The 144,179-nt window shown below is 44.3% G+C and overlaps 3 protein-coding genes across 7 annotated transcripts; 1 reads left to right on the top strand and 2 right to left on the bottom strand.

Moving 5' to 3' along the window:
• Nucleotides 1-2,649: 2,649 nt before the first annotated feature.
• ELAC1 (elaC ribonuclease Z 1) lies at nt 2,650-14,488 on the bottom strand. Its single transcript, XM_041739864.1, has 4 exons — nt 14,261-14,488; nt 12,019-12,183; nt 5,506-5,973; nt 2,650-4,025 (listed from the first exon to the last, which is right to left on the bottom strand). Exons 2-4 carry the CDS (start codon nt 12,173-12,175, stop codon nt 3,559-3,561), a joined length of 1,092 nt encoding a protein of 363 aa, XP_041595798.1. The 5' UTR covers nt 12,176-12,183; nt 14,261-14,488; the 3' UTR covers nt 2,650-3,558.
• A 14,499-nt stretch (nt 14,489-28,987) lies between these two features.
• On the bottom strand, nt 28,988-76,921 carry ME2 (malic enzyme 2). Of its 4 annotated transcripts, XM_041739697.1 has the most exons (17): nt 76,726-76,864; nt 75,786-75,871; nt 68,603-68,722; nt 61,628-61,761; nt 59,302-59,451; nt 57,140-57,215; nt 55,858-56,019; nt 55,274-55,377; nt 52,965-53,074; nt 52,550-52,647; nt 52,169-52,282; nt 49,628-49,742; nt 47,059-47,201; nt 41,745-41,847; nt 34,691-34,761; nt 33,909-34,007; nt 28,988-29,813 (listed from the first exon to the last, which is right to left on the bottom strand). In XM_041739697.1, exons 3-17 carry the CDS (start codon nt 68,708-68,710, stop codon nt 29,646-29,648), a joined length of 1,755 nt encoding a protein of 584 aa, XP_041595631.1. In that variant the 5' UTR covers nt 68,711-68,722; nt 75,786-75,871; nt 76,726-76,864; the 3' UTR covers nt 28,988-29,645. The 4 variants fall into 4 exon arrangements, with proteins under 4 accessions (XP_041595631.1, XP_041595630.1, XP_041595632.1 ...); XM_041739696.1 differs by lacking the exon at nt 75,786-75,871 and having other exon boundaries at nt 76,726-76,921; XM_041739698.1 differs by lacking the exons at nt 75,786-75,871; nt 76,726-76,864 and adding an exon at nt 75,666-75,684.
• Nucleotides 76,922-120,981: 44,060 nt separating this feature from the next.
• On the top strand, nt 120,982-128,184 carry MRO (maestro). 2 transcript variants are annotated; one of them, XM_041740014.1, is made up of 6 exons: nt 120,982-121,080; nt 122,165-122,311; nt 123,374-123,556; nt 126,732-126,887; nt 127,706-127,813; nt 128,131-128,184. In XM_041740014.1, the coding sequence occupies exons 1-6, from the start codon at nt 120,982-120,984 to the stop codon at nt 128,182-128,184; spliced, it is 747 nt and encodes a 248-aa protein (XP_041595948.1). The 2 variants fall into 2 exon arrangements, with proteins under 2 accessions (XP_041595948.1, XP_041595949.1); XM_041740015.1 differs by lacking the exon at nt 126,732-126,887.
• Nucleotides 128,185-144,179: the final 15,995 nt, after the last annotated feature.

Below are 144,179 nucleotides of genomic sequence, written 5' to 3'. Positions count from 1 at the left end.
AAATATTCAGAGATACAAAGATTTACACCCTAAAATATTCATGGTAGTATTTATATATAATGGAAAACAATCTCAATGCCCCAAAGTAGGAAAATGGTTAAATTATGTGACATTTATAGAATGGACTACTATAAAATCATTAAATTCATGCTTCCAGAGAACAGTTAACATCATGGGAAGATGCTCACAATGTGAAATGAAAAAAAAAATTGAGGTTACCCTATATATATATGTAAAAATATACACACATACATAAACATAGCATGTTTATATATAAAATATGCATGCTCCAGTTGTTTTTTTTTTTTAGTGCATAGAAAAAGCCAGTTTTTTGTCCCAATGTGGTCTGCTACTTGTATATCTCAGCATCAGCTGGAGGGCTTGCTGAAAACGCAGATCCTTGGGTTCCACCCCAGACCAACTGAATTAGAGGCTTTGGAATCACAGTCCAAGGATTTCTGCCTACCTACACACCCTTGTCCACCCACGTACTACCTCGTCCACCGATGTGCTACCTTGACTTATACTGACGCCTACCTCCACTTGGACATCGCTGAGGGAGAAGTGGTTGTTCTCAGGGGGGGAGAATTATGAGTAATCATCTTCTTTTTGGAATCCTTAAAAAAAAATTATCTACCAAGCACACGCTGCTTTTTATAATTAAAAATTCATTAAAAGTATATTAATGAAGTATGAGTATGAGAAAAACAGAGGAGATCTGGGGTCTGTTTGGGGAAGTTTCAACACCTTTTCAGAACCGGAAAGTGTATTTTTAAAATCTAAAGTAAGCAGGTACCTGGAGATTCCTGACAATTGAAAAGTCAGTTTAGGATAAGGAAAATACTAAGTGTAGATATGGAATTCATTACCTCAATAAATTATTCAGGTAAAAAAAAGTAAATATAGTAAATATTTTTTTAAATATAGTAAATATTGAAAAGTATTAAGTAACAATATTTCTCCCTGTTCCAAGATGTTCCTTGGCAAAAGAGGATTGTGATCAAGTAAGTTTGGGGCACAATACACAATACATCTCCTAATCCCCTCGTAGAGTCATACAATCATGAGCAGATTACAGGCTCTGGGACATCCAGTATAAGCTTCATTCTTAATTCTAGCTCCACAAACTCTTAGGATGTGTCCTACAAGTATGAACAAAATTCTAGGCCAGAAGAGAGCCCAAGAAGGAATTCTCCCCATGAATTGATACCCTATGCATGATCGATCCATCGTATTAATTTGTTCCCACATTCCCATGGTCTCTGAGGGCGTAGCTCACATATTAACAGGGCCTGTTTCTAAGGGCACAGCTCAAGTCAGCTACCAAATATGTTCAAGAACAGCAAAACTGAATGCCAGGCTACAAGATTAGATAATATGTAAAGGAATGGTATATTTACTTTTGTTTACCATCAGTTATCTACCACCTAGACAGTGAGCCTGTCTCATATTCATTTATGTAGTCCCAGTACAGTAAAATCTAACACTGGCACTTACTTGGTACTCATGTGAACACCAAATTTCTGGGACAAATACAGTAATGAAATGGGCTAGGCACAGGTCCTAAACTTTAGGTCTCAAAGTTTATACAGGTCATGACATCAAGGCCTCATTTCATTCGATAAACATTTCTGAGTATTTATTATGAGTGGGTGATTCCAAGAATGCAGAGACGACTACAAGTCTTTACCCTCAAGAGCTCCATAAAGTAGTACTAGCAACCATTCCCCGATGTACAGGTTTGGGCACACATTAGCTGTCTAATAAATGCTTGTTTTAATTGAGTTCAGAAACCAAGATACACTTTAAGTTGGCCAAACTTTGCTGGCCCAAGAGCCTAGAGTAGGGTAGTCAGACCATTCTGGATACTGCTTCAGAATTATGAGAGAAACCCCAGAACACAGAAGAATTTAACAGTATATACTGTGACAGAATTTCTACGTATGTCCACTATAAAACTCTGTAGGTTCCTGAAATGTCAATAGATAGTATGTGGTGAAACAGAACTGAGAAAGGGGTTCAAAACGGTTGACAGGTCCCTCTACTGCAGAACTTCTCAACACCTGTGAGCAATGTGCTATTTTCCTTTTATGCACTGTCTCATTTAATCTACACAGAGATCCTACACAGTAGGTCTAATCATTTTTTCCCATTTTAGAAGTGAGCAAGCTGAAGCTCACAGAGAGTAAGTAACCTGCCCCAGACAAGAAGATACAGAATGGGACTGTGAAATCATGTCTTTCTGACACCAAAGACTGGTTTGTGATCATTCAAGCACTACTGTTTTTAATATATCGACGGGCACTAGAACACCTCCAGAGGGACATACAGCATACATTGTTTCCCAAACTGTGATTAGGAAATCCTTTTAAAAGAATCTGTGCTTGAGACTAGCTTTCCATGTCACCCATTTTGAGAAATATTGTGGGTCAACGAATCAGAGATATTCCATGGCAGACAGAAGGGAGGTGGAAGGCAGCTCAGAAGGCAAAGTGAGCTTATTAACACTGTGCTCAGAGAATTAATAGGGACACATAAATTAAACCTCAGTTTGATATCATTTCTTTACCTCCAGATTCATAAGTTCCAGTTCATGCCTCATTGCTGTCAAATAATATTTGATATTTAATATATATAAAAATCACAACATCTTCTTCACTTCTTTAATGTTAGTTGCAGAATTTGACCTAACCGGTGGTTCCATTCATGCCACTAATTTTAATAAAGTATATTCATTCACAGTGGGCGTATAAGTTTTAACTTGCTGTGTTTTTCAATAGGTCTGCAATTTGCATTTTGGGGAAAGATCATTTTTCATTGTATATGACTGACCCAAACTTTGTAGGATCTAGCAACCCTGGCCCCTACTGACTAAATTCTAGTAGTACTCTTCTCCTGCCCCCAAGTCATTTTGATAAGAAACATCCCTGTAATTTCTAGGGGAGTGGCATCACTCCCAGCTGGGACCCACAGGTTTAGAACAAACCAGAAAGTTCCAGAAACATTAACTGAAGGATAAACACCTACCCTGACCCTGTATTTAGTATACCAGCAAACAAATCAGGATTTAATACACTAGCTTCAATCCTGCATGTACAGTATCTCATTACATTTCTCTGCTAATAACATGAACAGATTCAACAAACTGCCAAAATACCATTTTTAGCCAGGAGGGCTAAGCCCTTTGTACTTTGCCAACAACAGCAATAAAACTGGGCAGAAGCGAGCCAGGATCGCATGGGAGTACTGGCTTCTAACTGAAGCAGCAGCCACAAAATGAGGATACCCGAATAGCCTATCATTTTGTCAAATTTGGGCTTTAATAGGATGCTGGGTTTTTTTCTTTCTTTTAAAAATGATTTATTATCAAAAAGCTTGCTCCCTCTCACTGCTGGGTCAGTTCAGCAATGAAGCTCTATCCTTTATAGGATTATTAGGACCCAAATAGTTTTAGACCAAAAACAACCACAACCACCACCACCACCACCACCACCAACTTGACTGTTGGTTCAGTAACATATTCACAGACATGTCAGTACGCGTTCAGGAATATTGGTTTCATTTCTTGATCGGAATGCCAATCACCATAAAGTCTTCTGCTAGAGTCACTTCTTGGAGATCTAATACTGATTCAGCTTGCTTTTTTAGTTCTACAATCCCATCTGCTTCTCCTTCTCTGGCCAAGGCAACCGGTTTGTACCTCTGACTGAAGTGAGTCAGAACTAGTCTCTTCGCGTGGCACAACTTTGCAAATGCTGCTGCCATCTGTGGTGTGCTGTGGCCGTGCTCCTTGGCTTTGTCCATCTGAGCATCATCTAGGGTTGCTTCATGGATCAACAGGTCTGCTTCAAAGCACAGCTTCACTCCTCCATCACCCACAACCCCAGAACAGTCACCCAAAATGCAGATTTTTCTTCCAACAATAGGCTTTTTTAAGACATCTTGGGGAGAAATTGTAACTCCATTTTCCAGAACAACAGAAATTCCATTTTTCAGCTTCCCATAGGCAGGACCTGGAGGCACACCTAATGATGGAGGCAGATAACATCACATCATGGGAATGGAGTCTATGACTTATTAAGAGAGTCTGTTTTAACAGCACAGAAAATGGAAAAGGCATCCAATTCTTTTCATGATTGTTATATTTTACTACTTATAGAAAGCTGGAATATTTATATATTTTTAAAAGTTCAGTGTTGGCTATCGGTATTAGTGATGTCCTAGTACTTAAAACATTTCCCCAGCACACAGGCCACATAAGTTTTAAGCTTTTAAGTCCCACTAAGATGAAGGCCTTCCAGACAAGCTATCAGCTTTGATGCTCTACTGTGAATGGGAAGTAACAGTTTTTGAGACGCTTTATTTACAAGCTCTCTTTGAGTAAATTTAGTGAGTCCATTTAAATAATGACTACCTTAATTAAAAAATGGTGTGAGAGAGTCATTTGGATCACAAGATCAAGGAGCACTTCCAGCAATCATACATATAATCAATCTTCTTTGTAGGCAGGGGCAGTTCCTTGTTTACCAAACTAGGTTTGGTAAATCTTATATTAGTTATCTTACATTCATCTAGAACAACATGTGACCATCACTCTGAATAACACCTACAAACAAACAGAATGTATTCACTAATTCTAGCATACATCGTGTTTAGAGTTTCCCAATATAATAGTATTTCTACAGGTTTCTAGATAAGAGAAATACCATTGGCCTAGGTCACTTTTCTTCATTAGTTAGCATTTTGTTTTAGTTGGCGAAGAAGGAAGAGATTGCATGAAGAAACAAATATACAAAAGACACCATCATGCTTTGTACAGGCTCTGCCGTGGGCATGACCAAGAAGGTGGTGATGCTGGAGGTAGAAGGGACCTGGACACCACTTCGAGCAAGGTGCAGAAGAGCCCCTCCTGCATGATGGCCTGGCTTGGAGGAGGTACAAAGCCTCAGACGGGGCCCAAGTCTCTCTCTGTGCTCTTGCTTCCACCTATGAGGAACCCACGCACATAAAACAGTGGGGGCACAGTGTTCTGAACACCAAATTGACTTAACCGAGGTTGAATGAGTAGGCAAAGTTGATAAAGAAGGAAAACCCTGAAAGCAGTTAGGTGCAGCTGCAAGGCTAAGAAGTATGGCAAAAATTCTCAGACCAAAGAGGTCACTGAAAAAAGATTTCAAAAGGAAGACATGAAAACATAAAAGCCTAGACCTAAGACAACCACCAACCCTCTGCCAACCCAGATAACTAAAGATAAGACAGACCAAAAACGTGGATCCAGGGAGTCGAAGAGAAAAGGATTCAAATGTATACTTGGGTTTTGGCCTGAATAGGATCTTTTGGCCCTAAGTATTTCCCTTAATAAGAAAACTTTGGGCCAAAGAAATAAGCGGAGAAAATGTCAGTTTTAGGCCTGGGAGACAGGAAAGTCATTATGACACTTTTAGCAGCTTTACCTAACAACAGTTTAATTAACGAGAAGGAAGGAAAACAAAAACAAAAACTTACCAAGGTCTTTCAGTTTCTGTGCATTGAGTTTACCTGGGCGTTTCTTCTCCACAACTGAAAACCCAAAGGAGGGAATTCGGTGAAAGAGGCGAAATGCTTTTACAACAAACTGTTCATCATCAACCAGGAGGTACGAGTTTTCCTCTGAGTCTAATAGGATGGTTCTTCCTTGCCCCTCCTTGGGAAGGCTGTCCATTTCATTCACATGCGTAAATTCTTTTTGTTCTTCTGTAGGACACTGATCTGCTGTAGGCACCAGCTCATGGACCACGTAAGGGAAGACCAGCTCCGTGTGGGAGAGTTCCATGGTTCGCCAGATAAAGTCTCGAAGCCCGGCAGGGCCATAGATTTCAATAGGCTGTTTGGTGGCCACAGAGCCACTCTGCAGGCTGATTGTGCAGAGGAGGCCAGGAAGGCCAAAGAAATGGTCTCCATGAAGATGCGTAATGAAGATCTTGGTAATTCTCCCTTTTGATTGAGGCAGAGAAATAAAATTGGGAATTTTTCCAGAAATAAAGACCAATACAATACTACTTAAAACGTGTGTAACAATTTACACAGAAAACAGCAAAATGAGTTTAGAGTTTTATTTATCACCATAAACTTATTTCTTTATATTTTTCTACAGGATTCTAGAAGCAAGAAAGACAGGATTTATGGTTTTAATAAGATACAACTTTTTTCATAAAACATCTTCAAATTACACAGTACTGGTTTTAAGAGTATTTTCCTACATATCTTCTTACTAAGAGAAAGAAGAAAAAGAAAGAAAGAAAGAAAGAAAGAAAGAAAGAAAGAAAGAAAGAAAGAAAGAAGAAAAAAAAAGAAAAAGAAAAAGAAAAAGAGAAAAGAAAAGAAATAGGAAAGCGTACCAAAATAGTTCACTTAAACCAGACAGGCCTCCAACCTCAAAAACGTCTGACAACTACAGTGCCCTCTACTGCTCCCTCTCAGGAATAACACTTCTGGCAACACAAACGTTCCCCTGCTCCTGGCTCCAACTCGACCAGTGCCTGAACCCCAACTGCCATTTAAGAACTCTACCCGGGGTAGAGATGAACTAACCAAGGCAGAACCTGCCGGTCTGAGTTAGAAGAGGGAGGAGCGAAAGGAAGCCGATGAGGCAGGAGGGAGGAAGGAGGGGGTGGGGGAGGAAAGGGGTGAAGGCCCTGAGGGGAGGTGGGCAACAGATGCTAGAAGGTAGATCAGGGGGCTGATGCCCTGTGGTGTTACATGGAGGTACGGGGCCCATCCCTTCTTTTCAGCGCGAGCTAACAATGGCTTTCTCAGTGCATACTGGGTTAGGTTGTAACTTGATTTAGCCAACGGTAAACTGAATTTACTGCTGGTATGTGGCAGGATGCCACATTAGCATTTTTCTGAGATGCACCAAGGCATTTTAAAAGTAGCGGTCACAATTAACACAATTTTCGTGCAACAGAGGCTTCTGGTCCTAGCTCACGGCCCACCTATTTCAAATATTTGATACCATAAAAGAACAGTTTATTACTGTAAAGTGATTTGTCCGGTGACATCAAGGCAAACGTGTTCTCCAAGCACGTCTCTCCAGCATTAATACACCAAGGCCAGGCCCCGGTGGCAGGGAACAATAGATTGGACAGAGGCTGATTTGAGATGTGGAGAATCCTGAGGCACTCTAGAAGTTTCCTCGGTATGCTCCTTTTTTTTCTCTCTCTCTCTTTAGTCCTTGCTTTTGCTCTTTTGACTTCTTGGAGCCCTTTCACCCCTCCCCTTCCTGCTCTCTGGGCTGCCGAGGCAGCCGAAAGTATGACCTGAGGCCTCTGTAGAGAACTTCGATGGTTACCTGACCTCACGTTAACCTCCCAACTGCCAAGTAAGATGTTCTGTTCCTGTCCCTACCTGGTGCACAGCGAGGCCAACACTAAAACAATCTGTGAGCCCAAAGCAAGTGAGACGAATTAAGAGAGTCAAAAATTGTCTCCTACACTTATCAGTTTTAGGGAAAACAAACATTTCATTTTTCAAGAAACTTGATTTTGCAGGGAGAAGGAATGGTAACCACAATGATCAAAGTTAGGGGACACTATCAAGTGAAGAAAGAGGAGTACATGAATTCCCTTTTACTTGAGAACAAGAAAGTTACCGGGGGACATGTCACCCAGAGCAAAGTGGAATACTAAATATACCCTAGCGAGGACGCAGTTATATTTACTGCCATAGGAAAACGTCTGCAATATAATTGTTCCGGTGGAAAAAGCAAGTTACACCTAACACGACACCATTTATGCAAAATTGTACACACACATACACACAAATAAAACTATGCCATTAACATACCTACATCTACAAAAAATTTACCAATAAGGTACTTTTACCTACAAGGAGAATTCAGACTTATTTTATTTTCCTGCTTTGCTTGAATTTTTACAATGAGGATATACTCCTTTTTTAAAGTTCTTATTTATTTATTTAAGTAACCTCTACACCCAATGTGGGGCTGGAACTCATGACCCCAAGATGAAGGGTCACGTGCTCCTTGGAGTGAGCCAGCCAGGCGCCTTGCATGTACACTTTTTATGATCATTTCTTCATTATATTTCTGTAATATTTTTTTTTCTGTGACATTTTTAATCATCATTTTAAGGGAAGAAAAAGGAAGGCTTAAGGTCATTCTTTAAGAAAGGAGGGCAGCCCAGGTGGCTCGGCAGTTTAGCACCTGCCTTCAGCCCAGGGCGTGACCCCAGGGTCCCGGGATCGAGTTCCACGTCAGGCTCCCTGCGTGGAGCCTGCTTCTCCCTCTGCCTGTGTCTCTGCCTCTCTCTCTCTGTGTCTCTCATGAATAAATAAATAAAATCTTTAAAAGAAAATTATGAAAGGAATAGACATGACAAACCTATATTTGTTAATCAGATGCTTGCACATTAGGACCAAGGAAGCTTAAAAGAAGTGTGTTTAGATAAATAAAAAGTACTTCCTTACGAAACTCATAAAACATTATCACCCCAGGAGGAGTACAAGCTGAAAGAGTTTTCATGAATCAAACAATGATAGGTCTCTGTTGGGTTGAGAGTTACGCAGATGAACTGAGGGCACCCCATGCCAGTTTGAGACCGGAGCTTTTGAAATGCTAAAGATTATAGATAACGTTCTGTGATTACCACCTTGTTCTGTGATTACCACCTTACCCTCCTCTCTGCAACCAGGAATTTTTTTAGCCAATAAGAATTTAGTAAACTAAAAGTTCCCTCAGGCTTTATTTATTTTTGGTGAGGCTTAGCTTTGTAAAATGTTTACTTATATATAAAATAACTATAAAATATAAGACATTAGAGAAAGGTATTGTAGCAAATAGACACGAGGTGGTACACACGGCCCTGCCTCTTGATGCTCATCTCTCTCTACAATTCCTTTTTCTTGAGTGTGGGTAGGACTTGTGACTTGTTTCTAACCAGTAATATACAGCACAGGGATGCAGTGCAATCACATTATGTTATAAGACTCCAACTGGCTAGCAGACTTGCTCTTGAGCTCCTCCCTGACAGTAAGGAATCAAGTTGCTACGAAGCAGAAACCCGCATCATTGGAACCAGAGGAGGCCACTAGGATCTGCGGCAGTCTTGGTCCTACAGCTGTAAAGATTCTGCCAACAACCTGAGTGAGCTCTGAAGCAGATTCTTCCCCAGTTGAGCATCTTATGAGATCTCAGCCCTGGCCACACACTGACTTCAACTCAGTGAGACCCTGAAGCTGAGAACCCGGCCAACTGAGGCCCAACTCCCCAACCCACTGAAACTATGAGATAATAAATGCAAATAAGACACTAAATGTAGGGGTGCTTGTGGGGCTCAGTCGGTTGAGCATCTGCTTTCAGCTCAGGTCATAGCGCCAACGATCAAGGGATAGAGTCCCGCATCAGGCTCTCTGCTTAGCGGGGAGTCTGCTTCTCCCTCTCTCTCTGTGTGCTCTCTCTCTCTCAAAAAAATAGGTAAGTAACTCTTAAATATATATATATATATATATATATATATATATTCTTTAAAAAAAAAAGACACTAAATTTATAATCTGTTATGCAGCATTGATAACTGATACAGGTGTTAGATAAAAAGTAAAGATTTACCCCACACTAAAATCTGGTACCCACACGTAACAGTTTCTTGTTTCTGTAAACTGTTCCTCAATCCCTATTTTATAAAATGTGAAATATTATAGATTTCAATCAAGCCTGTTTGTCCCTGAGAGATCCCATGAAAGGAACCCTGTATGATCCAAGGGAAATAAAGCATAGTAGCTGTCCTTGCCTCAGGGTCTTAGGTTGAACAGTGCACACCTCAAGGCCATGAGTCCCACCTGATAGACATTAGTTCCTTCCTCCAACAGCTCTGTTCTTAATGCCCTACTTAGGTTTGGGGCACCACCACCCCTGTAACTTGTAGGAATCCTTCACTTCTTCACATCCTAGACAGTCAATGAGTCACCACCCCTGCTAGTTCCAGGTTTCTTAAATCAAGTCTCTCATCTTCATCCTTATCCCTACTTCCTGCTTCATCTTCATCTTCCCTCTCTTCTCTCACATGAATGCAACTGCCTTAAAACTGGTCTCTCCTGGGGCACCTAGGTGGCTCAGTCACTTAAGTGTCTGCCTTAGGCTCAGGTCCTGATCTCAGGGTCCTGGGATGGAGGCCTACACCTCCTTTTCCTTCTCCTTCTGCATCTCCCTTGGACTCTCCATCTCAAATAAATAAATACAATCTTAAAAAAAAAAAAAAGTCTCTTAAGGCTCCAAGCTCAGCAGATAATCTGCTGGAGACTCTTTCCCCCTGCCCCCCGCCCCCCAATCACACACTCTTTCTCTCAAATGAATAAATCTTAAAAAAAAAAAAAAAATAAGAACAAAAACAAAACTGGTCTCTTCCAATATATTTGCCATAGAAAAATAGTCCTAATATATAAACCAGACTGTATCATTTCCCTCCTTAAAAACATTGAATGGTTCCTTATTGCCAGTAGGATAAGAAGGCCCAAATACGTCAGCAGACCACAGAGGACTTCATAGTCTGCCCTAACTTTTTCAGCATTTTTCTCTCTCTTCTATCCTGGATGGTTCAACATTCACTCAACATGTCACTTCTCTCCTGGAAACTCTATTCCTTCTTGCTCACTGCCTCACCTGTTCCTTGAAAGTCCATCTCTACTTTCCTCCCCAGAGAAACTTCTAATCATCTCTTAGATCCTAGCTATACTGTCTCCATCTCTGGGATGTTTTCTCTCAACACACACTTAATGTCCCCCTCCTCTGTGCTCCACAAGTACTTAGAAAACAAGAACAAAAGAAGGAAACAGCTCCACTGTTGTCTTTATCACATTACCCTATGTCTGTCTACACGTCAATTTCCACCACTAGACCACGAGATCCTTGGATGCTAGGACTTTTCGTCATCAATGTCACATACTGTGATGAATCACAGGAATAATTTCAATAACTACCATTAATCTCAATAACTACTATTAATCAAGACCTAGTAAGTGAGAAGCACCACACGCTGAGCATTTTATTTATGAATCAATGGAATGGATATTTATGAAGCACCTACTAGGTACACACGTGATCCTTGAGCTTACTTCATCATACCGGGAATACACAGTGAACGCAGAAACAACTACTTAAATACCAATTTTACATACTGATGCTAAAAAGTCAATAAAACTAGCACAAGGCAGAACATCTGGGATGAACAAGGAATTACCTAACCCCAGAGGTTCAGGGAAAACCTCTGAGGAGATGGCCCTTGAACTAAGATTTAACTGATGAGAGACAACCATACAGAGAAGGGATTGCTATATATAATTCTTACAATGTCCCTTATTAGTTGAGCTTTTATCTTTATTTTCAAGAGGAGGAAGATAAAAGCTTGAGTTTGTTGATCCACTAAGGCCACAATCTGACACACAGCTGGGACCGCATCCCAGGTTGGCCTGCTTCGGCCAAGGCTTTGCACCACCGTACTCCTTGACCTCCCCGGTGCTAGACCCCTGCTCGTGCCATTCCCCCTGGCTGGCATGCCCATCTTCCCCCAGCCCAGTGAATCCCTCCTCCTCTTTCAACTCATGGGTCACCTTCTTTGAGAGGACTACCCTGACAGCCCCAAATGAAAAAGAACATCTCACTCTTCTGAATGCCTATTGCTCTTTGTATCCTCTTGTGATACTTACAACTATCTCCTGGTGGAGCTAAGTATGTTCACTGCTCCTTTGCTTGTGCAGTACCCACGTAATATACCTCACGTATCCCCCTCCAGCCTCCACCCCCTATGCTTACATAAATCCTTGCTCTCAACATTTACAGAAGGAACAAAAAGTAAATAAAGTTCAGTGGGTGTAGCCGGACGCCTGAGGGCCTTCCGAATCTTCCCAGGGCAATAGCACTAGGGTGGGATGCAAGTGTCAGGACTGTTTCTGAGCAACAGGCCCAAGGCAAGCCAAGAAAATGAATAAGAAATAGTCTTAATGAGATAGCTGAATACACACTAACCTGCTTTAAGTTGGCTCTTCATAAGCTGTGTCTGAGTCCCCTCCCCACAGTCAAAGAGCCAGCACTCGCCCTCACACCGAAGGACCAGCGCAGAGGCACCCCGGGTTGGGGACGGGTATGCTGCACCCGTACCCAGAAACGTCACATCCATAGACATCTTCCACCCTGCAATGAAAAGATTACCCACGGATTATTACACATCACTGCTCGAAAACTCCAAAAATACGCTGTGAAATACACTGCTATTTACATTTTCATTATTCAGAAGAGGCTGGATTCTTGTTCTCTAATAGTTTTCTGTAGAAATACCAAGTAAGACTTTTAATAACTTCCTGAGTTAAAAACCACAAATCACCAAACCTTGTAGGACTGCTCGCACACACAAAGACAAGCTAAAAACTGCCAAATCCAGTCAATTAAAAACTGTCGCTGAATCCCAACTATACGATATTCTGAGAAAGGTCAAACTGGTACGTAGACCAAAAGTTGACAGTGGTTTGGGGAGAAGGAGGGAAGGATGAAGAGGTGAAGCACAGGGGAAAGCGGGTATTCTCATGTTATTAGTGGTGGAGGCACAGCACTCATCTATCCTACAGAAAAAAGGGACCTATGTATAATGATGTTTCTGGTGGTGCCTTTAAGGCGGCTAACATTTGGAAGCAATCTGAATATATTCCGATAGGGAAATAACTAAGTATTTTATTACAGATTCATACCATGAACTACTTATCCTGCAGTTAAGTCAGGTCTGTAACTCTTGTCCTGGAGAGCTGGCAAAGAGAAGTTACAGGTGGCTGTGGCACGACCTCATTGTTACGATGCCCCAAACCTCTGCATTCATGTAAGACAGAGAAAGCCTGGGTGGAAGGACAGGCGCCACGCTGTTAATCATGTCATCTCAGGGGCACTTAAAATGGTGATGGTGAGGAGTGGTTATTAAATTTTCTTTTAAATTTTTTAAAAAGATTTTATTTATTTATTCATGAGAGAGAGAGAGAGAGAGAGAGAGAGGCAGAGGCCCAGGCAGAGGGAGAAGCAGGCTCCATGCAGGGAGCCCGACGCGGAACTCGATCCCGGGTCTCCAGGGTCACGCCGGTCAAGCACTGAGCTGCCCAGGTGTCCCTCTTTTAAGTTCTTTTTTTTTCTTTTTACTGGTTTTGGTTGTGATGAACAGCATTTGATGTCTTTATTTTCAATGTGTTTTATATTTATTTAATATTGGTTATTTAAAAAAAAAAAAAAACGTGTTATAAGCCTGAACATACTTCTTTTTTGTTTTTTTGTTTTGCTTTGTTTCTCTGAACACACCTGTCTAACTACACATCACCTCCTCTTTTTCCATTTGGGGACCCGTCGGCCCTCCTGCCCCCTCACCCCACGCACAGGTCTTAGGTGATGCTTTCCACTTCCAAGATGCAGCCTTCCTCCGGTAATTAGGCGGTTTAACCTGCCGAGGCTTTGCTGTCAGGTTGCAGTTTGCAACAGAGGCGAGCATGACGGGATGGGGGAAGTCAGAACACTTTAAAAGCTAACAAATGGAGAAGGAATATTATAGTCCCTTTGCCACCCTTGGCAAACCACGGATACGGCCGGCGGTACCGGCCCCGGGGCGCATCAGCCGCCCAGGGTCACCCAGAGAGCCTTGAACCCGCAGCAATAATGGGGGCTCCATCCCGGGACAATGAGACGGGAAACTCTGCAGGACACGTGTTTTAGTATTTAAAAAAAAAGAAAAAAAAATTCATCCCCTGTGACGCTACCGCGCAGTCGGGTCTGAGAATCACCTTCCCCGGGAAGGACCACGGGGAGCCACAAAGGAGGGATCAGGCCGACCTGGACTCCCGAGCCAAGGAGTCCGCGTTTAAGGGCGAAAAAAGTCACCACGAAGAAATTTCAAACACAAAAAGCTCGTCCGTCCCGGGACACCTGGCGGGGCCGCCGGGGGCTCAGCCCGTCCCCTGGGAACACCTGGTTAGGGCCGCGCGCAGCGTCCGGGGCGAGGCCGTGGCCCGCAGGCAGCGGCGGGGGCGGGGGCCGCCGCGGACACGGACACGGACGCGGACACGCGGGCCTCCCGGACGCGCACACCTGCCTCCGCGCGGGACCCCGGGCGCCGCCGCCAGGGCCCTGCCCCCCCGCGCCGCGGGCTCCCCTCGGGGCTGCGCCGGGCCCCCGGGGCTGGCGGCCTCCCCGGCGGCGCCCCCCGCACCGCGTCCGCGCGCTGTCCCTCGCGCCCACTCACCCGCTCCCGAGGCTCGCGGCGGGAGCGACGGAGGCGCAGGCCCGCGGCCAGGCCCAGCCTCCACCCGGCGGCGCGGGCGGAAGTGCGCCGCGGGAGGTGCCGGCGAGCGGCCGCTCTAGGGCGCGCCGGAGGTCCTCTCGGTGGTACCGGGCCCCCTGCGAGGGCTCGGCGTGGGCGGAAGTACGCCGCGGCCGGTGACGGCGAGCGGCCGCTCTAGGACGCCCCGGAGATCCTCTCGGTGGTGCGGGGCTGGGCTGCGGGCGGAAGTGCGCCGCGGGAGGTGCCGGCGAGCGGTCACTCTAGGACGCGCCGGAGGTCCTCTCGGTGGGGCGTGGGCGTGGGCGTGCGTGCGGGCGCCGTCCTGGTGCCGCCCCCTCCCCCCCACCCCCGGGCCCGCCCGCTGCCGCCGCCTGCGCGGTTCCCCGTAAGCAGGTGGCGGCCACGCGCGAGGCCCAGGGCGCCCACGGGTGTGCTCGTCGCCGGGTGGATCTCGGTCCCCGGGTCCGCGGATCTGCAGGCCGGAGCCCGCGAGCCTCGGGCCGACGCCTTCGCAGCGGCGCCCCGTCCGCCCCGTGGGCGACTGTGCCGGGCAGCGCTGTGCGGCCTCGCGGGCGCCTTCTCCCCGGACGGCCGAGCTGCCGCCTGCGCTGTGCCGTCTACACGGGCCGCGCGGTGGTCTACACGCTGCAAGCCGCCGCGGGCCCGAGCTCCCTGGCTGCAGGACGCGGCTGGGCGGACTCGCTGGAGGCGGGGGCGGCCGGTCAGCCTCTGGGCGGCGGGGCGGGGCGGGGCGGGGGCGACGAGGGTGCACGTGCCCGGCTGCTGCGCCCTGGGCCCGGCGGAGTCGGCCCGAAGCCTTTCCTCAGGCAGGAGCTGAGCCCCCCCCCTCCCCGGCCCTCGGGGCTTCCCTCGGCCCTTCTCAGAGGCGGTCCCAGCGCTGGCGTCCCTGGGGCACGTTTTCTTTGTTTTCTGAGACTTTGCACCACACGGGAGCCTCGGCACACGGGGGGGGGGGGGGGGGGGGGCGCCGACTCCTGGCCCGCCCTGGCTCAGCCCAGCAAACCCCTCCCCCTCCCCTTCCCCTTCCGAGGTTGCTTTAAAGCAAACTCCAGGCACAGCATCCTTTCACCCATAAACCGTTCTGCGAGCGTTTAACGACCCTTTACCCGGGGAGGTCTCATCACCGTAGGATGACGGTGGGCAGTCGAGTATATAAATACAGTAGAAACATATTTTTGTTTATTTGTATTTAAGGAGGCTCCGTGCCCACCGTAGAACCCAGTGTGGGGCTTGAACTTAGGCCCTGAGATCAACAGTCATTGCGTGACCTACTGAGCCACCCGGGTATCCCAAGATAAGTTTTTGTGTTTTCTTCTTAAGATTTGATTTATTTGACAGAGAAAGCGAGAGAGAGAGAGAGACAGAGACAGAGAGAGACAGAGAGCACAAGCCGGGGAGCAGCAGAGGGAGAGGGGAAGCAGCCTCCCCGCTGAGCAGGGAGCCAGACGTGGGGCTCCCAGGAACCAGGATCGTGACCTGAGCCCAAGGTAGCCCCTTAACCAGCTGAGCCACCCAGGTGCCACAGGTTTGTGTTTTAAAGATTTTATTTATTTATTTGAAAGGGAGACAGAGCAGGAATGGGGGGAGGAACAGAGGGAGAAGGTACAGGATAAGACACCCTGTTGAGTGGGGAGTCAGCCTGGGGCTTGATCTGGGACCCTGAGATCATGACCTGAGCTGAAGTCAGATTCTTTTTTTTTCTTTTAATTTTTTTTTAATTTTATTTATTTATGATAGGCACACAGTGAGAGACACAGAGAGGCAGAGACACAGGCAGAGAGAGAAGCAGGCTCCATGCACCGGGAGCCTGACGTGGGACTTGATCCCCGGTCTCCAGGATCGCGCCCTGGGCCAAAGGCAGGCGCCAAACCACTGCGCCACCCAGGGATCCCCTGAAGTCAGATTCTTAACTGACTGAGCCACCCAGGTGCCCCAGAATAAGTATTTTTTAGAATACTTAGAATTCTATGTTTAGAATACAACCATAATAATATCATTAAAAAGACAATTCCTCATTATCCAATATTCATTCATTGTTTAAATTTTCCTGATCATCTCATAACTTTGAGGCTTAATTGTTCAAGTCAGAAAATATAAAAATACAATAAAAACATTAAAAACCTCTTTTAAAAAGCTTAACTACAATGTTATCGTCTCACCTGATGATTTGTTAAGACATCCAATTACTTACAAATATTACCTAATAACTGTTCAATGTTCAGATTTCCCTAATTATTCCCAAAGAGTCTCATGTGTAGGTGGTTTGTTTCAATCAGTATTCAGGAAAGGTTTACATTGCATTTGGTATAAGTTTCTAAAGTTTCTTTTAAGCTTTTTAAAAAAGTTTTATTTATTTATTTATTTATTTTAGAGAAAGAGAGAGTAGGGGGGGTGAGAAACAGGTCTCAAGAAGACTACGCACTGGGTGCAGAGCCCAACGGTAGCTCCATCTCAGGACCCTGAGATCATGACCTGATCTGAAACCAGCAGTCAGATGCTCAACCAACTGAATCTCCCAGGTGCCCCTCTTTTAAACTTTAATGGTTTCTTTTCCCTCTCGTTTTCTCTTGTCACTTATTGGTGGAAGAAATTGGGTCACTTGGCCTCCAGAATTTCCCAAATTCTGGACTGGACTGATTGCATCTCCATGGTATCATTTAACATGTTTTGCTATCCTTTGTGTTTCTTATCACATGGGAATTAGATGTAGAAGCTTGTTTTAAGTCTTTTTAGTGGACAGAACAAATAAACATATATTTTAGCTGAAATTGTGAATGCATACTGATTTTTTCGATTCTAAAGTAAAATTATACAGTTTTTACTTAATTTCTTTAATTTTATGCTGATGTCACTTATATACTAAATCTTGGTTCCTAATGATATTAACATAGTTTGATTTAGCTCCAGTAAAGTAACTCCAGCAAACCATTGGATATATCACACTGGGTATGTACAGTCAAAAAACTATTTTTAGGTTACCTCAGAATTATTTTTTCCATGTTGCTATGCCACCAACCTGATAAACAGATTCTTCTATTTATTTTCCATTTTTAGGTATTGCTTTTTAAAGTGTGTTTTAAATTATGCAAATTGTTTACATGGGTTCCAAAGTCAAAATTATATTCAGAAAAGAATTACTTCCTTCCCTGCATAAGTGGCACTTTATTAAAATTAGTTTTAGAGAGACTTGCAGTATGACAGCATGAAGTACTCTATGGGCCCAAACCCCAGAGAAACTGGTTAAAATAATAAAAACAATCATTTAAAGTCTCTGGGAATGGTCTGGTCCTAAGGAAATTTAGTAAATGGAGAAACACTTATTCAAAAACTACCAAAATTCAGTAGGAACAGTGAGAGTTTATAGAATTTGAACCCAGACCTGCTTCCTCCCTTTACCTCTCAGATCTGCGAGATTGAACTGTAGACTGCAACACAGGTCTCCCTCTCTTCCTCGCTCAGAGTCAGAGAGCTGTCTTCTAGGAAGGGCTAACACATCAGTAGTCCTCATGCTGCCCCCAGCTACGAGTTGGTGAGGCTACATTCGAGCCAACCATTGCTAAGAGGCGAGATGGAGGCTTTAGTTTAGGTATGGCCTAGTGAGAATACTAGGTCCCCGGTTGCTCTCACCCTGGCTCATAAAGTGGTAGTTCCATGTAGGGAAGACCAGCCAAGAAGACCTGAGGTCTCTGCCCCACTCAAGTGCCCAGCTCCTAAATTTGTAGTGTCACTAAATGAGTAGCATGCCACCGTCTCCAGATCCACAGCCGTGGCTCAGAGATTTCACCCAGAGGGAGAAGCAGATCTAAACTGGACCTTTTAATCTCTTCCAACATGTTGGGTTCACTTGTAATAGACTGGAGACCTCAAGCTTAAGGACGCTCCAAAATGAATGGAGATAGATGATGGTGAAAGGGAATTGGGAGGAGATTGGTAGGATCGTTGGACATCTATAGGCTAAACTGTCAGCATATTGTTTTCCTAAGAAGGGGCAATGGGCACAAGGCAAATGGAAGAAGCTTACCAGAGGTGAAGAAAAATTCAAACAAGGACCTGAGAAACTTTCCCTACACAGGAACTCAAATTTGATTGCTTTATTTTGTGGAGCAGTTTATGCCCTGGACATTGTTGAAAATAATAGAGCAATCAGCTGGTAATCAGAGGAGCTTAGTAGAGCAGTATAATTAGGGAAAGAGACAAAGAAAGCTCTTCTGGAACTATTTCCTAAGGGGAAATATCGGAGGGTGACCTCGGTAAGTAGATGGGGTTGGGGGGATAGAGTCCGATAATCCAACAGTCACTAAACAAAAGAGTAAATGACAATAACAAGTTTCAGAGGTGGTGGGTGGGCAGTACCTGGAGTTGCTATGATATATAATCTAAAATGTATGGTTTCCAACAAGAAAAGTTAAGAAATATAAAGAAATAGGAAACTGTGATCCCTAAAATAGAAAAAAAAGAGGAGGCAACAGAAACTGCTTGTGAGAGTAAACTAAGATGTTGGGGTTGTGAGACAAAGCTTTTTGAGTAGCCATTTATATATGGTCAAAGAACCAAAAGAAATCATGATTAAAGAAGCAAAGGAAGATATGATGACAATGTCACATTAAATTTAAAATATGAATAGAAAAAAAATAAAAATAAAAATATAATAAAATAAAATAAATAAAATATGAATAGAGATAGGATAATAAAAAAAGAACCCAAGTGGAAATTCTGGAGTTGAAAGTACAACTGAAATGAAAAATTCAGTAGAGGGGTTCAACAGTAAATTTGAATTTACAGAAAAGAAAGAATTAGCAACTTGGAAGTTATATGACAAAAATTATCCAAAGATCAGAGACAAAAAATTAAGAAAAATGAGTAGAATCTCAGAGAAATGTGTGCCACCATTAAGCACACCAACATGCATGTAATAGGAGTAACAGAAGAACCATGGTCTTTAAAAGAAGCAGAAAAAACATTCAAAGAGAATAGCTAAAAGCTTCCTGGATTTAATGAAAAAGCAATAATTTCTTCACACCCGGGAGGCTCAACAAACTCCAAGCAGGATGAGCACAGGAAACCCACGGACACATTGTAGTAAAAATGCTGAAAGCAAAGATAAGGAGAAAAACTTGAACTGAAGAGGAAAATGACTTAATTATAAGGGAATCTGAGCGGGATTAACGGCTGACTTCTCAGCGGAAGTAATGAGGGCAACGGGGTGATCTCACACCTGCAGATCCATCACTGGGGTAGCCCATGTTAGTAAAAGGAAGAACAAGATTCTGTGAAGCAGTGAGTCTTGGTGGTTCGGGGCCGTCTGTCCACGTGCGTGCTTCCTCCTTCCTCTTCAGCTGTCTGATGCTGATCACACCATAGTTTATTCACTCAGTCCTCTGGCTTCTTTACGTCCTTTGCTCTGATGGTGTCGTAACAGCCTCTGCAGAAGTCATTTTTTAAAAAAAATTTTGTGAGTATATATCTGGCACAGATTCCTACAAGTAGGGTTGATGACTCAACCAATAAATATGTATAATTTTGCTAGAGAAAGCTAAAAGGACTGCTCTGGGGGTTGGGTCATTCTGCCTTTCATTAGCAACTTATCAGAATATCTTTTTTCCTCAGAACTCACCACCAAAATGTTGGCAAACTTTGGGATTTTTGCCAATCTAACATCTTAGTGGAATTTATTTATTTATTTATTTTTTAAAGATTTTGTTTATTTGAGAATGAGTGGGGGGCAGGGGGCAGAGGGAAAGGGACAAGCAGACTCGTCGCTGAGCTGGGAACCTTACTCCCGGTTTGATCCCAGCACCCTGGGATCATGGCCTGAGCCAAAGGCAGATGCTTAACCTACTGAGATATCCAGGGGCCCCATCTTAGTGGAGTTTAAACTTGCAGTTATCTTTCATAAATGAGCTATGTATCTGCTTCTAAGTTTAAAGGTCATAAAAAAAAGTTTAAAGGTCATTTGCCGGGATCCCTGGGTGGCGCAGTGGTTTGGCGCTTGCCTTTGGCCCAGGGCGCGATCCTGGAGACCCGGGATCGAATCCCACATCAGGCTCCCGGTGCATGGATCCTGCTTCTCCCTCTGCCTATGTCTCTGCCTCTCTCTCTCTCTCTCTGTGACTATCATAAATAAATAAAAAATAAAAAAAAATTTTAAAAAAAGGTCATTTGCCTTTTTTTTTCCTGTAAACTTTTTGTGCATACGCTTTGCCCAGTTTTTTATTGTAATGGTCTTCTTCTTATGAATCTTTAGATGCTTTCCATATATCAGGGATAATAATTCTTTATGATGTAAGATGCAAATATGTTTTAAGTTTGTCATTTGTCTCTTTACGTTGCTTAACAATATTAACTTTTGAGTCAAAAGGTAGTTTGGGTCTTAATTTTGCCCCTTTGTATTTGGGTGACCTTGGTCGAGTTATTTAACTTTCTTCTGTTTTCCCCTGGTGAAATGAGGATAATCATTGCTCTTCTTGCCACAAACTTTTGTTATAAAGACAAAATGGTGTTTGTTGAAATGCCTTGTAAAGTGTTATTCAAATGTGAGTCATTCCAAAGTGACACCTAGCACATCTAGTAATCTAACTTATGCCAGCAGGAGAAAGCTGGCTTCTCTTTTCTCTCCCATTCTCTGCTTGGAGGCAATCTAGATGTAATAGAACAGCGGTCTTCTCAAATCAGTAAACGAACCCACCTGTCGTTACATCTGCAATTATAAATAACCTGGAATTAAGGGGAAAGGATAATCATTATAATCACAAATTAGTAAAAGCAGTGGGTAAGTTTCAGAGCCAACAAAGTGATAACATGGCAGATTCCATTACTTTATTTTCCTCATTCAAACAATATTCAAAAACTTTTTTGTTGATCATTCGATTATTTGAAATCAATCGCTGCTTAAATCTATATAGCGCTAGAGCGCTGAACTGGGTGAAAAAGAGATTTTGCAACTGTAGGAAATAAACAAAAAACATGACCCAGCCCTTGGTTTGCTCGGAGTATTGACTGGACAGGCTGCTATTTACATACTTACGAGCAGCTGATATCTTAATTCGATGTCAATCGGAATTCTTGATCATAAGCATAGAAGTCAATTTTAGCTAATTCACGTTGCAGATTGAAAGGAGATCAGGGGGAGCCTGCAGAACTGATAGAAAATGGGGATCCCTGGGTGGCGCCTGCCTTTGGCCCAGGGCGCGATCCTGGAGACCCCGGATCGAGTCCCACATCGGGCTCCCGGTGCATGGAGCCTGCTTCTCCCTCTGCCTATGTCTCTGCCTCTCTCTCTCTCTCATAAATAAAAATTAAAAAAAAAAAAAAAAGAACTGATAGAAAATGTGAACTGGTGGCGGCTGGTGGCAGCCAGGCGGTCTGGGGCCTCACCTGTGTCTCCTCAGGGTGCAGCCGTTGGCAAACCTTCGCTGGGTGTGTGGCACGGGTTGTGGTGGCCACCAGCAGGGAGATGCAGGGTCCTGCCCTCAGCTGTGGCTTGGAGGACGGAGGCCCAGTCTGCGCCCTGTACGTGGTGGGCAGGTGGTAAGGTTGGTGGAGGAGACAGGAGAGTGCGGGGAGCTGAGGTCGCAGGCTTTAAAGGGGCCCCCATTCAGGTGACCTGAGGGCGGAGCCGCAGGCCCGAAGGCCTATGCTGGGAATGGCCCTGGGGGGCTCCACCCGGGCCCAAGACAGGGGGCAGGAGGCCGAGGAGGGGGGGCGGGCCGCTGGGGCACCCGAAGACTGGCTCAGCCATTCCAGCTTTTACCAGGGCAGGAAGTGGACACATCTTAGGTCTGAAAGGGCCGCCCTGGCCGCTCTGCTGGGACCAGGCTGCAGGTGGCGAAGCCGCGGCGGGGACAGCAGGCGGTGAGTGCGACTGTGGCCGGGTCTAGGGAGCCGGAGGTCCAGGAGACCGAGCCCACGGGACCTGCTGGGGGAGGCCGAGTCTGGGCAGCTCCGTGGCCTTGACTGGAGGCCCGGCCCATGGGGGAGGGAGGCCCTGGGGGAGAAGGCTGGGGGATGCCTAAGCCCTGGGGCTGAAGGGTGGGTCTGGGCAGCTCCGCGGCCTTGACTGGGGGAGAAGGCTGGGGGGGGCCCTGAGCCCCGGGGCTGCGGGTGCTCTGACAGGTGCCTTCCATCCCCGAGGATGCAGGGCCGAGCTGGGGGCCCAGCCGCGCGAGCGCTTGCCGAGCTGCTGCCTCTCCCTTCCTCCCTTCCTGTTTTGTTTTTTTTGTTTTATTTTTTGTGCATTTTCTTATAGGAGTTGGATTTGCTAACATAGAGCCTGCCCCCCCCCCCCCCCCCCCCCCCGCCCCGTGCCCATCCCGCCCAGTGCCCCCGTGCCCCGCCCACCTCCCGTCCCCCGCCCCTGTTGGTTGAAGGATGGAGAGGACGGTCTCCAGGGACAACGGGACTCTCCTCACAATCAGGAAGGACGGTGCCCCCATTGCCTGGACGCGGGGCAGGGGGCGGGGGTAGGGACCTGGAGGGGATCAGGCGGAGCGAGTGCGCCTCTCCCTCTCTCAAGACGCCCCTCCTGTGACCCCTTTTCCGTGAAGCAGGTAAGGCCGCGAGTGAAAGCAGGGGTGCGGGGTGCCCGGATGTGACCCGGGGCGGGCGTCAAACCCCAGGCGCCCACGAGGGCAGGAGCATCAAGGCTGCCTCGGAGTGGCCACGCTCGGGGCGGGTGGAGGGTGGAGGGAGCGCTCTGAGCAGCCCCCGACGTGAGCTGCCTGAGCCCCTGAGCCCGGACTCTGCCGTCCGCGGGAGCTCCGGGACTTCCAGGCCCTGCAGGCCCTGCACCGCAGGTTCTGCGAAACGGGAAATACTAGAACCTACTGCCCAGGTTGCTGTGAGGGATCCCTGGGTGGCTCAGCGGTTTAGTGCCTGCCTTTGGCCCAGGGCGCGATCCTGGAGTCCCAGGATCGAGTCCCGCGTCAGGCTCCCTGCATGGAGCCTGCTTCTCCCTCCTGTGTCTCTGCCTCTCACTCTATGTCTATCATAAATAAATAAATAAATCTTAAAAAAAAAAGGCTGCTGTGAATGTGAGACCAGTAAGTAGCCAGCAGATCCTCCGAGAGGCGCCTGGCTCGCTGCAGGCATCCAGGGGGATTAGCTCGTAGACCACTCTCCTCCCTCTAATACAAAACCCACAAGCAGGCTTTGCTGAGGCTCCTTGGAATGGGTCTGGCAGGGGAGAAGCGGTGAGGAATTGGTCCTTCTTACTGCTGTGATTAAACTAAATGAGAACAGAAATCAAGTAGGAAGCTGAGCAAAAGGAAAGGAAGAGATGATGAGAATGAGTAATGCCCCACTTGTGAGTCCCCGTCTAACCACAGAGCACTCCCACGGGACAAGTGTTGGGGGGCGGGAGGGGGCGTCAAGGATCAAGATAATACCAAGTTTTAGAAGTGCCCTCCCTATAGCAGCCTCTAAAAAACAAGGTCATAACAAACTTTTTATGCATGGAAAATACCCACATCTCGTGACAATTTATATATCACAAAAGAAAAAGCCAATCACATCATTATGGAGCATGTAGGTGGATTCCAGAGCCATCTGTGATAAGCTGATCTGGTGTCAGAAACTACACAAGACGTTCCCCTTAGGTGGGTCTTCCCATAAACAATGACCACAAGTCTGTTTATGCCCTTTTATCTTAAATGCACAAGTGAGAAAGGCTAAGCAGTGACTTTTGCAATGTGTGGTTTCCTCAAAGTTAATGCTTAGGATGTTATCAAAGGGAACACAATATGAATTGCAAAAATATGGTCTCAATTTCAGTTGATTTTAAAGGTCAATAGGCAAAGTATAAAAAATTAAGCAGAAATGCCATTTTGTCAAATAGCCAAAATAGGTCTCAGAAATTCTTTATTCTGCACATATATTTTATATTTCTACTTTTTAGCTATTCTCACTTTTTTTTTAAATAAGTTCCACATCCAACTTGGGACTTGAACTCACAACCCAACATCAAGAGTTGCATCAGCAAGCCAGCCCAGCACCCCAACTATTCTTACTTTTTAATGGAAGAAGTTATATGTATGCATATAATACAGTAGCTATCATTGTATCAAAATATCACTGTATCGAGATAAGGAAATCCATCTAACAATTAACAACGACAATGGCAGAGTCACAAAGTATATAAGCATTATCGAAACTGGTTTGCACAGAAGTGATAGCAGTTGGTGGTTCTGGAAGGATTACCCAGTCTAAAGATGTTAGTGACTGGCTATTGAGAATCTTTGGTGTAATTTATCAAATTCAAAGCCAAATCTTTTATGTTCGCATCCATAACTTAAAATGCTGAAGACTAACGAATAAAATAGTTTATATATTGTATTTGAGCTTAAATGGCAAGTAGAAATCAAATAAACTGCTAAAACACATTAAAAAGGACCTCAGCTTAACCTTATGAGTAGGTGAAGACTTCATCTGACATGATAATTCTTTAAGATCTAGATAAAATTACCAGTCACAGAGGCGCTTCTTCCTTGAGAGGGGTTGAGATTAAGGGCCCTGGCTCTGCTTCTTACCCGCGGAGATCCTGGGCAAGGCGTTTAACCTCTCTGTGCGTGTGTCCTTCTCCGTAAAAGAGGTGCAGCGACAGGAGGGCATCTGAGAATTAAGTATGCTCATGCATATTAGATACTTACAACAAGGCCTGATGCTGTCCATAAAATGCATTTTAGCATTATTTGGTAATTGTACATACCTCGTATATTAGTGATGATTCAGGACTCTGTAGGAATCAGTGATTTACTAGAATATACACTTAAAATTAGGAAAGGGAATATAATTTTTCTAGGACATAAAAGGACATACTGAGAACTGGGGAAGAAATACCCACAAATTTTCCCTTAGTCATAAAATTTTAAAAAGTATTCCAAATGTAGGGATAACTTCCCAAAGATAGAAGTGGCAAATAAGTTTTTATCTGGAAAAAGCAAGATTAAATAGCCATACAAAAAAGTGTTTATTGGTAAAAACCTGTTACTAAATATACAAAGCATCTAAAAGTCATCTGACTTAATTTGTGTATTTTATGTGAACAGAGTATGAACGTATTTCCATATCACATATCATATCATGTTAGTTTTCTCTTTGAGAGACACAATTTTCCTTATCTAAGAAAGGAAAATAATTATTTTAAAATCTAATCACTAATTCACCTGAGAAACTCCTGGCAATAATTATGCAATAAGTAAGAATCATGTCCTAATTAGGCCCAGTTTAATCTATCAAAATTTGAAACAAAGCCTGAGCTTTCTGTCTGCTAACATTAAAACATCCTCATTTCAGATGAGGGGCAAACTGTCTACAAATTATCCTGAATATTTTAAATTTTAAATGTTATTTATAGCTTTGCTGTAGAGGATTTATTTCATTTTAACATTTAGATGCACATCCAAGTGCAAATCGCACATCAATTGAGAATCAAAGTAGATAACGTATCTGTTTTCTATAAAGTCAGCAATGTGCCTGCACCTGAAAACGTGCGGTCTTATTTTGAATGGAAATACGATATTGGTGCTATTATATTGTTTATGAGAGTCCCTTTAAGTGGAATCCCAGTAGAGAGCTTTAAGATTTACATGGATGTTCTTAAGTGTTATTTATGCTCAGCAGAGCTGATTCGGTTTTGGTGAATCCAACAGAACCCTGGGACTGTTCAAGAGTATATGAAGCCTCTTTTAGGGATACTGAGTGGGCTTGGGGGGAAAAAGCTACAGAACATTTGGATGAAGGCCAGGCTTTCCCACTTGCCTACCACCCCTTTGGGCTTTCTCAGTTATCTGAAAGCAGTAAATAACGTTCCACACCCTTAATAATTATGCTTTGATCTTAATTCATTAGCAACTCCTTTGCAAAGCAGAATGTAGGATCTTATGTCTCCAGAAGCTGGTAATTTAGAGAAAGAAAAAAAAAAAGGATAGGGTGAGTCATATTAAAAGACAACCAATAGAGAAGAAACAATTATCCATTTGATGGCTAATCTTTTCAAAAATGAAAACTGGTTGCTAGGTTTTACTTAATAAGTGCACAGAGAACTGAACAGTATTCTAGTTATGTATTTTCAGAGAAATGTTTTAAAGTTCTGTGTTTTTGTCCTTATCGACACTCCATAAAAACTATACATAACAAAAATAGGCGGAGCCAATTCCATGCAAGAACACAATCTCAGATATCACTTCATATGGGGTATGCGCCGGATGAGCACGGAGCAGCCTGCTCACCACACCCGTGCTCTGGAGCATGCACCCGGGCCTTCGCTGGAGTGGCGGCCTGGGCGCCCCGGGTCAGAACAGACAATCGGGCCCACCCCAGACCCACTGCCTCGCCAGGAGGAGCCTGTGAGCTCCGCAGAGGACTCGCGTGTTCCCTGGAGGCAGGTGTGCCTAAGATCCCCCGGGGCCCTGCAGGGACTCCCCACACCTGCCACGGCTCCGCCCCGGTGGTCCAGGTGGCCTGGCAGGAGGAGGAGGCATATGCAGGTTAAAGAGGCTACAGGGTGACTCTGAAGCATCTTCCTGGTTAAGAAACCATGCTTTCAAATGATTCTAACAGGGCAGGGGATCCCTGGGTGGCTCGGCAGTTTAGCGCCGCCTTTAGCCCAGGGCGTGATCCTGGAGGCCCGGGATCTAGTCCCACGTCGGGCTCCCTGCATGGAGCCTGCTTCTCCCTCTGCCTGGGTCTCTGCCTCTCTGTCTCTCGTGAATAAACAAAATCTTTAAAAAAAATGATTTTAACCAAAATCTTTAACACGGTTTCCATCACAGTCAGTAAACCTTCCCCCTATTACTTACCCAGGCTCTTTCACCCCATGGCTACTGGTGCCAGATCAGAACACATGTGCTCACTTTGCTCTCCTAGGTCATTTCTGAGACTAACCTTACATAAGGTCTTCTCTATTCAAAAGATTGAAAATGGCTCTCCATTGCTTTTTTAAAAAATAATTACCTTATTGCTTGGTAAAAGTTTCCAGAGCTCTGAATGTTTGTTCCTTCCCGTCTTGACGGCATAGTGCCACCAGGCCCCTGGTGCTAGCTGGTGCTGGCAGCTCCTGCCTGCATTCTTACATTTTTTTCTTCACCTTACATCCAGTAATTGTTACTTGGTTGGTAAAACACTGGTTAGTAAATAACACATGAGAATAGGTGGCTTTTAGTGAATACAAATTGATATGGAGAAATAAGATATATTTACACATATGTGATAGACAATAAACATATATTAGAATATATATAATGTACATTTATTAAAGGCCACCTATTCTCATGTGTTATTTACCAACCAGTATATTACTGGTTTTATATCTATCATTTCTGTCATACTTAAATATGTAGGCTATATGCCAGTTGGCCTATTTTCCTCAAAATACAATTTCCATAAAGACTGTACTAGACATATTTACTAAGCAATCATCTTAGTAAAATTACTTGAATTCAGCATATGGTCCTACCTTCAATAAGCACTAAGCAAAACAGGATTTGTAATTATTATACTTGTAATGTTAAACTAAAATCAAGAGAGTATTTTTGAGAATGATTTTGTTTTGACAAAGGTAACTGAAAACACAAACTTTTCATTTTTAATTAAAAAGAAACAAATAGTGACCTGATTATCTCATATTTATATAACAGACTTCTGACTTGATTCATCTGTTAAATGGATTAATCAACTGCGTCTTAAAATATTCCAAATGGCAGTGCCATTTCAAGCATTCGTAAAATGTCGAATTACATTTAATATTAGTATGAATCAGTCTCTACCTACACACAGAAGGACAAACACAAAAATGATGCCCCTTTTCCCTACAGAGTATTGCATCTAATGTATCAAGGACTATGGAGAGAAATAACAAGTAATGTGCACCCCTACATGTAGCTATGAATAACTTTCTGCACTTAATTTTCTAGAGCACTTAAAATATAAGTTTTTGTTCCTTCAAAGCAACTATGGTAGGCATATATAAAGTAATATCACTAACTCTCCAAATGCTTTGGGTTTTCCTTTAGAACTCTCCCATACGGGCAGCCCGGGTGGCTCGGCAGTTTAGCTCTGCCTTCAAGCCCAGGGCATGATCCTGGAGACCCAGGATCGAGTCCCACGTCGGGCTCCCCGCATGGAGCCTGCTTCTCCCTCTGCCTTTGTGTCTCTGCATCTCTCTCTCTCTGAATAAATAAATAAAATCTTTAAATTAAAAAAAAAAAAAGAACTCTCCCATACACAAGCCACATAAGAAAACTGGCCTCACTAGCCAACTGTTACCCATTTTACTGGGATTAAAAATGGTATTTTCTGGTCTGAACACCTACCTTATTCATCCCCACTTAGCTCTAAATTAATTTTGGTGGCTTCAAAAAAGTAAATCCATCTTTGGTGGAAAGAGCTGTCACTAATGGTATTCAAAGAATATATCATACAGACATTTGAAAATTATCTCAATAATAAAGAGCAGCACTACTGGAATAGGGGGTATAGCCTCTCCAGTTAAAAATGCTTCATTTGGATGTGAAATATGACTAATTTGTTAAAAGTCACATGATGTCAGTTATAATTTATGCATTATATCCCCTCCTTTGAAATATCTAGAAATAAAGAAAATGAAAATAGGTGCTTTTCATAATAAGCAAACCTAAATTTCTAGTTGGGCAATAAAATCGCATTAATTTGCAATTAAATTTAAGATAATATCTTTATTAAATAAAAAAGTTACACTATGATTTTTATACACTGTTGAAAATAATGACCACTTTATTTATCTAAAGCCAGCAGTACTTCCCATTTTTCTCTCATGGTGTTGTAGTTAAGCCTCAATTTAGGTCCAGAAAATAAGTAATAGGGTAGATTTTTCCACATTTCTTTAGATTTATCAACAGGAAAGGAATTTCAGAGCATGAAAATAAAATGAGGCAGAAATAAAAGAACTTTTAAATTTGGCTTAAAATTCTATACTCATATCCACAGAAGTAAATTTCTATTTTAGTAGCCCTCAAAGAGCTGGGGAGAGAAGATTATTACTAATAATAGTAAGTAGCAAATACTTTGGCAAGCATGAACAGAAGCACAAGTGAAGACATTTACAAATACATTTGTAACATCTCTTTGATGTGGTCTGAGCTATAAATCAGAATGAAAGCAATACGGTTATTTGATTGCAGATTCTGGTGGGGATTAACAACGTGGCCAATACATCATGAAAAAAAAAATCAAGCAAAGCAGCGCGGGAGTACACAGGAAAAAACCATCAATTCGAGAACATTATCTCTTTTTGTTTGGAAAAAAAAAAAAGGGTTCCCTGAAGCCTGGAAAGTATTTTTCAGTGGACGTGCTTCTATTCGGTTATCAGGGGAGGACTTAACGCAGACTCGGGCCAGTCATACACATCCGGCAGCAGGGAATCGTATTCACTTCGCCATATTCTTTCTCTAATGTATTTGGCCTTGTCCTCAGGTTCCGGGTACCGGAAAGCCATTTTGTTAGCATACAGGTACTCTGTGACCTGAAAAATAGGTAAGATTACTGTGCAGGCTCTGAGTATTAACCTGAGGGGGGAAAGTACTGTTAAAACACAGAAAAATGAATTTAGAAGAATGACATTTTTCTTTTTTCAAAATAAGTAACATTACTTCGACTCATTTCAAAACATTTGCAAACTACTAAGGGCTTGAAAGATGAAATAAAAATCATCTGTAATCTCACCATAAATTTGACGTGTTTTCAAGTCATTCCCCCCATTACTGGCATTCCCCCTTAATACTTCAATCCAACAAGCAATTAAAAATGACTTTTTGTCCTAGGGACTCAACCTTACTATATTTTGTGATGAAAATGTGTTTCAATTATTTTCTAGCCTATTCTAAGAAACATATTTGTACCCACAGAAAAAGCTGGGGCAAAGCATGAGGCCGGAGAAGCTCACTGGCTGTGGGATGGGGTAGGGGACAGAAAACAAAGCACTCCTAGTCTCCTGAACCCTCGGTCTTAAAAGGAAAGCCTTAAGCCAATGAAGGAGCAAATTCTCTACCCTGCAGAAGGGAGGGGAGACGTGACCCTGGGGCTACACTCCAGTACCAACCCCTAAGCACAGGTATCTCCTTCTATTTCATATGACCTCTTACCTGGACACACTGGTAATCTCTTAACTGGCTGATACGGTCCAAAATCTGTCCCACATGTAATATCATTCTATAAATTCTAAAGCTGAGCTCTATTCGTCCTACTTCTGGGCTCTAAAATCCTCAGCTATTTTGCAACAATAAGGTATTCATTCAGACTCCTTAGCCTGACATTTGTCCATCTGTACAATGTGGCCTTAAGAAAACTTTCAAATCCTGTCTTATGCCATTTGCCCACCTATACTTTAGATTCCAGTTCAACTGAACTGGCTGTTATTTAAAGATTTTATTTTAAAGTCATCTTTCTACCCAATGTGGGGCTCGAATTCACAACCCCAAGATCAAGAGTCACATACTCCATTGATTGAGCCAGCCAGGTGCCCCTGGGTTGGCTGTTATTCTTTCTTTTCTTTTCCATTTTTTAAAAAAATATTATTTATTTGAGAGAGAGAAAGCACGCAAGCACAAGTGGAGGCAGAGGGAGAGGGCGATCATCTCAAGCAGACTCCCTGCTGAGTCTGTGCCTAATGCAGGGCTTGATCTTACGACCTAAGCTGAAATTAAGAGCCAGACGTTCAACTGACTGAGGACTCAGGCACCCCTGGCTGTTATTTCTTAAACATATCATATCTTACTCCTAATCTTTGTTTAGTTTACAAGTATTAAAATAATGCAACAATAACATTTATTGTTATTGTTATTGTCAAAGGGGTAAAAATTTTATGATCATCAATATACAGTTGAAAATGTGGTTGATTAAAAAAAAAGAAAATGTGGTTGATAAATTCTACACTTAATCCTGGTGTTCAAGAAAATCTTAGTAAATTAGGGATTAAGATTACTTCTTAAAAAGATAAAAGAATATTTATTTCAACCAAAAGCTAGTATCATATTTAGTATTAAAATACAAGGATGCCCTCTGATCAACTAAGTTGCTTAAAACTGCTCTTATGGGAGAAAAAAAGGAATACATAGTAAATGAAGAAACAACTCACTCGCAAATGATTCAAAACTCAAAATTCCAAAACAGTTCATTAAGAAACTATTAAGAGAGTTAAGATTGCTCCATTAGTTGAGCTACTTATCAAGTAAATTCATAAAAATTAATACCTTCCCTATATGCCATAACTAGCAAAGAAATAAGTATGAGGAGAAAAATCTTCATTTATTATAAAGAACAAAACATTTTAAATTCTAGGAAAATAAGCATTAAGCAACATACTACATTTAGAGAGGAAAACAACAAAATTATATTGAAAGACTTAAAAAGAAGAAACAGACTGTGCTGAGTGGGAAGAGGTACCGATGGGGAGGGAAGAGCCAGTACCAAAGACTCAATTTCACTGATTTAATTTGTAAGTTTGATGGTTTTCTACACAGACGCAGGGTTTTTTTTTAAATTAAAAAAACTGGTAAAAAAAATTCATCCAAAAGAATGCAGTTTAAACAGATAATACTGAAAACTATATTGATGAGAAGGATATAGTATCTAATAATACACATTATACATACCACAGTAATAATTATTTTTTTAAGATTTTATTTTTAAGTAATCTCTATACCCAACTCACAATCCTTAGGTTGAGTCACATGCTCCACTGACTGGGCTAGCCAGGTGCCCTACATACCACAATATTTTTAATGGTGCCTAATAATAGGCCAATATGGTTAGGAACAGACTCTCAGTGACAGATTTGAGGACTTTATGTTAGTAAAAGGAGCATTCTCAATCAATTGGTGCTGGGGCAACTGGTTAACTATTCAGAAAACAATGTTTCTCGGCCTCACACATCTTATTCTAAAAAAACCTTAGGGATTTTTTTTTTTAAATTTGTATTTATTTATGATAGTCACAGAGAGAGAGAGAGAGGCAGAGACACAGGCAGAGGGAGAAGCAGGCTCCATGCACTGGGAGCCCGACGTGGGATTCGATCCCGGGTCTCCAGGATCGTGCCCTGGGCCAAAGGCAGGCGCCAAACCGCTGCGCCACCCAGGGATCCCAAAACCTTAGGGATTAAAAGGTTTTATGTTATTAAAAAACAAAGGTAGATATTTATATGATTTTTGGAGTGGGAGAAGGCATTAACATTCATAAAAGGTGAGGAAACAAGCCATAGAGTAAAGAGATTATTCCATAAAAAAAGCTCTTGAAACGTGACATTCCACAGTGTTAAATTTCCACAAGTCAAAATAAATGGCAAATGCATAAACACCTGCACTACAGCAAATAGAAATCATGATGCTCAAAATATAAAGGGCTTTTTTAAGCCAACATTAGAAAGAAAACAACCAATATAAAAACAAGCAAAGGTCATGAACAGGCAGTTCACAGAATATGATTATTTTTTTAATTTGATTTTTAAAAAAGACTTATTTATTGGTGAGAGAGAGAAAAGCACGAGGGGGTGGGGGGCAGAGCGGGGGAGAAGCCAATTCTCCACTGAGCAGGGAAACTGATGCGGAGCTTGATCCCAGGACCCTGAGATCATGACCTGACCCAAAGGCAGACACCCAACTGACTGAGCCACCTGGGTTCCCTATTTTATTTTTTATAATTGTTTAATTAAGCAAAAAACTCAATCTCACTAATAAATGCTTTAGATAAAAATGAAGACATAATCCTCCACTCACTAAATATGTAAGATTTAAACAATAACGCTCAGTATCGGCATCACTGATACTGCAATATAAATCGATACTTTTTTCCTTAAGAAATATGATGGTAATCTGTATCAGAAGCCTCGGCACGTTAATACTTTTTGTTCTTTTGATTAGACATTTATCTTAAGAAAAAACAATCATAAATGTACACAAAGACTTAAATAAGGATGTTTACTACAATATTATTTCTAACAACAACAAAATATGCTTAAAGTCCAAAAATACAGAAATGGTTAAACGAATTATGATGCCTAACAAAGAGAAGATTATGCTGCATTAATGATCATACGGGAGAACTGCTATTTATTTACCCAGGGAAAGGCTTACAGTGTACTCAGTGGAGAAAGAGCAGGGAGAAACCATCCTAAAGATAGGCACCGGTGGCTGCAGGTGCTGCAGACGTATGCATGCATTGGGGAAGGAAAAGGACTAGAAGGCAACAAATCCCAAATAATAATGTGGGTTATGGGGCACCTGGGTGGCTCAGTCGGTTAAGCGCCCGGCTCGTGACTTTGGCTCAGGTCATAACCTTGGGGTCCTGAGATGGAGCCCGCGTCAGACTCCACGCTCCGTGACGCACGGGCTTGAGAATTCTCCCTCCCTTTCCCTCTGCCCCACCTCCCACTCTCTCTCGCTCTCAAATAAATAGATCTTTTAAAAAAATAATGTGGGTTATATTCTGGTATTTAGAAAATGAGTGATCTAAAATTTCTTCTTTGTATCCTTGAAATGTTTCAAACTTTTCTCTAGTAAACTTATGCTACTTGCTTAAGAAAACATTATTAAAATCTTTGTGAACAGGTATAAATTATACTTACTTTAATAGCAATGTTAATAGAAACTTCCTGAATATCAGCAAGTGGTGGGTAAAGTCTCCCTTGAGCTAGCTCTTTATCTGTCAATTGATTTGCCAGTGCCTGAAGAGAAAAACAGCATTTTATTTTTACCTTGTCTAAATAACACAGAATAAGGACATAATAAGATGGAAAAGTGGTTTGGGGAGCAGAAAATAATACGAGTAACATAATTCTTCTTATTTTTAGCAGGAATATATATACTTAAAGTGCTGCAGAAATTAAAACTGTTCACTGCTAAACAATAAACAACTGGATTGAAAAGTTTATTGACATATTCTACTTAATACATACAAAGTTTGGAATAATTACATCAGCTACTATGAAAATAGACATTAAAATCTGTTATTAAAAAATGTGAGTTCTTCAAAACTCACACTGTAGTCCTGCACTGCAATAGGCCAGTACACTGCAAATAAACCAGTTTGTGTCTATTAAAAAAATGAAGGTGTCACCTTTGGTCTATGCTGTCATGATACGTTACCTTCAGACACATATATAACAGGTACGGTAGGTGTTATACATATGAAAGGATTCACAGCTTACAATCAAAATTTGAAAAATCATGATGAAAATTAATCTTATGCAAAAGTAGACGGTCAAATCAGAAAAGCCAGAGATGAATAGCTTCCTTTCCATTCATAAGGCAGATCTAATCCATTTTCTCTCTCTGCTTTTAACTAAGATCTATTCATCTTTATAATCCATCCTTTATAAAAGAGTCGAAAAAGATTTAAAACACTTACCTTTGCAGCTTCTAGGAAAACATGGTCACTAATATGCCGGGTGTTACAGAGAATAACAGCTAAAGCCACGCCTAGAAAACATTTTAAATGTTTAGTGAGGTCTTTTTTTTCAAATTGTGAAAGGAACCGAATAAATACCCAGACTTATAGCCAGTTAATGGGAACCACTACCCCGACAGCTCCCCCCACCCAAGCAGCCAAGACACAACAGAAATCAGAGAGTTAAAATCAAACAATTTACTTTGTTAAAATCAAATAACGTCTTTTAACTGTTACGACACTTATCTGCTAGACAGAGATATCAAACGGCTTTTCTCAATTTAGTTTTTATAATTAGCAAAATTACAAGTGCATACACTTCATCAATACTTGTTACAAGAAACATCAACTCCGGGCCCACCCCTAATCCTTCCAGTCTTGCTCATTTTTGTGTTCCTCTCTCCCACAGTGGACCGGCTTGCACACGGTTCTCCCGACTGACTTCCGAGTCTCAGAAGCCAACGGCTCCTTCCTGCAGGAGGAAGTGCGTGGCTCTGGTCCACGCTTCCCGCCTCCCCCCAGGCCTCCCCCCTCGTCTACACAGAGCACCGCCACCCAGCTTCCTCTGAAGGCTACTCAGAGCGCGGCTGTTGCCAACGCCGGGTTGCGGGCATCTCTTCTCTTCTGCGTGACTTGGGTTTCCCTGATCTCATTTTAGTTTTTCAGCCCTTGAAATTAGCTCACGCCAGCTCATCCAGCATCTCCGGCACATCCCGCACGCGCCTCCTTCATCCTCCAGAAGAGACGTCCGTGCCGCTCTGTGGTGGCCACGCTCCGTCCCAGACTGTCCCAGGTCGGAGCGGTCATCCTGGACAATCTCTCCCCTTTAGGCAGCTTGCCTGGGTTTCTTCGGAGTTCACTTCTAGATCCCACTTCCTCCCAGTGTTTGGTTAGTCCCCATTTGGGGCAGGACATGTTTTCCTACAGTTTTCTGAGGATGCTCCCCGGCACTCCTCCCCCTGCCCCACTGCCTTTTTTTTTTTTAAATTACTTTCCACCTATTCGATCATTTGTTTGGGTTTAGAGTTCTAGCTTGGAAATAATTTCCCTTTAGAGCCGTGAGGCGCTCCTCCAATACCTTCTGGCCGCCAGTGTTGTTGGTGAGCAATCAGTGCCAGCTGGATTCTAGACCCTTCCTGGTGATTATCCTCTTGATGCACCTCTGGAAGTATCAGGATCCTTCCTGAATGTTCCGCAGTTTCCCAGTCATGTGCGTTGAGGTGCAGGACTTTTCCACACCGTGTCTGGCACTCAGGGGGAGGCCCTTCCTACCCGGGAACCTGGGTCCTTCAGTTTGGGTAAAGGTTCACGAAATCACTTGTCATTTTCTTTCCTCCACTCATCTGTTCTCTCGCTCTACAAGGCTGTTTTCTGATACTGTACTTCCTGGACCAGCCTTCTCATTTTCTTCTGCTTTTCAGCCCTCATTCTTTGCTCGATTTCTAGGTGACTTCCTCAGCTTTTAAAAAAATAATCCTTCTGTTCTCAAACTTTTTATTTTCAAGAGCTCATTTTTGTTCTCTAATTTTTTAAACAAAATTTTTGTCTTCATGTGGATATTGATAGTTTTTAAACTTTCCTTCTCCCCACCTAATCCCTGCTTCTTTCTAAGCAGCTTTTTACTTCTTGTCTATTTTCATCTCTTTTGTGAAATAAATTGTTCATGTTAGGAGACTTTCCTTAGCTGACCAGTAATTTTTAAGTGTTTCTCATATGTAAGGGTTAGGAACTAGAAGGATCACTGGTAGCCATGAGCACGATTATAGGGCTTGCCCACCTGAGCATCACTGTGGTGATTTGGCTTTTAATCACCCTCCTTTCTGGCATCTCCTTCCTCAACTGTGTCCAGTGTCCTCTGGTCTAGAAATTCTCAGTTTTGCACTATTCAATCTTTAGCCAGAGCGAAGCAATACAGTTATCCAGTTAATCATGGACAAGAAGAAAATCGGGTAATAGATTCCTTATTTCAATCTAGCCTCTAGATAATATATGTATTTCAGAAAGTAGAGCATCTGTTCCATCTACAGTTTATATAGTTGCTTAAATGTTTGGAGCAAAATCTATGGTCTTAGGTTTGTCTTATCTCTTCCATGTTCTTTCTTTTCCTCTCCATTCTTGACTTTTGGATTTTTTTTTAATCATTTCCTTTCTTCCCCTAACATTCTCTTACCATAGTTAGGAAGTTTTTCTGGTCTTCCAGTGGTTATCCTAAATTTATAACAAGCACCCTTATGAAAATTCCATGGCAATCTCTCTAATTTGCCCTTCCACCAGACAATGCCTCCACCACCCTCATAACAGTTTCACTCTACTTATAAGTTATTGTACTTGATCCTTTCAAGGAAATCTTTTTGCCTTGGCTGCATTCATAGTTTTCTCTTTGTTGTTATTTGCTAGAGTCTCACAACGATGTTCCTGGATGCGGCCTTCTTTTATTTATCCCTCGTGGGTTTTACTGAGCTTCTGAATATTGTGTACTGACATCATCATCAGGTTCTAAGAAATTCTCAGCCACGAAGTGTACAAATACTGCCTCTGCTTCATTCTCATGCTATCTTCTGGGACTACACACAGTGTATCAATTAAAGGTATATATCTGCTTTCCTATATTTTTCTCTTGCTTTGGTCTCTGGATCATTTCTTCTGACCTATCTTACAGTTTCATTCTCTTCAGTCTAATCTGCACTGGGCCTCATTCACTGAGTTCTTGAATTTATTTTAGTTTTTCAATTCTAGAACTTAGTGTTACTTGGTTGAATTTTTCAAGCTTCGATTTTATCTCCATAAACACAATAGGCATACTGATTTCATAATACCTGTTTGATATCTAGAATTCCAGAGTTTTCTTGTTGTTTCTGGCACTGTCTTGTCTTTTATGTGCATCTTTATCTTTTATTTTTTAACTGGGGGTATATTTTAAAATTTGGGAAAGTAACCTGAAGACAAGGATAGTGTTACCTTGTGCCACAGAAGATTTCATTTCTATTTGCTTCTGGCCTGGCCCTGTGGATGCTGGTAGGCCAAGACAAAGATCTGAGGCTTTCCAGGTCACCATGTGATAGTGCAAACTATACCCATATTCCAAGGTACAGCCTTTAGCACTTCAGCCCCATCAGTGGTTCACTAGAACCCCATTCCTGGCAGATGCCAGACTCTAATGCTTGCCCTCCCTCCATGAAAAGCACCGCTTTGCTGTGCAGCCACTCCTTGCCGACGAGAGAACGCCTCCAGTGCAAAACTTCACGTGCTGGTTTTCTGAGCTCTAGTTCTCTCCCCAACCTTGAGCCAGAACTCTTGAGTATTTCATTAGTCAGTATCTTTTTAGCCTTTGGCCCTTTCAAGGTCTGATTTTTGTTGTTATTTTATCCAGTTAAAATTGCTGGACCAAGTAATTCAAACATCATAGGAGCCTTACATTTTTTTATAAACAGAGTTTTGGCCTCCTGCTTTCCAGTCCACTTTTACCTCTACATCAAGTCATTTATGTATCTATATTTATAGATAATGGTGCCGATAATGGTTAACAGTAAAGTTAGGACTTTGTAGTATTGTATAAAAATCATCAATTGCCAAATTCCTTATTAGTCAAGTAAGACACAGAAAATGACATTGTTAAATTCAGCGGATAGGTATTCGTTTCCTTGCTATTATGCTTTTCTGCCACAGAAATACTGCTGGGTAGAACAGATTGATTTTGAACATTGTCAAGTTCTAGAAAGAGATCACTGGTGATGGGGAAGTTTCTATAATAGACAGTAGGTCTCAAGAGATGAGCAGCATAGACTTCTAGACATAAAATAGCTACGGGGAGAAAAATTCGTAACAAAAGCACTGGGATATTCACAGGCTAAAAGTCTTCTTTACTTTTTTTTTTATTATAATGTTTATTTTTTTCTTCTTTGACAACAGTAATAGCATGCTTGCTTGATGCTAGCCTACATCCACTAAAAATCTACCATAAAAGACATGAAATCTTAGCACCTACAGTCAACTCATCAGGGAGAAGCCCACAAGGAGAAAGACAAAGGAAATTCAGGTCGATTCCCTATTTTACTCAAAAATGAATGAACTAAGGATCACCAGAAAAAACTTTTTTTAAAGATTTTATTTATTTATTCACGAGAGACACACAGAGAGGCAGAGACACAGGCAGAGGGAGAAGCAGGCTCTGTGCAGGGAGCCCGACATGGGACTTGATCCCAGGACCCCGGGATCATGCCCTGAGCCCGAAGGCAGGCGCCAAACTGCTGAGCCACCCGGGTGTCCCAGGATCACCAGAAATTTATAGAAAATGAACAGCACAAAGGAAGAAATATTTAAAAGAATCTTAGCTCTCAGAAGAAATTCAAAAGGATCCTGAAGTCTTAAAAAAAAAAAAAAAAAAAAAAGTGGCTATAAAAAAAAGTGATTTTAGGATAAGATAAAGGTATTAGGAATAAAAAATATTTGAACCTACTGAACTAATGATATGGGATATTAAGCAAATGTTAATTTCATATATATGACACCAGTATTATAGTTATGTTTAATTTTAAAAATTACTTGTTCAGAGATACATACTGCAGTAGTTACGAATGGAATTATATGATGTCTCTGATTTGCTTTAAAATAACCCAGTGAGGAAAGAATGGGTAAGAAAATATAGTTACATGTTGGTAACTGCTGAAATGTGGGTGACTTGAACATGGGATTTCATTCTTCTCTCTGCTTTTGTGTTTGAAATTTTTATAATAAAAAAATACTTTTTTTGCTGTTGTTTTAAATTTTCAGTTTTAAGTAGGCTCCACGCCCAACATGGGGCTTGAACTCATGACCCTGAGATCAAGAGTTACATGTTCTATGGACTGAGTCAGCCAGATGCCCCATAAGAAAAGACTTTTGAAATGAGCAATAAGAGTGCTGAAAACCAGAACAGATGAATGAATGAATGAATGCCATAGAGCTCCTTCATGTTACAGAATTAAAAAGGCAGACACGGAAATGTGAAATAAAATTTACAATAGAGGTATTTGATCATGGTCTAACACAAGTTCCATAAGAGAAAAAAAAGAAATAATGGAAGGAAAGAAATGAGAAAGAAAAAAGAATTTAAAAAATCCTTTGGAAAAGAAAATATAGTGAACTGGCCCTACATGGATATGCACAATAAATGAAAATAAGCCCAAATCTGGATGCATCCTAGTAACCTTTCAGAACTCTGAAGATAAAGAGAAAATTTTAAGTATTTTTAGGGAGAAAAAGCTAGTATGTATAAAGAAATGAGAATCTCAATGACATCAGATTTCTTACAGCAACATAAAATGGAGAAATATATTCAAAGATCTGAGGGAATGGGCTTTCCAGGTACACATCTCTAACTAACCAAACTACCACGTGAGGAGAAGACAAAGACATTTTTAAGATAAGTAAAAATTCAGAAAGTTTTCTTCCATGCTTAATAAAAACATTTATTCAAAAGATGTACTTCAGAAAAATGAGACCAAGACGGAGGGGAATAGCACCGGGACAGAAATAGCACGTGAGAGAGACAACGGCAGTTGGGACACGAGAGTCAGTCGGCTGAGGGGGGCGCCTGCGGGGCTCAGTCAGGGAAGCCCAGAAGTTCCAGTTCAAGTCATGACCTCGGGTTGTGAGACGGAGCAGCAGGGTCCCCATGCAGCAGGGAGTCGGCTTGGGATTTGCTCCCTCGGCCCCTCCCCGCACTTGCTCTTGCTCTCTTTCTCTCATAAATAGATAAATCTTAAAAAAAAAAAAAAAAAAAAAAAAAGTCTGCTGTGGGGTAGGACCCAGAAGTGAGGAAAGTCAGCAGGAAATTAAAGAGTCACTATACCTGATACTTGAAAGATTTTTACTTTGAGTTTCAAAAATTTTGTAATCTAGAACTACATATTCTACTATATTTATAAAATTATACTCTTGTTTAGACGTAAATAATATATAATCATGTAATTTGAGAATCAATCTGTAGACAAAGCACAGAAAATAACAACAAAATGTGCATGTCTAAAAAACCTCTGTGCAATGTAGAAATGTTAATTAGCCAAAATTGAGGGATGGAATTAAGAGCAGATAAACCTAAATACGAGACTTTCAACAGTAGGAAGCTAATAAAAACTGTCATTAGTTGCTACTGAAAGCTTTTTAGATACGTTATATAAAAATAAACTACTAGAAAAACTAAAAACAGTAACACAAACTGAGAGGTAGAGGAAGCAAGGTATTAGGAGGTAGGTGTTCACTACTATATTTAACAGTGGGGAGTGCACATACATGGTCTATAGCTGGAATCAGGGTTAAGGTAGGGGGCAGCCTGGGTGGCTCAGCAGTTTAGCGCTGCCTTTGGCCCAGGGCGTGATCCTGGAGACCCGGGACTGAGTCCCATGTTGGGCTCCCTGCATGGAGCCTGCTTCTCCCTCTGTGTCTCTGCCTCTCTCTCTCTCTCTCTCTGTCTCTCATTAATAAATAAATTTTAAAAAATCTTAAAAAAAAAAAGATAAGGGAGGATAACTGTATCAGTCATGATGGTAGTAAACCGTCAGAAACACTCAAAGCAAACAACCGACAGTGTTTATAGCTGAAAAGTACAATAAGAAGGTACCCAGGGGACACTGGGCTGTTTCCATAGCTTGGCTACTGTAGGCAATGCTGCTGTGAACACCAGGAGCATGTATCCCTTTGAATTAGTATTTTGCATTCCTTGGGTAAATACCGAGTAGCGCAATTGCTGTATCACAGGTAGCCCTATTTTTAACCTTTTGAGGAACCTCCATACTGTGTCCACAGTGGCTGCACCAGTTTGCATCCCCACCCGCCTGCCCACCGCAGTGCGAGAGGGCTCCCCTTTCTCCACATCCTCTCCAACACCTGCTGTTTCTTGTGTTGTTGATCTTAGCCGTTCTGATAGCTGTAAGGGATTATCTCATTGTAGTTGTGACTTCTATTTCCCTGATGATTTCGTGAAGTATTTTAACATAATTAGCCATTAATTTTTAACATAAGTAATACTGGCATTTACCTGGAAAAATATACACATTGTTTCCTTGGCCTGGTGTAAAGAGCTGCCCATCACTGAGTTTCACTGGCTCAAATGGACTGCCACTGGCAAACAAACATCTTCCCTGTTAAGAAATGAAATAATCTTAATTTGTAACTACTTGGACTTAATGTGCATCAAAACAAAATTAAATCCTGTACTAAATCACACCAATATATTACTTGTCAATAGGCATAACTTACTACATAACTTAATCTTTCCATTAAAATTCTTATCATAATGAATTTTTATGCATAGCATACATTCACATAAAGTTGAAAACTATCTATTAATAAACTAAAAAACCCTGACGTTTCTATTTCCTTGAAAAGTTTAAAGTATAAATGGGCCAACAGATAACATCCCAAATAATATAAATCATGTGTGAATGAAGGGGAGCACATCAACAATTAGACTGAACACTGACTGTACATCTGCTATTTTTGGCTCCGTACCAGGTACTCTGCGTCAGCTCAGTTTAGTGTGCATAAAAAGCCTTATGCGATTATCATCTTCATTTCACAGACAAATAAAAAAAAGGGGATCCCTGGGTGGCTCAGCAGTTTAGCGCCTGCCTTCAGCCCAGGGCGTGATCCTGGAGTCCCGGGATTGAGTCCCACATCGGGCTCCCTGCATGGAGCCTGCTTCTCCCTCTGCCTGTGTCTCTGCCTCGCTTTCTGTGTGTCTCTCATGAATAAATAAATAAAATATTAAAAAAAGAATCAGAAAACTACTGCTTAGATTTCCAAATACTTTGTAAAATTCACACATTACAATTGTAGCAGTTAAACTTGAATCCAGATTTTTTTTTTAATTATTCCGAAGACCATGGTCTATTATGCTAAAGTAGGACTAGAGTAAGTCATATATTTTATTTCTGTTTTTTGAAGATTATTTATTTATTTGAGAGAAAGCCTCTCTGTGCACAGGGGAGGGGCAGAGGGAAAGGGAGAGAGTGTTCCGTGTGGACTGTGCTCTAAGCACAGAGCCCATCTCAGGGCTCTGTCCCACGACCCCGAGGTCATAACCTGAGCCAAAATCAAGAGTTAGTCGCTTGACCAACTGAGCCACCCAGGCACCCCAAAAGTAAGTCATATTTGAGTATCTGGATTAAGAAAGAGATGATTTATAGAAAAATGAATTATCTCCACCCAGTAGGATGGACAAACTGACATGGCAACTGAACATTGGCAATATTCTAAACACAGAATAGTAAGTGCTAAGACAATGCTTTTGTCTTCTCTCTAGATCTAAAAACGTACATTATACCAAGGTTGATTATTCTTTGAAGTAGACCGGACCGTTGGCATTAGTGGATTTAACCAAGAATTTGACCCTTTGGACCATCTGAGGTCTACGATGTATATTATTACTTTTACAAGACATACTTGCAGTTTCAAAATGACACAAAGTGTAGAACCTGTCCAACTATGCTAGTGGTGAGCCCAGGTGGCTATCCTGAAGCTATAATGTCAGGCAGATTTATCATTTTCTCCAGATAGCCATGCTTATTCTCTCTCTGTTCCAAGTATAGCTCTACTTGTGATGAAACTGTGTTTCTTCGAAGATTAAAGTCAGCTCATGGCTAATGCCATATGTTTCAATGATAATGCGCATATTAACAGATTATTTTTGTGATACCACTAATTTTAATAGCTTTATAAAGTGGTTTATACAATATAAACTCTTTATAGGAAAAATGTTACATTCTCATGGTATCAGTAGATTTGGAGATTTAGAAAGATCTTGGACATCTTCTCTAGAATGGCAAGATTCTACAGCAGTTCTTCAGGTTATTTTTTTTTCTTTCATAATCAGCCTACTGTTTAAATGTGGCTAGATCTTAATGATAACCAAGTGTTCTAATTCTGAAGTTCAAGAATTAAAAAAAAGTAATTTTTTCACTAAGCAGCAGAGGGTATTAGAGTAACACCAAGACGTCTCTCTATTGAAAACAGAAGGACACTAAAAATTTAAGAGGTGACTGCAAATACATAATTTATGCCATCATTTTATGTAACACTAAGAAGGAATTTATGTAAAATTGATCTATGATAATGATTTTTTTATCCTTTTTAGGAGATAATACAATATCGAGAAAAAATCTGCATCTTAGAATTGATGGAATACAATATATCAAATTAGTCTCCTTGGAGGATTTTTATTCATTCCAATAATGTACATCTAATTACAACAGTATTTATTCACAAAATACAATTCTTAGATGTTTGGGCAGCCTTCCAGTAATATACAACGACTGCCCAAAACATTTACGTTTTAGATTTCTAAACTGCCAAAGCTCACTGATACACTGAGTATATCTATCAAATAGTCATTGTATAAGACTAAGATTTAATTTGGGGGGCAATACCACTAATTTTAAGTAGGAAACACTAGTAAACAGGATACCATACTTTGGTAAAAAGGTAAGACAGTGTAGTAGAGACTGATTTTTATTTATTTATTTGATATCTAGATGCTTGATTTCAAAGAGAAAGATTTCAATAACTATTAGAAGTTTCAATGATTACTATAACCATAACCACTGGAAACCAATTTAGGAGGATTTCTTTTGACTAAACTGAGTGGCAATATGAAATGAAAGGAATTTGGAGAGAATGTATGTATCAAATTTTTTGGCAGTGATGAGAAAAAAATGCTAAAGACATAAGGAGCATGAATACTAAGTATGGAAAGTTATGAGAAGGTTCTGCTTTGGCCATGATCTAGGCTGTTTCACACCAGTTCTCCCTCTGATAACAATGAGAAAAACTGGATAAAATGCATGAAGAATATCTGTTAAGGAAGCAGTAGTCCTAGGAAGATAGTGAGAGCGTGGGTGTGGGAGATATTCAAGATGCAGAAGAGGAGGAAAACAAGATATGTGAACCCGTATCTCACATGCTGAGAGCCTGCACAACAAAGCTCTCAGGAGTCGCACAATGACAGAGAGAAAAGTAAAGTTCAGGGACTGCTAGGGATGATGGGTGCTAATAAATACCCTCAGAACTTTTGATTCATGCCCAAAAGGGTTACACGCTGGGAGAAGGGGTAAACCACAGAACTCGAGCGGGCACCCCATGGATTGCATCCTGATTACATTACAGTGAGTTGCCCCAGACCAACACCTACCAGAGGGAAAGGGAAAGCCCCTTCACGCAGAGCCTTAAATTACTGCTCAACTGTTCACCCACACCATCTAGCACCCAGTAAGGAAGCAAAAAACAAAAATAAAACTAGACTTACAAAAATATAAGAACTGCATAGCCAAGAGAAAGACAAATATTAGAAGGACTCACAGAGAGTGAGGTATTTGTTGCTATCATACAGTAACTTTATTTATGATTCATGCATGTGAGAAATTAAATGACAAGACAGACTGTTTTAGCAGAGAACCATAAGCTATGCAGAAAGATGAAATACGTATTTTTAAATTACTGTTAAAATTATGAGGTATGATGATACTGTGATTGTATTTTTAAAATAACTCTTAATGTTTGAGAAATATACTGTAATACAATGAAGTGATGTCTTGAGACCGGCTTCAAAATAACCCACGGTGGGTAAGATGTACAAGAAACAAGATTGATGATGAGGTGATAATTTCTACAGCTGGTTCTGGTATACGGGAGTTGATTACACTATTTTTACTTCCGTATATGTTTGGAATTTTCCATAATAAAAAACGTTTTTAATAGAGTGGAGACAAAAACACTTATCATAGATTCGTTACCTATTCTGAAGTACATGACCCAACAAGTATTCCTGGTGGGTATCAATGTAAACAGCATTTAAATATCACTTCCTGGGACCACTTAAAGATCACTTTACAAGAACAATACAGAAGAAAGTGATTATATGTGGAGATTACAAATAAATCCCTACAGAACAGTAGGAAAAAAAAAATCTAACTGTCCTAATGGTATAGGAGCAGATATTCATAATTGGGATATAACCCCATGGCAGTGTCAAAAAGTTCAAAAGAACTAAATCCTAAATGATTTGGATGAAAGTAAAAATTTGTTCCTGACAGCTGTCAGATGAGGACTGAAAATAATGGCCCTCATAAGGACAAACCCTAACACTGAAGAGAGTGAAAAGAATTGTTTTATGAAACATGAGGGCAAGAAAGCAGACTTTATTTAATGAATTATTTCTAAAATATGCCAGTGTAAGTCTATGACACTAAATAATTAGAAAAATAATCAAATGGAAATTCTACAAATGAAAAATACAGTAAAATTAAGAAACTAATAATAGATTAGCATAGCTAAAAAGAATATATGCAAACTGGAATATAAATCCAAGGAAAATCACCAGGTTAAAACACAGTATGCAGGGGCACCTGGGTGGCTCAGACAGGTAAGTATCTGACTCTTGATTTCAGCTCAGGTCATGATCTCAGAGTTAGGGATCAAGCCCCACATTGGGCTCTGTGCTCAGCGTGGTGTCTTTTTCTCCCTCTCCCTCTCCTCCACTTCCTCCTCTCTCTCTCTCTCTTTCAAGTAAATAAATAAAAATCTAAAAAAAAAAATCCACACAGTATGCAAACAGGATGGTATATATAGAAAGTAGTAGAAGAGATACATATGTAAAAAAGTCTGACACTCATATAACTGGAGTCCTACGAGAGGAGAGAGAGAATGCAGCCAACTCAGAGATATTTCTAACACAGATCACAAAGGAGGGCATCATGATAAAGAGTTCTACAGTCCCAGGTGGAATAAATATAAAAAACCCCACAAACTATGCCCATTGTAGTGAAACCCAAGACAAAATGATGTATCAAAAGGAAAACATAAGTCAGAAACCAACAGAATAATATCTCTACCAAGTTTTACTTCTATGCACAGTGAAAAGATATCCTTCAAAATGAAGGCAAATAGATTATTAAGGGAAATTCATCAGACCCACACTCAAGGAAAATTCTTCTGGCAGAAGGAAAATGATCCAAGATAAAAGCAGAGACATACAGGAAGGACAGAATGGCAAGAGAAGATATTAAAATGTATCAAAGTGAGTATTTTGTGTTTAGAACAATAACAGCTTTGAGGTTTAAGATACAGAGAGAATTAAAATCCACAATAACAGCACACAAGACGTGAAGGTGTTAAAATGGAGATATAAGGGAATTACTTTCCAGAATTCATACATGCAATAATTTTATATCAGAAATTTATCCATGGGTGCACACTGTAATCTCTAGAGTGATCATGAAAAGTAATATGCAAGAATGTGTCACTAAGGCCAATAAGGGCAAACAGGAGACTGAACGAGTTCACGTAATTATTAGTACCTCTGTAAGTGTATACGCTTCCTCAGCGGTGCACTCAGCCATTGCTGTAGGATTGCTTAATGCAAATATTACAGGTCTTTCATTGATATCAGCCATGGCTTTGATTACACCAGGAGTGAAGAGTCGGCCGGCTCCTGCAACTCCTATGATAGATAAGGGGGGAGAAAAGCAACTTTTTTTTTACAGGTGACATAATTCTTATCCACAGCAGTTCTACAATAGGTTTAATACAACAAAAGCCCAGGTAAACTCCCATTACAAAGAAAGATTTTATATCGCTGAGAAAATGCCATGGGAACACAATCTCGAATCTGAAAACAAAAATAAAACACTAAAAGTTTTCACTTAAATATTTATTGTTTATCTCACATAGTAAATTGTAGGAAATAAAGAAAGAGTATGACTATCTCCATCACTGTCTGGTGAAGAAGATAAAACTTGCTACAACGTGAATGAACCGTGAGGACTTTATGCTAAGTAAAATAAGCCAGTCACAAAAGGACAAATACAGTTATGATTCCACTTATATGAGATACCTAGAATAGTCAAATTCATGAAAACAAAAAGTAGAATGATGATAGCCAAGGGCTAGGGGAAAGTATTTGCTTAATGGGTATGGAGCTTCGGGTCTGCAAAATAAGTTCCAGACACCAGCTGCACAACAATGTGAATGCATTTAACAATACCCAATTTTACACTTAAAAATGGTTATAAAGGCAAATTTTATCTTATGTGTATTTTATCACAAAAATAGTTTTTTAAAAAGATAAAAACTTTCATCTCAAATGTTAAATTGTTAAACTCTGGTATTCATTACAAAATCATAGGAATTTAGAAGGGATAAAAAGTCATCTTGACTAAAGCAATCTACTTTCTTGATTCAATTTAATGACCTTCTCTTAAGCCCCTATCACATCTCAGACACTGTATTAGGCCACTGGGATATAAGATTGAGTACGATGCAGCTTACAGTTGAAAAACAAAGTCAACAGAAAAAGAGAAAATGTGTAACAGGTGCCAAGTATTCAGTGTTACAGAAGCACAGCATGAAGAACACTCAGGCCATGATGGGAATCTGGGGACCAAGCAATGGCTCAGCAGAGTACTTCTCCAGTTCATCTACACTTGAATTCAATATACTTGTATTCAACAGTCAAAACAATTAATTTTCAATTCCATTCTATAAAACAGTATGAAATAAAGAAAAATACTGATCTAGAGACGAGAGTTTCAGGGTTTACTGTGTCACTCCTGGCCTTATGAAATATATTCACAAAACTTGGGCAAGTGGTTTAACATCTCTGTGCCTAATTTTCTTATGTAAAAAAGGAATCAAATGCAAGATCACAGGGGAAGAGAGGAAAAAACTAAAAGACAAAATCAGAGAGGGAGATAAACCATAAGACATCTTAACAATAAGAAACAAAAAGAGGGCTGCTGGAGGGGAGGGGGGTGGGGAAATGGGGTAACTGGGTGATGAGCAGTAAGGAGGGCATGTGATGGAAGGAGCACTGGGCGTTATATAAAACTGATGAGTCACTGACCTCTACCTCTGAAACCAATAATATGTTATATGTCAATTAACTGAATTTAAATAAATTTTTTTAAAAAGTATATCCAGTGTTTCTTCATGTGGAGGGGTGTGGACATATTTTTAGGAGACCATAAGTTCTAAAAGAATTAAACATTTTAAAATTTTGCTTCCTTGACCCTACAGAGTCAATGGACAGATTCTTAGGTTTCCATATTGAGTTTTGAGAGGAACTGATTGAATGATCTTTAAGATGTCCTCTTGCTCTAAAAAATTATGAGTTCTAATCTAATAATCTAAGAAGCTAATAACCATAGAAACTTACTGTTTGTGACTGTTTTACTATTTAACATTCAAAAGGGCTTCTACAAGAAAGTGGTTACTAAAAAATTATAGATCCAAATCTCACAGCTATATAGGAAATGAAAGGGCTCCTCTTTTAAAGACTTTACATTTTCTGGGGCATCTGGGTGGCTAGGTCAGTGAAGTATCTGACTCTTGGTCTTACCTCAGGTCATGATCTCAGGGTCCTGAGATCGATCCCTGTGTCAGGCTCCATGATCAGCATGGAGTCTACTTGTCCCTCTACTCTTCCCACCCGCCTACCCCTGCTCACTCTTTCTGTCTCTAAAATAAATTAATCTTAAAAAAAAAAAGGACTTTTACATTTTCTGCCGTGAATCCAATGCCATTTTGGTATAGCTATGCAGTGCCTGACTCTCAAAACATACCAAAGCTTTCTGCTTTGTTGCCAACGCAAAGCCTTGACTGCACAGGGCTGTCTTGGTTCAGCCTGTCAGGTGACCTTGGTCTTTTTCAGGTTTTGAGCGCAGCAGTCACGCCAATTCTAAAAGCAAAGCATGATCAACTGCACAGCTTCCCATACTTAAAAGCACAGGAAACAAGGCTATCACAGAAAACCACACTATATGCTGAAAGCAAGATAAAATCAGTCATTTGATTTTTAGTACTGTCCGGTAGTTATGACCGGCAACATATAGTGAAGTGATACAATGATTTTTCGACAACTCTACTCACCAATTATAGCTGAAGGCCTGAGTATATTGACTGCATCTTCAAAAGTATCAGGTATGATCCCTGGGGCTGAATGAGCAAATGGTTCCTGATGATTCTCTATTTTAGCTTTCCGCCCCTGAATTTTTGGGAAAAATACAGTATTTTTTTAGTAGATGCTTACTGAGGATTAATCGAAAAAGACATCATTATGAGTCACACATTGTCTCTACAATAGGAATGTCTTTTCATTCTCATTTACTTTCCTCTTCAACATCTATCTTCCAATTCTATCTTTGCAGTATCCACAAAATCCAGATACAAATAATAAATGAAATTCCATCATAACCAGGAACTTTCTAGCCCCTCTCAAATACTCACTTTGTGAAAGTGCTTCTAAATCTAAAATGGCACAAAGGCTTACAATCCCTTATCTGGGCTAGATGTATTTTGGAATTCAGAATTTTTCTTGTTTTAGTAATATATTATGGCAATATATCCAATATTATAAGTCCCTCCAACATGGGCACCCCAAACTAACAAAACTTAGGACTAGTACGCTAAGTACAAAAGATCAAGACTACAAATATCCTCTCTGGCTTTGCTACCAGGTAAGTTCAAGCCAATCAGATTTATTACCAATTTAAAAAGAAAAACAACTTTGGGATTTCAGAGTTGCAGATTAACATCATGGTCTTGTACTAGCAAAAGTTCTGAAACAAGAGGAACAGAATTGTGGTTCAAGATGGCTGAATGAAGAAACGTGCTTTCCTCCCAAAATCCCAGGCCAAAAACTATAAAAATTAAATCCTTAGTAGTGTTACAAGGCCAGGAGACATACCACTGACAAACTAGAACAATGAGGAATTTCTCAACAGTGTGAAGCAGGCAAAAACACATTGAATGCAAAAACCAACCAGGCTGAGAAATCCACTTCCTTATTTTGGCAAAAGAGAAGACCCTGCTGCAGAGGTGAATTCTTCTATCAGAACTCCGGAATGACCCCAGGTAAGAACTAGCGGGGTCTGGGAAAAGCAGCATACCATCATCAGCTGGATGGGAAGTTAATCAAAGGGCCGACATGTAACCTAAACAGATCCAGGTTCTCAGAAGAGTGGCTTCTTATGCTTGCCCCCAGGAGGACCACAGCTCTCCAATATGTGGGTTCAACAGGAAATTCTCAGTTTTAAAAAGGAGGGTAGTGTTTGGGTCACCAGGAGAGACTGGACACCTAAAACCCATAGGTCAAGCTATTCACACATCCTAAAAGAAAACTATACCCTCAACTTGCAGATATACAGGGATTCTCATCTGTGCTCACCTGCTGCATATATTCATTCTAGACCCAACTCGTAACAAATATATTTAAAAAAATCAGAAAACATTTATGAAAACTAGCATCACAAAAGGACGCATCAAACTGTGGACCAGTAAAAACAGCCTTCTAAAAGAACAAGGTTTATGATCCTTGTATCCTACAGAGAAGCAAATACGTGGTTACAGCTCACTTGGGAGGCAGCAGAGCCGAATGGTTAAGAGACCAGCTTCACAGTCAGGCTGCCTGCCTGCAAGTCACTCTTACAGCCACTACATACATGCTGAAGACCCTGGAAAAGTCACCTGCCCTTTTCAAACTTCAGTTTCCTTATTTGTAAAACTTCACAGAATTTTTGAGAAGATTTTATGAGGTAATACCTGTAGAGTCTTATCACGAGGTCTGGTACATTTTAAACTACTATTTTAAATTATGTATAATTTAAGTGCTCAAGATTTTTTATTCAGATGCTTTTTCATTTTATTTCTTGTAGCAACAGTTGCTAGTATTAGTTAAGAAAAAAGATTTCAAAGCTGAAACAAAGTACATTGAAATAAATCTGCTCCAAAGATGTATGTTTCAAGTCACTGCTGTATGTCATTATGTAAAGGAAAAATACAACAACATTGTGTCCTGGATAGGTTCAACCAGGAAAAGAGTTTACCTAACGTGTTACATGCATAAAATACAAGGCATTTCTTAAGCTACTAAAAATAGCAATCAGCGCTAGGGAGGCAGGCAGATGCAAGGGATACTAAATTAATGGGATGGAAGCTCTTTATTATCCACGAACTGGCTTCAGGAAAGGGTCCAGGGATTTCTCTTAGACTGCTACAGGGGCTTATGATCTCTGAATGGTTAAAGAATTTCTGCTCAAATGCCAGGTGTCCTGCTAACAATTTAATTAGAAACTTCTGAGGTCCCATTAAAACCTAGTTTTAGAAAGGTCAAGTACAATCTTATTTATATGGTTGCTTGATCTCGTTAGGGTCAGAGAACAAAGCAAGAGAGAATACGTCCGGGGCCAACGTGGAGATTATGACTTGACTATGAAGCAAGAGTCTTTATGAAAGACAAAAAGGAGACTAGAGGATTTCTGTTGAGAACATACCAGAAGGTATCCAACTGGTACAATCTGGATAGTCCAGTGTGATACAATATTTTAAGAACTGATAATATTTCTAAAAAGTCAAACCAAAAATATCATTGTAACAACATTCTTTTGCTTCTCCGAGATTTAAATACCTTACCTTAAATAATAAACCAAACTTGTCAACCATCCAAATTTTCTTTTGTGCCTCTTCTTCTGAGAGGCCGTTTTCTACCATAGCCATAACTATGAGATTTGCAATTCCAAGAGCAGCCTGTCCAACAAAACATAAATTAAAAAAATAAAGACCAGGGTATGATACAATGCTTGAATTACTTTATATATGAGGACTGTCTATCATGAGGAATATTTGGTTCATTCTTCTGTAACAAATCACACAAAAATTGATTCTTAGTGATATTCTCTCTAAACATTTTAAATTATCTACTTTACAAAGAGATCTTCAATTCATACAAGATCTCAACAAAATTAAAAGCTCATTATGTCCCATTTCTCCAACAAAAAGCTTACAAACACTTACCTCTCCTGCTCCAAGGAATAAGATTTTGTGTTCTGAGAATGATTTACCAATAACTTTTTGTGCTGCAAGAAGACCTGCTAAAGCTACTGCAGCTGTTCCTGTAAGAAAAATAAAGATTTTTAAAAAAGATTTATTTGAGGAAGAGAGAACGAGAGAGTGCACGCCAACATGGGGGAGGGACAGACGCAAAGAATCTCAAAGTCAACTCCTGGCTGAGCGCAGAGACAACTTGGGGCCTGATCTCACAACCCTGAGATCACAACCTGAGCATAAATCAAGAGTCGGACACTCAACCGAACTGAGCCACCCAGGCGCTCCCCAAAATAAAGATTTTTTAAAATAAAAAATGGGCACATTAAAAACATAATTTAAACAGAGTAGGGATCAAAAACCTGTGGGGTTTTTTTTGCTTTACCTTGAATATCATCATTGAAGGTGCAATACTTTTCTCGATATTTTCTCAAGAACCTGAATGCATTATGATTTCCAAAGTCTTCAAACTGAATAAGTGTGTTCTGTCCATATCTAAAAACAGCAAGATCCATAATGGCTGTGTTGAAAATGCCACTATTAAATAGCTTTCCTGTCTAATACTCCTTATGATCTCATTTAAAAATAATGTATCATGTTAGTCCATTTAAGGCCACCTCGCAATTTCTGGAGCCTGTGAAAAATGGAGTCGAGATGTAGAAATCTATTACTCATTCAGAAAATTTTATGGGGTCAACCTATGGGATATTAATCAGTACAAACTATTTCCAAGTACCTATGAGGTTGCCCAGCACATATAAGCATGAAATAACTTCCTAAAAAGAAACTTTTATCTGAGTCTCATAAAGTATATAATTTATATGTGTATTCTCACTAGCAGTCAAACAGCAACACAGGAAAGTTTATATAAGAGGTTAAAAAATCATTTCTGCAGGACTTCACGGGGATTCAAAGTAAGATACTAATCGTCTTGGTAAGCTGGGGTAAGGGAAGGCCTAAAAAGGAGGTAAGACTTTATTTGGGCCCTGAAAGAACAAAAAGTAAAGAGGTAGGAAGAAAAAAAAAAGGTGTAGTTTGGTGACACTGAATTTTCAAAAGTCAGGTTATATATTTCAGGGTTTATATGAAAGGATAAAGAGAAGCTGATTAAGGTAGGCTGGGGCCATATATAAGAGAATCTTAAATGCAAAATTAGGGAATGAGGATTTTGTTCTGTATTCAGTGATATGTAGCACATACTAGTGTGTGGAGAAGCAGCTAGGAGGCTCCTATGGTACGGGGACAAGAAAATCTGAAGGAGAAGCCACGAGAGGTTAAAGGGACAATTATGAGACATTATAATGAGCAAACAGAGCTCGATGAGGACCGCCTGGGAAGTAAGGGAAAAGCTGTTCAAGTGCCACGACAATATGGATGACTAAGAAGACACTATTTGATTGTCCAAGGTAGGGACATGAGGCAAAGGGGAAGAGATGACAATTTCTGGGAAGATGAAAAGTTTAGTTAAAAAAAAAAAGAAGTATTTCATTGTATGGCTACACTACAAAGTGCTTATTAAATTCTTGAATATGTGAAAAAAAAAGTTTAGTTTTAGATGTCAACTTTGACTCTGAAAAGGCATTAATTTTTCAGTATCTTCTATGTACTAGTAATGTAAAAGGTAGGGCTGGGCTAGGTCATGAAGAGTTGGGACTTTACCCTATGACAACAGGGAACTACGGAGCAATTTCAAGCAAAAGAATGACATGATGAAGTGCATGTTTTTATAAGATTAACTAGGAGGTAAGGTGGAGATGAAATGCAGAGGAGAGAAATTGGAGGCAGGTTTAGAAGTACCCCGGAGAGAGAGGAGGATCTGCAGAAAGGCTGTGAGGATGGAAAAGAGGAGATGTATCTCTGAGGCATTTAAGTGGGAGTACCATCTGGGTCTGGGAACTGACAGACTGTGTAGGGCTTGATGGAGAAGGAGGAAGAGTCAAAGATAGTATCAAGAGCAAAGTTTTGGCCAGAGGGTGAATGTTGTTGCCATTAACAGAGGCTGGCTAAAGGGAAGATGGGCAGTTGGCTAAGGGAAGTTGTTTTGCACATGAATATGAAGGAGCAACACAATGTCTAGATGGAGGATTCCGGACATCGGAGATGCAGGTCTCAGAGAGAGGCTGGACTAGAGATGGGTTTTCATGGGTTTAGGAGTCACAGAGCTCACACGACTCAAAGAGAGGAGAACTATGGACTCATCCTCATTTAATGAAAGTGAGCGAGAAGAACCAGTGAAGATGACAAAGACAGAGGTGGAAGAAAGATCAAGTTAGGAAAGCCTTCTAGTAGTTAAGAGAGAATTTCAAGGATGAAGAAGGAGGAAACCTGATCAGATGCTGCAGAGGTGGGAAGAGAGGAAGACCAATGGTTAGTGAATTTAAAATATGAAAGCCGCCCAAGAGTCCCAGGAATGGTGGAAGGGAGCCCAGGTGCTAAGGGCTGGAGGAAGGACTGACAGCGAGGGTCTGGCAGGAGCAGGGAGTGCAGCCTTCCCACAGGAGGCCAGTTAACACAGGAGGGCAAGACAGGCTGTCGCCAGCATCGGCACACCGAGGCGGGCAGGACAGGACCCAAGCTCTCAAAAACGTAATCTCCTTCTATGCATCTTCAAAAGAGATAAAGGAAAACAAAACTGTGGTGCCTTTCTTTTAGTAATTGAAGATGCCTTCATTTACTCAAACTTAAAAAAAATACCTGTCAGTAATGGCTTTCATAAACTCATCAATCAGGTCATCATAACGTTGTGATCGATCTCTTTTCTGATATAAGCCCATGTAAAATGGATCTTTTAAGAGTGCCTATAAGACCAAATGTAAAAATAAAATCATTTTGTTATATAACCAGCTTAAACATATTCTATAAAGCAAAAATCGCAATTTAAAAAGTTACTAATGTAATTTTTAAAACCTTACTACATTTCCTTCCAGAAACTCTAAACAGTCTTAATTTACTGTTATTTATATAAATACTGAAAGTTTGGGAAACAGAGGTTTGCTGGAGGGAAGGGGGAGAAGGGATTGGGGACGGGGTAGCTGGGTGACAGGAGGGCACGTGATATGATGAGCAATGGGCGTTATACACAATTGATGAATTACTGAAACATACACTTGAAACGCATGACGTACTATATTTAAATTAAAAAGAAAAACATAGTTTAAGCAAAGACTAACTTTCATCAAAAAATTTTTCTCATATTATCTTCAAAAGGAAGAGTGTAATAAAACTTTTGTTTTTCATATACAGGAGGAAGATCAAAAGAGGAAAATGGTTTTACTCACTGGATTATCCGTTCCTACATCAATACACACAGGCAGGCATCTATCAGGCCGTATTCCTGCACAAGCTGTATACAAACAAAGTTTTCCTACTGGGATTCCCATTCCATAGACACCCAGATCTCCGAGACCCAAAATTCTCTCTCCATCAGTCACCACAACAGCCTTAATTACAAAAAAATATATAAATTAAAAGTTGTCAAAAATGGGGTACTAGAGAAAAAGGCATTTGAAAAAAAATATTCTCTCCGTATATTTTCACTGTCACTTTAAAAAATTGTTTCTGGACTAACTTCCATGTAAACCAAACAAGCACAACTTAAAATTCTAGGATTTCTAGAATCTAGGTATTAAAATAGAGATGAACTAGATGTGATTTCCCTTAGTCTTTGGTTTAGAAACAGAATGCTTCTGACTGGAGGTTCAGCTTATATATCTTCACAAAGAGTAAACTGGGGAGAGGCAGGCAAACTTCTGATAGAGATTAGCCAGAAGAGAAAAAACAAGGTTAGAAATGAACATGCTGCTCCCACGTAATAACCTAGGCCAAATAAGAAACACCTGAACAACAGTGGGGGGCAGAAAAAATATCTAAAATAAAAAAATATACCTATCTACAAGGTTTTAAGATGATGTTAGGAGTTTAATTATCTGGCCAAATTGTTTTCTAGATTATTAGAACTCACGATTATTCATCAAAGATTATTTTGGTGAGGAAGACATGTTATAAAGGCAAGTAAGATTACTGCCTGTAATAAGCACTGAAGTCTACCAAAAGATCTTAAGTAAATCATTAGATTTTACTTTGTGAAAGATAGCCAGATTGACCAAGATTTGTATTTATTACATTTGAAACTCTTAAGAGTTTTAGATTTGCCTAAGGATCTAAAACCTGAGATTTAGAAACAAAACAAAACAAAACAAAAAAAACCATAATCCTCTCACTACCCACCAAAAGGAAAAGTTTTTATGGCATTTTAATGTGTTTTTTCTACCTAGAATAGTATCAACAGAAACAGAAAAGGAATACAGAGAAGGCGAGAAACCCCAGTGGTAGCGATAGTGATAGGTTCACCTTGTGAACTCCCATTTCAGTCCGAGTCGAACTCTGTACTGGTGACCATTTTGCAATTATTATTATCACGATTTCCTCAGAGCACTAAACTCGCATGTATGCAAGTGCAAAATAAATCAGCAACAATGAAAACTATCTTGTAAATTCAGAGGTAACTTACAAAGAAGGAAAAAAACATCTTGAAGAGGAAGGTTGTGCTATTAGTAGTACCTTAACATGATTTTCTGGCCAGTTATCCACAATTGATCTAACATGACCTCTGTCTGAGATTGAAATAAATAATCCCCTGCAACAGAACAAAAACACCTTTGCATTTCACAACAGTTTTTTGTTTTCTCCTAAGTTTTTGTTCATAACTGGAATATTTAGATATTTTAATAAAACATCAAGACACAGTATCATTTCCGAGCAGATTTAGTGAAATCACACTGGATTATTTTCAAACATTTTCAACTACTTCAAACTGTAATTGCATTGCTCACACGGAATCTGCAACAAAGATCATTATTAAATGACATAATCGTTTTACCCAAGAAGAAACTCAATACACCTCCAGTAGAAAGCAGTATAAAAATAAACCATCAATGCAGGAGAGCATAATAAAGCTATGTAAACTACTATTAAAACTCAGTAAAACTGATCATTTGAAATCTGAAGGAGCAGGAAGGGAACAAAGAAAAGTAAAGAAACTTCACGCAAGAGAAGCCACCCTTGAAGCATTAGGAAAAAATGAAGTTATTTTCAACACACAGTATACTGCTATCCAAGTGAGATAAAGCATCTGGATTTTAAAAAAGAGATGAAAAGAAGAAGGGGATGGGGGAGAAAATGAGTCAGGTACAGAGGAAGGCCAACAGGTCCCAGGGCCTTCACACTGGTTCTTACACTGAACTTTCTCATTGGTATCTCAAGTTTGGCATTGCTATCCTAGCTCAAATGAGTTTATTTATTTATTTTTTTTTCAAATGAGTTTAAACAGTTTCTCAACCATAGCTATATACTAGAATCACCCGATGGGCTTTTTAAATAATGCCAGGGCCCCCATCCCCAGAGATTCTGATTTAACCGACCTGGAGTTTAGGTCAAGATTTACTTGATCTAAATACAAGACCATCTTCTGTGTAAAAAAACACAGTATCTGCCCTCACCCCAAAGTCATACTCTCCATGCTTCATGTCACTTCTGAGCACTGGACACATGTCAGAACCACACCAGGAACTTCTATGAAACACCTACACGGGGGCCCAAGTCCAACCTGACTGAGCCAGAATCTCTATGGGTGGGGCCCAGGCATAAATAGGTCTTTTTCTCCTTGCCCTTTAATCTGGATTGAGAACCCCTATTCTGAATGAAAAAGAAACTCTAAAGGAGCTCAAATGCTGGGTTAACTTAAGAAACGTTTAAGACACATTAGCTGATGTCAGTACACAGGATACCACAGACAGTGTTCTCAAAGTATCTTCCAGGGAACACCTGCAATACCATTGCCAACCATGTTCATTAAAATGCAGACCTCCACATCTTCTCCTTTTTCATTAAAATCTTGGGAATGAGGAGAGGAAGGCTGGCACGGATCATCATTTTAAGTCCCACGGTGTTTTGTTACACACATTAAAGTCTGAAAGCCACTAGGTTAGATGAGAGGCAAGTGAAGATCAACGCTACCCACACAGTAACTGAGGCTACATCTGTATCAGCAGGACATGGGAAAAGCGTGAGGATGATGAAAACGCTAACAGGTGAGAGGAACGCAACAAGAAAACACAAATTAAAAGTTTACGAGGAAACGGTCTCCTCAGTTCCTCCTGTGACCTTCTCAGCTGCTCTTGGGTAGGCGCTAGCATCCCGATTTTATGAGAAAACAGATCCAGAGGGAGAAAGAGACTGATGAGAAGACCTCAGTAGACGTCCACTCCAGTACTCTTTCTATTTACTATAGTGGAAGTGCTAGAACTATTTGAAATTGAAATTTGAAGAAGTTCATAAAAAAAGAATAGAAATTAAAGCCAACAAAAAAATGAGAATCTTTTTAATTTGGACAGACTATCAAGTTGATATCAATGAGAACTCTGGAGAATCTGCTACCAAAACTAAAGTACCCCCTGTTTTTGGTACAGAAATGCACAGTTCTTCTAACAATCATAACAACTTACAGAGGATTAGGAATGAATGGTGCCGTTTCTACAAAAGCAAGATATGAACATGTTGGGTTTTTATTGACCCTTTTTTAACCTAATGAAGCTTTTGGGAGGAGGGAAACGTGATTGACATAAGATCGCAATCTTTAAAGAGAAATGTAAGGGGTGCTAGGGAGTGCTATTTTTTCCTACACAATCATCATTTACAAAAATATTTTTGAAAATCAGCCTTACTTAGGTCTTCTAAAGATGTGTCCATACTGGGAACAGGCAAGACCCACTGTTGGCGTGTACACAATCGGCATCAGACTTTCAATATCATCTTGCAGAATTCTATAAAACAGCTTTTCATTTCTTTCTTGTATTCCCATTATATAGATGTACCTGAAATTAAGCGTCCAAAATAATGTCTACATCAGTCAGCATTTACGCTCAAAGTTTTGGCCTTTGGAAATTATACGTAAACATCTAAAATGGAGGACTAGTTTCCCTACCAGAAAAACAAAACCCTAAGTTATTATTATTTAACACCAAGGACAAAAATTAACAAAAATAAAAAATGTTCTTAAATAGCAGATGATAACGAAGAAGAGGAGGAGGAGAAGGAAAGCAGGAACAGCTACTATTTATTGAGCCCTCTGCTGTGAGTCAGGCTCCACACCATGCACTAGAAATGCAAAGACTACCGTGAGACCACCTACCCTTAAGAAAATAACCTTCAAGGTGGTGGACATGTAAATATGGAAGCAAAATAAAGTGGGATTGATTCAAATATTTACTAAGTGCCAGGCACTATTTTGGACTCCCGGGATATAAGAAGTAACCCCTGTCCTTGTGGAGCTATAATCCAGTAGGCTTAACGGCATTATGAGGTCTTTAAAGGAGCACAGAGGTGCCACAAAGACAACGGTCAATTCATATACATGCATAAATGGCTTTTCAAGAATAAAGTTTAGAAAACTTGGAAATATTGGCTTGAAAAAAAAAAAAACAGTGGCTGGGGCGCCTGGCTGGCTCAGTCAGAAGAGTATGGACTCTTGATTTTGGGGTTGTGAGTTGGAGCCCCATGTTGGGTACAGAGATTACTAGAAAAAAAAAAAAAAGAAAGAAATGGACTTAAAAATAAAAAGCTGTAGCTTCTACTATTAAAAAAGAAAGAAAGAAAAAGAAAAAAAAAACAGTGATCACCTTGAATTAAATACATGTAAAACAGACTCATTACTTTTCACTCAAAGTTGTCTCTCCTCTTGTTGCTATCTGACCAGATGGGAATTGGAGATCCCATTCTTGATTTCTTCCTCTCCCACTCTGCCTTTCCCTAGTGTAGTAAGTCAACAAGGCCTAGCGTCCTCCGGCTAAATCATTTTCAAATATATCTATATATATACTTTCAACTTCCTTCTAGCCTAAAATACACCTCCCCAAATACAGTCCCCAAGCAGGACTATAAACCCAAGTCCTGCTTTACTTACTGTTCAGTGTCTTTCCTATCTCCTTACCTAACTTCTTGAAAGTTTGCATTTCCCTTCATGAGAATCCCAAGCATTTCTCAGTCATTGTACTTTTCCGTTTGCCCCATCAGATCAAAGAAATCACTCTCACCTGTCATCAAACAATAATTTCCTGTACTTAACAAACCCAAAAGATATTTTTAATTCTGCATGCAGGCTGATCCCTCCTACCCAGAATACCATGCCCTTCTTTCTCATTTTACCTGCCACCTGTAATACGCGGTTTAAAACTCAGCACAGGCATCACTTCCTCTAGGAAGTTTAAATGGACTCCCCAAGTCCAGTGAGGGGCCCTTATTTGCGCTTTCAGAATATCCTCTGCATGTACCTTTTCCTCCTTGTTCTGCACAGTGTAGTATAGAGTACAATGATGATCACAGTATAACTAGTTATTGATGAGCATCTAGAAGGCAGGGCTGGGATGATGACACATTCTAGTCACATTCTAGTTTGCCTGGGACAGCTTCAGTTATGCTTCTTTTTCACTCCCGTAGATTGGATTATATATTATATGGTCACTTATCATTTACCTACTTTACATCCTTAGTGGCTAGTACAGTGGCACACACAAAGTAGAAGATTAACAAAAGTTGAATAGAAAGGGTACAAATCAGGGCAGCGCAGGTGGCTCAGCAGTTTAGGGCCTGATCCTGGGGTCCCGGGATCGAGTCCCACTTTGGGCTCCCTGCATGGAGCCTGCTTCTCCCTCTGCCTGTGTCTCTGCCTCTCTCTCTCTCTCTGTGATAAAATCTTTTTCTTTCTTTTTTAAAGAAAGGGTACAAATCAGATGACAGCTCTTGCTCCTAAACATTCCATTCAAGGCTGAAATGCTCTGTGATTTTAAGCTTAAAAAATAGATTTCTGCTAAATTTTATAATAGTGAACACAGTATTCAATGAAATAAAGGAAACAGTCATTATAAAAATAAGTTAACTCCTAAAACACAAACTTCATTATGAGACTGCATATTTCTTATGCAATAATCATAATGCTCCCAATTCTTCTGATCAGAGCATCAATAAAGAACTAGACATCTAATCAACCCTTACTTTTCCAAAGGGCCATTCATTTTTTTCACGTTTTTATGAAATCGTAAAGCTTGAATATCCTGTGTCTCTATTTTGGGAGGTAGAAGTCCTTGAAGACCAAGCATTTGTCGCTCTTGTAATGTAAATGCCATTCCCTAAAAAAGAGAAAAGGATTAAAAATTATTGCTTACTGAGGTTGCAATGATGCTATCCTGCAAAAATGTAATTTAGATGTAAATTTTTAAAAAATCAGTAAGATATCATTTTGCCCAGACTATAAAACATTTTTAAGACTAATCATCTCTATTATTGGTGAGGGTGTGGTAAAAGTTACTCTCACATATCATTGCTGGAAAAATAAACAGGTTTAAGCTTTTTAGAAGACAACTCAAAAATATTCTTAAATTTTAATGCACATACTCTACAATAGAGCAATTCTACTTTTATTTTTTTTTTGAGCAATTCTACTTTTAGACAGCCATCGTAAAGAAATATTCATGCATAAAATAAAGAGGTGTATGTAAAAAGATTAGTTATAGTAGTGTTTCTATTTCTCTTGACTATAACATACTAACTAAAAGCCCGTCAATTATGGGGAACCTATGGTATTTCCAGACTATGAAATACCATACACTTAACACAGATCTCTAATTACGTAGAAGAATCTCTCAGACACATAGTTAAGGGGAAAAAAAGCACGCTGCAAATCAAACACGCTCACTGTGGACTGTTATGTTCAGAAAACCCCCATAAAGTACATACTATATACAGGTGCATGAGAATATACATTACACATTAGAAATGAAATGAAATTAACAGAATACAGCTTGAAGAACACAAACCAATCTGATGACAGGAGCTACTCCCACTAGAAAGATGTGAGGTGGAGTTGAGAAGGGCAAAGGAGGGAATGATACTGAGAAAGAAATGAACCTATGTCATAAGAAAATCTTTTCCAATTTCTAATACTTAGCTGTGTGTCAAATCCTTTTCACCAAAGTGATGTCAGTGAAAATGCCAGAATAGGGACTTCCCAAATCTTTTCCTCTATAAAAGTAGTAAGAACACTGGCCAAGTGATCAGAATAAAATTTTTTTCAGAATTCTGGAAACTAACCAAAGGCTTCAGCAATCAGGGAACATTTTACTCAAGAAAAACAGCTGAATTTTCATAAGAACCGCTAGTTTCATGACATTTTTATTTGCCTTATTCCTATTTTTTCCTTAGCTCCACAGTAGCCTAGAAAGCAGCAATCGCTATGAAACAATTGCTTTGAAAACAGAATCTAGCAGCTACTAAAGGGAGGCTGGAGGTAATTCTAAAGCCCCGTATCCAGGAAATTTACCATTATTTGACCTGTCTGGTGGTTCAGGGGAAGACCCCACTTGTAAGGCTGTATTTAACCTGATTTGGAGTTCACCCAGTGTGAATAGGTTTTTCCTCCAGAAAATCTTGTTGAAAACAATCAGAGGTAATTATTTAACATGGCAGCTGCCTAAGGCAGTGGATAACAGCTCGAGCAAACAAGATAACCAAAAATCTTTCTGAAAAGGAAAAGCTGAGAAACAAAATGTCCACAAAGTGGGTGAGAGTTTGAAAAGTTTAATATATTCCTAGGAATCTCATCATGAGCTATAGGCAAGTCCAGGAAAAGACCTGGGGTGGGATGGGGGGAGGCTTTAGCTCCCACCTCGGACTACCTTGAGGCTCCCTGTAAGCAGGAAATGATGGCTGACGGTTAGTTGTAAACTGCCTGACTGAGTACTAAAGGCATGCCCCAACATGTACACAGAGCCCTCAGGGATTTAAGTCTCCATCTAATCATCAGTGGACCACCAAGCTCACAAAGCAGATTTTAGTGGGCCTATCAAACAAGAATAAACCCTTTAAAGAAGTAGTTCAATTATACATCACACACTTAAAAAAATTAGTTCAGAAATTTAGTAAATAGACAACAGCAATACAAGAAACACTGGGAGGAATATCTGGTTTCCAGAGCAGCCACATTATTGATAATGTCCAGTTTTCAACAAAAAAAATTGTAAGGCACGCAAAAAGACAAGGTCTGGCTCATATAAAGGAAAAAGGGTAATTAATAGAAACTGTCCCTAAGGAATCTCAAACATTGTACTAAATAAACAAAGACTTTAGTTATTTTGGATATATTCAAAGAACTAAAAGATAGCACATCTAAAGAACTAAAGGGAAGTCCAAGAAGGATATCCCACTAACTACAGAATATCAATGAAAAGATATAAAAAGGAACCAAACATACAAATTCTAGAATTGAAAGTACAATCATTGAAGTAAAAAGAAAATCAGAGGGGTTCAACAACAGATTTGAGCAGGTGATTGACAAACATAAAGATAAGTCAACTGAGATTACCCAGTCTGAGAAATAGAAAAAAAAAAAAAGCAATTAGTAAATATGAACAGAGCCTCAGACACGAGTGGAGCATTATCAAATGTGCCAATGTATGCATAACAGGAGTCCCAGAAGGCCAGGAGTGAGGAACTATATACAGCAATAGTTTTTGTGTACGATTAAAATTAAATGAGAATCGGGGATCCCTGGGTGGCGCAGTGGTTTGGCGCTTGCCTTTGGCCCAGGGCGCGATCCTGGAGACCCGGGATCGAATCCCACATCAGGCTCCCGGTGCATGGAGCCTGCTTCTCCCTCTGCCTATGTCTCTGCCTCTCTCTCTCTCTCTCTCTGTGACTATCATAAATAAATTTTAAAAAAATTAAAAAAAAATTAAATGAGAATCAATCTCAACTAGATTGTCATAAAGACAATAATTGCAATCCCAAGGGCAAACCACTAAGAAAATAACTCAGAAGAAGGCAGTAGAAGAGGGGCACCCGGGCAGCTCAGTGGTTGAGTGTCTGCTTTTGGCTTAGGGCGTGATCCTGAGGTCCTGGGAACGAGTCCTGCATCAAGCTCCCTGCAGGGAGCCTACTTATCCCACTGCCTAGGTCTCTGCCTGTCTCTCTTGTGAATAAATGAAATTTTTTAAAAAGGCAGAAGAAGAAATGAAAAAGGAATTAAAATGGCATACTAGAAAATATCAATTTAACACAAAGGAAGGGAACAATGGAGAAATACAGGAACAAAAAAGACAAGACACAAACTACAAAACGGCAGACATAAATCATTTTATCAACCATTATATAATGTAAATGGATTAAAATCTATAATAAAAAGGCATGGATTGGTAAGACGGAGAACATGATCCAATTTTATGATGTCTACAAGAGACACTTTAGTTCAAAAAACACAAGGAGGTAGGAAGCAAATGAATGCAGCTCCATCTCATGACCCCAAGATCATGACCTGAGCCAAAAATCAAGAATCAGATGCTTAAATGACTGAGCCACTCAAGCGCCCAGGTGTCCCAAGTCTTGATCTTGGCCTGAGTCTTGATCTCAAGCTCCCCACTGGGTGTGGAGCCTACCTAAAATAAAAAGTAAAAAAAAAAAAAAGTGTTGTATTTATAATGCAGGGTAGAAGTTAAAATGATTTAAAAAGCAATTTTATATATTAGGTACTTATGTTAATAGTTGATCAAATGCTTAAATTTGCTAGCCTGCTATTAGTAAGTGAAGCAAGCCTGCAAAGATGACATTAGCTTCACATGAACACCTTGATTAGTTCTTGAACCGTCCCCTTCTCCTCCTCTCTCCATCTCCCCAGGCCCACCTATCCCGCCATGTCTGCCCTTTTCTTGCCTATGCCACGGCAATACCCTCCCAATCAACATCATGGAAGTGTGCCTCCTTCAGCTGATCCTGAAAAACTCCCTGAGCTATTTTCCTTTAGACACACTCAGTTTCTTCACATATGCCAACACTGAAAAAATCCGTTAACCAGATCCGAATGTACAGGTTAACACACTGGGGAGAGAGCAAAGGCCCCTCTATTTCTTTCCCTCCCAGTGCGGTTAGAGTTCTCTATTGGGGATTAGGAAGTTACCGAATACCTACTTACAAAACTGATAGCTAGTAACTAACGATTCATAACGTCGAGACCGAACACAATAGGGGCACCTGGTGGCTCAGTTAGTTAAGTGTCTGCCTTCAGCTCAGGTCATGCTCCCAGGGTTCTGAGACACCCTGGGCTCCCACCCTGGGCTCCTGCTCAGCAGAGAGTCTCCTTCCCCCTCGCCCTCTGCCTGCCTCTCTCCCTGCTTGTGCTGTTTCTCTGTCAAATAAATACATAAAATCTTTAAAGAAAGACTGAAAACAATATTTAACAATAGCATTATGGCTAACTGATTATAAAACATCCCCTAAAGCAAGGAACTCATATTTACATAGAATTTACATAGCCTAAAGTAGCTTTCCAGTTTTTTTTTTTTCCCTCCACAACAGTCTAGGTGAAGAAAGTGGGATCCAAAGAGGTTATGACCACACTGAAGATTACATGTCCTGTAAGGGTCAGTCTCTGTGATTCCAAATCGACCTACTCAACCACGATGTAGCCATATACAGAAGGCTTATGAAGCATCATGGAGATTATTGATAATACGCTCTCCCCAGGAGTAAAATGGCATATAAAATTGTACACTACGAATTTAAAAGTAAATACACTTTTAAGGGGATTTGGCAAAATAAAAACAGATGATATACTGGGGTGGTAGGAATGGGATTTTCCTTCATTAGTCACAATACAATTCTTATTATTTACAGAAATAACAAGAAAAAATTGAATTAGTTTATATTAGAGATCCAGTCGGAGGAAATTAAAATAAAAACAGAGATCTGGAAAGGTTAAACGAAGAGCCAAAGTTTCATGGCTAGAAATCAAAATTCATACCGAAATTCCTGCTTATAACCCAGCATGATGATGTCTAATCCTTTAAAGTATAAGGACTTCTAAAAAATTTCATAAAGAATTTCATATTCATACCAGAATAGGCAAATCTATAGGAAGAGAAAACAGATTTGTGGTTGCCAGGGGCTGAGGAAGGGAAGGGGGGAGGGGGACTGACAGCCGAATGGCCTCCACGTTTCGATTTCAAGTGATGGATGCAGGACACCGAATGCACCTAAGGTCACCGGCCTATACAATTTTAAATGGTTAAAACTGTAAACTGTACACTATTTAACACAATGAAAAAGCCTTACAGACATAGCAAGAGGTCTGCCTTTAGTAGGCAGTGACTACAGACATCTTAAAAGATTACAATCTTAAAATAATTCAGTACTGCTTAAAATTACTATTTAATTAATCACAGCAGCAACATACTCTTAAAACATTTAGCTTACAAGGTGTGAAGCACAAACCTGATTTAAGTCCCCAAAGAGTTCATGACCCTCGAATCAGGAATCATGAGTCTATGTTCCTTCTTAAACACACATGACAAAAAAACTCTGATACTTAAGGGGCTTCCAAAAGTCATCTTCCGTTAGGTACCTACACAGATGCTATCCAGTCGTGGAGGTTTCAGAGGGCCAGAGCGTTAGATTTTCTTTTCTTTACAGAAGTACTGTAATGCATTTGAAATTACCCTCCTCCTTAAAATTAATTACTTTATAAATTTAACAATATACTTCATAAATTTAATTTAATGTACTTCATAAATTTCTCATAATTCTGAGTACATTTTAGATAGTTTCTGTAAGGATAAAAATAAAATAAGACCAACATAATTAGCAAATATTTTCTATACCCATAGCGTTGTAAAAAATGTAAAATTCTGAATGGTGCCTGTCCCAAAGGAACTTTAACCTTAACCTTTAGTTAAGAAATAAAAGTTCACAAAAACGTAAATACCAACGATAACTTCAATGACAACATAAGACATGAAAGGAAGCACGCAGCCACAGACGTGGGTTACTTGCCACAGGAACAGGAAGATAAAAACTGCTACGGGTTGCAGAGAAGGGAACGATTATTCCAGTCTACGGTGTACGAGAAGGCTCTACAGGAGAATTGGATTTTGGATGAGCTGCATCGTGAAGAGCAAGCAAGATTTGGGGAAGCAAGGCCAAAACGAGGGAGGATTAGAATATCCCTCAGTGAGCATCACTCAGTTCACTGCTGCCGGCCAAATTCTCATTCTGGCAAGGTCTCAAAAATGCAAAGAAGAGGCGCTCGTGTGACCCGTGGTCAAATGTCCCTTTGTAGGCCTGAAGTCCTTCAAAACACATCCTACTGTACACGAGTTACCCCCAACGCCCATCATGGCAGACGAATGGGATTGGCAAATTTCTGAGGACTGTTGCTTTCAAATAAAGCCCACCTTAATCTGCACCACTCCCAAGAGGTAAATCTCACATATTACAATAAACTCCGTGTAAACTCTTACAAACTTTCAGTTAAAAAAAATCTCTTTCCAGAAGTATATGTACTTACTAATTAATATAACCACTAGGAAATAGGGATTTGCCCGGTGAACACAGTTTGGACCCTGAATAAAGGCAAGACTAGATACCAACAATTCCCATCACTTCTGCCCCAAAAGCATAAAGAGGAGGTCAGAAGTCTCTCCACTTTGAAGCAGTGCTGTGAGATTAAAGGGCAAAAGCACCTGAGTGCAACGATTTGTGTCCAAAAAGCTGGGTGGGGGTATGGTAGGGGTGGACGTTAGACAAAATTTTATTTTACAATTTTGACCCCATATCCCAAGGGCTCAGATGCATTGGTCCAGGATAAGTACTTGTTCTGAGCTGGGTAAATCTAAGTTTCCCACACTGGCCAAAAGTCCTGGCCAGACTGCTATTCTAGGGACTTTTTCTGAGCTGAGACTAGGAAATAAAGTCAATCTTTTTCTGGTGGTAGAAGTTGTGGTGGGTGAAAGTGGAAGCGATAAAACAGTCACGAGTCTTGCCCCGTGGAGAAAAGTGGAAAGTCATGCGGAAAAACCCAAATACTTCTGAATAGTTTTAGCATGAGCCTACAAAATAAAAAAAAAAAAGTTCACACTTTATCAGTCTAAAAGATATCAAACCTTTACCAGGAAGAGAGAAAAGGCTAATATTAATGTCACTAACCTTGTTTGTTCTTGGGTTTAGCATGAGCGGCTTGCCTTTCTCTTTTATGTGTATGTGACGACATGCCAAGGTGGAAGGAACAGCCACTATTCTTAACCGGGACAACATCTTTCCTTTCACCTGGGAGAAAAGAAGAAAATAAAGGATGAGAAACATATGATAGAACTGCCTGCCCATCCAGGTATCAGTTTTCGAAAGCTTAATTTTCCACACTTGAAAAAGCTTTTTTCAAAGTATGATTATGTTTCTACAGGTTGTAACAGTTGTAAAAGAGTAGTAATTGGGTGAAAACAAAGACTGACTTTTCCTGACAACACTCTTAATTAAGTCCCTGGTTAATTATCATTGCTATTTTGCATATACTGCATTTCTTTTTCTAACCCACCCAAGTGCAAGTGCGGCAAGGTATGTATCTCCCCTTTAGGAGAAAAAGAAATGGGAAGATTAATAAACAAGGTAACATCTAATAAACAAGGACATGTGGTCCATGCACATGGGTGTGGGAGTTTAGGTTGAAAGTGGAAAGGTAACAGGAAAGCCTGGAGCACAAACATTCAAAGGAAGAGAAACTTATTCAAATTTCTTAATCTGGATGTAGAATTTTAATGTACTAATATAGTCAGTGCTTATTTTTATTTTTTTTAAGATTTTATTTATTCGTGAGAGACACACACACAGAGAGAGAGAGAGAGAGAGAGAGGCAGAGACACAGGCAGAGGGAGAAGCAGGCTCCATGCAGGGAGTCCGATGTGGGACTCGATCCCAGGACCCCAGGGTCATGACCTGGGCCGAAGGCAGTTGCTAAACCACCGAGCCCCCCAGGGATCCCTATAGTCAGTGTTTAAATATAATGTACTAAATATGTTTTGTTAAAAAAAAAAAACCTGCTATTTAATATTAAAAACATGCAAATTGGATATAAAACCTGTTTTTGCCCTTTCACACTCATCACAAACACATGGGAATCTTTCAAAATGGAAAACTCTACATAATACATTAAACATCAAATATTTACTGATGGAAATATAATAGATTCTTCTGCATATCAATTCTCCCACCCAAAATCAATTTGCAAAGCCCCTCTATCTTAACCATTGCATTTATCCCACAGTAAGTTTTCTACTGGAATTTTTATTTGCTGAAATATCAAGGTTTCAATACCCTGATGCAGCAAACAGGTGCAGCAAACCATTACACTGGGATTATTTTTTAAGTTAATTTATATAGAAGTAAAATTCACATAACAAAATGTGCCATTTTAAAGTGAATAATTCAGAGGGATTTAGAAAATCCATAATGTTGGGCACCTGAGCGGCTCAGTCGGTTAAGCATCTGCCTTTGGCTCAGGTCATGATACTCTTCTCCCTCTCTCTCAGCCTGCCATTCTCCTGCTTGGACTCGCTCTCTTTCAAATAAATAAAATCTTTTTTAAAAATTTGAAAAAAAGAAAAATGAAAATCCATAATGTCATGCAACCCATATCTTTCTAGTTCCAAAACACCTTCACAATCCCATTACATGGCTCTGCCTCCTCCTCCAGTGCCCACAACCACCAACCCGCTTTCTGTCTTTATGGATTTACGTGTTCTGGATGTTTTATATAAACGTGCTGCATAAATGCGGCCAGAAAAAAAATCTATATGATTATAAGGACGTCAAGAACCATGAGAGATGGAGACTGGGGGTGGGAGGACAGAACAGATAATTCAAGGTACAAACCTGCAGTGAGAGTCCTAAGAAATCATAACTCCTAAAGGTCTAATACATAGGATAGTGAATACAGACAATTTTGTATTACAATCATCAAACTTTCTAAGAGACTAGATCTTAATTGTTCCATCCACTAAAAAAAAAAATGATAATTATACAACATGAGAAGCAAGAGCTATCAATACAATGGCAATCATATTACAATATATAAATGTATCAAATTAATGTTATACACCTTAAATTTACACAGTATCATATGCCAAATATACTTCAATAATATAATAAAGAATTATGAGAGATATACAATAAAATAATTGGTCACTTTAAAGAGTTAATGTCCTGAAAGACAAAAACTAGGGAACCACTGCAATTTAAAGAAGGCTGACCATATGACAAATGCAAAATCTGAATTTAAGAAAATGCTATCAAAGACATTTATTGGGACAACTGGCAAAACTGAAAGATATACTGTAGCTTAAATAAAAGTACTGTAGGGGCACCTGGATGGCTCAGTGGTTGAGTGTCTGTTTTAGGCTCAGGTCATGATCCTGGGGTCCTGGGATCGAGTCCTGCATTTGACTCTTCGCAACGAGCCTGCTTCTCTATGTCTCTGCCTCTCTCTGTCTTTCATGAATAAACAAATAAATCTTTTTTTTAAAAAGTACCATAAAACTTTAAGTTGTCTCTATTTGATAGCCATATGTAAGAGATATCCTTGGTCTGAAAACACAGTGAAGTATTAAGGGGCCAAGAAGTATGATATATGCAACCAAAGCCTTTTAAAGCATTTCAAAATAAATTTTTAAAAGATTTGAAATGGTAGCTTTGATCATGTGTTTGTATAGTTCTTCCAGGAGAGACAACATTATTGCACAAAACTAAAACTTTGGTACGAAAGACTAGTGTTGCAGTATACTGGCAAGGCAGACATATCTAAGATATAGGATGGAATGATTTTTACTTTAAATCAGAGACAATCTGAAGAAAAATTCATTTTGTAATCAGCACTTGTAGTATAATCAATACTTGCAGGGGCGCCTGGGTGGCTCAGTCAGTTGAAAGTCCAACTCTTCATTTCCACTCAGGTTATGATCTCCTGGTCCAGAGATCAAGCCCCAAGACAGGCTCCAGCGCGGAGTGTGCTTGAGGCCCCTGCCTCTCCCTCTGTGTCCTTCCCTCCCAAATAAATAAATAAGATCTTAAAAAAAATTTTTTTTTGTCCCCAATTTCTGGCACAGAGCCCCTAAAAACCTGTGGAATTTCCTGAATGATACAAGTACTTTTTTGTTATTCATAGGAAGCCACTTTTGATGATACGTGAGTTTATGCTAATGAGATGATGGGGGGGGGCCCACAGGGACGACCCCTACAAAGCCTCCGGATACAGCTGGTCACCAGAAATATCATGTGATTAGAGAGTAGGAAATTTGTGCTCCACTCTGGAACCTGCAGAAAGGGAAGTGGGCAGGCCTGAGATCTCCTTTTTAACAAGGAGATCTGCTGAGCTTTCATGTTGGTGCACACACGTAGATGCAGGGGGGTGGCATGCTCAGGGAGGGCAAAGAGCTCTATGTCTTCCCCCCCACTCTCATCAATACGTAGTTCTATGTATCTCTTCTGTGGGTTCCTAAGTTGTATCCTTTTATAATAAACCAGCAAATGTAAGTCAAGTATGTCTCCGAGTTCTGGGAGTCATCATAGCAAATCATCCAGTCAGGAGGGGGTTGTGGGAAGCCTCAATTTACAGACGGTTGATCAGAAGTATGGGTCACAGCCTGGGACTAGTGATTGGCATCTTACATAGGGGCAGGGCAGTCTTTTGGGACTGAGCCCCTAACCTGTAGGATCTGAAGTTACCTCCATTCAGACAGTGTCAGAATTAAGTTAAATTAAGGCACGCCCAGTCAGCATTTGCTAAGAACTGGAGAACTGCTGGGCGTGGGGGGCAGGAAATATCTCACGTTTGGTGGCCAGAAGAATTGAGACTGCAAGTAAGGAGAATTCGAGTTTTTCCTTTCAGGAGTTAATTTAAGACCAGCATTCTAATATACGAAATCTATTTTCAACTCCTGGTTAAAGTTTTACTTCACTACCCAATCCTGAATGTAGTCTGTATAATAAACATACCACCACTTGTCCAATCTACCTTATAGATGATGGGGACGATCAAATGAGAGACCATATGCAGAAAAGTATTATAATTATGCAATGTTTTATCACTGAAATTACTTTATCAGTAAGTGATATAGGGTAAAATAAAATACGAAGTAATTTTAATAGTGTCTTTAAAAACAGTGGGCGTAAGTTAAAAAATTAAGGAAAAAAAAATCTGCCAAAACTAGAACCAAGGACTCAGACATAGGCAAACAGCCTTAATATCAGCCGAGGAGGCAACAAGATAAAATGTTACATTATACAGATGTGATGAAAGGAGAATTCTAAGAATGAGTGGGGTAAAAACAGGAACCAAAAGGCGGGCTTCTAATTTTCAATCACCACATAAAATCGAGCTGCTTGCTTGGGCTACGCCTCTGGTTTCTCCCCCTGGTGTGTCATTCATGTGGCCTTGCCCTGGAACTTACTCTCTGGCATTTACAAACTGGCCTGGGACAGAAACTGCTAGGCCCCTGGCTGCTGGAGACTACTCTCCTCCCTACGTGGGGTTAAAGGAGGCCAATGCAGGGGAGACAGAAATTAGAGGTCACGACTGGGTGCAATGAGCATAAGCTCTGCGGTGAGACCGGAGTCTGAATCTAGACTCAGCTCATCGCTGCTCTGGAATCAGCCGTGTCACCCAGGCATTCCCAAATGGTGTCTGAATCGGTGTTAGTCTGGAACAATTTTTCACTGGTGTGTGGCCGAATGAGAAAAACTGGGACAATGCAACACAGTCTTTCATAAAACAAAATTTGTCTTTGTTTTCCTGCTCTACTTATGATCTTCATACCCTTTTTGGTGATAAAAATGTCTTGTCTTTTCTGAAAAGATGGGGACGGTAGATTGCAATAGTTCTTTAAAAGGTCCTTAATTTAAAAAGGTCCTTTAGCTACTGACAGAATTAAAAGTTGGCAGTCTCATGTCTGGTCCCAATTGTCCTCCTTTTCATACCTGCCCCTGAAGTCCAAAAGCCCTGAGAAGTTTCATACTCTCATCAATCAAACAGGGGAGAGAGAACTCTATTTTGCAGAGCTGTGTGTAGCAATGATGATATTTATAAAAATTATCAAGCAATTAAAAGTTTTATCATCATCACAAAGAGCTTAACTACGGGGCGTAAAAGTTTACTTAACAAAACCCATAACCAGGCAGTTTAGCAGTGTAGTCAAGGCAAGCTCTGGACTCAAAACTACTGGATTTAAATCCTGACTTGGCCAATGCTAAGTCTGATTTTGAAGAAGTCTGTTGCAGTTTTCTCATCACTCAAATGGGGATGATAAACAACAGGACCCACTAAACAGGGCCACTTTAAGATTTAAATTAGATAATCCATGTAAGATACTTATCACAGTGCCCTCTAAGTGTTCTATAAATGTTAGTTATCTAAGCACTATTAGTAGTAAAAATAGACTAAAGGTAGTCACAAGGTGTCTTCTGAATGCCTGTTAGTTTCTGCAACAACATCTTTTTCTTTAAAGATTTTATTTATTTGACAGAGAGTGAGAGAGCACAAACAGGAGGAGCAGCAGGCAGAGAGGGAGAAGCAGGCTCCCCACTGAACAGAGCCCCCGACATGGGGCTAGATCCCAGGACCTGGGATTATGACCTGTGCCAGGGGCAGATGCGTGATCGACTGAGCCAACCAGAAGCCCCATATCACCATTTTCTACTATGAAATCCTTATTAAGAGCCTATAAGGATAATCATGGCTAGTGAAAAATACTGTATTGATTCCCTAGATGTTGTTTAGAATGACATTTGATGTTGCCTGGATCTACATATACCATCCAAATTCTCATTAGTGACCTAGAGATTTAATTGGAAACAGTTTAAATAAATGCTAACCATGACAGGATATATATTGGATAAATATTGTTCAAAGGAAATACGCAGCCATATAATGAAAATGGTGACTTTAAAATAAAAGCTAACTTTTAATAAAACAGATTTTTAGAAAACGTAGAGTGATTTTGATAGTATGAATTTTGTGCTCCCTCTAAAATTGATCCTCAGTAAACAACTACAGGTTTCAGTATTATGTATATTTTAAAATATGACTAAGTTTGGGGTGCCTGCGAGGCTCAGCTGGTGAAGTGCCCAATTCTTGATTTCAGCTCAAGTTTTGATCTCAGGGTCATGAGTTCAAGCCATGTTGGGTGTGGAGCCTACTTAAAAAATAAGTAAAATATGACTAAGTTTGAAAATTCATCAACAAATTAAAATTTGTTTAATCTCATATATAATTTAATGTAGTTTAGAATAGGTTGTTTTCACAGGAAATTAAATATAAATTATGCATGAGCAGCATTATAGGAGTTAATCTGCATAAGAAATTTTCAAATAGTAAAGGGAGTCTTTTTTAATGAATTTTTAACGTGTATCCATAACAAATGTATTATAAAAGACAAAAACACTACGCATAAACGCCTTGTAAGGATGAAACCTGTAAGCAGTTCTTTCTCAGGAGTTAACTGTGCAGCAAGAGTATATTTAACTCTTGGGGTGCCTGAGTGGCTCAGCGGTTGAGCTCTGCCTTTGGCTCAGACCATGATCCTGGGGTCCTGGGATATAGTCCTGCATCGGGCTTCCTGGGGGGACCCTCTTCTCCCTCTGCCTATGTCTCTGCCTCTCATGAATACATAAATTTTAAAAATCTTTAAAAATATATATATATATTTAACTTTGAAGAGATGGGAGAATTTCTACAAAACCATAGCCCAACATTTCCTCAATATATGACAGAAGTCATATCAGCATATCTGGTCTCTATTCCTACCTTTTAATTAAGTCTTTATAACTACCATAAAAGTCAAATACAGGTTACAAATCAAAGTTCAAAGCTAATTAAAGGTCCCACATTAAGAGACAAGGGTTAAACGGTTTTTTTTTCTGTGTTTTGGCAAATCATGTAACATAGTACATGTAACTCAATCAGTTTTAGTAGTTGCACAATAGATTATATATTTACCTATGTTTTATCAGTCCTGAAGCATGTGCGTGTGTACATATACACATACAGATACACACAAGGGGCGGGGTAGGGAGGGGCAAGTGTGGGCAACTATTTCTTCTCTTACTTCCAGAATGCCTGGAAACTACAGAATAAATGCATGGGTGAAGATTAAGGTTAAAGTTCACGAGTACCACATTGCAATTATTTTAACAACAAGTAGGGAGGGAGGGATGCGGCCCTTACCTTAAATTACCTGGGTTCGAATCCAGACTTTGCCACCTAGAACCTGTGATCTTGTCCAAGTTACTTAACCTTCTTAAGCCTCAGTTTCTTTATTTGTAAAGTGGAAATAACAATACCAACCTCAAAGAGTTATCTTGAGATGATTCACGGACAGAACAGTGTCCAGGCGGGAGCGGACAATTAATACGAGCTTCTATTGTTACCGACTGCAACACGAGAGGAAACAACCTGGCTATTTATCGACTACTCGGCCTGGAACCGGTGAGTGCACCCCGCAGGAGGGAACCCACCGGGGCACCGCTACTAGAACTGCGGTCGTGACCTCCAGGGTCCATCCCCGGCCCCACCCCCCAGCCCCCAGCCCCCCACTTCCAGGCCTGCGCGGGCCACTGGGGGTGAACCCACGACCTGCACCGACAGCTCCCTGCGGCGAGGAGCTGGGAGCCCGGAGTCCGGAGCCCGGAGCCCGGGCAGGCTGCTGAACCGAGTCCTGCCGCCCGCCCGGCTGCAGGGGCGCGGGGGGCGGGGGGGGAGGGGGGGAGGGGCTCACGGGTCAGCCCGGGACCCGCTGGGCCGCGAAGGATGCCCGACCCCCGGCCCTTCCCTCCGCCGCGCCCCGCCCAGCGGCCCCGCGCCGCCGCACGCGCCCAACCCGCGGCGGGTCCACGAGGAGCGCGGCGGGCGGGGGGGGCGGGGGGGGAGGAGAGGGGAGATCCGCGCCCGCGCCCCCTCCCTCCCAGAGCCTCCTCCCTCCCGAACCCCCATCCTCCCTCCCGGACCCCCTCCCTCTTCCCTCCCTCCCGGACCCTCCATCCGCCCTCCGCCCTCCCTCCCTCCCCCATCCCTCCCGCCCTCCCAACCCTCCCTCCCGGACCCCCTCCCTCCCCCCTCCCTCCCGGAGCCCCCCCATCCTCCCTCCCCCCTCCCTCCCGGACCCCCATCCTCCCGTACCCCCCCCATCCCACCCTCCCGGACCCCCTCCCCCCCTCCTCCCCCTCTCCCCCCTCCGCCCCTCCCTCCCGGGCCCCGCCGCGCCAGGCCGCGCCCCGCGGAGCCCTACCGAAGTCCGTGCGGGCGACAGGTGGTGCTGCCGGGGGAGAGGCCGCGGCCCGCCGCCCACCAGGCGATGCTCCGCGGCGGCCGAGCCCGCCCCTTCCCCGAGCTGCGCGGAGCCGGCGCCGGGCGGGCCTCGCACAGGGCGGGGCAGCGGCGCGGCGCGGAGGCCGGGAGGCGGCGGGTGGAGCCGGGGAGCGGGGCGGGGCCGGCGCAGACTGACGGGCACGCGGGCCAATGGGCAGGCAGAGGCCGGGTGCCCCGCCTCCGGGGGGCGGGGCTTGGGCCGCGGCTCCGCTGCCGGCGCGCCGAGTTCCCCCCCGGGGCCGTCCGCTGGCTGGTCCCTCGAGGTCGCGGTCCGAGATCGCGGTCCGAGGCCGGGCGCGCTCCCGTGTGGACGCGACGACCAGGGGCCGCGCGGAGCAGGACGACCCCAGAGACGCCTGCGAGGCCCGGGCCCTCGACGCTGAGGCCCGCGCGTTCGCGCGAGAAGCGGCTCTGCGCAGGCGCGGGCGCGGGGGGGGGGCGGGTCGGCGGGAGGACCGCGGAGGGATGGAGGCTGCCGGGGATGCGGGACCAGGCGCGCGGGCGGCCGGCCGGGAGCCGCCAGGGCCCTGCGCCGAGGCCTGCGCCCGGCTCGGAGCTGCGAGCCTCTAGGCGGCGCTCCACGGCGGCCCCCGCAGGTGCCGGCCCTCCCCCCGCAGGTGCCCGGCCCTCCCTCCACAGGTGCCGACCTCCCCCCCGCAGGTGCAGGCCTCCCCCTGCCCCCCCGCCCCGCTGCAGGTGCCGGCCCTCCCCCCCCGCAGGTGCAGGCCCTCCTCCCTCTCACAGGTGCCGGCCCTCCCCCCGCAGGTGCCGGCCTCCCCCCCACCCCCCGCAGGTGCCGGCTCTCCTCCCCGCCCCCCCCGCAGGTGCCCGGCCCTCCCCCCCTTGCAGGTGCAGGCCCTCCTCCCTCTCACAGGTGCCGGCCCTCCCTCCGCAGGTGCCAGCCCTCCCCCCCCAGGTGCCCAGCCCTCCCTCCTGCCCTCCCTCCGCAGGTGCCCGGCCCTCCCCCCTCACAGGTGCAGGCCCTCCTCCCTCTCACAGGTGCAGGCCCTCCCCCCCAGGTGCCAGGCCCTCCCTCCGCAGGTGCCAGCCCTCCCCCCCAGGTGCCCGGCCCTCCCCCCTCACAGGTGCAGGCCCTCCTCCCTCTCACAGGTGCAGGCCCTCCCCCCCCAGGTGCCAGGCCCTCCCTCCGCAGTTGCCAGCCCTCCCCCCCCAGGTGCCAGGCCCTCCCTCCGCAGGCCCCAACACCTTCAGGCCCCGTAGCAGGCTAGCACCGGAACACCGCTTTGTCCTCTGGACAGCAGGGACTGTCCCTGAACACAGCCCTTTACCCGCTCATAATTATGACGTTAACGTTGGAGGACATGTATTCACCTTTTTTTTTTTTCTAGAAAAATCTTATCACCAAAAATTCTTTGTGAATGAGCTTGTGTACTTTTAAAGTGTGGTAATGATCGTTGTATTCATTTTTTTTTTTTTATGATAGTCACACACAGAGAGAGAGACAGAGACAGAGACACAGGCAGAGGGAGAAGCAGGCTCCATGCAGGGAGCCCGACGTGGGATTTGATCCCGGGTCTCCAGGATCCCGCCCTGGGCCAAAGGCAGGCGCCAAACCGCTGCGCCACCCAGGGATCCCTTATTCATTTTTTTTTTTAAGATTTTATCTCTAAGTGATTTCTACGCCCAAAGTGGGCCTGGGACCCACAGCCCCTAGATCAAGAGTTGCAGGCTCCACAGATCGAGCCAGCCAGGAGCTCCTGGTAATGACCATTTTTAAGTGAAGATGTAAAGGATACGAAAAGAGTCAAGGAAGACGGAATAAGAAAACCGAAAGCGATGGGAATGTCAGAAAATTGAATGGAAGTAGAGAAAAAGGAGTGGTCCTTCCTAAAAGCCAACAGTGACACAAGGTTGGAGCAGCCGGGCCACTGGGAGCATGCAAGCGCAGGGCATGTCAGGGGGCCCTGTTGGCCAGAGTGGCCACCGCAGTCCGAGGAGGACTGGCAATAAGCTTCACCTAAGATAACCTTGCTTGCGGGAAATGGTCAAGGCCATCAGGCTCACATGAGGGAAACTTCAAAAATGACAAGCATCATAAAGGTTCACGAATAGAGGTAGAACGGTTTTGTCTTTGAAAGACAGCCTGTCCTTCATTAGACTAACCCTAGTCTGAAGGGTTGTAGAGAGCTATTATGGATGGGACTTACTTTGCTTAAATTGAGACATTTCATTCCTTAAATGAAATACTCGTTAACGGTCCAGAAGGCAGATACTGCTATTTATGCCCCGATTCATTTCTCCTCCTGAGTCGCTTTGGTGATTGGTCTGACACTTCATATCCAAGGCAGTAATACATGGCTATCGAGTACCTGAAAGGTGGCTAGTCTAAACGGAGATTCACACGGAGTACGAAAACAATACAGAAAAGGTTGTAAAACATGTACCTTGAATTTTAAAATACTGATTACATGTCAAAAAAATGTTGGATATTTTTGGTTAAATGAAATTTGTCATTAAAATGAATTTCCTCTCTTTTTTACTTTTTAACATGGGTACTGGAAAATGTAAAATTTCACATGTAGCTCCCATCTGTGACTTGCATTATATTTCAGCTGGACAGTGCTAGTCCAAGAGGACCCTGTTAAAGCCACATACATAGAAGCTGCTGGATGGGACCTCTGGAAAGGCTTTCAAAGGCTCAGCTGGCATGTGCCTTTGGCTTTTTGCTTCATCCCACTTCTTGCCAGAAGAGTTTGAAGGCATGGCACCCATAATTGGACCATAAGATAACAAGCAAATGGGTGAAGGCTTAACTCTAAGGGTATTGGCAGGATTAAAGAACTTGGATCCCTGGTAGTATTATTGAGCCACATTCAGCTCGGTTCCTACCCTTATATTTCTTATTTTGTGAAATAAGCCTCTCTTTGTGTAGATGTACTCAAATAGGGTTTTCTCTTGTTTGGGCTAAAAATAATTTCTAACAAGTGCTATTAAATTGCACGAAAATTGTGATCCCTGCCATACTATCTTAGTTTATACTTCTCTTTGGAATAGGTCATAACTCAAATTGAGGATATCAAATCTAAAGTAGTAGTGGCAGCAGCAGTCATGATAATAATACATTTTCCACACATCTCTTTTTATTCTCACAGAAAGCTTACCACCAGTTACAGAGTCATGGCCACGTTATCTAACCCAGGAGCTGTATCCTTCACTGCAGTTCTCAAGGAAAGAGCACACTTTGGGAGTTTGAAATATAAGAGTTCTAGTACTCTCTTACACTCTTTAAAAAAGTCACTCGACAGCTTTCTCCTGTCAGGTAGGTGCTATTAGACTTTGTGTACAAAAAAAAAAAAAAAAAAAAAAAAAAGACCTTTTTACCTATCTCAAAGTTCACTCATAGGAGGAAGTATAATAAAAAATAAACAGTGGCTTTGTAAAATCAAAAGGATACAATTGAAAAGTATTCTCATTCTAGTTTCCTGCCCAGCATATAGCTGATGTTCAATAAGTAATAATTAGCATTCATTGAGCACTTATTTGCTAAGCATTGTTCTAAGGTTCTACATATATATATTTATATATAGTCATTTAATTGCCTCAACAATAGTATGATGTAGGTATAATTATCATTCCCATTTTACATATGGGAAATCTTGGGGTTTAGAGGTTGATTCATCCAAGAACAAAAGGGATACAAACTATGTTGTACAAACTCTGAATATTCTTGAATATTTTTACATACAATTCAATGTCTTGGATAGACCAGAAAAAGCCTTTGGAACATTATGCCACTCCAACCCCCAACCTAGGAGGTGGGAAAGCCTTTCCATTTAAGCTGTCGATTAAAATCTTACACATAATTCAAGGACAAATTCTATTTTCACCTCTTCAGCAAAAACTGGTGTGATAGTGTATAAATACACATTGGGATTACCTAGGATCATTAAAAAAAGTGATGGCTATTCTATACCAATTAAATAAGAATCTTCTGATATGAGACTCTAGCACCTGTGTTTCTTAAATCTCATTTGTTTCTTTTTTATATACTTTGTGTACAGTAAAAGCTCTATGAGAGTAGGGTCTTGTAAAAATTATTTCTCATTATACTCTTTTCAAGTCCTCACATATGATTAATGTTTTATTAATTAATATGCAGGTTTAGAAATGTCAACATCTTTCTTGTTCCAATGAAGGAGTTCTCAGAGTATGATTCTCCATTATCATCATCATAACCTTTACTACTACCATCTGGAAATCTGTTAGAAATGCGACTGTGTGGGCCCCACCATAGACTCAATCAGAAATTCTGGGGTCGGGGCGCAGCACTGTGTGTTTTGATTGGATACACACTCAAGTTTAAGACCCATTGTCTGATGCCATGCATTGATCAAGAATCTAATTTGTTTTTGTGTAGATTTTCCTACTGAAAAGAGCTCATTGGAAAACAATAATGGAAAAGGTACAATGCTTGCCCTCACAGAGTTTACATTATAATATGGAGACAAAACATTTACTCCTCTAAGGGTAATTTAATAAGCAATGAGTTATTTACAGGTGAGGTGACAGGATCATGATGTCTTGGGTTTGTTTTAAATTATTTTAGAGAAGGCTGCCTGGCTGACTTAGTTAAGTGGTCAGCTCTTGGTTTTGGCTCAGGTCATGATCTCAGGGTCCTGGGATTGAGCCCTGCATTGGGCTTCCAGGTCAGCACAGACTCTGGTAGTTTTTGTCTCTCCTCCTCCCTTGGCCTCCCCCTCCCCAACTGTTCACAGTCTCTCTCCCAATTTCTCTAAAATAAATAAATCTTTAAAAAATTATTATAGGGTGTTATACTATATGTTGGCAAATCGAATTTAAATAAAATAGTTTAAAAAATTATTCTAGGGAAAAAATGGGGATTGATGAAACAAGATTGGCAAAATGTTGTTATTAAGGCTGGGTGATATCTTTAGGGGAGTTTTTTATACTATATTCTCCACATTTTATATAATCGAACATTTCATTGTAAAAATTTTTTTAGGCAATATGTGAAAAATAAGCTCAGTGCTGTAATAGTCCAAAAGAAGCAACCACTTCTTAAACTTGAGTTACCTAGAAAGCTCTGTGGAGTACGTGATATGAGAGCAAGACCTGACTTAAGTAGAAAAGTTTCTTAAGTGTTGTATTACCTATAAGCCCACAAATTCTTATGCATAATTTCAAAGGTAATAATTTCTAACGGTTTTTATTTGTCATTTTGGTGGTGCCAGAATTTATTTGATGGCATGTAAGAGTTGTCACAATGCTATTTATGGCCTGTATTTCCCCAACATAATGTAAATATTTGTATTTATATTACTATTCTTTACATATTTGTATCTTACATAATCTTCAATAGTTATTAATGTTTTTATGAGGCACACTTCCCTAGGTCCCACTTCAGGTAGTATATAACATCCAGTATATGCTCCATTTATGTCTTCTCAAATCCAAAACTTTTTGAGTTCTCAAGTCCAGCCCTCTCCAAGGGCTTCATCCATTTGTATGATCCAAAAGTGCAATCCTTATGGTACAGTAAACTAGGGGAAGGCTATGTATAGTTCTTAATTTCAATTTTGCTGGAATTAATCAGGTAATTTATTACTTAAATATTGCTTATTATAATACTCAAGCTAAATTTATTATGAATGACAAAGAATTATTATGACATTTTACTTGGTGCTGTGAGCACAGAAATGAGTGATTGGATGAGTTATAAAAACTTAGTTTTTTAGGAGAAATTGTTGATGATGGAAGTCAATAAAGTGGTTAGCTTTAAAGATTTATTTGAGAGAGAGAAGAGCACGAATGAGCGGGGGGCCGGGGGAAGAGATGGAAAGGGAAGGGAGAGAGAATCTCAAGCAGACTGCACTGATTATGGAACCCAACATGGGCCTTGATCTCACGACCTTGAGGTCATGACCTGAGCCAAAACCAAGAATCCGACATTCAACTGACTGTGCCACCCAGGTACCCCAAGCGGTTGGCTTTAATGGAGGGTTGACTGAAAAGAGACAAGGGAACATACCATAACTCAGTCTGGATGACGGACTGCACAAGTGTGTACATATGTTAAAATTCGTTAAAATTCATTAAAATTCATAATACTTGAATAAGATACTTCACACACCTCACTGCGTGAATTTTATATCTACCCCACCCAATATGTAAAATAAACCATTTGCATTGTGCATTGCTGTTTCATTTTGGAATAAATGCCCCTGAACTCTGTTGTGGATACAGTACCCTCATCTTAGGCTTCTTCCTTGGTGTCCTCCACTGGACCCTCTCTAAAAAGCAGGGGACTGTTCCTGGCTGTCAGGGTGTAGCTCACCAGGCCTTGCAGATTTATCTAAATATACAAGCCTGGAAAGAAGGCACAAGCTCTTCCAAGAGGGATGGATTATAGGGCAGGGGATCAGGGAAAACAAGGTGCCAAGGCCCAAATTAATGAGAAAGTGGGAGGAGGAAATAGGAATAGGGCTTGGTCACTAAACAGATAGAGAAGGACATGGGTGTGGATAAGTTAGTGTGAATCCTGTGCTTCTGGGAGCTGAGGCTGGTATCAGTCTTTGTCTTCTGTTTGGGTACGTTTGGCTAGTTTACCTGTGAAGTGGGAGGAGCCTTAAAGGGGCAGGCTTCCAGGGCATACCTGGCCAGGTGGCTTCCCTATAAAACTTTTTAATAGGCAGCTGAAAGTGTCACATATGCCAGTTATCTCAAGATGGGCACACTTTTGCCCGCCTTTCCTACAATTAAAGGAAGATGCTTGGACAAATTTCTGTACCAGTTGCCATGAAAATACAGTAGCTTTATTTCATCTAAGCACCAAGTGTGTTTGCTTAAGGAAAATTCATAGGATTGAGTTTTCAGAGAATCATAGAAGGTCGTTCTTATAACAAGAATATATGTGGTAGGGTCATTGGTTTTAGGTTGACACATCATCTATAGCAAAAGCAGATGGATTGTGCTAATCACATGTTTAGATTTACACAACTTCATCCACCTTAGACTAGAAAGCATTAACAATGAATGCTGGTTGCACCAATGGGAATGATCTTTCAATAAATTAGGGTCATTAAAAATGCAAACTCTAAAAATAAAAGAGAAAGTAAACAGTTTATCTAACAGCATTTATTCTAGGCTGTGTAGAAACAAACCTCCAGTCCGCCTAGCTTGGAAGTGACCCATAAAAGCATTTAGTGTTAAAAAGGAGGGGGGGGGGCGTTTGGTGTAGGTAAGTACTATCATTAAAAAACAATGATGAGAAAAAAAAAACAATGATGAAGACTATAGTTTCAGGGATCATTTCTATAGTTTGCAAAAAAACAATGATGTTTTAAAATACAATAAAACACCAATGATGACAATTACCACTAAAAAGCAGCACTGTTTTTTACATAATTAAAATAATGTAGGGGTGCCTGGGTCCTGGGATCAAGCCCCATATCAGGCTCCCTGCTCCAAGGGGAGCCTGCTTCCCCCTCTTTCTTTGCCCGCTGCTCCCCATGCTTGTGCTGTCTGTCAAATAAATGAATAAAAACTTTAAAACTAATTAGTTACTTACTTAATGCTGTGTAAAAGAGTAAACGGATACCAAGATAAGCAGTACCTTCATTACCAAAATATTTTAAGGAAAGTTCCAGAAACTTTTGTGATGAACAAAGAAGTTAATATCATAGGCTTATTAACAATAGAAGACACTTTGCTCCTTAAAGAAAAATAGCACTTTGATGTTTACGGAAAATATTTTACCTCCTGATTTTCCTCTAGGACTTCGGTAACGTGGAGAAAGTAAAAATTGCTAGTGTCATTGTGGCAATACCTTCTTTCTTTTATGAAGGTGATTCAGTCTTACTAATGCCAATTCTAAAATTTTCCTGAGCCATTGGCTGCTTGGTGTTACTCATTCTAAATCCTGGTCTGGCTCCATCATTATCTATAAGCCCTTAAGTGAAGACCAGAGGAGTAGCAACATCGGCATCACAAGATAAAAATGAAATCTGGGTCCCCACCTCATACCTACCGTGTCAGAATCCAACATGCCCAGGTGGTTTCATGCACATTAACATTTGAGAAGCATGGGGAACCTCTGAAGTTCTAGATTCTGTGGACTCAATGTGCTGTGAATGAATCTTTATTTCTAGATATGGGCTAATGAGAAACCCATGAAATTTTTTATCTTCAAGAAGTTCCTGTGCCAAGGCAAATGCAGCTGTCTTTTCCTTCCCACACTGAGAATAATTTATGCTTAAATCATGAGCAGCACCATTTTATTTTTCATTCACCAGATATATGCAGTAATGGTCTAGAAACCAAGTAAAGCATTTACACCAGATAGAATGCATGCAAAGTCTCTGTCTGATGTCAATGGGAAAAAAAAATCCCAAAAATATTTGCCTTGATCATCCAAATAGCATCCCAGGGATCTTGAGCATTACTTTACATACGGGTCCTTAACAGACACTGCACACTTCATAGTTCTTAGACTGCACGGGATGAAGAGGTACCTCTGAGAGTCTCTCTTGGGGGCAGTTACAGGGACACTTTTCCACAAAGTTTTCAAGATTTTTATGGCCCAGAGAGTAGCCACAATAGATACAGTAATCGAAGAAAACCATGAATCAATAAATTGAGTTTGATCATCCAGGATGTTTTCCCTACTGAGCAATAAATGGTGGATTCTTTGGCACAAAGGATATCAGAAGCCTAAAAACAGCTTTCATATTGTTAAGTTGAATATTTCATATCTTTTAGATCAACAAGATGTGGTCTAACGGTAAAAGGCGTGCCTTTCCTCCCTTTACTGTTTGACTTTGGGCCTGCTGGGTTTCTGAAATGTTTCTCCATGTGAATCTCCTCCCACACCAGGCTGTGCCCCTGGGGCGGGAAGTCTTCCGTATGTTCTTTCCACGGCCATGGGTTACCTCCTGAATGTCTGGGGACCCCACTGACTCCCTGGAGGCTTGACTCCATGCTGATGGTTCACATACGAACTTGGCCGTCTTGGGATCTGCACCAACTCCAGCAGTTAATTGGAGCATTTGTCTGAATGGGCATCCAAAGAGGAATAGAATATCTTTCCTTAAAAAAAAAAAAAAAAAGAATATCTTTCCTTCATTGCACTTGATCCAAAATTATACTGCCCAGGAGACCTAGAATAAAAGGTTAGTCCTAAACCACACAACGTTAGAAAAATTATTTCTGGATTTCAGCTTCGTAAGGGCACCAAATGGTGCAAACAGAATCTGTTGTTCATATCTTGTGCCTGCAACTAGGAATGATGAACCATAAGCTTTATTCATAAAACACCGGATCAGAGATTCTTCATCTCTTTGTCTGCAACAGACATCACCAATAGTCTGGTGAACCCTACAGACTCTTAAGGATTTTTTTTTAATGTACAAAATAAAGCACATAGAATAACCAAAGAGTCCAATTATAATGACATAAAATTATGAGAATATTTTTTAAACCCCAAATTTCTGGTATAATAATACATGTGCTACTTTATAATACATTTTTTAAAAAAGATTTTATTTATTTGTTCACGAGGGACACACAGAGAGAGAGGCAGAGACACAGGCAGAGGAGGAAGGAGCCTGCTTCCTTCTGTGCATGATCCCTGCATGGAGCCTGCTGTGGGACTCGATCCCGGGTCTCCAGGATCATGCCCTGGGCCGAAGGCAAATGCTTAACCGCCGAGCCATTCAGGGATGCCCTACTTTATTTTTTTATTTTTATTTTTTTTTAAGATTTTATTTATTTATTCATGAGAGACACACACAGAGAGAGAGAGAGAGAGAGGCAGAGACACAGGCAGAAGGAGGGAGAAGCAGGCTCCTCGCCAGGAGCCTGATGTGGGAATTGATCCCGGGTCTCCAGGAACACACTCTGGGATGAAGGCAGGTGCCAAACCGCTAAGCCACCCAGGTGTCCCAATCCCCTACTTTATAATACATTAAAAAAACCTAATGGTGGGTCTAAAAACTAGTAATGGTGAGTATAAATGATATTTGAAAGTATTTGCAACAATTACAAGGCAACATGAAAAAAATCTGTGTTTTTTTTTTTGTGGATAAAGACAGTTTGTCGCTTTCATCCATAATTGAACAAAATGCTAAATTCTAGTTAGAGTTAGTGAAAATGAACATATTTTTCTCAATCCAAGTCCACCTACCCTCTGTGGTTGAGAACCCCCTGTACTTGACTGTTTTTCATGTAAGTCCAGCTAAGCGTCTCCTGCTACCTGTCAGCAGCTTCTGATCCGGGAAATAGTTTCCTGCAGCAGTTTCTCTCGGCAGATCTCCAGTTTCAAGGATGTGCGGAGACCTTGCCTGTCAACAGGCCTTTTGTGACTCACAACAAATTCCACTCCATGTCGTTGTCCTGCGCATTACCTGGGGACAGTGCTGCAACCTGGGCTTTTCCTGTGGTCTGGTGACTCAGAATTGTGAGTTTGCCTGGTTAGCATTGCAGGGGGAGGGGTGCTTTCAGTTTGGAAATTGGCCAAGTTTTCCAGCCTCCCAGGTTGGTAATTCAGGAAAGTTCCCCTAATCCTGTTCTGCTCCTCGTTAAGGGGACTGTGTTCCTGGGCTCCCTGGCCCGAGGCCATACTGCTAGACCTGCTGAGAAAGTACCTACTGACATTCTTACTCTTGGAACAATCGCTCTAGAATACATTTTTGAAAGCGTATCATGAGGATTTTTAAAAAAGCATTTTGTTTGCAATTTTGTCTCGGTAGAAAAACGTATTTTAGCTCCTTTTGTGAAGAAAAATGACTTGTTCATATTTTAAAAATTTAATTCATATTTTCTGGGTAGACATGAAAAGCAACTATCATCCTTCTGTAAGTTGGGAAAAGGAATAGAATTTTATTTCATGCCAACTGTGAAAATAGCATTCAAAAAACATGCCGACTGGGTGGCTTAGTTGGACAAGCCTCTGCCTTTGGCTCAGATCATGATCCCGGGGTCCTGGGATCGAGTTCCGTGTTGGGCTCCCTGCTCAGTAGGGAGCTTGCTTCTCCTTTTCCCCTGGCTCATCCCCCTGTTTGTGCTCACTTGCTCACAAGCTCTTTCTTTCTCTGTCAAATAAATAAACACTTTAAAAAAAAAACAAAACCATTATGCCAACAATGAGAAAAGGGAACTTGGATTGTTTGGTCATGAATCCAGCCCATTCTGTACTTATTAGGGTGGAAAGGAGAAGTGAGAAGGAACATTCTGGAACTCCTTTTACTCTATCCAAATGAGGGAGCTTGACTTGCCTCCATGGTGGTAAGCCCTTTCAACAGTCTGCAGCTGGCTTGCTCCTATGAAACCATTCCCTTCCTTTTTTAAAAATCAAATTCAATTAAGTAATGTATAGTATGTTAGTTTCAGAAGTAGAGTCAGTGATTCATCAGTCTTAGAAAACACCCAGTGCTCATGACATCACGAGCCCTCCTTAATGTTCATCACCCGGTTAGCTCACCCCACCTTCTTCCTACCCTCCAGCAACCCTCAGTTTATTTTCTAGAGCTAAGAGTCTCTTAAGGTTTGTCTCCCTGTCTGGTTTTGTCATGTTTTATTTTCTCTCCCTTCCCCTATGATCCTTTATTTCTTAAATTCCACATATGGATGAGATCATATGATAATTGTCTTTGATTGACTTATTTCACTTAGCATAATACCCTCTAGTTCCATTCACATTGCTGCAAATGGCAAGATTTTTTTAAGTGGCTGAGTAATATTCCAATATATATATTTATACTACATCATCTTTATCCAGATTGGCTCTTCCCATAGTTTGGCTCTTGTGGACATTGCTGCTGTAAACATTGGGGTGCAGGTGTCCGGGCGTTTCACTGCATCTGTATCTTGGGGGTAAATCCCCAGCAGGGGAATTGCTGGGTCGTAGGGCAGGTCTATTTTTAACTTCTTGAGGAGCCTCCACACAGTTTCCAGAGTGGCTGCACCACCTTGCATTCCCACCAACAGTGCAAGGTCCTTGCCAACATCTGTCATTTCCTGACTTGTTAATTTTAGCCATTCTGACTGCTGTGAGGTGGTTGGTATCTCATTGTGAAAACCAGTCCCTTCCTTATTGCATATGGTCTGGCTTCCTTCTCCCCAGCTTTATTGGAACTATGCAAAACTTCCTCCTGGTGCAGGCAGGAAAAAGATTTTAAAAAAGATTTTATTTTTTTGCTTATTTAGAGATAAAGAGAGAGCAAGGATGGGAGGGGCAGAGAGAGAGAGGGAGAGAGAAACTCAAGCAGATTCCATGCTCGGTGCAAAGCCCGACGCGGGCCTCCATCCCACGACCCCAGGATCATGACCTGGGCCAAAACCAAATTGGATGCTCAACTGAAAGAGCCACCCAGGCACCCCAAACCCTCTTTTTAATCCTCGATTTCCTTATTCTTTGAGCAAAATTTGACCCACTTGGCTTTCTCTTCCTTCTTGAAACACTTCCTTTGGTGTCCTTGGCACCAAACTTGGATTGTTGGCTTCACCTTTGCCGTCTCGTCTTCCTGCTGCCCCGTAATGAAGGGTGATCCCCAAGGCTCAATACGAAACTAACCCATCATGGTGGCTTACTAGTCTGGGGTTCCTCGGTTGCAAATTTCCACCTTTGATCCTGGCCTTTCCTCCTCAAGTTCAGGAAACACTCTTAGAGTGCCTACCTGCTTTCAAACAAACACTTGATGAATTGTCCCTGCACTGAAGGAGGGTGGAGGAGGTGGAGGGGGCAGCAGATGAAAGATTAAAGAATAAAGAGAGGTGGGAGCAGACATCTGTATGCATAATGACGTCAGTACACTAGTAGAAATAAATGCGTCTTACACTGTGTAATGGGGTGTTGAGAAGAGACACCTAACCCATGGGGTGGGGGTGGGGAAACTTACTGTTTTTTCTTTTTTTAAGATTTTATTTATTTATTTATTTATTTATTTATTTATTTATTTATTCATGAGAGACACAGAGAGACAGAGAGGCAGAGACCCAGGCAGAGGGAGAAGCAGGCTCCATGCAGGGAGCCCAACGTGGGACTTGATCCCAGGTCTTCAGGATCACTTCCTGGGCCAGAGACGGCCCTAAACCACTGAGCACTCCCCCACCTAGCCCCCCACCTCCCGCCAGGCTGCCCAAACTTACTGGTTTTAATTCAACGGCCTTCACATTCATTCAACTAATAGCAGCAGGGACCTGCCTGCACCAGGAGTAAAGCCAGGCATTGAGACTGGGAGCGTGAGCAAGGCAGCGCTGGTCCTTGCCTCCATGGAGCTTCCGGTCCTCCGAAACGGGAGAGACATTAGAGGAGTCCTGCAGTCCGTGACCGTGATATAGGTGCCGCGGGGAGGTAGGCACAGGGACCGAGAGGTCTAATCTGGCTGGAAACTGAGGGCTTTCCCCTGGAAGTGACATTTCAGCGGAGGCTTGAAGCTGAGTGGGGGATGGGCAGGGTGAGGGAAGAGGAGTCTGGGTATATGATGGCTCAGAGGAAGGAGACTTCGACAAAGGACACAAGGTAATTTGCAGGCCTTTGCTGTTAAATAATATAGCCTCTAAAAAAAGAAAAAAAAAATCATCTAACAGTTTTTCAATAGGTAGTTGACAAGGTCAAATTTCCATTCAGAAAAGGTCAGTTTGGTGAGGGCGGGGTGATAGATGGGGGCGGGCAGCAGGCAATGAGGAGGGAGCTAAGGCGATCTTTTAGATGGAAGGCAGGGACGGCTGGGTCTCGGAGGGCCCGTGCAGATGGGAAGAAGCGGAATACTGAGAAGTGTGGGAAGGAGCAAGTATGGGCCTGGGCGATGGATATTGGTGGTGACGAGTATGGGTAGAAAACTTCATAGGACAAGCTGCCTTCGGAAGAGGGTAGAGGGGTGATGTCCCAGAAGAGCAAGGATGTGGGAGGCCGGAGTCCCCCATAGCGGGGCAGCAGGCCTGAGCCTGCAGAAGGGTGCAGGGGTGGCTGTGGCCCCGGCACAAGGGGAGGCCAGGGCTGGAGGGCGGAGGGCCCACTCTGTGTGCCAGACCTGGGACTGCAGTATGGCTCACACCTGTGGTGGGGACACCTCTGACCTGAGTCTTAAAGCAAGAGTGGGGTTAGCCCCGAGGGGGTGTGGAGGAGGGACGGTTTTCCAAGCAGAGGGGACAGAATGGGCCACACGGCAGAGCTCAAAGGATTCATAATTGCAAGGGCGGCAACAGGGCAGGAGGGCAGGAGGGCAGGAGGGCAGGGTGGTGCTGGGGGGTTGCAGGCCTGGCCTGCGGAGCTGGAGGGCTCTACCTGGTTGGGTTTCCTCGCCCTCCCTTAGGCATCGGACTGAGTCCCAGGCAGGCAAGAGGGACACTGAGGGGGGAGGTGCTGGGGGCGGGAGGGGACTGGGCCGAGGGACCCTGAGCAGGACGGTGGGGCAGGGACAGGTTCCCTGGGTCTGGAAGGGGGGGTGAGAAGAACGGCCCCCCACCTCCGGCACAGGGGTCCCAGTGGGAGGCACTTCCCATCTGCCTGCCTGGCTGGGCTGGACTAGGATGCTCGGCTTAGTCCTGGGTGCTCCTGGCCCTGGTCCCCGCCCCCCACCGTGCCCCCTTCCCCACATGACCCCGCTGTCCCCCCCCCCGCCCCCCTCCTGCCCCCTCCCCCTCCCCCCTGCCCCCCCGCCCCCCCCCCCGCCCCCCTCGAGCCTCCCCTCCCTCGGGCCTCCCCCACCCCAGCCTGCGCAGCCCCCCTGGGATCCAGGGGCCTCGGCCTGCGGGGTGGGGGGGGGGTACCCTGGGCAACAGCGGGGCGGGGCAGGCAGCAGGGTCCCCGAGGGGCTGGGGGGGCGGGACGGGGCGGAGCAGGGGGGGGTCGCCGCAGGGCCTCGGGTCACAGCGCCTGCCCCAGCTCCAGCCCCAACCCCAGACCCAGCCCCTGCCCTAGCCCCAGCTCCAGCCCCCGCTCCAGCTCTAGCCCCAGCCCCAAACCCCACCACAGCTCCAGCTCCAGCCTCAACCCAGGCTCCAGCCCCAACCCCAACCCCAGCTCCAGCCCCAGTTCCAGCCCCAGCTCTAGCTGGAGTCCCAGCCCTAGCTCCAGCCCCAGCTCCAGCTCAGCAGGGTGGCCTCAGGTGCTTTGATGTCTGTAAGTGCAAGCTCACTGGTGGATGGGGACACTGTAATTCAGGGCCATCTCACTGGAATAAAAGGATAATGTAGAGGAGCAGCTGAGAATGGACCCTCCCCCCCCCCCCCACAGGCCTCCTACCTGGCTGCAGAGCAAGGTGCAGCCAAGGTGAGGCAGCAGCAGGTTGCCTGCTAGCCCTGATCCCCCAGAGCCATAGCCCAAGCCTGGAAGGGCACCTGCAAAGAAGGGAGTGAAGGTCCCCAAAGGTCAAGAGGGGAAAGCGGATGCTGCAGGAAATGCAGATGCCAGTACAGACTGGGCCCAGAAAGCCAAGCCAGGGCTGTGCATTTTTGACAACCGTGTGCTGCCAGTGACTGTACAGTTTGAGATACTACTTTTTATCAAGTTTTATAAAATGCAGAATTTTGTTTCACTTTTTTTGTTTTAAGATTTTTTTATTCTTGAGACAGAAAGGCAGAGACCCAGACAGAGGGAGGAGCAGGCCCCATGCAGTGAGCCCGACCTGGGACTGGATCCCAGACCCCAGGGGTATCGGCCTGGGCCAGAGACAGGTGCTGAACCGCCCAGCCACCAGGCTGCCGTGTTTTACTTTTTTTTTTTTTTTTACTTTTTTTGTTGTTGTTGTTTTTTATTTATTTATGATAGTCAGAGAGAGAGAGAGAGGCAGAGACACAGGCAGAGGGAGAAACAGGCTCCATGCACCAGGAGCCTGACGTGGGATTCGATCCCGGGTCTCCAGGATCGCGCCCCGGGCCAAAGGCAGGCACCAAACTGCTGTGCCACCCAGGAATCCCCTGTTTTACTTTTTTTTAAGCGACGCTCAGCACACAGAACACTTGACTGCTGTTTTTGGTGGTGGGGGGGGCGGGGCATAAGTCAGTAACAGAATATCTCTGGAGCTAGGTTGGTAACAAGGGGAAAGACACTTCTAGTTTTGAGAGACCTCCTGTTGGCTCCCAGGAGGAGGGATTCCTTGATGTTGATGTCACCCACGTGAGCCACCTTGCTGGTGTGGAAACACTAACATTCATTTGTTTATGTCCTCTTCTCTGTCTCCGCCTTCAAGCTAGACTTGACTCCCTTAATCCCAGCGACCTGTTGGAACCTGACCCCACGAAATGGTCCCCAATCTGGACTTTACAGTGTCAGCACTGGGATGGTGTCCCTCAAGAGTTCCTTTTTTTTTTTTTTTTTTTTTTAGCTTATAGAACTTGAGATCGGTAACTTTGCCATTTTCATGTCATTTCCTGAAAGTCAGGGTCGGCTTAGGAGAAGTCGTTAAACAACGTGCGAACCATGAGCTGTGAGCTCTGGGCCTAAACTTCCGTGTTCGGAGCCTCCCGTGAGGACTCCTTGGGGGTCTACAGTGGCTTCGTGACCTTGGCAGCGGGTGGAAGGAGCAGCCTGAGAGCCCGTGTCTGGTGGTAAGGACCGTCCGCCCAGGTCCCGCCTGAAGCAGCCTGACTGTTGGTGCAGTGTCTGCGCTGGAGCTGGGTACACTTTGGCTTGGAAAAACAATAAAGTAGAGCGGAGAGCTCCAGGAAAATGAAAATGATGCACATGCATTAGGAGGGTATTTAAGCTCCTAGGAAGGAAGTGAAACTCCGACTGCGGTGGGCTGAGGAGCACGTGTGCGGCGAAGGAGTAGAGACGGACCCTGTTCTGGGAAGTTTGGACAAGCAGGGGAAAGAGGTTGGACCAAGGCTAAGAGGACTGTGAGGTCAAGGGAGGTCAAGGAGGAGAAGGTGGAGAATGTTTCGAAGCTGGAAGGGGCCATCAGGGGAGCCGAGTTCGGGGGAGCAGCACGTTGGGGCTTGGCCTTGGGAGGAAGGGATGAACTGATTGTCCGTGGTGGGTGGACAAGCAGGGAGGAGGGGTACATCCGGATACAGTTGTGATAGAAGCGACAAGGGCACAGCAGGCAAGGCCAGCTTGAGCAGCGCCAGGACAGAATGTCTCCAACTTGGGGGGGGGGGGGGTCTCACTATGGCTCCTACTGGTGGGCCCAACATCAGACCCAGCACATTTGCCCTCCATGGGCCACTGCTCTCAACTGTGCCATTTCTGGCAAATGCCCCATCTCTAGACTCTAGACCCATAGTGTCATGAAGAAACCTTGGGACTCAGAGTTAGGACCGCTGGATTCGAATTCTGCACTAGCACTTATTAGCCAGACTACAGGTGACCTTCTCAACACCCTTACAGAACTTACCTCTGCATGCTTGCTCTGAAGACCAAGTTAAATGGGCCCGGTAAGCACACAAGTGTATCATTAGAAATCCAATAAATGCTCAGCAGATAATGATAAAATCTGAATATGATTTTTCCTTCACCCCCTACAGTGAAGGCATCACCAAGAGAGGCCCAACACTACTCTTTGCAGTGCCTTCCCCGGACCTTATGAACCGCCGGCCTGCTAACTGGTCACATTTTTGTCTTCCTCCTCTTCCAGTGCCCATCATCCTCCAAATGGTGGCCTAAACTATCTTTCTAACACAGTGCTCGTGGGGCACCCGGGTGGCTCAGTGGATTGAGCACTGCCTTCGGCTCAGGTCATGATTCAGGATCCAGGGATCGAGCCCCACATTGGGCTCCCTGCTCAGCGGGGAATCTGCTTCTCCATCTCTGTCTGCCCTTTCCCTTCCTCATTCTCTCTCTCTCTCACTGTCTCTTGCTCTCTTTTCCTCTAGTAAATAAATAAAGACTTAAAAAAAAAAACCTAGCACTGTTATCATATCATGCCCCCATGTCAGGGTAGTGGAAAGAAGCAGTGAACTTTAAATCTAAAGCCTAGCAAACAGCCCTAGTGACAAGCCAGTGTGAACTTCAGGAGCCCACCGGTCCAGAACGGGGCCTGGAATCTATCCCCTATCAAGATTTGTAGCTGGGACATTATGATTGGGAATCCTGAACTATTTTATTCACCTCTAGTGAACCTGCTCACTGTCCCTATATCTCACCCAGCTCCTAGGGTACTTACTGTGAGGCTTGGATGAGATAAGGGAGGTTCCTAAGTCCGATATTCTCTGTCCTCTCCTCCCTACTCTTATCCCTTCCCTTTGCCAAGATGAGATTTCACAACCTGACTCCCCAGACTCTCCATGAATTGGCCTCATTTTATTCCTTCCTTATTCTATTCCCAACCTAGATATTAATTTTCTTTTTCATGTGTGTTAGTTTTTCCCTCCTCATCTGGGCTCCAGGATTTTTTTTTTTTTTTTTTACTTCGCAGGGATGCAACAAAGACACTCACTCATTATGTCTACTCACTGAGTGAATGAAGTACCCCAAATCACAGCCTTAGGGCTAGAAAGCGCCTTATGGTTCCCTAAGTCTGCGGTCCGGGTCCGTATCATTCTCTGGAGGTGCAGTGAGACTTGGACAAGTGAGTGAATGAGCCCCTGAGGACCCACATGGGCAGGACCAGCTACACCTCAGTTGTCCTGACTGCTGGGCCAGAACTCACCCTTCCACCCACCACAGTGACAGGCCGGCCCTCTGCACAAGCTAGCTTTCCCTGGCCTCGTGTGTGATGTGTGTGATGTGGCGGAAGCTTACTTGCATTCATCAGCACCTTCTTGGATGACTCATCAGCTGCTCGAGAATCACGCCCCGGGTGGGAGGGAGACCCAACAGAAACCTCTCCCTCAACCTTGCAAGGTTCTAAATCTAATCTCTGCCCTCATTTGCTGGGAACCTTTAATGTGCTCTTCGCCCATCTGGTTTCCTTCCCTCCCCTGACTCACAAGGAATATAAAGAAGTTGTTCTTAAGGGTCAAGTACATAGTTATCTGGACTAGGACTCACCCAGATTTGTAATTAAAGCTCATGCCCGTATGGATTAACCTCTGGACTGAGAGTCTGATTACATAAGAAGTGGTTAACATAATTTCCTGAAAAATGTACATACATTCAAAAAAGGTTGTAAATTGGAGTTGAAGCTATCTACCTGCAAATAAACGCTGTTGACTAAAATCACTGGTGTATTGATGGATTTAACAACTATTTTATTTATTTATTTTTTTTATTATTATTTTTTTTAACAACTATTTTATTAAGTAAGTACATGTAAGGGAATAGGTGAGGCATGGAAAGGGATATAAAAATCAATGACACCAGGGCAACCCGGATGGCTCAGCCGTTTGGCGCCTGCCTTCGGCCCAGGGTGTGACCCCGGGGTCCCGGGATCGAGTCCCACGTTGGGCTCCCGGCATGGAGCCTGCTTCTCCCTCTGCCTGTGTCTCTGCCTCTCTCTCTCTCTTTCTCTCTCTGTGTCTCTCATGAATAAATAAATAAAATCTTTAAAAAAAAATCAATGACTCCCACCTTGACTTTATGGAGTTCGTGTTTGACAGAGGAGAGAACTCCTACCCCAGTTACTGCAATACCCCGTGAGACGTGACAGTGCTCAGGAGGAGGGGGCAGTGCCGTGGGCCCGCAGAGTCCAGGGAAAGCATCTCAGGGAAAAGTCAGGAAGGTCTGTGTAGTAGTTGTCATTTTATCTGAGCCTTGAAAGATAGCTAAAGGCTTTTGTTCATTTGATTGATTGATTGATTGATTTAGTTCTTTGTTTTTAATAGACTTTATTTTTTAAGAGCAGTTTTAGGTTTGCAGCAAAATTGAGTGGGAGGTACAGAGTTCCCATATATGCCAATCCCTTCACGTGCAGAGCGTCGGCCGTCATCAACTCTGCCCCCCAGGGTGGTGACTTGTTGGTCAGTGAGCCTACTTCTGTACTGACACACCGCCGTCCCCCAAGTCCATGGTTTACGTTAGGGTTCACACTTGGTGTGGACATTCTATGGACTTGGACAAATATGGAGCGTGTATCCCCCATAATAGTACCATAGAGAGACCTTTTGGTGCCCTGAATATTCTCTGTGCTCTTCTGTAGTCATCCCTCTCACCCCTGCCCTCCTCCTCCAATCTTGACAGCCACTGACCTTTTTATGGTTTTCAAAGTTTTGCCTTTTCCAGGATGCCATCTAGTTGGAATCATACAGTGTGTAGCCTTTTCAGATTGGCTCCTTTCACTTAGGAGCATGAGTTTAAGTCTCTCCCATGCTTTCCATGGCTCCGTAGCTTGTTTCTTTTCAGTGCTGGATAATATTCCACTGTCTGGATCTACCAGTTTATTTACCCAGTCACTTACTGAAGGACATCTTGGTGGCTTCCAAGTTTGGGCAATTATGAATAAAGCTGCTATACACATCCGTGCTCAGGGTTTTGTGTGGATGATTGCTAGGGTTTTAATGGGTAGACATGCATTCCAAGAGGTGGGTTTGAAATCTTGCAGCTTATTCCGTGGGCAGGAATTTAGGGGATGAGGATGTAAGGCTAGACTGGCAGGTTCGGAGCAAACATGGAAGCCTTGACTACCATGCTAAGTAGTTTCGTGTTTGCTCCGTGAGCAATAAGGAGTTACTAGCAATTTTGGGGAGGGAGTAAGAATAGTGACATGATCAAAGTGTGCTTTAGAAGTATCATTCCAGAGTGATATCAGAAATCAGGTGGCCAGTTAAGACTATAGAGCAAGAGCCTATACTAGGTAAACCACTAAGAGGGCCAAATCCAGGAAAATGGGATGGGGATGGCAAGGAAGGAGTGGAGAATAGAGCCTTGCTATTTTGAAAGGAAGAGGGAAGAGTTTATCTGAAGTTTTAAGATTAGTTCTTTTTTTTTTTTTAAGATGTTAAGAAAATGGAAAGTGATTTTTTTTTTTGAGTCCCAGAAACAGAAGAGTCTTAGAAATACAAACCTCCTGCATGATAGAGGGCAGCTCATCTGTTCTGTGAGCATCACACACTCCTGGGCTAAAGGTCAGACGAGAAGGAGGGGGGGGATGGAGAGGTCTGGCGGGCTTTGCTTTTGAAAACAGAGACTGGAAGCCCCTTTAGATTATGATCTTTTGAATTCTATAAACTATGCATTGTTTATTTCTAGTGAACTAAGGTTTCCCATGCTATGGGAGCAGCTATAATACCCTTCCTGGGAAAAGTGACTCCATTTTCTTTGACTCCGTTTTGGCTTTGGTGACCACCCTGGGATGAGGAGGGGAACTCTGGCTTCATCCCTGGAGCTTACCGCAAAGAAGGGAGGAGAGCTTCCAGGCTTTGAGTCAGCCCAGGAAAGACAGAGCCTTGGGGGCTGGGTAGTAGAAGATCCGTGAGACTTCGTGACCTGGGAAATAGAATATGTTTAGCAAGAATTGAGAAACCAGGAAGATGAGCACACCTGGTGTGTGGAGAGGTGAAGGGCTCCATTATGGATGATGTGAGCTTGAGGTGCTGGCTCTGGGAGGACAGTTTAGTCATGGGGAGCTGGACCTGGGTTGATGGGCTCAGTGGTTGACACCAAACTAGGGACCAAGGAACACAAGCTCTGGGTTGAGCTTGTGGGGGTGTGGGGGCGTGGGGGGTGGGGGGTCTTTGGGCCTGGGAGGCATTATGTGAGTGACATGACTTTTCATCCAATCAGAGAAAGAGGGTTTGCCCAATGTCCAAGCTGACTCCGATAAGTTGCTTTGTCAAGATAGTATCCTGGGTTGGGGAGGAACAGCCTGGCCTCAGGAGCACGGGTATAGGTTTCCTTGATGAGGAAGTACTTTGGCTGAACAAGATGTTCCAGTGATTTAGTTGTAGGAACAGATCAACGCATCTGCAGTGGAGAAAAGTTTCTGAGTCTGGGTCAGGCTGCTCTCCCAGAAAGGGCGCTCGTATTCCCGGGAAGTATTAATGGGTCTTGTTAGGCTTTAAGCCTACCTGCGGCTATTGCATATGCCTCCCTCTGCCTTCTGTAGGGGCAGCAAGTACTCCTTCAGCAAGTGGACTTGAGAGCAACAGGTGAGGGAAGAGGGAAGTCAGGCTATAAAGTACCACCCATAATGACAACCTGTCCCCAGACAGCCCCCCACCCTAACCTCTGTTCCTTACTGGGTTTGCACATAATCCCTTCCTTTGATGAGTTGGCTTTGAACTCAGATCACTTTTATTTTCAGTTTCCCTTGCTCTCGAATACTCCCTCGAAGGTCTTTTCCATGTAGGAAGGCCTCTCCTTCTTTTTCCTTCTTCCTTTGCTTCCTTCTTCAATTTACTGAGCGTCTGTTTCCTGCAGGATATGCTGCTAAATGCGTTTGGCTTTACATGGACGTTCAAAGACATAGTTCTTGACACCAAGGACTACAGTCAAAGAGAGGAAAATGAGATTTTCACATATTTTGCCATAACACAAAGGTAGAAGAAACTGGAAAGTACCATAAGATTGCTTCTGGCAGGAGAGATGGGGAAGGCTTCCTGGAGGAGGGCACATTTGCATTGAGCTTTGAAAAATGGAGGTAACTTAAACATGCAAAAATGGGGCATTTTATCTGTGTTACGTCAAATGTATACCACATGGATGTTTCTCAGTCCCATTTCAGAGTGGATAAATCACTGATGAGGGGTTCGTAAAAGGGAAGCTGGTGGTAAATAAATGTTTTAAAGCATAGCCCCAACAGAACTGCCCGGTTGTCAGTTTGGAGAACTATCTGATGGTGGTATAGTAGAGAGAATGGAAATAGCTTTCTGATGGATGGATGGACCCAGTTACCCTTACTTCTATTTAATATGCCTTCCACTGCTGAAATTTTAGATTTTATCTTACTTACAGATGATAAGATGGCAGATTTACTCATATCACTATGTTGCAGTTGGGGATGTTGGAATTATTACAACCTAGGTCACACAGAGGGATAAAAGTAGTAAGTATGGGTGACAACAGATATCAGCCTATGACAAAGTTTTCACTAGTCTTAAGTGGAATAAGAAAAATAGGGAGGCTGCAATGAATTTTTTAATAAACCGAATGTATTAAGCACAGGGGTTAACTTTTATCCAGCGATTAAATTGCTGGTCTTAAAATGGCTTGTTAAAATGACCTGATGGTAATAGTTGGTAGGATGGGGCATTAAAAGTAAAAAAAAAAAAAAAAAAAAAAAAAAAAAAAGAACCTTCTTCCTTATCAAAATAAAAGGCCCCTAATCTTAGGAAGAGTCCACAGAAAAACACTGGAGACCAGGAATTTTTACTGGCCTATGAAATCTTAAAACTAAATTTTCAAACTAATAAACCCACTGTTTTAAGGAGCAGCGGGGTTTTTTTTTGTTGTTTGTTTTATATGCAGAATAAAATAAGAATTGAAGGAAACGCAGAAATCATCTACTTTGCGCCACCTCCTCATTTTACACATTTGGAATCTGAGGCTCAGAAACATCAAGCGGCTTACCCAAAGTCACTTGTCTTTGTATTTTTATATTTTCAAGTAGCCCTATTTTTAGTGTTTCTGATTTGTGTGTGAGTGTTCATGATAAAGCCAATGAGCTCTTACCAGGCAAGGTATTTATAATAACCTCAAATTACGTATAGTAAACTTTAAGAAATTTTTTGACACTGATTCCTCGGAGTATGTGCCACTATTTATAAGTATTCATGAAATAATTGTATTTTGTTGTTCTGCACTCAAGAAAGATCTCAAGAGTTTACAAGATTAGGCAAAGCATCGACCTGTCAAAATGCCCTTCTCGTGCTTTCTCCTCGTACAAAAGCAAAACATTCACACCACTCATTAACGACTCTGCCCTGGTAATTACTATGAAATGGGTGATATGACCTGCTCTGTGGGCTTCAAAGTTTGTTGGTTCATTTGCTTGGAATCTACTACCTGCCTCCTCCGTGTTATAGACTGTGCGGGTTTGCAGTGAGGTCGGTAAGACACCCCTGTCATCAAGGAGGCGAAAGTCTAATGGACAAAGCTCAGTGGTGGGTTGTAGACGGTGTTGGAGGTGCTAGAGGGCTGCCATCCTGTGCGTTCCTGCTGAGGAATGACTCCATGAAGATGACATTTCAGGGACATCTGTCACTGGCGTATGAAGCAGATAGGACGGAGAGGGCCCTGGGGCCAGGGTTGTCGTACTCAGCGTGTGACCACTGGGCACCTGCCCTGGATGAGGACAGAAGGGAAGGCATGAGTCTCTTCAAGGAATCAGTGCCTAGAGATAGATGACTTAGCGGAGAAGGGAAACAAGAAGAGTGAGTCAAAGATGCCCCAAGTTTTGGAATTGTAAGTGACTGAGAACTGACGATAGCATCAGACAAGACAGAGGGGACGGGAAGCAAGCCTGCATCTTGAGGGCAGAGGGGAAGAAACTGGGTTCTAGAACTACTTGCTTCCCCTGGGTGGGAATCTATCTGTACTTTCAGGATCTCATATGTCTGGGAGTTCTTCCGAAAGCCAATACGTGCTGTTAGTGGTAGCTTCTTTTAAACATTTTATTAGTTACAGATAATAGTGTCACAGAGAAGCAGAATAATACAGAGAAGCTGTAAATTCTGCATTATTCTTTTTGGCTACCTCTGTTAGGAGTCGAGAAGGAATGCACTTGTTCTGGCTGGTGGGAGAGGCATAGAGCCGGGGTGGGGGTGTTGGGGGGGCAGGTACCCTTGCGGCATCCCTGTCTCTTTCTGTAACCAGGCTGGTTCACGTCTCTGGTTCTATTCTGGGACGCGAAGAGCTGCTGGGAGGGTTGGATTTGGGACCAAGGGGACCCAAATGGCCCCGTCCTCAGATCCTTCCCTGGCAGCAGGCTCAGGCGTTCCATTCCATGGATGCCCCCCAACCCCGCCCCTGCTCCTGCTTTCAGTTCTCCCCCCTTGAAAGTCTGGACTCTTATGGAAAGAAACCAGGTAACTCTACAATGATGTGTCTCTGGAGATGATTGTAAGGGATGGAAGAAAGGGCAAGCTGTGCTTCCTTGGGCAGTTCTGGCCCAGCGGCCTGCTGAATGGGAGGCTCTTTTCCTGATTCAAGATGGGATGAGCTCATGAAAGGCAGGCACAGAGGTCCCTGGGACTCGGGGGGCCTAAGGAAGTTGAAGAGCAGAGGAAGAAGAACCAGCCCACAGCCAAGGTTTTGATTGGGAACGAGGCTGAGATGCACCCATATAGATCCACTAACCTTCAGTTTAAGGTGGCTCTGGTTTAGGACAAATGCAAAGATGACTTCCAGAGTGTTGATTGCTTACTGTGAAAGCATTCACTCCTCGCGGAGATCTCAGGAATACAGCAGTCCCGAGCTCAGGAACCCAAACTTCAGCGCTGACTGTGATATGACCTTCAGAAGTAGTAATTTTTTTTTAAGGGGTTGAACTCATGACCCTGAGATCAAGACCTGAGCTGAGATCAAGAATCTGATGCTTAACCACCTAAGCCACCCAGGTGACCCTAGTAAATGCAATAATTTATCCCTAGAAAGGAGCATTTATGGAATCCTATTAACCTGTAAGAGCCTACTGGTGTCCTGCATTTTCATAAAATTGAAATGAGGGTTTGCAAGGGTTAATGTAGTGGATGCATTTAGTCCTAGTATTTGCTGGGTAAATCCACAAATCAGTTCAATCCAAATCCAAATCCATACAAATCAGTGCAGTTCAACAAATACTTGCTAGATGGCGAATAAGTGCCTTCATGGGGCTTATAGTTCAGTGTCTTTAACTTTTTTACTGGGACACGGTAAGAAATTTATTTTATGTTGTGATTCCACATATCCCTTTCAATACACAACTGCAACAAAAGCTTGTCTTAGCACGTGAATGCATTCAGATATTTTCTATTTTATATATATTCTACTTCTTTAAAAAAAAAAAAGCTGATTAAGACTCACTGAATTGATTTCGTGACCTGCTAATGAGTCACAATGTGCCGTTTGGAAACACACTAGTTGATACATGAAGTTACTGAATTTCTAATTTCATCTTCATTGAACTAAAAGTTGAGAGAGAGAGTTCAGAGTATAGGAACAAGTATATGACAGGTATATGTCAGGGGAGCCAAGTGGCCAATAGGCAAAGAGTGAGTAATTTCCCAGGAAATGTCCCAGGGCGCTGGGAAATAAGTTTTTTTCGGGACTTGTGGGGGGCTCAATGGTTTAGCGCCAACTTCGGCCCAGGGCGTGACCCCAGGGTCCTGAGATCCAGTCCCACGTCCGGCTCCCTGCATGGAGCCTGCTTCTCCCTCTGCCTATGTCTCTGCCTCTCTCTCTCTGTGTCTCTCATGAGTAAAATACAATCTTAAAAAAAAGAAGAAGAAAAGAAAAATAAGGTGCAAAAAGAGAAAGAGTGGGCTTTTGGAAAAAACTTGAAATTCTCACTGATTGTAACTTGGATAAGGTCAGGATGAAGGCATGGTGCGAGTATTCTTTTTTTTTTTTTTAAGATTTATTTGAGAAGAGAGAGTGCATGTGCATGCGTGAGGGGAGGGGAGAGGGCTGGAGGGAGAATCTCAAGCAGACTCTCGGCTGAGCCAGAGCTCCGACTGCAGGCTCCACCCACAGCCCTGAGATCATGACCTGAGCTGAAATCAGGAGTCAGACACTTAACCGTATTCTTATATAAGAAGCATACATAGTACACTTACACTTCTCATATGGAATTTTGAATCATAGATCTCAAACCTGTGAGAAATCCTGAGAAATCATCTAATCCAGCTTTCTACCCTTAAGGAATTGTGAGGTTTTTTTAAATAAGTAAAGCAAACATAGCAAAAGTCGGAGATTTATGCAAGTTTTATGTTAATTATCATGATATACCCGAGAGTTCTATATCCGATGAAAGATTTGGATGATAAAGGGCAGAGAGCACACTTGACAGCCCTACAGATTATTTTTGTGAAGTAGATGGGCCACGTGTCAGACCCTGTTACCAGTGTCATAGCCACTTCTCTCCTTTCTCACTAAAAAAATTCTAGATATTGTTCCCGACAGTGATATGCCTTGGTTCTGTTGATGATTCATTATTGGCCTAAGAAAATGATGTGATCCATCTTTCTTTTGCCAGATACTTGACTTTCTTGCCTCTGTTGCAATTTCCTGCCTCTGTTGCAATTGGAAAGAAGGAAGAAGTGTCCTAATTGGAAAGAAGTGACTAGTTTCGGGCAAAAATATATAGAGGAAGGGTGCTGAGGCACTTCTGGTGAGGATCTTATTTCTCTGATGAAAGAGAAATATGTGGCTGGTGGCATCCATCCAACCTTGAATGAGGACTGATACTTGGAGACGTGGTCACAGTCCCGGCAAGCACATGATGGGCTGGTATGATGACAACGGCCGACTAAGTACAAAGATAACATGGACTGAGGTCCTTGATGGTCCTTGATTAGCCCCTGAACCAGAGCAAGTAATCCTTGTCCCGATGTTTGTGTTATGCAAACCAAACCAAAACCAAAAATAACTCTTGCTCCCTTCAGTCGGGAAGGGGTGGATATCATGGTACTTAGAGCTAAAAGCATTCCTAATTTATGTGGCCTATTGATATGAGATACATCAATGGCCAGATCTTTCCAGTCCTATCAAAAAAGGACAAATGGAACACAGTTGTGTTTATTTTAATGAAAGGCTAATGAGGGAATTTGGTTTTACAAAAGTAACATGTTTACGCCTGAAATAAAGATATAGCGCCCAGAGGTCGATCCCAAAATACACACAGCTAATCCTTTAAGAATCAATGAAACGTACACTGAAAAGAAAAACAAAAAACAAAAGAATCATGGAAAAAGGAATCGGTGTGTGCTGTGTTTGCCACTGGCCTGGCTCTATGCCACATGTCTTCACGTGTAATCCTCACAGATCTCACAAGAGGCATTATTTTTTTCTATTTCATGAATGATAGACCTGAGCTTTAAGGATGTTAAAATAACAGGCCCAAGGTCACACAGAAAATCTTAGAGCCAGGAATTAGGCATAGAGAATTATTTTAATGATCTCCAAATGAGTAAAATTTTATTCATTTTGCACTTAATTGAAGGGATCTGAACTAGAGGAAGAAGTTAAATTAAAAAATATGTGAAGGAAAAAAATATAAATAAATAAATAATATGTAAAGGAGGGCCACCTGGGGGACTCTGCGGTTGAGCGCCTGCCCTCGGCCCAGGGCTGATCCTGGGGTCCTGGGGTCGAGTCCCGCATCGGGCTCCCTGCGTGGAGCCTGCTTCTCCCTCTGCCTGTCTCTCTCTCTCTCTCTCTCTCTCAGTCTCTCTCATGAATAAATAAATAAAATCTTCAAATGAACTTCTTAAAAGCAGAGGCTTCATCTTTCATCTCGGTGGCATACTTACAGATATGAATCACATTATGTCCAAGATACACATTCAAAACCTATTCTTCAAAATCGCTTACTCAACCCAAACGTATGAAGTGATAATATTACAAAGAAACACAGGCTCAAGGCTGACACAAGAAGACTCTGGAATTTTTGCAAAGCTTCTCTGGTAGGAGAGCTCCAAGAACAAATTAGCAACAATTGGGGTGGATTACTTGGTGGCAGTTTATCTGTCCTTGGCCATCACTCTCAAGCTGGTAATTTCATGCTGACCCTAAATTTGGGTTCTGAACCCACTGAGGCAGGGTAATAGGATGTGTGGTGGTGGAGACAACATCCAAGACAAGGGCGAGCCATTCTTCCTGTCTGTCATCACCAATTCAAGTGAGTGACATGCGTATAAATTCCTTCCTTAGTTTCTCTGTGGTTCAGGTGTATTTAGGGGACCTGATGCTCGGAAACCTTGCTGGCTGGCTGGCTTGCTTGGTGTTCTAATCCAACTTTATTTGTGGATATTGCAATATGAGTTTCTTATAATTTTCATGATTCATAAAATACTCTTTTTTTTTTCCACTACCTTCACTCCCTGTTTTTCACTATCATGTTCCCTACTCCCCGCCCCCACCTCTGGGAAGCCGTCTCTGTTTCTACAGAGAGTTCAGTGTTTTTCAGGTTCTGCCTAGAAGTGAGAAGACACAGTGTTTGTCTTTCTCTGATTTTTTTTACTTAGCACGGTGGCCTTGAGGTCGAACCACATTGTTGCAAATGGCAATGTTTCCTTCTTCCCTCGGATAAATACCCAGATGTGACATTGTTGGATCATCCAGTAGTTCTATTTTTATTTTTCGGAGGAACCTCCCTACTTTCAGAAAGCCCTAAAGTCGAAACTTGGAAGCAGATAAAATTGACGATTCTTCATTTATATTTCCTTTAAACCCACCAATTCCCAACTAATGAATCTTAAAATCTTGGTTTGACAGATTTCCAATGTCTGCACAGCTGTCCAGAAGCCTATACACTGAGCAATGTGAATTTTTCCTCATTTACCCTCCAGCTACAACATTGCTGCTTTTCAAGCCCTGTCTCCTGAACCGTGGTCAACCGGTCAACAGCCACTGCCCGGACTGCAGTAGTAGAAACACCTTGGGCCGGGCCCGCTGTGTTCCGCATCTAGCATGTGGTGCTCATTCTGATTTTTACACATTTTAGGCCAAGGGCGGTGATGCCCGTGTGCAGGGGGGATGTCGGAGAAGCACATCACAAAGAGCTTTGCTAAGATCTTCCAAGAAAGATAAGACTTTTCCATTCAGTACTTTGAATTAGTGTTCTTGAAATATTTTACCAAAGTCGCTATAACTCTAAGCTGCTTTGTCAAATCGCAGCATGGAGACAAAATGTCTCGTACAACAGGTCCTTTGGAGGAAACAGCAAGAAGAGGGAACGGCTACTCCCTAGTTCCATGATCGGGCAAATCCAAGCTCTGGCCATTAAATCAGTTCCAAGACGGGCTTCACAAATGCTCAGGGTCGGGTTGGTACTGGGGTAGTTTTGATAGACGATCCTTTTCATGGCCTTGCATAAACCAAATGCCATGAGTAAAATTCTGCTGAGGGTCCCAGGCCACCAACTCCTGCAGGACACCATCCTGGGAAGTATTCTTAGAACCTTGGCCGTGTCCAGGTCTATCCTGCCCACTATCATCTTCAGTAAAGAGAAGATCTTGCTTATCATTAAGCGTCACCCAATTTGAACTGGGTCCCCAGTGATATCCACCAGCAGATGTCATTGCGAAATGTGGTTGCCAGAGAAGTGGCTTGCAGAAGTCCACCCGGGGACTCTCTTCCATGCAGTGAAGGGAAAGCCTATTGTCCTAACACCTTAACCACCACTCCCCATACCTCCCTATAAGTAAATGAAATCAGTGCTAAATGGAAGGTCCATTTACCTAAGCTACTATCGCATTTAATTAGTTGCTGGGAAAAAAAAAAAAAGTGCCTTTTTTGTTTTTTAGCAAACTGACTCCTTGTAATTCCTATTTTGCTTCTGGAGAATCCAATCCGAGTCCTGTGAATGCCTCAAACCAATGTTTGCTTCTGTTAAAGTGAAGGAAACACTAAAAATGTGCTGAAGGTTGTAAAGGTTCAGGCAAATGGGGGCATCGCTGGCTAGGAGCTGAGTGGGGGGCCGAGTGTTTGTGCCCCCACCTCCCAGGCTGGGGCCTTGGGGTGAGGAGGTCCTGAGTGGAGCCCTCGGGGCTGCGAGGGGAGCGAGGGTGGCTCCCTGCCCTGGGCCCGTGAGACGGCGGGCCTGGGAGCTAGCATCCCCTGGTCCCCTGACCCCGGGCTTGCAGCCTCTGGGCCACCCTGTCCTTGGCACAAGGGACAGGCACCCTTGGAGTGCAAGGCCCCGGCTGGGCGCCCCAGGTCTGGAGGTGCATCCCACGGGAGGGAAGCTGGGCCTGCTGTTTGCTGGCTTACAGCTCAGGGCTGAGGAGGTGAGTCCCCAGGGAGTGACAGGGCCACACACTGGAGGTGACCACAGAGGGGCAGAGGACCCAGAGGACCCCGAGCCGAGAGGACCCAGCTGCGGGGCCAGAGGAGCGAGCTGGGGGATGTCAGCCAGCGGGCAGTGGGGGGCCAGGAGCCCCGGGATTCTCGGAGGCGCTGCCTCCATCGCCCACCTGCACTGCCTGCCCTGATGGGACAGTCCCCTCAACCTGCCCACGTCTCCCTGGCCTTGCCCGAGCTCTGGCCTGGCTGTGCCGAGCAAACAGGGTGCATGGGACACAAGAATGCACGGCCTGCCAGCTGCGACCTGAGGGCAGGGATCACACAGTTCGTGTCCGTCCAGTGGCCTTCATGTCACCTGCCCTAGCGCTGGGCGACAGCCTGGCCCTGACGAGACCCTCCAGAGGCGTTCACGGAATGAATGAGAGCTTGTGCAGTGACACAGGCAGGGCAACCAAGGCAAGCACGGCGACAAAGAAACACTGGAGCTCTGAATAGTCTCCAGAAAGAGATTCAGCAAGGGGCGAGCGGGAGACAAGGCTTTGCCCGGAATAAGCTCAGTATTTAAGACCGTGGCTCAGCGTGTGGAAGCACAAGGACGTGTGTGACTCATCGTCGGAATACACATGACGTATAATTGGAGTCCAGGCCTGCGCCATCGAGCTGGACCAGGTGTGTCACTCGGGACACAAAGCCCCGAAGTAGCAAACTGCTCGGGCTGTCTGTAGCACTCCCAGTGCTCTCCTCCTACATCCGCTCCTGGAAGGAGGTTTTTCTTAAGAAAAACAAATAGTTCTCTTTTTCAAGATCTGAAAGCCACTGCATCATTAAAATTGGGATTGCGATGTTACTTAATTATATTAAATGTTACTTCTGCTCATCGAAGACAAATCTTCCTTTTCATCCTTTTGTTTTGGGGGTGGGATGTTGTATGTGAGGCCTAAATCAATATTCATTTGTGGGGAGTAAATTTTTTTTTATTTTTATTTGTATTTTATTTATTTATTTATTTATTTATTTATTTATTTATTTATTTATTTATTTTGAGTAAATTCTTAACATAAGATTTGTGACAGTGAATTCAGCTTTACTGGTACTCTAACAGGTTTAAAATTTCAGGGACAAATAGAAAGCTGGAATTCCCTTTCACTAGGGATCCAAACCAAAAAGAAAAAGACACCTGATCTCATTATTCTCCACCCTCTTAGCACCATACAAGGAAGGAAGGACACGACGAGTAGCTTTCTAACAGGTCCCTGGGTTCCTAATGATGGGCAACTCTGGAGGCACTGAGTTTCACTCAACTAGACCTGAATCCATAAAATAAGGTAAGATTCATAATACTCTTGTTCTATGATTAAATATATCAGTGGTCTAACAGACACAAATTTCCAACAAGAATTGAAAGGTGGAAGTGCCCTTAAAAGGCAAGGGCACAGAGAGGGCTCTGTGTCCCTGCTTCTCCACCAGCCTTGCTACTTCCCCTCCTCAGCCCTTTGCTATAAATAAATAAAACCAAAAAATAAAAATAAAATAAAAAATAAAAAGCAAATACAAAAAAAAAAAAAAAACCACCCCACAAACAAACAAAAAAACCCCAAACAAACAAAAAGCAAGAAACTGCAGTTTATTTTTCTAATATATTCTGTTGGGGGATGTGCACAGCAATTTAAATTTAAAAACACTTCTTAAAATAAAATAAGATAAAAACAGAGAGGAGGCAAGCCATAGAGACTCTTAAACATAGAGAACAAACAGGGCTGTTGGAGGGCTAAGGAGGGCACTTGTTGGGATGAGCACTGGGTGTTGCACAGAAATGATGAATCACTAAATTCTGCTCCTGGAACCAGTACTACACTATATGTTAACTAACTTGAATCTAAAAAGCAGAAAGCTAAAACCCCTCACATTTCTTAGATTTTTTTTTGTGCTTAAAAATGCAAGAAAAAAAGATAATTTTCTATTCTGATTATCCCTGCTGATTTTTTATTTGTTATTTATTTTTAATTTTTAAAAATATTTTATTTATTTATTCATGAGAGACACAGGGAGAGAGAGAGAGGCAGAGACACAGGCAGAGGGAGTAGCAGGCTCCATGCAGGGAGCCCGACATGGGACTCGATCCCAGGACCCCAGGATCACGCCCTGGGCTGAAGGCGGCGCTAAACCATGGAACCACCCGGGCGACCCACCCTGCTGATTTTTCAAACTGAAAGTAATAAGTACTTTTGGTAAGAAAATTCAAACAATGCAGAAAAGTATATATTTGAACCAACAGCTTTCTTTCTTGCCCAGTTATTCTCTTCCTAGAAGACTCCTGTTAATAATGTCTTGAATATCTTTCTCAAAAGAGAAAAATGTCAAAAGACATTCAAAAAATTGCTGATACAGTCAATTTTTTCTTAAACGATATCCACATACATTGATTTATTAATATTCTCCTCTGCATCTTGCTTTTTTCACTTCATAATTTACCTCAAATATCTTTTTGTATCAGCAAACGTAGGTCTACTCTTTTCTTTTTTCCACATACATTGATTTATTAATATTCTCCTCTGCATCTTGCTTTTTTCACATTATAATTTACCTCAAATATCTTTTTGTATCAGCAAACGTAGGTCTACTCTATTCTTTTTATATTACTCCCCAGTATTCCATTGTATAAAGGTCCCTTAATATATTTATTTTATCTGTCCCCTCCTGATGGACATTTGCAACAATTTTTTTTTGCTATTACAAATCACGTTTCTATAAATATGTATTTACATATATATTGATGTCATCCCTATGTATTCATCAGGTACCTGGGGCGAACATATACAGTTGTATTGGTTGTACACTGCACGAAGCACTTCACCTATGTGGGCAACAGTCACCGTGTAGGTATCATAACTTTAAATACTTATTATGAAAAGTTTCTGGCGCCGTACAAAATGTCTTAAGGAAGGGGGTCCTTTTTCTCATTTGTGTGAAATCACCATGGTCCCCAAGCTAAATGACTACCAACAGAATTACTATGGCAGAGGGCGTAGGCACAAGGACTTTGGGTAGGTATTGTCAACTTTCCCTCCAAAATGGGTGTACTAATAGGCATCAGTTTGGGCAGAGACAGCAGTGGACTCTAAGGTCAAAAACTTGCTGTGCTGTTTTAAGCCATGGTCAACGTCTGTTTACCTGAAATTATAAGAAAGAGTAATAACAGGAACACGTAAAAGTTACCAAAAAAAAAAAAAAAATACCAGTGGATAAGATTAGGTGATTGGAGGCACCGGGTGGCTCAGCGGTTGAGCGTCTGTCTGCCTGTGGCCCAGGGCGTGATCCCGGAGTCCTGGGATCAAGTCCCACCTCAGGCTCTCCACAGGGCGCCTGCTTCTCCCTCTGCCTGTGTCTCTGCCTCTCTCTGTGTCTCTCACGAATAAGTAAATAAAATCTTAAAAAAAATGATTAGATGATTTCCTTATTACCTACTTTCCTTTCTGGGGGACAATCGAATGTATAGTCTCTTAGAAGAGCGAGAGGAGGCTGCTCGGGACCTAAGGCTCACAGAGCTGATTCCTGAACATGCATGCATTGGTCAAACTGTCTGCTCTTGTTCTTGTCCGGAGGAATTGAATGAGCAATATTGGGAAAGGCACAGTCAGCTGCAATCGACTTGTGGGGAGAGTCTGGGATTATAGGATCCAAGACGGGATTATTGAAATATACCTGTTGTGGGCTATGGAATAGACATCCTGATAGGATAGCCTCCTGCAATCCGTCTGGGAAGAGTCAGCTGCCCCAATAATAGGATTTCTAAGGACAGAAGCACACATTTCAAAGCACTTTGGGACACGGGTGTATTGTTCTGTTGGTAAAGTTGTGCCTGAGACTGTGTCATAGGTGCCTACACGTTTGCTGCTTGGTGGGGTCCTACTGTAAATGGAATATTGAAGGAAGAGTAGATGCAATCCTGAGACTTTTTAGTGGAAGAAGGAATACGCTAAGCAACGTCCACAGCACACAGCATATGGCCACAGGCGAGGAGGAAGAGAGGGTGGAGAAGAAAGGGATGGGAGGGAGCACGGCCACGGAGGGGAAGAGAGACCTGGAGAGGCGAGTGCCCGGGTCCTCAGAACAGCTAGCCGGAGAGATTCAGGGAGGACAGGGAGCCGACATGGAGCCTCTGGTCCCACCGGGTGGCCTTGGGACTTCGGTGACCCCCCTCCCCATGCCTAGCTCTCAGCTTCCCTCCTGTCCAGGAGGCCTGAGGATGACCCCACCCGGGATGGGGAGGACGGCGTGGCCAGTGGCTTAGCAGGCTCGGGGTCAGAGGGCAGGGACCTGGGATGATCCCCGCCCAGGATGAGGAGGACGGCGTGGCCAGTGGCTTAGCAGGCTTGGGGGCCAGAGAGCAGGGGTCTGAGGATGATCCCCGCCCAGGATGGGGAGGATGGCATGGCCAGTGGGCTTAGCAGGCTTGGGGCCAGAGGGCAGGGACCTGGGATGATCCCCGCCCAGGATGAGGAGGACGGCATGGCCAGTGGCTTAGCAGGCTTGGGGGCCAGAGAGCAGGGGTCTGAGGATGACCCCGCCCGGGATGGGGAGGACGACGTGGCCAGTGGCGTGGCAGGCTCGGGGCCAGAGAGCAGGGCCAAGCGGCGCCGTCTGGCAGGGGCTTCACTTGGCCAGTCCCCAGCGGGCCGACCCCAGCTGTGCGGAGCCTTCCCCTGGCCCTGGGGTCCTCGAGGCCCGGCAACCGCAGCCCCCGGCGGGCCTTGGAGTGTCAGGGCTTCGTCACGTCTCTGCGTCTCGTGATAAAGGTGGAAGGCGCCCAGTGTTTCACATTCAAGGACACACTCGCTCACAGGCGGCAGCTCCGGCGGCCACGGCCCCCAGGACGTCCAGGCCCAGGCCCCGCAGCGGGCGCAGGTAGGAGGCGAGGCCCGGGAGCCCTGGAGCCCGCTGGCGGCTCTTACAGCCCCGAGGGCACCTCTGCGAGGCCGGGCGTGGGGCTGCGGGGCTGAGGCCTTGGGTGGGAACGTGGCTGAGCTTCAGCCCCCCGGAAGCCTCACTTGGCATCTGTTCAGCGTTGGCTTCCTCCTGGCCGTGCTCCTTGCTCGGGCTCCTGCAGGGCAACCGACCTCGCTTTTCCGGGGGGTCCTCCCGGTGCGGCCGGGGTGGGGTTGGGGGGCTGCGTCGGGGCTAATGCCGCCATGAGTCCCTGGATCCCGAGCTACGTCCCGGGGGCTTGTTCCCCTAGATGAGCCCAGTGACCAATGGCTCGATGTCTGAATTGTTTTTTAAAAAAGATTTTAGTTGATTGAGAGAGAGAGAGAGGACGGCAGGGGGAGGGCAGGGCTGCAGGGAGCCAGTCCTGGGCTCAGTCCCAGGACCCTGAGGTCACGCTGAGGCGGGGGCCTGAGCCCCCAGGCACCCCTCGACATCCAAATCCTTGGACCCAGCATTACTCTCCGCATTTCTAATCTGTGCGGTGGAAACTCAGCGGCCTTTTGGGGCCGCAGCCCTGAGTCCGGCGGTGGTGGGGGCGGGGGGGGGGTTGGGCAGGGGGGGGGCACGCCAGCCTAAGGATGGAGCAAGCAGCCTTCTGCAAAGGGACACCTTTCCGACACCGGGCGGCTTTTCCCTGTGCATGCCTTGGATCATCTGGGCCGTTCTGGGCATTCTCAAGGGAAACAGCTTTGAGACTCCTGATCCACAGGCCTGGCTGGGTACGGGTCACATGGGTAGAGACGCATTTTGGGAGATCCTGTCCCGCCAGGCGAGCCAGGCTTGGAACTGGTTCTGGTATCAAGGACGCCATGGTGGTGGGGGGCGGCTCGGCGGGGCAGCCCAGGCCATGACCCTGGGGTCCCAGGATCGGGTGCGCATCGGGCCTCCGTGGGGAGCCTGCTTCTCCCTCTGCCTGGGCCTGTCTCTCTCTCTCTCTCTCTCTCTCTCTCTCTCTCTCAGGAAGAAATAAGCAAACTCTTTACAAAAAAAGACTGTCAGGTAACAAAGCCAAGAGAACAAGGGGCAGGAGAGCCTGAGGGCGGTTAGAGACAGGCACTTTCTGTCCCTTGGGCCACCCTCCCCTTGGCCCTGCTCCCCTGGGCCAGGCTCTACCGAGGCTGAGCCCCAGGAGCATGGCCCGCGCTTCCCCGACGCCGCCTACTTCCCTCAAAGATGTGAGAGCAAGAGCCCGGCTCTATGGCTCCAGGGCTCTACATGAGAACAAAGCAGACTGAGCGAGCGGGGAGAGGGCCCCCCCAGGCCCGCAGCTCTGGGTCACTGTCCCCGCAGGTGGCCCGGGAACACCCTGGCAGGTGGGCCCTCGCACTGCCACGTGCACCTGCGTCCTGGGCCCCTCCCTGGCCGGGGACGCCGGGGACTGGCCCTTGGGCCCGCGCTCCATGTCAAGTCCTGTCGGGGCGCCTGCGGATGCCTGGGGTCGCGCCCCACGCCGAGTCCCCGTCAGTTGGAAGGCAGGAGCTCCGTGAGCCCGGAAGGAGGAACAGGGCAGGTGCTTGGTGCTCTGGGCGAGGACAGCTCCCTGCCAGAGGGAAGGTGGAGCAAGGTCCCCTCAAAGACAACGAGGCGGAGGAGGTGGGAAACCCCGATGAGACCCCCGCGCTGTCACCGGAGGGTGGCTCTGAAGACGCTCCCGCAGACAAAAGCCATCTGATGGGGGAGTGTCCTCCTCTGCAAGGCCAGCGGGCAGGTGCACTGGGCCCGCCGCCCTTGCCATCGGCAGCGGCGACTCAGAGCTTGTCATCCTCACTGCTCAGTCCCTGGCCCCAGGCCCCAGGCCTGCTCCTTGGCAGATGCGGAGGACATCCTTGGCAGGTGGTCGCCGGGAATGAAATGGAGCTGCTCAACCAAAGGCCGAATAGATGGCGCGACGGGCCTCTGTCACCAGCATATCCATATGTCACCATCCAATCGTCAGAGACTTCCACCCTAACTCCCAGAAGAAAGCTGCTGTGTCCCTAGCCACGTGAGCACATCCCGAGCCCGTGCTGGTCTGGAGCTCTCGGGGGCTCTGAGTGCGCTGGGGCCCTTGCTGGGACGTGTCCAGGGGTTGGACTTGACGCCTACGTGTCCTGGGCGCCAGTTCTGCTCTGCCCGTGGCCTTCTCTGTGGCTTTAAGCCAAACGGGGCCGACTTGTCTGCCCTTTAACTTTCCCATTTGGCAAGTGAGGAAGACAATGTCTATCTGTCCACTGTTTTAAAACCTGAACACACAAAAAAAAAAAATAAAAAAAAATAAAAATAAAAAAAAAAACCTGAACACAAAAAAAACTCCTTTAAACCCAAAGGGTAGCGCATCAGCTGTGCTTGTGTCCACGCCGCGGGCACGTGGCAGGCCTGGGTCTGCGCTGAGGTCCTGCAGGGAACCCCACACTTGCAGCATCCGCTTGCCTCCCCCAGCCTCCTCTGCTGCCTCACGTAATTTCGTCTGCTTTGCGGTCACTCTAAGTACGAAATGGATCAGTTCGCAGGAAGAAAGTGTCCCCAGGTCTTGTTCCCACGCCTCTGCTTTTACCAAGGAGAGGAAGGCTGATTTGAAGACTTCAACTTGCACAGGGTTCCATCCGGGTACGGCCTCCTGGTCTCAGGCTGAAGGTGGCCTCTCTCCCTCCTCCCCACAGCTCCCCCGGCTCCCCGGGGCCTGGACCCCCCTGGACCCGCCAGGACCAGCTTCTCCTCTGTTGTTTCTGTCTCTGCCTCTCCCTCTCGCGCGTCCCACTACGCGCACCACCCCGTGCTCCCCAAGGCTCTCTTCTGTTCCACAAGCGAACAGGAAAACTGGGGCACCTTTGCTCCACCTTGCTGTCCCTTCTTGCCATTTAGGGTCTTATTTTTCCAGCAAGATGTCGCAGTTTCCTCCTCCTACACGGCCCCTCAGCTCTGCGGCCTGTCACGGTCGGAGTTGGTGCATGGTGGGCCCAGTCCAGAGAGGGTTCTGTGTTGGCCTCGGCCCCCTTGTTTTCTCAGAGGCATCGCTGTCCTTTCCCTGTCCTTTTTCCTTGAAACTTCGGCTCTGACACACTTCTCTGGTTAGTGTCCATCCACGTATGTCCTAATCGTGTTTCCCAAAGTTGCCTACGGCCCAGCATCATGGCCAAACCTGAGCCCTGACACTAGCCCGCCTAGGGTTGAATTCTGAGTCTGCCACCAGCTAACTGCATGGTATTTGGCAAGCTCTGGATTTGGCGAGCGCATCGCCCCTGCCTCAGTTTCCCCACCCTTACTATGGGGGTCATAATAAAAGCACTTATCTTAGGTTTGTTGTGAGAATCCAATGAGATAGTTTGTGTAATATTCACCTGGATGTTTGGCACGTGGAAATATCCAACACACATTTACTAGCATAACAATAAACTGCTAGAGCTTTGAAAATGTAACTTCTTTTCTTTTAGGACATTTTCCCACCTTGCCAAACACAAGGCCAGGCAAGAAATAACTACTGATAGACTTCTGGGGAGTCCGGGGAGGGAGGAGTGAGAGGAGGGAGGGAGGCCACCAAATGTGCAAGTACAATTATTCCCAGTTTTTTGCTTTGTTGTGTTTCACCAAAACATCAACAGTTTTGTTCAGTTTAAACCGGTCCTTTCAGGACCCATGGTGTTTGTTGAGCAGAAAGGGGCCTCGGGGTTAAAGCTGCAGCTGCGGGGCGCATGGGTCACAGGGGCGCTGTCCCCGTGGGTGGGATGGGGCAGGATGGGGAGGGATGGGGCGGGATGGGGGGAAGGCCCTGCAGCTGCACCTGTGCTGGGAGTGGGGGTGCCCCGGACCCGTCCGTTGGGTGACGCTGCCCTCTAGGGGCGTCCCGGGGAACACGCGGGGCCTCAGAATCGTGGTGCTTTGTCTATGGAGTGCCTGCGGGTGAGACTCAGAGTGAGGGAAGAATGGGGGGACTCAGTGGCGGGGGTGAGGGGCAGGGAGGGGACCAGCATCATCAATTTCTATACTGATTAAATGTGACGGTTACGGTAACTAGTACAGGTGTCCAAAACTGGTTCTTGGTCAGGACAGAAGGAGCAGGGCAGCAGGAGTTAGCAGGGTGGCGTCAGCCCCACACAGGGCTTAGTGCAGTTCTCAGGGGGCCTGCAGCGCTGCTTGCCCTGAAAGTTGGCTCAGTGGAAGTCAGCGGACCAGCTTCCCCTCCTGCTCGGTGCACAAAGTGCTAAATGGGGTCCCTGGCATACACAGTGCCCAGTAACTGGTAGCTATTAAGTAGTATTATCAAAGGTCAGGGGTGGGAGGAATTTTAGAAATAGAACAGTTCTGGGACACCTGGGTGACTCAATCCATTAAGTATCCACCCTTGATTTCGGCTCAGGTCATGATTTCAGGATCCTGGGATCCAACGCTGTGTCAGGCTCAGCGCTAGGCATGCAGCCTGCTTTAGGTTCTTTCTCTCCCCGTCCCTTGCCCTTTCCCCCTAAAAAAAAAAAAAAAAAAAAAAAAAAAAAAAAGAAATCTAACAGTTTATTCCCCTTATTTTACAGAAACGATGAAAGTGTTTTATAATTTTGGCCTTCATCATGTACCTTTCAGCTTCACTAAAAGGATTGTTAACCATAGACCTAATATTTTGAGTCAGAAGGATTTAAATTTCCAGAGGCATCTGGGTGTCAGCCTAAAGCACAAAGCAGTTTTCTACGTCACCCTAAACCCACGTCTGTTCGGGAAGACCAAGTAGAATCACAACATGGTGATGAAGACAGGCTCCAGTCTCAGAAATGGTGAAAAGCAGGGGCCAGGGCATTAGCACACCCATTAGCACACCCAGGCAGGACTTCCCAGGGGAAGAAGAACACGTCAAAGAATGCACCCAGGTGGGACTGAAGCCATAAGCAGAGCCATGCCTTTGGCTCCAAAGTGGCCGGGTGGTCCCCCAGACTCAGGCACACCTGCCGAGGCACCTTTGATGACCGGAGCAACCCACCAGAAAAACCCTAATCCCCTATTATAGCAAAGTGTGGAGGCATGTGGGCTTGCAGCTGGGGTTAGAATGCCTAAAAATCTTTGGGTCCCTATACTGTGGTTATTTGTAATTTGTTTAAAATGTTCCTGAGATCCCGTATGGCAACAGGGGGAAATCATCCTTTTGTTTGGTTAGATTGGGTCTGCAGGACTTCAGTGTGGGCAAGGAGAAGGGAGGACCTGCAGGGGGAAGGGGTGCAGGTGGGTGGTGGGAGCCACAAGCTCATGGGCCACAAAGCTCCAGGTGAGGGGCTTTGGGACCCCAAAGCAATTTTATGTTTGTTTTCTTTTTTGAGGAAACTTTAAAAAAAATTTTTAAGGTTTTATTTATTTATTTGATAGAGAATGAGAGAGAGAGAATGAGAGAGAGAGAACAAGCAGGGGGAGCAGTGGATGGAGAGGGAGAAGCAGACACCCCGCTGAGCAGGGAGCCAGATGTGGGGCTGGATCCCAGGACCCTGGGACCATGACCTGAGCCGAAGGCAGATGCTGAACCACCCTGGGGCCCCTTAATGGAACTTTTTATTTAAGACTAGTATCCAAGAAGAGTATACAAATCATAGCCTGTTCAGCTCAGTGTGATTTTTTATTGTGAAAGAAATTCAGGGGCACCTGGGTGGCTCAGTGGTTGAGCATCTGCCTTTGGCTCAGGTCATGACCCAGGAGTCCCAGGATGGAGTCCCACATCAGACTTCCCGCAGGGAGCCCGCTTCTCCCTCTGGCTGTGTCTCTGCCTCTCTCTGTGTCTCTAATGCAGAGAAGCCTCTGGTGTGATTTTCATGTCGCAGAACAGAGATTCCAGGTGTTCTGTAATGAGGCATTGTGCCTCCCTAGTGAGCAGCCCTCAGCTTGAGGAATTTAGCTTCTTTGAAGCGCCTCCTACCTGCAGCCAGGTGCTTGTCAACTCTGATCCAGAGCATTCAACCCAAGGAGAGGCAGGTCCTACTGAAGGTCCTACTGAAGGTCCTACTGAAGGCTGTGTGCAGAAAACCCAAAAAAAAAGCAACCAAGTGTGTTTTGCTTCAGTGTGAATTTGAAAATCCCTTCATTCGGGAGAAGACTGGTGTAGTAATGTTGTGGCTTCTTTCCCCTAATGCAGTGGTTCTCTAAGTGTCTCCCCAGACTAGCAGCACCCAGTATTACCTGGGAGCTTGTTAGAAATGTCGATTTGGGGCCCTGCTTCAGACGTTCGGAATCAGAAACTCTGCAGACCAGGGCTGGGAATCTGTGTTTTAACAAGTCTCCCAGGTGATTCCAGTGTAGGCTCAGGGTGAGAACCGTTGGCTTAATGTAATGTAAAACTTGTGGGAATGCCTTTATTCAAACAAAGAAAATATTGCTAATTGGTGGGGTGATTTTTTTCCTGGGCTTTTATTTGAGGTAGTGAGGGGAGGTGTGCTGGCCAGAGATGAAGAAGAAATAGAGACTAGGGGCTGGAGATGAGGAGGTGTTTTCATGGATCTATCCAGTGTCTTCTGACCAAGAGAGCATTACAGAAACCAGGAGGGGTGGAGGCGCGAAGACAGTGGAGAAACCAGCTCCCAACACACCTCCAGGTCAGGGCCAAATGTTCTAAAGCTCAGCCGTGTAACAGGACGGGGTTTGGTCAGCCACCTGTGTTTAAATACGTTTGCAACTCAAGTACAGTAACTAGGGTGGCCAACATGCCCAGGCCTGCCTGGGGCCTTCCTGGTCTTAGCACTCAAAATCCCAAGTCTCAGAAAGCCCCTGTGTGTTCTTCCCAAAGAGCCAATCAATTCTCCAGTTCTCAGCAGATACTGAGTGGGCGTCCTACAATTCCACAGGTGAAGGGCTCAGTCCTACAAGGCAATCCTCTCTCCCTTTACTTCAGATGCCAGTTGCAAGTCTGGGTTGTCATCTGTGCCTGTAACCAACCAGCTTTGAATTGGATGTTCCCACATTCTCCTCCTTGGGTTTGATGAATTTGCCAGAACAACTCATAGAAATCAGAGAAACATTTACTGAGTCACTAGTTTGTTATAAAAGGATATAACTCAGGAAAAGCCATATGGGGGACGCATAGGGTGAGGTATGGGGACAGGGCATAGAGCTTCTATGCCCTGAGTGTGCTATGCCCCCCAGATCTCCCCATGTTCAACAACCCAGAAGCGTTCCGAGTCCCATCCTTTTGGGGTTTTGTTAAGGCTTCATTTGACCTAGGCACACTGGATTCAATCATTGACCATTGGCTGTTGAGCTCAATCTCCAGCCCCTCTGGCCTAATAAGATTACAGGATGGGACTGGAGTTTCTGGCTCTCCAACCATGGGGTTTATTCCCCTGGCAACCAGCTTCATCCTTTGGTGAGAACGGGCTTTCTGCAAGTCACCTCATTAACATGACAAAAGACGTCTTGGTCATTATCATCACTTGGGAAATTCTAAGGGGTTTAGGAGCTCTGTGCCAGGAACAGGGACAGAGGCCAATGGTATATCTATTATAAATCACTGCATTGTGGGGCAAAGCAAGGCGATTGGTCAGTACTCACCCTAGTCCAGTGACCGCTCATTGGAATTACTGGGTGAGCTTTACAATTACGGATGCCCGGGCTCCCCTCCAGAGATGGTGATGGACTTGGTCTCAGGCTCAGCACTAGGAGGTAGAAAGTTCCTCCGGTGACTTTATTGTGGCTAGCCACGGAGAACCCCTGCAGTCGGCTGCCTGAATAGCATTTCTCCTGGTAAAAAAAAAAAAAAAAAAGAAAAGAAAAAAAAAATTTAACCAAAACAAAAGTTAGTGGTTCTGATGAAGTTAGACTCCTACCATGTACCACATACAAAAATGGACTCAAATTGGATCAACAGTCTAAATATTACCGATTGCATTGTGGTCATCTGTAGCTGTATAGTTGTAATATATATGTATAACTTCTTTATGTTAAATAATTAGTTACAACTATTAAAGGACATTATGTTGTTCATTACAAAGTGATAGTACGTATCCTATATGATGGTCTTGGAGCATATGATGTAGCAGTGTGTCTGTGGGATGCAAGAATTGCTGAGAGATATGCACATTTCAAAATTGTAAGAAATAATATCGAGGCCCCCTCTAAAATGCAGTATCAGTTTACATTATTGGGAAACTTTAAAAAAACATGAAGTTTCAGGCTACTTTTTTACTTTAACTCTTGAGAATCTGTGTGGGTGGGGCCCAGAAACTTTATTTTCTTTCTTTCGTGATTCTGGTACAAGAAGGCTCTAGGATGGGATGGGAACCACGCAACACACCGTCTGGGTGCCCCTGCTGCATTGCCTCCTGCTCTTTATCTTTGGACGAGACTGTCCCATCTCCTCACCAAGGCAACAGGTTCCAAAAGGTCAGGGCTCAGGGAGGTTGGTTCTTCATGTTGTTACCCTGGCACAGTGCCTTGTAGGACACTGCTTGTGGATGACAAGGCTTAGAAGAGTATTTGCAGCTCATATGACGATTTGTTTTTTCTTTTAGTTCCATGGGCCAAATGGAGAAAGGAACCCTGAGCCAGCCACTGCCGATGGCCACCACCCAGCCTGAGAGGAAACGGACATCAGTGATGTCTTTCCTTTCCAAGGTCTGTCACAAAGTATTGGAAGCAGAGGTCCCTCCCCACCAGCCACTTGTAACGTGCGCTTGCCTGGCCTGCATTGGTTCCGTGGCTCCGCGGAAGAAAAAAGCTTGATGACACTTCTCCTAACATGGGCAGAAAGTTTACAGGATAACAAGATGAGCCAGGAAGACTTTAGCTTGCTGCAAGCTTAATAATAAAAGTATAGAATGAACTGCAATGAATACTGAGAAATATTGAGGAGACTTGGTAATCACTCAAACACCGAACAGGACTGTGGTCCCGTCTGCAGCCCCACACTATGCAGGAGGGTGGGGAGGTGGCTTTTTCTTGACCCTGCCTGGATCTTGCATGTCTTGGTTCTGACACCAGCACATTATTTATGCATTTTTCCCCCTAATCTTAATGGCGCAGATGTATGCATTCTGGGGTGGGACATCCGTTATGTGCCCTGAAATGCTTGTGGACGTGCTTTGCTAGTTGGGTCAAGTGTTGTTGAGAGGTTGAGGAAGAGGAGAACTGACAATTAACCCTGGGTTTAGCCCCACTCGGGAGGCATCGACCTCCCTGCAGAAGGGTCAAGAGATCATGGAGAGAAGAACTGGAGAAAACAAGTATAGACACGTCTTTCAAGGTGTTTAACCACAAACTAGAGCAGAAAATATGGGAAGAGCTGGAGGAATAAGAAAGGTTGGGAAAATGCCTTGAGATGGAAGCAGGGTAGCATTTCTTGTCCATGAAGGATTCCTGTTCTCAGCCATATCAGCTGTCTAAAGCCCCCTTTCTTCTGAGCTCTAATACACCCTCGGTGGTCCTAGAGCACCCATCTCCCTGCTTCCCCCAACCTACCTCAACCAACCTTCCCCCGGCCCTGCATTATTTTTCTCTACCTCTTTCCTTTTCCATCTGTTTTCTTCATTATGTAGATCAAGCTAATGTGTTCCCAGCAAAAATCAGGTGTCTTTAGGTGGAGAAAGAAGGGCTAAGTTGAGCAGGCAACACAGGATTTTCTTTAGAGAGAGGGATTGGACTTGGGATGGGTATGACTCTGAACGCTCCCAGATCAATACTCTCTTGGCTTACTGCCCAGGTCTCTTGGAAACTGAAGTTCCAGAAGCGGGAGTCTCTGAAGAATGCATTTTCCATCTTGGCAGAAAGAGCTCGGGACCCCAACGATAAAAAGCGTCACATGGCAATGAGAGGCCTGGGCACCATGGCCTGTGAGACCCCCGACAAGGTAAGAGGGGAAGGTGGCACACCACCCGCCCTCATGGCCTGGCGTCCCAGGGCTGAAAGATGGCACCTCATGTACTGGATATCTGTTGCTTGTGACAGATCACCACAGGCCCAGCACTCATCCTCTAGCATTTTCCTTGGGCCGGGAGTTTATATGGCTTGCCTGGGTCCTCTGCTCAGAGTCTCCTAAGGCTACCATCGAAGTGTGGGTCAGACTGCATTCCTTTCTGAAGGCTGGCCTCCTCTTCCAAGCTTCTGTGGCCATTGACGGAAGGCAGCTCCTTCTGGTTGTAGGACTGAGGCCCCTGCTTTCTTGCTGGCTGGCCCTCAGCGTCTTGAAGCTGTCCTCTCATAGCATGCGAGCTTACTTCTTCAGGGCCAGCAGGAGAGCCTCCATCACTCATGCCTGCTACGATGGACTCTTACGTAATGTAATGTAACCATGGGAATGGTGTCCCATTACTGTTGTCATAATCTGTGGGCTAGAAGCAAGTCACTGGTCCCTTCCACATTCAAGGGAAGGAGATTGTACAAAGCATGGCTCATCTGGGTTTGAGGGTCATCACACCTCAGTATTATCAGCCTTGGGAAGCAGAGCTGCAGATGCGATTAATGCACACCTGGACATCACCCTCTGCAGTGCTTTTAATTAATTTTTTTAATAGTCTATCCCTGTTTAGTAAAATATGTTTCCCCCACCTCTGCTTTTATCATCTGTCCACTTCAGTGACCATTTTGTCTCATCCCCTATAAAAGTACCACTGTGCCCCAGATGCCTAGGTCATCTGGCCCACCACACTCCTTGATGTACCCTTCCGGTCTCATATGCTCATAGGCCAAGCTGCAGATTGCTTTTTCTGTTCTTTTTTTCAATACAGAGCTGGCTCTTGGGTCAGGTTAATGGAAACATTTGTATTTCAATGAGAGGTGTTACAGCAATTCCTGAGGAAAGCCACACTCTTGGGCCAAGTCCTAGGTTATTGAAAGATTAGAGGTAGGATCGCTTTTCAGCTCCATGGGAGCAATTTCTGGGCTACTCATGCTTTTCAAACCTTGTTCACAGGTGCGAAAGTATAAGAAAGTTGTCCTAGACCTGCTGGTGCACGGACTCTACGACCCTGTGAGTACTGAAGTCATCCATGAGAGCATGAAGACTCTGACCATCATCTTGGGCAAGATCCAGGGGAAAAGTTTGGGCTCTTTCTTCGTAGACATCACTCTTCAGACCAGGACTTTATTAGATGATGTAAGTGAGAAAATTCAGAAGAATTTTGGGTTATTAAAGTGGAAGTGAGATTAGCAATGGGAGCCGGGGGTGGTGTGTTGCTCAGAGAACCTGGTCTGTATTATTAACTTATTTACTAAGAGATCGTCGAGAGACAAGTATTATACTGGGGGTTTGGAAGACATATAAAGAAGGAGGAGTTTTTGTTGTTATAGAGAAGTGAATATACGTACCCTGACGACGAAGATGGTGATGGAGATGATGGTGAAGGTGTGATAACAGTGCCAACATGTATTCAGTGCTCTGTTACGAATGTGATATAGCAGTAGTTAGCATTTTGTGAACCTTACTGTGTGCCAGGCCCGGTGCTAGGCAGCTTTCCTAGATTATCCCATAGACTCTTCTCAATGACCCTATGAGGTGGGCACTATTTATCTTCACTTTATAAATGAGGAAACCAAGGCACAGAGAGGTTAGGTGACTTGCCCGAGATTCACAGGGCCAGTAAGTGGATACGAACCCAGGTCCTCTGACCACAGGACCTGCACTCTTCACTGCCAGGTGACAAGGCAAGCTAGGCAGAGGTGCACCGATATGTCGTTTACTCTGAAACTGTGGGGACTCTGGAATCCCATCCTTTCAAGTTAATTGGCTTGCCTGCTGCAGTTACACACACACACACACACCACACACACACACACACACACACACACACTCACACACGCTCACACACGCACACATACCCTCTAATGGGGAGATGATACCTCTAGAACAGGAAACCGACCTCTTACTTACTCACAAAGCACCTTGTGTGAGTTCCTCACACCTAATTCCCCAGGTGGAGCTGCGCCACACAAGAGGAAGAGAAATCTTGAAATTATGGAACTTGGCATTTCTATAGGAGCTTCTGGCCCATTTGCCTCTCCTCCCACTTGGAGAGACAGGGAGAGCTTGACTCTGGAACGCAAGCCTGTCATGTCTGTGGTCGTGGGGAGAAAAGTGTCTACTCTACCTCCCTGGAATGGAAACAGATATCTCCAACATGTCTAAATCTCTCTGCAGGTGCCGTCTTAGTTTCCAGGACTAGTGTGCCATGCAGTCACTTTTCAAATAGCCAGATTGACTATAGTTTTTTATTAGGAAGCCCTGGTTGTATAGTAACCTGGAAATACCCGTGGAGAGTTATTTCCTGACAGTTTATCTCTATTACAGCACTCGTGACCACCTGTCTTGTGCTGTTGCTCACTTGTGCATGCATTCCCTGTCAGATGATTGTCAGGTCCCTAGCAGGCCAGGGTCTTATATGTCCTACTGCATTAGGGTAGGATTGAATTGAATTATACAAGGGCACCTGGGTGGCTCAGTGGTTGAGAGTCTGCCATCAGCCCAGGGCGTGATCCCAGTCCGAGGATCAAGTCCCACGTCGGGCTCCCTGCATGGAACCTGCTCCTCCCTCTGCCTGTGTCTCTGCCTCTCTCTCTGTGTCTCTCATGAATAAATAAATAAATAAAATCTATAAAAAAAGAACTATACACATGAGCGCATGTGCATGCACATACCCACACATATAGGTGGAACAGAGGACAGTGAAACACTAAAGCAATTTGTCAAAGTGTCCAATGTGCTAAAAAAATATTTTTATTATTTTTATTTTTTAAAGACTTTAGTCATCTATTCACAAGAGACACAGAGAGAGAGAGAGAGAGAGAGGTGGAGACACAGAGGAGAGGCAGCCCAGGTGGCTCAGCGGTTTAGCACCGCTTTCAACCCAGAGTGTGACCCCAGGGTCCTGGGATTGAGTCCCACATTGGGTCCCCACAGGGAGCCTGCTTCTCCCTCTGCCTCTGCTTCTCCCCCGACTAGTGTGCATACTCTCTCTCTCTCTCTCTCTCTCTCAAATAAGTACATAAAATATTTAATTTTTTAAATTTTATTTATTTATTCATGAGAGACAGAGAGACAGAGAGGCAGAGACACAGGCAGAGGGAGAAGCAGGCTCCCTGCAAGGAGCCTGACGTGGGACTCGATCCTGGGACTCCAGGATCGCATCCTGGGCTGAAGGTGGTGCTAAACTGCTGTGCCACCCGAGCTGCCCCATAAAATCTTTTAAAAAAATAAATACTTCACAAAATGATGAGTGTCTGCCCCCCACCCCCTGCCCATTCTAGTTGCTTCTCACTCCTGAAGATGCCGAGTCCAGCTTGGTTCTCTCTGGTTTGCCTGGAGCTTTCATGGGACCAGGAAACATTGATATAAAATCCCTTCACCAATGGTCAGGAGACTGGGTACTACCCTGGCTCCTTGTCACCTGACAGTGCGGCTCCAAGCAAGTCACTGAAATGCCCTGAGCCTTGGTCTCCTCATCAGGAAAGGGAGATACTTGGACCAGACCGCTCACAGTGGAGAACAAGAAAGGACTGAACCCAGTGACACACGATCGGGGACAAATTAGCCAATAGTACTAAAAGCAGGGAGAGTTGGCAGGGTGTCAGGGAAGAAATACAATTGTTATTTCTGCTGCAGAAGGGAGAAACGGAGACCACAGGTGTAGAGAGATGTCCTTCCAGAAACACTGAGAATGATCAACAGGAGATGGGTTGAATGAATTACAATGCGGCCACCCCAAATTCCTTTAGGTATCGACATGCAAAGAGCTCCCAGATAGGTGGTTGGGTGAACAATCGAGGTCATGAACACACAAGCATGGTGTGCTGCCACTGTGTAAAAATGTGAGAAAGGACTGTGTGATATACATTTTATTCTTTTTCTCCTTAATTTTTTTGGAAGGATGCACACACAGTTTACAACCTTGTTCATTCATAGGAGGGAAATTAGTGGCAGGCAGAAAGGGGTAGAAAGGAGACTTACTTTTGTTAATAAAATGATTTGATTATTTTGAATTTTGACCCATACAAACCCAAACGTTTGTATCTCTACCTCCAAAATTCTCCAAAAACAGAGCTGGGAAGCCGGATTATTAGGACAGCGATCCCCAGTCTGATTGTCTTGTCTGCTGGGGAAGATGCTCTTTGAAGACCCAGCTTGCCTCCTCTCTGGCCCCCACCTTAGCTGGCTCAGAGCTTTAGACTGGGTCTGACCCACTCCCCACCAAGCGACAAAGAGCGATGGATGGCAGAAATGCATCTGGTGCTGTAATGACCTGGGTTCTGTCCTTTTGTTCCCCGGAGAACCACAGGAGAATGACCACCTGAGATACTCAGCCTTCATCTTGTTTGGGCAACTGGCGGCCTTTGCTGGGCGGAAATGGAAGAAATTCTTCACCAGTCAGGTTAAGCAGACTCAAGATTCCCTCCTGATACATCTACAGGACAGAGATCCCCAGGTTGCCACGGTGAGTCTGTGACTGTCTCACTGAGTGCATGAGAGCTCGGTGCCGTTCCTCAAGTGAGCTGTGGTGCTGCCCTGTTGTGCTGCAGTGCTCGACCCTCTCTGTTCCCGCCAGCTCTGCTGTGGACACTCAGCAGTGTGGTCACATGAATCCTTGGAGATGCCTGCCCAGTGTGTCATCTCTGAGCAAGCGTGCACATTTCCATTTGCTCCTGCCCCACCTGCCCCATCCAGGACCTGCCGCTGGAGAGTGGGGGCCGAGAGGCACGCGGTTAAGCTGTGGGGCAGTAGCCCACCTAATGAGAACATTAATTCATGCCCATTAGCTTCTTTCACTGTAGATTTCCCACTCACGGCCTCTCAATCCCCTAGAGAGGTTTTGTCTTATTCTTAGAGGAAATATGTCCTAACAGGGTTGGATCAACATCAGGCCTGCTTGGGAGTGGGTGACTATTTTTCAAAACCACTGGGAGCAAAAGGTGTTACCAAACCACTTGTCTTCTTTAGGTTACTACACACAAGAGAGAGACAGAGACAGGGGAGAGAGAGAATTTAGGAATTAAAGAATCCAGAACTTCTTTGATGGGACAATAACTGGGTAAACTCTAGAGTGATTCTCTCCCCTTCAGCCCCAAGTTAGAGATGTGGTCATTTTAGGGGTAACATCCTTTAAGGTTGAAGTCTTCAAACTTCCTGGAAGTTACTTTCATACCCTCAGTGGCCCCCAGACCACAGACTGGGTGCCTTGCCCTTCCATGCTTGGATTATAGAACTCTCTAATGCCTTTGACAATCGAATGAATGGTCATACTGTTTTTCTCAGGCTTGCAAAACAACATTTCGAGCCTGTTCTCCGTATCTGAAAGAAAGAAAGGAAAACAGCTTCCAGAGTGAGGAGGAACAACGGAACCTTAAACTCTGCCGGCAGCTGGTGAGTGAGAGGGCAGGAGAGAATGCTCCCAGAGATCCCTGCCCTCCTGGTGTCATAAAATGACTCAGGCCAATTATGTGTTGATCGTAACTGACCCATCTTGCAATGTAAATGACAAAACGCCCGGAGGATTTAGCACAAAATCTATTGGCACATGCAGTGTAGATCATTAGAGGAACGCAGACCCTGATCTCCACCTCTGAGAATCTGAAGATCCAGCGTCCTCACGCTCTGCGTTGACAACTATCTACTCATTGTAGAGTCAAGGAGGTTTATTGAATCTGCCCCTCACGTGCACTTTTGCTGATTTCTTTCAGAGCCACTATCATCCAGAGCTCCTGCAGTTCCTCTATGCAAATAAGATTCTGTAAACACAGAGCAGCAGGGAAATTGTTCCAGTGAGAGCACCTTGCTGGGGGGCTGGTATTTCCCCCCCCTTTTAACTCTTCGGATGCTTCTGCTTGCTTCTCGTGATTGTAATAGAAAACGGGATGCCGGGAGAACAATTGATGGCAATTGCATGGAATTGTATGATTCTAACCTAAGTAAATTCTAAATTGCTTTCATGTATCTCCTTTCCTCCCCAGACGAATTTGATGCGAAGGTACATGCTTTGTTTAAAACATTTAAAGGATATGTAGATTCAGGGCTTATTTTTCAACTTTTCCTTTGTAAGTTCATCTTTGTCACCTATCTTCTATTTTTGATTTTACTTTTAACTTCTGAGGCTCAGGAGAATATTACCTTAAGTGATTTTTTAATCTGCTATTGATCCTTTGCAATTTGTTATTGATACGTTTTATTGGCAAGATCTATTTAAAGTTGGCCAAGGGACCAAGAAGGTGGTTTGGAGGATATCTTAGCTTCTTGGAACCCTCAACAGTCATTGCTTCCAAGATCATAACGCAAATTTAAAAAGAGAAAAAAATCTGTAAAGCATGTGTTGAAAAACCTCAGGCTAATAGTAGCGTGTGGAATAAGAAGTAACGTTTATGGAGAATGTTTATTGGACACTGAGTATTACCTAATACTTACTGCAACCCTGTGAGAAGTGCTTTGCAAGTATTATTTAACACTTACAATAACCTCCGAGAAAGGCACTATTATTGCTCTCATATTCCGGGTGAGCCACAGAGAACTAAGTAGCTTACCCAGATGCCCTGGTGAATGACGGAGCCAGAAGTCAAGACCAGACAACCTGCCTTCTGGAGCCTGTATTCAATCACCATGTGATTCTGCCTCAATGTGGAATAATTGACAGATGGCTAGCAATGTAAAAAAACAAACAAACAAACAAACCAAAAAACCCCAAAACTAAACAAATTTAAAAGCCCCCTCAGCTCCTGCTCTATTTAACCCAGTGAAGTTTTGCTTTTATATGCAGTAAGTACACATTTTTATTAATGTAGTTTATGACCTAAGTATATATTTTTACTTGTCACTTCTTGGCTAATTATGACAATTTTTTTTGGAGCTCAATTCCAGTTCTATGAGGAGTCACGTGGCTCTTGTAAAAAGTTTCAAGAAAAACCTCTTCCACCCTCCCCCCTTCCCTCCAACCGGTGTGCCTCCCCAGCTTCTCCTATGGACATTCTCGTATTATCACCACACTTGGCGTTCAAGCCCTACTGGATGACTGTGTCCAGGTTGGGAAATGGAGAATACAGAGGGTCATAAATGCTGCAGAGAGATCTTAGTGTCCTTCTGAACACCAGGAGCTCAGTCTTCTGGTCTAACGCCCCAGGGATAGGACTGTGCAACATGGATGGGGACCCAGGTGTCTCCTAGGGGAGAAGAGCATATGGCAGATGGTGGGAGGGGGGCAGGAGCCAGGCATGAGTGGGGTTTCTTTCTTCCTATTTTTGAAGCTGGGGTACATGACCCAGGGGTTCTTGGGAGTGACACAGGCTCTGGAGCAGGTGGGACGGTTCTGAACTGAGACCTCTTTCCCTTCCCAGTCGTTGGCCTGTTTGAAACTATGCTGCAAGGTCTGTTCAGAATCCGATGCAGTTCTCTTAGGTGATCAGTGAGTGGCCTGGGAAACAACTGCATTTTGCTAGCATTCAAAAAGGTGGGGGTAGAGTGGGGCAGGCCGGTGTGTGCTCTAGAATAGGGACATCCGGGTACTTAATACCCCTTCGTTGGTTAAAATTGTGGAAGATGCCGTTGAATTGACTTTAGGGTTAGTGGTAGACTGTTCCTCGGTGGCCTCCAGTGAATCATGCCTCCTGACACCCATGCCTCCGTATAGACATCTCCACTGGAATCTGGGCTGGCTTAGTGATCCACTTTAACTACTAGAATGTGCTGAAAATACCACTGTGTCAATTTTAGGCTAAGCTTTAAGAGCCTGGCAGCTTCCTTTTTTGTGCCCCGGGTGAAGCCAGCAGCCATGTAAGACGTCAGATTCCCAGGAGCAAAGAATGTCTGAGATCACCATTTTGGAGGGAAGACCAAGAATGCCATGTGGAGGACAGCTGAGGAGTCCAATCCGCCACGGAGTCGGAGGTCCGGACCTGTGACACAGGTTGGCCGATCCAGCCAAACCCCGCTGGGCAAGCCACCCCAGCTGACACCACGTGGAAGAGAGACGGGCTCCCTCTGCGCAGCCCACCCCAAATTGCAAAATTGTAAGCAATCTGATCAAATGACTGCGGTTTTAAATCACTCCTTTTTGGGATAGTTTGTCCGTCAGCATTAAGTAACCTAAAGAGATTCTTTATCATTAATTTTGTCGTTTGGCCAGGTTGGTTTTGCTCTCACTAAGTCCTCTTTGAGTTTAAACTCTATTTCTAGAAACGCATGTTATCATGGCATTGTGTGCTGGGAGCCAGGGAAGCCTTGCTTTTGTACCACAAAATGCCTTGTTCTCCTTTTTGTATCTCCCTTGTGCATCACCACGCCCAGCAGGTAGCAGATGATGGAGAGACATTTGCTGAATGATGAAATAGTTGCAAATTGTAGGGAGAATAGAGTCCAAACCAGTTTGTTACCCTGGGCTCTCAGCCATGGGCTCCCACTCTTTCTTCCCAGCTCTTTCTTCTGTTCCTCTTTTTGCTTTAGCCAAGCTTGGCTCTTCTCTTCATTCAACACTTCTTGGTCTCTTATGCTCCTTTGCCATTGCTCAGGCTGTTCCCTCTGCTTCGAATTCCCTCCCCCGCCTGGCCGAGCACACTCACAGGCACACACGCACATTTCTCTGTGCTCTAAGACTGATCGATGCTTGTATCTCTGAGTTCCCAGAACATTCTAACGGTCCTATGCCACTTACCATGTTTTATCTCATTTGAAAGTTTTTACTTACATATCTCTCCCACTCTGGTTCAAGTGAAGCTGCTGGAGAAGGATCCTATCTTCTATAGCTTTGTAGCTGTCACATGACCTCACAGGTACGCGGGAGGTGCTTGGTAAATAAACGTGGATTGGGAGAAAAAAGTTAGGAAGTCATCTGAAGCTACTTCTCCTTGGGAGAAGCCCATTTTGTTAAATGAGGACCATCGTTTCTCTCCTTATGACCAATCTGCTGGTGACTTTTATGCTTGTGGACCTAAAGCATCCCTTTCTCCATAAGATGCCGGTTAACTTGCCAATCTTTAGGTAACACTTCGACATCTCTTACTTTTAAACACTAGACATGCAACAGGTGAGTGAATTTATATGTCGGCAAATTGAACACCAATAAAAAATAAATTTATAAAAAAAAACTGGTGTAAAACAGGAGATTTAAGTGCCATAAGCATCAAAGGAATGTGGAAAATTGAATCCAGTATGGACAAACTGATTGCTAGAGAAATCTGAATTAAAACGGAGTATTAGATGATATGTTAAATTTACTAGATTAATATCACAGAAAGTTTGTTTAAAAACAAAAGTCCTTATCACTCATACATATATAATAAAATAAAAATAAGTAAATAATCATAAGTAAAATGACTTTCTTCAAAAGAGAAGAAGGGGGGAAAGTAGAGGCAGGGAAGGAGATGCCTAAAGCAAGATTAAAAGGGGTTTCTGAAACTGGGTGAGGAGGTAATGAATACTCTCTCCTTTTGTGTTTTAGAAGTACTAATATAGAACCCCCCCCAAAAAATCTTATGCCCAGTGTACAGGTGAACAAAACAATTGGAAAGAATTGGGAAACAAAGAAGAAATTGCTAAGGCTAATAAAAAATGCACATTTAGAATATATCTAGAGATCTAGAGCAAATATATATTGATATCCTAAATGAAGGTCACTTCCGCCTTTTGTATGCAAAATGAGGAGCTCTGCTGGAAAGTGTGAAGTTTCTTCCACTCTAACATTCTCAATAAATGCTTTAAATAAATGAAAAAAGAAAGAAGAAAGAAAGAAAGAAAGAAAGAAAGAAAGAAAGAAAGAAAGAAAGAAAGAAAGAAAGAAAAAGGTATGTTCAGGTGCTACCTTGCTAAGTGCTCAGGGTGGAGATCTGCATACACCTTAGTCTCTGCTTTCCAGTCGCCCACAGGATGGGCTTTTTTTTTTTTTTTAAAAATGGTTTTTTAAGGTTTTGTTTATTTATTTGAGAGCAAGAGCGAGAGTGCACAAGTGGAGAGGAGGGGCAGAGGGAGAGGGAGAAGCAGCCTCCCTGCACTGAGCAGGGAGCCCAACACGGCCTGATCCCAGGACCCTGGGGTCATGATCTGAGCTGAAGACAGACGCCCCACCGACTGAGCCACCCAGGGGCCCAAGGTTGGCCTTTCTTAAAGGAAAGGAGAAAGGAGAGAAAAGAAGGAAGTTGAGACTCCAACAGGTAACCAGTGCTGCTACTCCCTGTCAGCAGCAGCCAGTGGAATTCCAGTTCCTCAAGCAATTAATCGAGGGAGGGCTTCACAACTTACAAAAAGCACCATAGTGTTTTACAGAGGAATAGCAGCCGCGTAGGACAGCCAGCAGATAGTGCTAGAAATAAGGCCAATGTATATTTGTGTTTTTCTGCATTTTCCAGGTTTTCTGCAATAAGTATGTATTACTTTTGTAATCATAGAACACACGCAAAAATGCTCTTTAAAATAAAAATGAAATGCTTATTGGCGTGTGAAGTGGTAATGCTTTGGAAAGCCTGGGGTGATTACTGCTCACTCCCGCTAGTATGTATGTGCCTTTGTCCTTCTGTGACATTCTTTTAGCCTATTGATGACAAATAAAATGACTTATGGTTGATTGTCAGTGAATATGTTACTGAATTTACATTCTTTCCATATAACCATAGCAGAATAAGCGTTTCGTTCCTGTATTTACTTATGTATTAAATGCTCTCAGAAAAACCGTGGGTTCTAGAGAAACGCGATGCATCTCAGTTTACTGGTTTGATATTGCAAACGCCCCTTTAAATTATCAAGTGAAGCAGACCCCCAAGCCTGACATACAAGATCCTTCCTAATGGACACCAGCTTATGATTTCCCTCGGCTCTTCCTAAATTTCTACTACCTGGAACACTTCATCCTCCATTTGCTTGTTTCTATCCACTATTCATTCTCTGGGGTGATTCAAAATGCCCCTCTTTTCCAGAGGTAGAGGTAGAGCAGAGCAGTTGGGAGGATGGGGCCTGCAGTCAGGCCCTCCTCATTGTGAATCTGGCTTCGCCACTTACTAGTATGACCTTGGGGAAGTCAGCCTACCAAGCCTCAGTCTGCTGATCTGTGAAATGGGCATAATAACCCCACCCATAGGGTTGCTGTGCTACAAAGATTCAGTTATATAGCATCGAAGACTTTGTACAGTGCTTGGCACAGAGAGACACTCAGGAAATGTTCATTTTGCCCCTCACCCCCAATCAGCGATCCAGGTCCTGTTTCTTCTCTTCTTGGTGCTGCCCAGGTCCTCAGTGAGGTCCGTTCTGGCTTTCGGTGTGGGGTTTGAGTGTCATCTTGATCCTCCCATGAATGATTGCAGTCCTAGGGGCAGCTCTGCCTGTTGTTCATCAGCAGGTCTCCAGGACCGCAGCTTTGAGCCTTGCCCACCATGGGTGCTCAATAAAGAATGATCGAATTTGGGGCGCCCGGGTGGCTCAGTCGGTTATGCATCTGCCTCCAGCTCAGATAAGGATCCTGGGGTCCTGGGATGGAGCCTCGTGTTGGGTGCCTGGATCGCCTGGGAGCCTGCTTCTCCCTCTCCTCGCCGCTTGTGCTCTCCATCATCATCTCTGTTTCTCAAATAAATAAATAAAATGTCTAAAAAAATACTTTTTTTAAAAAAAAAGAATGATTGGATCTATGGAGTCGGAAACACTGGTGCCCTGACCAAGCACGAAACGGGCACCTGGCGGTAGGCTTTGGAATGGCCTGATGCGTTTTAAGAAGGATGAGAGTCATGACAATGAGAATAGCAATTGTTCTTCCCCGTGGGCTCCGTGGGGCGGCCGAGCGCTCAGGGCTGCGTCTGTGGGCTTGGTGTGTCCCTCCGGGCGGCCCTGGGGTGCTGGTAGCAAGTCTGCGTCGGACGTTTGGGCGACCTCTTGTTAGGAATTAGCACCCCACCTGTGCTGTGGCGCGACTGCTGTGATCGGGCGCCTCTCACGCTGATGCATCCCCTGCAGCCCGTGCACGTGTTAGCCAGGTAATGGCCCAAAGGTGTCCCCATAGGATGGGAATGTTTTTCAGAGACATAGATCAGAGAGTTGAAATGTCATTTCCCGAGCCAAGCTGCTAGAGGCACCTGCCCCTGCCTGGCAAAAATGCCACGGGAAGGCCGATGCTTTTTGCGATGCTTGTGGGGACCGCATCAGGAGGTGCAGGTTCCTTGGAGAAGGAGACAAGCTCAGTCCCAAAGGTGATGGCCCGCGTGCTGGAAGGACGCGTGAACTGGAGTCAGAAGACCTCACTTTGTGCCAGTTATCCTCATCGAGTCACATGACCTCTCGGAGCCTCAGGGTTTTCCTCGGTCCAAAGGGAGGGGGACACTGCGACGATCAGGTGAGAGCAGCCGGTGTGGGCCTGCACCACGCTCCCCGCAACAGGTGGGCTTACCTGCACGGGGGCGGGGCCCACAGCCAACGCAGGGGAAGGAGGCGATGGTGTTAACACAGTGTGGACACGGACCCCAACCTAAAAGCGACAATCGATATTACAAAATTAAAAAATCTTAGAATAATAAAAACGGTAAAATTAGGTATAACGCACTGCTCTGTGTCAGGATGCTTCTCCGGGTAACAAGTAGCCCCGTTACAACGTGAGGCAGGAGCAGGGTGCGAGTTTGCCTTGTACCTGTTCTGTATGGTTTAGCCACATCTAAACTTTTTTGATAAGATATGATGAGTAACATTCAGAAGTTGTGGGAGACGTGGCTCTCTTTCTTTGGACTATTCTAATGCTGGGATCAAATTTAACTCGAAATACTTAGGGCTCTCTTAGGGGAGAGTGAAAATTTTGATCTGTTTGGATTTAAAACTGCCTGAGCGACAATTTATTCACCAGCCCCTTAGAAGCCCGAGGAGAGCAAACCCAGGGATCTGAGATTTTTCTGAGCAGCAAGACCATCTACACAATGTGCAGGGTTCTGGATTAAATGAACTCAAAGCTAACGAGCTTGTTTCATGATGTAGATTATACGCTGTTCAATCAGCACATTAAATTCCATAAACAAAAACTGTATGACTTAGAGAACAAACACCGTTTCCTGTCTTAAGCAGATGTTTCTTGTGTAGATGGCTGAGCTATTTTATTTGGAAGCGTTGCTTCTCGGTAACTCTCAGTAAGGAAATGATTTTGTCATGAAGATAAAGGAATGAGCACGGATAAGTCCATTTAATCTTAGGGGCCTTTGCCCTGCAGATCTAGGCTCAACGTACCTCTTGGTTAGCCTCCTTGCTTCACCTTCCCCAAGAAAACCTCAGGCAGGCCCAGCATCTTGGACTGCACCTGACTTTTTATTAAATGTGATTTAAACGTGTTTGTCAGTAAACGAGGTCCGCCCAAGCGTTGAGGCCTGGTCACCCCTGGTTTCCCGGTGTTGACAGGATCATCAGGGGCAGGCTCGGGGAGGGCACCGCTCGAGGGGAGTGCAGGGCTCCAGGGGGGACGGGCACGCTGCCTCCGAGGGCAGCTGAGTCTTCCCGTCTGTGCTTCTGGGCGTTTCCAGCGCTGGAGCCCGGGGATGGCCAGTGGGCCTGGGTGAGGGCTCCACTTCGGGCTTCTCTCCCTCCCAGGCCTCTGTAGTAAGAGGCCGTCAGTGGGGCTCCCTCGCGCAGGAGAGTGGCCGTCCGTAGATTTGTTCTCACGAGTGGGCATAAAACAGTCCTTAAACGTGCCCCCGGCGGGCACCCCTCGCCTCGTTCCCAGCCCAGCGTGCGGCATGGGCACTGGACAGAAACGCGGGGTGTCCGTAGACAGCTGGGGCCACGACCCCCCATGCAGGGTGCGGGGCGGGGTGGGGTCTCCTGCTGGATGGGGGAGGATGTCGGGGCCCACAGCTGGACCCCAACCTGCCCGCCGGGAACAGGCCACCCCGGGGCCCACCAGGCGCGTTCCTCGTCCTTGGAAGCGCAGCCCTGGCCCCTGAGGTCGGCTGCCCGGGGCCGCTGTCGTGCAGCCCGTGGTCCTGCAGGTTGTCGGCCCTTTGCCCGTCACTGTCACCGTCGGCGCTGAGGAGGAGCCTGGGCCCGGGACCCGCACGATCCCGGTCGGGGATCCCGCTCCCGGCCCCCTGAAGCCAGCACACCGTCCACCGTCGTTCCTAACCAGATCTAAGCGTGTTGCTTTGCTCGACGTCTTTGACACCTCAACGCCGCCAAAGGCCATTGATCCCAAGGACCCGTGGAGTGCGTGTGAGTGTGCGTGTTCAGAGTATGCTCAGGTGGCTGCGGACAGGAAGACCTCCAGGTACACACCACTTATCAAGGAGCCTGCACTTCAGGGAAAACTCAGCGGAACTGTTTTTGAACCATCTCCAACCCATCGCAACAGCCCAACATAGCCAACGGTTCTTTTTTTTTTTTTCCTTTTTTTCTCTCTCTCTTTTTTTTTCCCCTCGAGGCACCCGAGATTTGACAAGTAACCTCTGGGCTCCGGGGATGCCACATCACTACGGTGTCAGGAATCCAGGGCCCTTAGGCCAAGCGGGCCCTGAGCATTCCCTTGATGTCTTCAAGGAGCTGTGCTCTTCCTGGGACCCCTGCCCGGAGAGCTGCATTGGGCCTGGGTGCCCTGCAAGCTGTGCATGTCCCCGGAGGAGGGGACTGTGGCCGTGGGCGCCAGCAGGTGGCTCAGCCGAGTGGGGGGAGGCGGTGTGAAGCACCCTCCCTTCCCTGCAGGGATCCATTGGAAGCCGGGGAAGGTGTTAACATGGCACGGCCTTGGGTCCCGCACCCATCGGTCTCTGGTCTGTCACAGGCGCACCACCTCGGTGGTGTCCCCTCCAGGCAGAGTGACCAATCACCCCACTTTGCCTGCCCACAGGACTGTCAGGGCTGACTGGGGCTCCAGGGGCTGAGCTGGGACTAGAACGTGAATATCTGCTAAATGGCCAGGGTGGGGGGCGGGGCACCCGGGGCTCAGGGCTGGAGCACCTGCCCTCGGCCCAGGTGGTGACCCAGGCCCCGATGGAGTCCTCGTGGAGGCGGGCAGGGGCTGTGCCTGTTGGCAGGAGGCGGTGCGCGCACAACAGCCTGGCTCGGTCCCCCGTTGCCGGCCACCTTGGAGCAGCGGCGCCCTGGAAGGCCCGGTGGCCGAGGCTGTGGGGACCAGGTCACCGGGAAGGGGCCTGCCCTCCACGCGGGCGACCTGCCTCCGCAGAGGGCTCCCTGGGGGACCTCGGCGACCGCGGCCCTGGGCACAAAGGGCCACCCTCCCTGTGAACAGTGGGGCCCGGCTCCGCAGTCCCCGCGGGGACAGCCCCCACCCCGGGATCCCTGCAGCCGGGGATAGGCTGCTTGCAGGGTTCCCAGCCTCCCCGGCCGCCTGGGGCCCTTTGGGGTGTCGGGGAAGCAGCATGTTCCGGGGCCTGAGTGGGTGGGCCCCACATGGGGCCTGAAAGTCCGGAGCATCCGGGCCGGTCCCCTGGGGCCTACGGAATCAGACCTCCCAGGAGCGGGACCCGCACGTCCGTATTTTCAAGAAGCTCTTCTGGCTTTTAAAGATGTGAGAAGGTGCACAGAAGCGTCCCGCCAGGACGTGAGGCGGGAGCAAAGCAGCACTGGGACAGCTGCGCTGCTGGGAGGGGCTGCAGGGCCGGGTGCCAGGCTCATGGGCACAGAACCCGGGCGGGGGGTGCAAGTGCAAGAGTCTTGGGGGTGGCTGGTGTGGACGTTGCTCCACGACGGGGATGCACTTAGTGCCACTGGACTCGATGCTTAAAATGGGGTGTTTTTTATTATGTGCATTTTACCACCGGTTAGAAAAGGGAGCGTCGAGGAAAATGTGCTTTTTGCCCCTTATCCCCTTGTTCTCTTTCCCACAAAGATCATACCAGCAGGTCGTTGCGCGCCCTCGCAGGCACCGTCCTGCACCTGCGAGCACAGATGAATGTCCACCTCCGGGTCTCTGTCCTCCGTTCAAGGGGAGGCACCCCACTCACCGTAGGACGCGCACCTTTTTTTTTTTTTTTTACTTAACAGTAAACCTTGAAGATATTTCCCCTTTAGACCTAGTCAACGGCCCCATTAGTGGAGAACTCCATGGTGTTCCGGTGGCTGTGCTGGGATCTAGGCAGCCCCCCGAGGCTGACCCTGGGGGCAGCCCCCCTGCTCCTCCCGGCTCTGCGGCCCTGCATCGCCTGGGCGTTTCCTCCATGCGCACGTGCATCCAGAATCAACACCTGGAAGGTGAATTGTTGGTTGAAAGCCTCCGTGCGTTCAAATCCTGGCGGGCACGGCCGGGCGGCTCCTGGCAGAGGCGGGGCCCACTTGGGCAGTGGACCCGCAAGTGTCCACGTGTGTCCCTTGCTCACTGGCGTGCTGAACCTCTGCCGGCCTCATGGTATGGAAATGACACCTCAGGCAGCCCGGGTGGCCCAGGGTGTGACCCCAGGGTCCCAGGATCGAGTCCCGCGTTGGGCTCCCCACGTGCAGCCTGCTTCTCCCTCTGCCTGTGTCTCTGCCTCTCTCTCTCTCTGTCATGAATAAATAAACAAACTCTTTTAAAAAAATGACACCTCCTCCGTGCAGTGTTGCTTTTCATTTCTCTCAGCTGTGAGACGGAGCATGCTCCTGGTGGTTTGGGGCCACATGGGCTGGCCCGGGGCACATCTCTGGGCACCGGGGGGCTAGGATGCCGCAGGCTCCCGGGCAGGGCGGTGCTGCTTGTGCTCCCATGGATGAGACTGGAGTGCGCAGACAAGGGACACCTGTGGGCCCTGCCATCCTTGTCCGTGGCCGGGGAGGAGGCCGGCCGGCCCCGCGGTGGTAGGACTGGGTGGTGGCACGTTCTCGCCCTGGGTTGAGAGCTGGGGCCTGCAGGGGACCTTGCTGTCCCTGAGCTCTCCCTGGGGTCAGCAGTGTGCGGGGAGAGGCCGTGAGCAGCGGGGCGGAGTGTCTGCAGGGACCCGGGGGGCAGGAGGGCAGGCTGAGGCCCCTGGGGCAGCTCTGGCCACCGGGTGCAGGTTGTCCCCTTGGGCCAAGCGCATGACCAAAGCTGTTCATGACCAGAGGAAGGCTACGGCGTCCTGCCCTTGACCCCCTAACAGCGGGGACAGCAACCTGTCACCCACAGCACAGGCAGGAAATGTCCTTTACGCCCACAGACTTTCAAGAAGGCTGTGTTGAAACTGCTTGATATCTTAGCTGGTAACTGCGGGTCGCTCTGCCCGGTTGTGGGAGCCGCAGGTGCACCTCTGGGCTTTTGCGGTCCCCCTGCCCTGTGGACCGCCCCCCACTCCCCGGGCCTGGGCTGCCCCATGGAAAGCCCCTCTCTCCATTTCCTGAGGCTGGCTCCCTCCCTCCCTCCGCAGAGCCCCCCTTCCCTTTGTGGGTTTTTTAGTGGAAATGCCCGTATAGCAGAAGACTTGCCGTTGAGATCATTTCAGGCTACAATCCAGCAGCATTCAGCACACCCGCACGTCATGTGATCACCAGCACCCCCAGCTCCAGAACTCTGATCCCCGGGACTGAAATCATGTATATATACATCGTCTGCGTCTAGCTTCTTTTGCTTAGCGCGGTGTTGCTGAGGTTCCTCGACGTCGTAGCATCGTTATGACTGTGAAATAGCATTTGTTGCGTAGAGCCCAGGGAGCCAGGGGTGAGCCCCAGTCCAACAGACCACGGGAGAAATTGAAACAGAGTCGTGTATTTTCCCAGGTCCTGGAGGAGCCGCAGCACAGCCCCAGGGGCCACCTGCAGAGGTCAAGGCGTCATGCACAGGACACGACCTGAGCCACAGGCCTCTAGTAGGGTCCGTGGATGCAGTGCTTTGGGGTTCCCGAGCTAGGGCTGATGGCTGAATTTAAACCCCCAAAGCATGGTGTTGGTAAGTCCCACCTAAGCACTGTGTGAGGTGCACAGACACGGGGAGGCAGAACTGCTGACCCGAAGGCTCTTGCAGAAGTCGTATCAGGAACTTAGGTTTGCCTGTGACTCCGTGGGCTGCCGTCAAGCACGTGTGCTTGCGTGAGGAGGCTAGTGTTGGTCTGAGGTCCCCAAAGGATGCCTGGCCACACAAAGTGTACGCCAAGGCTGCAAAACCACGGCACAGTGCAGCTAAGCACCCGACACGTGTGCGGGAGGACTTCGTTCCTCATCCACCGCGTGGGCATTCCGCAACTGGTCCATCCATCCGTTGGTGACTCTTTAGGTTGTTTCCATCTTTTGGCCACTGTGAGTAATGCTGTGATGAACATCGGGGTACAAGTACCTGAGGCCCCGCTTTCCATCTTTTGGACGCATACCTAGGAGTGCAGTTGCTCAGTCAACTGGCAATCCTCCATTGAACTGCGTGAGGAATGGCCCTTTGTAGAGGCTTGGCATTTTACATTCTTACCAACAACGTATGGGAGTCCCAATCTCTCCACATCTTCATCAACATGTGTCCTTTTTCGTATTATTGCCATTACCGGTAACATTATTTTTCTATCTGTCCTAGTGGGGCTGAAGTGGTGACTCTTGAGGCCCTGATTACACTTCCCCAATGATGCCTGGTGCTGAGCATTGTTTCGCCTGCTGGTTTCATCGGTGTATCTTCTTTAGAGAACTGCCTGTTCAAAGTTTTTGCCCATTTTTAAAATATTGGGCTGGTTGTGTTTTTGTTTTTGAATTTTCAGAGTTTTTCAGGTAGGTATTCTCGAGAGTAGAACCTCACATATTTTCTCCTGTTCTGTGGGTCGGTTTTTCACTTCCTGGCTAGATGCACAAAAGTTTTTGATTTTCATGATACCCGATTTATTTTTTTCTTCTGTTGCTGGTGTTCCATGTCACATCTAAGAAACCTTTGCTAAATTCACAGTAATGAAAGCATGAGCCTGTATGTTTTCTTCTAAGAGTTTTATAGTCTAAGTGACTATAGTCACGCCTTTGATCCATTTTTTAAAAAAGTGTTATCCCAAGAGCATCTGGGTGGCTCAGGCAGCAAAGTGTCTCACTCTTGATTTCAGCTCAGGTCATGATCTCAGGGTGGTGAGGTGGAGCCCTGAGTTGGGCTCTGTGCTGGACGTGGAGCCTGCTTAAGATTTTCTCTCCCCCGGGATGCCTGGGTGGCTCAGTGGTTGGGCAACTGCCTTCAGCCCAGGGCATGACCCTGGGGTCGTAGGATCGAGTCCCACGTTGGGCTCCCTGCGTGGAGCCTGCTTCTCCCTCTGCCTGGGTCTCTGCCTCTCTCTCTGTGTCTCTCATGAGTAAATAAGTAAAATCTTTAAAAAAATTTTTTTTCTCTTCCCCTCCCCCTCTACCCTACTCTTAGGCTCTCTTTCTCAAAAATGAATGAATGAATGAATGAGTGAATAAATAAATAAATAAATCTGTTATCCCTGCTGGATTTTTTAATTGAGGTATAATTGGCATGTCAGTTATGTTAATTTCAGATATATAACATGATGATTCACTGTTTGTACTTTTGATCCATTTTAAGTTACTTTTGGAATGTGGTGTGAGTTAAGTGTCCAACTTTATTCTTTTTTTTTTTCCAACTTTATTCCTTTGTATGCAGGTGCCAAGTTGTCGCAGCACCATCTTTTTTTTTAATAATAAATTTATTTTTTATTGGTGTTCAATTTACCAACATACAGAATAACACCCAGTGCTCATCCCATCAAGTGCCCCCAGCACCATCTGTTGAAGAGACTGGTCTTTCCCCCTTTGAATGGTTTGGCATCTTTGTCGACAATCAGCTGACTCTTAATTCTGTACCATTCTTTGTTTTTAAGCCTGCCCGGACTATTCGAGAATAAGGTGCTTTTCTTCTATTCTCCACCCCCTTGGCATGCTTCTTCGTTTCCATTCCTGGTACTTCCTTTCAATTCACCATGTGATCTCCTCCATATCTTAGCCTGAAATTCTGCAATGCCAATGTTTACGTAGACAATTCTCTTTCTGACTTGATCTCTCTGTTCCCAAGCCTCCTCTTCTGCGGCAATCTTCTCCCACCCTACCACAGCCACCTGCCTCTGCTGGTATTCCCTTGACCTTGACCTCACCAATAACTCCACTCTCCATAATCACAGTTTCAGGAATCCCAGGCTCCAACCACCACCTCATATTTATTAGAGAATTGTAAATTAAAGTAGTGAGGCACCACTACACACCTATTACAATGGGGAAAATCCCAGACACTGACACCACCAAATGCCAACGAGGCTGTGGGGCAACTGGAGCTTTCAATCATTGATGATGGAAGCGTGAAATGGTACGGTCACTTTGGAAGACAGTTTTGCAGTTTCTTACAAAATTAAACATAGTCTTATCATATGACTAGTAATCACACTCTTAGGTATTTATCCAAATAAGTTGAAAACTATGTCCACCCAGAAACATGCATACCAATGTTTATAGAAGTTTTACTCTTGATCACCAAAAATTAGAAGGAAGCAAGATGTGCTTTAATAAATAGGTGAATGAATAAACAGACTGTGTTGCCTTCAGACGATGGACTGTTACTCAGCAATAAAAGGAAACGAGCTCTGAAGCCACAGAAAGACAAAGAGGAATCTTAAATGCATATTATTAGGTTAAAGCAGCCAGTCTGAAAAGCCACATACTGCAGGATTCCAAATATAGGATGTTCTGGAAAAGGCAAAACTTTGGATCCAAAACTTGAGGGGAGGATAGGAGAGAGGAGTAGGTGAACATGGGGGATTCTTAGGGCAGAGGAGCAATTCTATACGATACTGTAATGGTGGACACATGTCACCCGTTGGTCCAAACCCACAGAGCTGAACAAAACAAAGAATGAATCTAAGGTAAATTATGGATCTCAGTTAATAATAATTCTCAATATTGGTTTTCACGGACTTTAACAAATGTGACACATCAATGTAAGATTTTAATAATAGGAGAGACTGAAGGGGAGAAAGGGGAGTATGTGGGGACCTCAGTTCATCTATAAACTTAAAAATGCTCTAAGAAATAGTTCATCAATTAAAAAAAATAAAAAATCTCAACAGCAGGTGCACCTGGGTGGCTCAGTTGGTTAAGCGTCAGACTTTTCGATCTCAGCTCAGGTTTTGATCTCAGGGTTGTGAGTTCAAGCTCTGTGTTGGGTTCCACGCTGGGCAATGGAGCCTACTTAAAAAACAAAATCTCGGGGCACCTCAGTTGCTTGGTGGTTGAGCGTCTGGCTTTGGCTGGGGTCGTGACCCCAGGGTCCCGGGATTGAGCCCCACATCAGGCTCCCTGCATGGAGCCTGCTTCTCCCTCTGCCTGTGTCTCGGCCTCTCTCTGTCTCTCTCTGTGTCTTTCATGAATAAATAAATAACATCTTTAAAAATAAATCAACAGAAAGAAAATTTCGTCTGAAGATGCTGTAAGATTAGCCCTGAAATTGCCTCATCTCCCGAATTCTTGTTGTAAGAAAACAGATTGTTGTTTATTACTTTTAATTGGTCTTCACTTTCCTGCAGTTGAGAACACCCTAATTCATGTATGAATGTAATCAGCGCAGTTTATACATAGACAAACGGAGGTGAGAAGAGATCAACTACTTGTCCAAGGGCACACAGCTAGGAAGTGCACGGCTGGGTCTCACACCTGGTTTTCTTTTCTTTTTTTTTTTTTTTTTTTAAAGATTTTATTTATTTATTCATAGACACAGAGAGAGAGAGAGGCAGAGACCAAGGCAGAGGGAGAAGCAGGCTCCATGCAGGGAGCCCGACGTGGGACTCGATCCCGGGTCTCCAGGATCTCACCCCGGGCTGCAGGTGGCACCAAACCGCTGCGCCACCGGGGCTGCCCCACACCTGGTTTTCCTGACTCCTAGTGCTCCATAGTCTTC

The sequence above is a fragment of the Vulpes lagopus genome, chromosome 24, assembly GCF_018345385.1.
Source record: "Vulpes lagopus strain Blue_001 chromosome 24, ASM1834538v1, whole genome shotgun sequence".
Taxonomy (NCBI): domain Eukaryota; kingdom Metazoa; phylum Chordata; class Mammalia; order Carnivora; family Canidae; genus Vulpes; species Vulpes lagopus.
The sequence above is the reverse complement of the archived record's forward strand: the minus strand, read 5'-3'. Positions and strand labels throughout refer to the sequence as shown.

Excerpts from the sequence above, each read along its gene's own strand:
- ELAC1 (XM_041739864.1), bottom strand. The coding sequence starts at position 12,175 with ATGTCTATGGATGTGACGTTTCTGGGTACGGGTGCAGCATACCCGTCC. Across the intron at positions 5,974-12,018 it reads GAAGAGCCAACTTAAAGCAG|GGAGAATTACCAAGATCTTC; the intron begins GTTAGTGTGTAT and ends CTCAATCAAAAG. Across the intron at positions 4,026-5,505 it reads ACAGAAACTGAAAGACCTTG|GTGTGCCTCCAGGTCCTGCC; the intron begins GTAAGTTTTTGT and ends CTCCATCATTAG.
- ME2 (XM_041739696.1), bottom strand. The coding sequence starts at position 68,710 with ATGTTGTCCCGGTTAAGAATAGTGGCTGTTCCTTCCACCTTGGCATGT. Across the intron at positions 59,452-61,627 it reads ATGAATGGCCCTTTGGAAAA|GTACATCTATATAATGGGAA; the intron begins GTAAGGGTTGAT and ends GCTTAATTTCAG. Across the intron at positions 53,075-55,273 it reads ATGAAAGCCATTACTGACAG|ATATGGACAGAACACACTTA; the intron begins GTATTTTTTTTA and ends TGCTGTTTTTAG.
- MRO (XM_041740014.1), top strand. The coding sequence starts at position 120,982 with ATGGGCCAAATGGAGAAAGGAACCCTGAGCCAGCCACTGCCGATGGCC. Across the intron at positions 121,081-122,164 it reads TGATGTCTTTCCTTTCCAAG|GTCTCTTGGAAACTGAAGTT; the intron begins GTCTGTCACAAA and ends CTTACTGCCCAG. Across the intron at positions 122,312-123,373 it reads CCTGTGAGACCCCCGACAAG|GTGCGAAAGTATAAGAAAGT; the intron begins GTAAGAGGGGAA and ends CCTTGTTCACAG.